The following is a 144,179-nucleotide window of genomic DNA, read 5'->3' as shown; positions in this document are numbered from 1 at the left end:
TGCAATACAGCAGTTGCAGTAAATCAGCTCCACCTGCACAGCAAGCCGGCAAGAAGGACCCGCCAAGTGATTACATATGTGGAAACTACTGGATGATGTGTTCCACCAAAACCAGGAGTAAACCAAGAAACCAAGGATACAGAAGATGAAAAAAATCAACAACAGCAACAAACAGGAATCGAACAGAGGAGAAATATAAAGGGAATTCTTAAGAAGACTGGAAAGTCCCAGGATGATGGGAGTACATTGGGCCAAAGCAGAATAGGATGACGGAGGCAAATGCTCTTTAAAAAAAAAAAAAAAGATGGCTGGGCATAGTGGCTTGTGCCTGTAGTGCCAACTACCTGGGAGGCTGAGGCAGGTGGATCACTTGAGCCCAGGATGTTGAGGCCAGCTTGGGCAACAAAGGGAAACCCCCACCTCTGAAAAACTAAATGGATAAAAATAAATTAAAAACTAAAAACATTGATGATGTAAATAGTAAAGTTTCTGTTATATTGCTAAGAAAAATTCAAGATCTATATAAATGAAGAGATATACCATGTTCTTTAAATGGAAGACTCAATACTGTCAAGATGTCAATTACCTGATAATTGGAATTTTTAAAAGGAGAGTCTAAAATTAGATACCCATATAAGACCACTTGACTTTCTACATACAACAATGGGAAACAGAAGGTATTTTCAATTAATGATGCTGAAACAACTGGATAGCCATCTGGAAAAAAAATGAACCTGGAGCCCTTTCTCACACTGTACATCAAAATTTATTCACCATAAGTCATAGACCTAAATGTGAAAGCTAAAACTATAAAGATTTTAGAAGAAAGCATACCAGAGTACCTTCACAACTGTGAGATAGCAAAGGTTTCTCAGAAAGACAAGAAAGTCACGAGCTATTTTAAGAGTTTAAAATTGACAGCTGGGTGCAGTGGTGCACACCTGTAGTCCTAGCTCCTTGGGAGGCTGAGGAGGAAGAATCACGTAAGCCCAGGAGATCAAGGCTGAAGTGAGCTGTGATTATGCCACTGCACTCCAGCCTGGGCAACAGAGCAAGACCCTGCTTCAAAAAAAGTTGGGCAATGGACTTAGGCACCTTATAAAAGAAGAATATATGAATAGCTAATAAGCATATAAAAACATACTTAATACTAATAATCACCAGGGAACTGCAAATTAAAACTACAGTGTGATACCAGTACACATCCCTGAGAATGGCTAACATTGAAAGGACTAACCATCCTTCCCAAGTATTGGAAAGTATGTGAAGCAACTGGGCTCTCAAACATTGCTAGTGGGAATATTAGCCAACTGCTTTAGAAAACTGCTTGACATTTTCTTTTAAAGTTAAACATAATCATAACCTACAACCCAGAGATTTTACTCCTAGGTATACACCCAAGAGAAATGAGGGCATACATCCCCCCACTAAAAAAAAATTTGTACAAGAATATTCATAGCTAGCTAGGCACAGTGGCTTACGCCTGTAATCCCAGCACTTTGGGAGGCCAAGGCAGGCAGATCACTTGATATCAGGAGTTGAAGACTAGCCTGGCCAACACAGTGAAAACCCTGTCTCTACTAAAAATATAAAAATTAGCCAGACGTGGTGGTGCACGCCTGTAATCCCAGCTACTCAGGAGGCTGAAGCAGGAGAATCACTTGAGCCTGGGAGGCAGATGTTGCAGGGAGCCAAGATCACGACATTGCACTCCAGCCTCAGTGAAAGAGCAAGACTCTGTCTCAAAAAAAAATGTCCATCAATGGGAGAATGGATTTTTAAAAATGTGATAAATTCATTCAATGTGATTAATAAAAAGGAATGAATTGTGTGCAAAAATATGCATAAATCTTTTTTAAAAAACATTATGTTGGGAGAAAGAGGCCAGACACAAAAGAGTACACTGTGTTATTCCATTTACATGAAGTTTAAGAACAGACAAAACTAATTTGTGGTATAGAAGTCATAATAGTGGTTCTTTGGGTGGATATTGACTGGCAAAGTGCATGAAAGAACTTTCTCAGGTTCTTTCATGCACAGAAATATTGTATATCTTGATCTGGGTGGTGATCACAGGGGATAGACACATGTAAAATGTCTATTAGCTTAAATGTAAGCTCTGTGAATTTTACTCTATGTAAATTCACCTTCAATAAAGTATTAGTAAAAAAAATAGTGTAAAACTTTTATTTTTTTGAGTTAGGGTCTTGTTCTGTTGCCTAGGCTGGAGTGCAATGGCACTATCATAGCTCAATGCAGCCTCGACCTCCTGAGCTCAAGTGATCCTCCTACCTTGGACTCCCATGTAGCGGAGACCAGAGGCACATGCCAGGAGGCCCAGCTACTTTGTTTTTTTATTTTTTGTAGAGACAGGGGTCTCACTATGTTGCCCAGGCTGGTTCCAACTCCTGGGCCCAATGGATCCTCCCACCTGTCCTCCCAAAGTGCTGGGATTACAAGTGTGAACCACCATGCCTGGCTAAACATCTTTTAAAAACATAGAAGCAGGGGAAGACTGTGTACCCAGCCTGAGCCTGCCATTCTCCCTCCCCCATGCCCCCGAAAAGAAAACATGGAAGCAAGTACCAGAAAAAACGGTCAAAAGAGTTTAAAGTTGTTGGCGCTCTTCTTCATAACAAACCTTTTAATACTTTTTTTCATGTATTTGACTTTAAAAATTCAAAATAATTTTTAAAAATTACCTCCCCCCAAATAGCCAGGGGGAAATGCCATTGTCTGACACAGTAATTGTTCAGCAATACTTTGTGATATGAAGGGAAGGAGGGAGGGAAAAAGGAGGGAGGACAGGCTGTGTTGCAGTGTGTGATATTTTGGTGGTAGACTGTTGATGAAAGGCTTGTTTCTAGAAGATACCACATCACTGGCTAAATAGTTCTGCCTTCTCCACCAACCTTATGCCTTCCCCCTCCCGCCCACAGCACTCCATTACTAAGTGTCTTGAACATGCAGAATCAAGGTGGTAGTCACTGGCCCTGTGACCTCTAATGAGTCCCTTTACCTCTATAGGCTTTAGTTCATCTGAAAAGGAAACCAGGAACTAGGTGGCCTCATGTGTCCACTGAATCTAAACGGCAAGGATTCTCGCCTTTGAGTTCAAAGCTCTGGTACATCCTGTTCTTTAAACTATTAGCCTGCATTCCCCCTTGGAACTTACCAGCTAAGGAGGTTTCACATAAAACGTTTTCCAAGGAGCTGTGTCTACCCTGGCCAGCCTCCTTGAGTTTATCTGGGTGGTCTTTTGTGACGTATTCTTCACCCCATTCTTTACCATCCTTAGGCTGCCTCCACATGCCAGATGGGAGATGGCCCTTGGACTGGATATCAGCCGAGAGGCAAGACTTGAGGTTTTCTTCTGCTTCTGGAGTTGTTGGGTTCACTCCTGGTGGGGTGGGGGGAGGGGCGGGGAAACAAAGAAAACTGCTATCAAAATCTTTTTAAAAAATATGTTTGTTACCACTTTCGGAGGCCGAGGCAGGCGGATCACGAAGTCAGGAGATTGAGACCATCCTGGCTAACATGGTGAAACCCTGTCTCTACTAAAAATATAAAAAATTAGCTGGGCGTGGTGGCGGGCACCTGTAGTCCCAGCTACTCAGGAGGCTGAGGCAGGAGAATCGCTTGAACCCAGGAGGCAGAGGTTGCAGTGAGCCGAGATCGCCCCATTGCACTCCAGCCTGGGTGACAGAGTGGGACTCTGTCTCAAAAAAAAAAAAAAAGTTTGTTACTTTTTTTTTTTTGAGACGGAGTTTCGCTTTTGTCACCCAGGCTGGAGTGCAATGGGGCGATCTCGGCTCACTGCAACCTCTGCCTCCTGGGTTCAAGCGATTCTCCTGCCTCAGTCTCCCAAGGAGCTGGGATTACAGGTGTGTGCCACCACGCCCAGCTAATTTTTATATTTTTAGTAGAGCTGAGGTTTCACCATGCTGGCCAGGCTGGTCTTGAATTCCTGACCTCAGGTGATCCACCTGCCTCAGGCTCTCAAAGTGCTGAGATTACAGGCGTGAGCCACCATGCCCGGCCTTGTTGCTAACTCTTAACGAATCTGCCTCTGTTTGGGTACAACTATCCCTTGAGGATTAAATATACCAATTAAGGATTAAAAGTGTCCACAGCTGCACGGGGTTCCCTCTGTTTCTGGTCTATACATCCTCTATGCTTTATACATAGTCTTTACTATATAAGGAGCTTTTTAAAATGAATTTATCAAATAGTATAGCTAATTTATAGTATGTATTGACTCCTTATATCTGCTTCCTTTCAGGTGAGCACACCAGATGCTGGAGCACTCCTGGGAAGAGAAACAGAAAGAGGAGGAGGAAGGGTGCCAAAAACAATGTCTTATTTGGCCATTTTTCCCTTGACCCTAATGCTAGAAAGGAAGGAGAGAGGGAAGCTTAAATAATTTATAAAATCCTGGTGAATTGTCAATTAAGTAAATCCTTTTTAAAATTTTGTTTTCTTTTATCTTCTTTTGTTTCTTTTCTATTATTTAGTCCTTTATTACCTGCACTACACAGATGTAAAAGTAGGTAACTTTTGAATTAAACTATACAGTGTGTGATCCACGGAAAACTTACATCATGCTACATTCACCTGCAAGTTTTTGGCAAATGTGAATTTATTAGTCATTGAAATAAGCCAGAAAAAATGAAACATACTGGTTTTGTCTTAAGCTTCCCTAGCCCTTCTCTCTCCTTGGTTCAAATGAGTCACTGACCTGCTCTAGTACACATCTTGGAATCTTCGTAACTTCATAACTTTATCTTTTGTGAGTTCTTTCATGCCTGGTTTGAAACTAAGGAAGTGGAAGCAGGGAAGATAGAAGTGGAAAATAATGGAATTGCTGGAAGAAAAGAAAACTAAGAGAAGAGTCACTTACCAGGACCCATCATTCCTTTTACATTACTGTCTCCTACATGAACAGATCTGGACTCTTGGGCTGCAGAGAAAGGAAAGCATTCATTCAGCGTTCATTCCACTAACATGGACTAAGCACCTTCCACGAGCCTGGCACTGGGGGCAGACTCAGAGATTGTAGTTTCATGGGGGAGGCAGAGCAGTAAAAAAAAGAAATTACAGTATAGTGTGGCAAGTGCTATTTTCTCAGCTGTAAAAAGATATAATAGTGGTACTTACCTCAAGGATTACAATAAGAAATAAATAAGTTAGTATTTGTAAACTGCTTGAAGTTCTACCTGGCATATTGTAAGAGTTAAATAGTTGTTTAACTATAATGGTGGTGGCAGTGGTATGATGGTAATAATAAAAAGAGACAGAATGGTACTGTTAACATGTAAGCCAGCCTGGGCAGCATGACAAAACTCCATCTCTACCCCCCACCCCCTCCCCCCAAAAAAACCCAGAAATTAGCCGGGCATGGTGGTATGTGCCTGTGGTCCCAGCTACCTGGGAGGCTAAAATAGGAGGATCGCTTGAACCCAGGAGGTTGGGGCTGCAGTGAGCTAAGATTGTGACACTGCACTCCAGCCTGAGTGACAGAGCAAGACCCTGTCTCAAAAACAGAATAAACCAGACCCTATCACTTCTCTGCTTAGCCCTCCAATGGCTCCCATTTCAGTGTAAAAGCCAAAGCCCTTATAATGATCATACAGCCCTGGAATATCTGCCCCCAACTCATGCCTGCTGTTTCTTTTTTTTTTTTTTTAACTGCACCTACTGTTTTCTCCCTGATTCACTCTGCTTTACCCCCGTTGGTCTTCTTGGTATTCCTTGAACACGTCAGTCATATTCTCACGGGACCCTGACACTGGCTGCTCCGTTTCTTCCCCTCAGTACCCATAAGCGAACTTTCTCACTTCCTTCAGGTCTTTGCCTGGCACTCTATTTAAAATTACAATTCCTCTTTACTTATTTTTTTCCTTAACTCATCACTCTCTAACATACTACATATCTTACTTATCTTGTTTATTGTCTGCTTGCCTCAGAGGAAAGTCTCCATGAAGGCTGGAATTTTTGTTGTTTTGTTCATTCCTATATCTTACCACCTAAAACAGTGCCTGAGATGGAGGGAGGGAGAGAGGGGGGAGGGAGGGAGAGAAGCGGGAGAGAGGGGGGAGGGAGGGAGAGAAGCGGGAGAGAGGGGGGAGGGAGGGAGAGAAGCGGGAGAGAGGGGGGAGGGAGGGAGAGAAGCGGGAGGAAGGGAGAAAAGGGGGAGGGAGGGAGAGAAGGGGGAGGGAGGGAGAGAAGGGGGAGGGATGGAGGGAGGGAGAGAAGCGGGAGGAAGAGAGAAAAGGGGGAGGGAGGGATAGAAGGGGGAGGGATGGAGGGAGGGAAAATGTCAGGGTGGCTTGAATGCAGAGGGAGAAGTCGAGGGTAACAAAATATAAGTCTGAAGAGAAAAGCAGAGGCAAGTTAAAACACGGCCATGTAAACTGTGTTAAGGAACTTGGACTTTATTCTGAGGGTGATGAGGAATCAAAGAGAATCTAAGAAGGAGCATCCAGAAAGTAGGTGTAAAATCAAAGAAGCACAGTGTCAGCCAAAAGAAGAGAATGTTTCAAGAAGGTGGGTATCAAGGGTACCAAAAACTATCAGGAGTGGTAAGGATGAAAGCCAATATTGAGTGGGTAGAATAAATACAAAGTAAGAAAGAAGAGACGGATAATAAAACCACATCTTTCAAAAAAATTAGTTTTCAATTTTCTCAAGCAAGAATATGTCAGGAGTAGGGAGGCTAAACATCTTGAGAGTTTCTTGAGTGGGGAAAGGAACCTAAAGGTAAGGTATACTTGGGCCTGTAAAATGACATTTTCAAACTGACAAGTTCTACAATTATCAGGCACATAAATGATGTTGCATCATGGCTCACATAAATTGGCTGCCTTCTCAGATGGGGCCATCAGCCATTTGTGGTAAGCAGCTCCAGATGGCTCCAATTATCCCCACCCCTTAGCATTTACGTCCTTATGTAATCCTTTCCCTTAGGTAAAGGCTGGATTTACTGATTAGTCTCTAATGAATAGAATATGACAGAAAAAATGGAATACCATTTCTAAGATTAGGTTATAAAAAGACTATGGGTCGGTCGTGGTGCCTCACACCTGTAATCCCAGCAAGGGAGGCCAAGGTGGACAGATCACTTGAGGTCAGGAGTTTGAGACCAGAGACATGGCAAAACCGTGTCTCTACTAAAAATACAAAAATTAGCAAGGCATGGTGGCGGGTGCCTGTAATTCCAGCTACTCAGGATGCTGAGGCTGGAGAACTGCTTGAACCCAGGAGGTGGAGGTTGCAGTGAGCCGAGATCGCGCCATTGTACTCCAGCCTGGGCGGCAAGAGCAAAACTCTGTTTCAAAAAAAGAAAAAAAAAACAAAACAAAAAAACCCACTGTGGCTTCTGTATTGAGCGTTCTTTTAGATAACTTGCCCTGGGAGAAGCTAGCTGCCAAATTGTAAGGCAGCAACTTGGAGAGGCCCAGGTTACAAGAACTGGAGCCTGCCAATAACCAGGTGATAAGCTTGGTATAGATGCCCCATGAGTAGAGCCTTCACCTGAGATGACAGCCATGGCCAGCACCTTGATTACAGCCTTAATGAGAGACCTTGAGCCAGAGGCACTCACCTAAGCTGTGCACAGATTTCTGACTCAGAGAAACTGTGAACCATGAATGTTTGCTATTTTAAGCTACTGAATTTTGGGACAATAGATAACAGTTGTACCATTTTATCAACAGTGGATAAGCCAAGACTTTCTGAGTGTTTGGTTCTTGAGCCCTGAGTTTTAACACAAGCTGCCACCAAGTATGTGCAGAATGTCTTATCATGGCACATTATTCTTAAATTTCTGCAGCAACTCAGTAGAATAAACTATGACCACGTCTATACAGGAGGAAAGGAAGGAGGAATTGCCACTAAATAGTTCATTGAAATCCATGTAGGCACTGAAATCATCTGGATCAGCTGTTTTCAGTGGAGTCCACACATTCTGTGATTATTTAAGTCCCTGGGGGCTGTTACACATTGTCTAAACATGCACAAATTTACTTTGTAAAGATAATTTTTAACCTTTTATCTTATGAACATGTTTAGCTGCTCCAGACCTGCCATTGAACTGACTTTTACATTCTAAGCCTATCCTATACTATACTCTTTCCCAGAGAGGATCATCCTTTTATGTAGAGCTGTTCATGTCTTAGAGGAAAGAAAATAGAGCCACCTGCAATGAACCCGGTCCCCAGATGGACCAAGTGAGTTTTCCCAGGCTGCACCTATCAGTCTCTCAATGAATTACGCAAATAGGTAAAAAAAAAATAAAAATAAAAAGGCAAGCCGGGCACGGTGGCTCACGCCTGTAATCCCAGCACTTTGGGAGGTCAAGGCGGGTGGATCACTTGAAATCAGGAATTCAAGATGAGCCTGGCCAACATGGTGAAACCCCTGTCTCTACTAAAAATACAAAAAATTAGCCGTGCATGGTGACGCCTGTAGACCCAGCTGCTTGGGAGGCAGAGGCAAAGGTGGGAGAATCACTTGAACCCGGGAGGCAGAAGTTGCAGTGAGCCGAGATCGTGCCACTGCACTCCAGCCTGGGTGACAGAGCGAGACTCTGTCTCAAAAAAAAATGATAATAAAAAATATTAAAAAGGCAAATCTGTACTTTGAAGTATGCCAGTTAAAAGCCACTTGATTTAGATTTTTAGATTCAGTTATTCAGAATACACATTGTCTATGAGTATATAAACCTAATTGTTCCATTCATCTTAAGCATAGAAAACCACCAACCCTGTCTTTGACACACTGACAGTTGAGAAATCATTGAGTCTTTCTTTTGAGGACTTTCTACGTGAGACCATAAATAAGAGGAAATGTCATCTAAACAACGTTAATATCTACATTTATTTTTCTGTGTATAGGTGCTTTGCTAGACATGGTTGAGGATACAAAGACATGGCAAATTTTTTTTGTTTTTACTTTTCCTGAGTTGAATGTAAGTTAATAACCAAAACTCTGACTTCCACTGGAAAGCCAGTTTCTTCGGTACCATTTTTTAATATCTGTTCTAACATCCCTAAGGTCAGGAATGAGATTGGTAACTGTTTCAGCCCACAGGCAGCATCAGCTCTGGTTTTCCAGAGAAAGACAGGTGCTGAGTTAGACTGCCAATAAAATGACTTGTTAGAGTAAGTGATTTTTTTCTAACATTTCTGTCTTATGGGTTAGCATAGTAATGATTGTACAATAAATTATTTTTAATTCAATTGAAATTTAGAAGTATCCAGATTAGTATTCCCCCGACCACACACCAAAAAAAAAATATTTAAAACTGGGCACTCTTGTGGTCTCTTAGATCCTCTGGATTCTTCTGAATTCCAGTTACAAGCAGAAAAATTCTAGGCAATACACCATTTTCTTCTAACAAAGATGGAGGGTTTAAGCCCATTCTTAATTGGGGGAATTGGGAAAAAAATACTTGATTAATTCAGTATGATTTGTGAACTGTACCTTTCTCGTAGGCCTGAGAAGGCAAAAGGTTGGTAAAGTCTTCGCTTGGAAGAACAGGCTCAGGGATATTGATAGAACGAAAAGGACTTCCTTGTGCTTGGGCAGGCCCGGCCTGTGAGCTGTGCTCTTCTTTTTGAGTTTTCCTAGGAAAGAGAAACAAAGACAAGGCTATTCTGGTTCTTAATATCTGATAGGTTATGAGGAGATTCAGTTCAGAACAACTCAAGAAAATGTCTGAATTATTAGGTTGAACTATATAAATTGCTATTTTTGAAAATTAAAAGTGGTCAAATACTAGCAATTCATATGGTTCAACTTAATTCATTACCTCAGCTGGAGAAAAAACTTCAAATATTTACAAATCACCCTTCTAATTATAACATCCACATTCTTATTTTTTTGTTGCTGGCTTCCTTATCATCGGGATCTTTAGAGTTTGCAGTGGTGACAATTTGCTTGAAATGATTTATATTCGCTTAGCAATGCAACTCAAAAGTATCAGGAAGCAGCAGGTCCTCTCCTGAAAACAACCTGTTCTCCAGGGTCACACACATATTATTCCTACATTTCTATTTTCAATTTGGTAATATTAAAAACACATAAGTAAGTTGAGCACTGTGGCTCATGCCTGTAATCCCACCACTTTGGGAGGCCAAGGTGGGAGGATCACTTGAGCCCAGGAGTTCAAGACCAGCCTGGGAAAACATAAGGAAACCCATTTCTATAATTTTTTTTTAAATTAGCTAGCGTGATGGCCACACCTATAGTCCCAGCTACTCAGGAGACTGAGGTGGGAGAATCATTTGAGCCCAGGAGTTCAAGGCTGCAGTGAGCTGTGATCATACCACTACTCCAGCGTGGGCAACAGGGTAAGATTCTGTCTCCAAAAAAAAAAAAGAAAAGAAAGAAAAAAGGAAAAAGAAAACCAAATAAGTAGCAATAAAGATTATATATGTTTAATGGTGAAACTTTACTTGATTCAACCTAGTCCAGACATCGTTTAACATAAATTTATTTTCAACCCTAGAATTAAAATAATAATCGCATTAGAGACATTTTAGAAAGTTAATAAAAAAAGAAAATCACTGATGGTGCCACTATCTTAACACAACTATCATTATTTTTAAGTAAATCTTTCTAGTTGTTATTTTACATATTTTTACACTTGTAATCAAAGCATTCATGCCATTTTATGTCACTTTCATTTTACATATCGTATTAAATGGATTTTTCTATGTAATAGGTACCATCCATCTTTGGTATTAACCAATTTTATAATTCTATAACCTCCATCGCATGCCAAGCTGTGGAGCACAGTGGCCAGCTAGCTATACACTGATAGTGGGGAATGTGTACCAGGTGCCTCTGCAGAAGCCATTGCTTATGGGTTTGCCTTTGGTACATTTTTAAAAGACACTCACTTGGCTTTAACTTTTCGAGATTCTCTTCGCTTCTCCTGTTGAAGCTGCTCGATTTTCTGTTGCATTTCTTCTTGTTTGGAAGTGATGGCTTGGATCATCGACATGGCATTGCTCAGCTCTTCCTAAAAAATAAGAATTGCTATGTTTTAACGTGGTACATGGGGTAAAAGTATATAACATAATCTAGCACACTGTACACTTTTAATACATATTTATTGAATGAATGAATGAATGAATGAGAGATTAAAAAATTTACTTCCATCGTGGCCTCAAATTTTAACACAGAGCTCCAAAAAAGAAAACATGAAAGATATTTTTCCATGATAACTATGGATGGCCCAGAGGAAAAATTCTTATATTTGGCTGCTATGGAAAAACGCAGTTTTCTTTCTTTTTTTTTTTTAAGACAGAGTCTTGCTCTGTCGCCCAGGCTGGAGTGCAGTGGCGTGATCTCAGCACACTACAACCTCCACTTCCTGGCTCAAGCGATTCTCCTGCCTCAGTCTCCCGAGTAGCTGGGACTACAGGCGCCTGCCACCACACCCGGCTAATTTTTATATTTTTAGTAGAGACGGGGTTTCACCATATTGGCCAGGGTGGTCTTGAACTCCTGACCTTGTGATCTACCTGCCTCGGCCTCCCAAAGTGCTGGGATTACAGGCGTGAGCCACCACGCCCAGCCAGAAAAAGGCAAGTTTTCTATTGCTGTTACTGAGACCAAAATTCTCTTGTCAGCAGGGAAATTAAAGAGAGGCCTACCTTGAAATAGTTTAATGAATTCTTCATCTCAGTAACTTTTTCTTCCATGGAACATCTGCAGCTCTTAACCTTTTCTTCCAAAGCATATTCTCCATGTTGAATTCTTGACAGTTCTTGCATTGCTTCTGTGAAACCAGTTTTGAGTTCGGAGGCTAGGGCCTGCAACTAAATAATGCATGAAAAGTTAATTCAATTTGCTGGAAATTACTGTAAGTGGCACCATTGGACCTTGAATTTTTCTTTTGTTTGAGAAACAAGCCTCCTGAAAATCTACAGACCTCATTTACTAGTGTACTTCACTTTGGACAACTTAAGACAACCCTGGCCCCATTTATCTAAGAAAAAGAGTGTCTTCTTTATATATAGCATATGCTGAAGCTTGATAAATGACAAGAAAGCAAGCTGTTAATTAAGTTTACAAGTGCTTCTGCAAGCTTCGATTTATTCTAACACCTTTGATTAAAATGAGATTTGCTTGAAAAGAAACATGTATGTGAATCTTGATCCAATAACTCTTTGAATTCTGTGAAAGAAGAAAATGGGTCATATTCTCTCTGGTTATTATGAGAGGCAAGGAAACTCAGTTCTTGTTTTCTTAAGAAATTAAAGAATAAATAGAGTAACAACTAAGCATAACTGAGAATTTATCTGAAAGGAAAGAAGGTTTTTTTTAAAAAAAATACTCTTGGATGATATCATGGGAAAGGAGGTAACAGTATTTTCAATGACGGTGGGCTTTAACTCATAAGGAAGGCAAAGAAATATCTGGTAGGGTATGGTAGGAGCTCAGAATATTGTTGATGGTGATATGAATCATCTCCAGCAGTCAGTCCTGGTCATGCAGGTCAACTTTGACATCATGAAAGAGGTGTTTTGGATCAGGTAGGGTACAAATCCTAGTTCTACCCTAAAGTACTAGGACCTTAGGCATGTTGGTTAACTTTTTTGTAGCAGTTTCCTCATCCATAAAATAGCTATAATAATATCTATTTCACAGGGCTGCCTTGAGAATTAACTGAGTAAATGTAGGTAAGCTGCCTACCATAGCGCATACTTGGTACACAGATGTTCAAGAAACGTTCATTCTTCTCCCCCTTTAGGTGGTAAATCAAAAAGTTAAGCACAAACAGAAATGTGGAGAAAATGGAGCACTTCTAAAGTTCGTTGTATTTATTGAACAAATGAAAAAAGCATTTTCAACAGACAGTAAGTTAATAGTAACAACAGGATAATAACATTACTTTCTTGACATTTATGATCTTACACTCTATCAAGTGGAGGAACTCTTAGCTCCACATGTCTCTTTAAAACAGAACCATTTAGAAGATTTATCCTATAATCAAGTTTTTGTTGTTGTTGTTGTTTTGTCTTGTTTTGAGACAGGGTCTTGCTCTGTCGCCCAGGCTGGAGTGCAGTGGCATGATCTTGGCTCACTGCAACCTCTACCTTCTGGGTTCAAGTGATTCTCCTGCCTCAGCCTCCCAAGTAGCTGGGATTACAGGCATGCGCCACCACATCCAGCTAATTTTTGTATTTTTAGTAGAGACGGAGTTTCACCATATTGGTCAGGCTGGTCTTGATCTCCTGAACTCAGGTGATCCACCCTTCTTGGCCTCCCAAAGTGCTGGGATTACAGGCGTGAGCCACTGTGCCCGGCCTCAAGTATTTTTACTTTAAAGGAATGAAAACTAAAGTCCAGATACCTTAACAAAGTTTCTTTGAATGTGTATTTCTGAACATTTTCAGAATAAGGTCATGCACATGATTCCCACCTGCAATGGCACCTCCCACTCACTATACAGTGACTTTGTCTCCTATATCACATTTTTAAAATATAGGATTTTGTGGTTCATTGTGCTTTACGAAGGATTGCTGGGAATAGAGAGCAATAAGAGGAATCAGAGAGATCATTTTGAGGAAAAAAGCAGGGCCTGTCAAGTATTTGGGGCTAGAAGGCTGGGAAACATCATAAGCAATCTATTTTTCATTTCAATCAGTTTTAATTATAATTAATCTTTGCAATGGATTTTGGCTCATGTCCTAATTCAGTCATCCTGGTGGATTAAATCACCAGATCAACCACTTTCTGATCTGGTAATTTTTCATTATGTAAATGTATCTTCTGTGAGCAAAATAAACAAAATTGATGGCTATATAACATTAAATCAAAAATGTATGCGAGTTTTAAAATTGGAAGAAGGAAAGCTGACATTCTTCTTAGTGACATTCACTTAGGTTTCCTGCTTGGAAAAAAAAATAAAAAGGGAACCACTATCCAACAGAAATAGGTTTCATTATCCTTGCTCCCTTAGGCAGAGTTTTCTGCAGAGACCAAAAGGCAGCAGCAGACTCCTAGGAAAAGGACCTTCCTCCCTGCAGAACCCCAGCTCTCAAAAAATTATTAAAATTTTCCCCTAACAGCCAGGTGACATAGGAACTCTGGGAATTCTGAGGCTATTTTTGAGTCATGTGCCCATTTCCTACCAACATATTACTCTGAGCTCCATGGGTGCCTGCCACTGAAGCGTTGCTACTGCTTTGTAAACAGCTTCACAGCCCTGACCAGCCCGGGAGGGGAAGCCATCAGGAGAACACACACCTGATACAACATGTCACTTTTAAGATGCTGAGGGATCTTAGTATCTTTAGCCCCTACAGAGCGGTTTTCAACTACCGACCCTGACCACTCCCTTGTAAACTATGAATACTGTGAAGACACGATCTTAACATCTTTTTTCTGCTCTCTCTTCAGCTTTCTTTTTTGAGAGCCCACAGCCCACCCCAAGGATTAGAAATGGGTGTCTACCTTGTTCTCCAGCGAGTTGAACACGTTCCTCATCTCGTTGATTTTTTCATGAAGCTGCTCTAGAGAGGTTATGATCCCTCCATCCTGCCGCTGGAGGCGGGCTCCCACTGGAGGTAGGTTCAGGGAAGACTTGTACTTCGAAGCCTACGGTACCACAGAGGGCATCTTAGGCTCAAAGAAATAGGGGAGAGGAGTCCGAATTCTTCCTATTTCCTGCTCTCAATTTCTGATTCTCAATTTTCTTTCTTTTCTTGGCTTCTTAACTCTTCTTAAGATGAATTTTAGTCAGTGTCTTCCAATTTTTTTTTTCATGAAAGATCCCTCAGGCCTCATACTTAATTTTCACAAATTTCAACTTGTGTTTTATGGACATTTCTTCCTTTTTGCCACATTACCCAGGCCAGGAGGCTACCAAGAAGTAAATTAGGGGGACTGGACCTGTACCTTGGGAACCTTGCAAAGTCATAAATGTCAAGGTTTGGGAAACCTCCCAATTCCTATGATTCTATAAAAGCAAAAGCCAGGTGTTTTGCAGTGGCACATACATGATGGCAAGGAGGCGAAGGTAATTGCTTTGGTTTCCCCCTAAACCAGGGTCACTGAAGAAGCAACACGAGTTTTCTGCCAACTTCCATCTTCCAATTATTTAAAATACAAAGTGAGCAGCAAGTAATCTGAATGTAGAGAGTAAACTTCCCATATCTACTCCTCTATATTCCCTGCAGAAGCTGACCCTTCAAATCATTCTTGCAGGGCCTTACTGAGACTGACATGCAGCCTGGTGTGCTTATCGATCCCTGGATACACCACAGGCCTAGAAGAGTTAACTTCTCTAGTATCAGAAGAACATTCCTCAATGGCAAAAAGAGACTTAGTCTCAATCAGGATTTACAAATCCTAGAAAACTTTCAATGGCAGTTTTGACGATGAAACCTATTACTGTAGGACTGGTTCCCATAGTGTTTCAATTAGACACTTTTGGCACATCATTTATTTTCTTAAATTATTTTCATTACAGAGAAAAATGAAGAAAAAAGAGAATCGCCAAATAGAATCATTCCAAATTTCATTATTTCAGTATAACCATTAACACTCACATTTCCTTCTATTTTGTTCTATGCATATAAATGCAGATGTTTATATGCTTGAAATCACACTGCAGATACATTTTGATTCTACCTCTCTTTTTTCCCTCCTAATATTCTAATAAGGCATTTACAGTAGCCTTCAAAATTTTTCTAAATGTCTACTTTTGATGGCTACATGATATCCCATCCTATGAATTTGCCAGAGTTTACCTACCCATTCTCTTTTGTTGGAAATTTATGTTGCTTGTAATTTTTCAATGTTGTAACTAATGCTGTCATACTATGTTTTTGTTTTAAAATTTTGTATATATTTCAGATTATTTCCTTAGAATAAATTCCTTAATATGAAATGCCTGTGGGTCAAAGATGACCCAAAGGGGAAGCTACTATGTCACAGAGGCAATATATTCAACTAATTAGTAACTATACAAATTATATTTGACCAGAGGATTTGAAAAGTTATAGCAATATGGCTGTATATTCTTGCAAACATTACATATGATATGTAATGTCCTAAATTCATGGATTTAGAAAAACATAACTTGAATAATAAAATACATAAAACAATAGAAATACAAGAAGCCACACTGTTTACATTCCTAAGGCTACAAGTGAGCTTAAAACACAGTTGGAGTTGAAATCATTAGTATGAGTGTTGGGCTAGCACTAAATTGTGCAGTTACCACATCTGTTGCCTTAATTATGGGATCCCCTCTCATGTTAATGGGATCATAATTTTAATAATCTATATGCAAAATGAAGTAATCTAGGGTGAAACAAGACCACCTGACTCGGGAAAAGAGCTCTGATTCAACGACTTTGAGAGGGGTATGTGCAGTGGACAAAGGATAAGAGAAAAAGGAAATAGGGAATAGACTTTTCTAAAAGTTTCTAACAATTACACACATTCACCAGAACTAAATATTATTAATTATTATTTGCTAATTAGTCAAAGTATAATACTCCTTATTTTAATCATTGCTTCTTTGAGCTTCAACTTTTTCTTAGCTATCTATAATTTTACTTTGGTAAATTGTCTGTGTTCTTTGCTAATTTTCTACTAGGGTTTTAGAAGTTTCCATTTTTATTGACCTTCATGAACTACTTATTTATAATTAAACCTTTGAAATATTTGTTGTGTCTTTCTGATTTTGTTATTTGCCTCTGAATTTGTTTAAAATATTTTCATGATGGAAATAGTTTAAATTGTAATGTGGATGAACTCTCAAATCTCTTTCTTTGTGATTTCTTCCAGTGCTTTTTAACTTAGAAAGACATTTCACATTTGGAGACAAAATAAATATTCACTTATTTTAAAATTTTATGGTTTGAATTTTTTTATATGTAAACCTTTAATCCACTTTGGCATTTGTTTTGATTAGGGTATGAAGTGAGGATCTCTTCTCTTTTTCCAAAGAACCAGACAAAATCTTTCCAACACTGTTTGGCACAAGACTGAATGACTGCATGAGACCTCTTGGCTCAAAGCAATATAGACATCTTGTAATATAGTCATCCATTCATTCATTCAACTCATATTTATTGAATATGTATTATATGCCAGGCATTGTACTTTACACTGAGAATACAACAGAGAGGAAAATGGACTAAATTCCTGCCCTTAGAGCTTACATTCTAGATGAGGAGACAGAAAATTAAAAAACAAACAAGGTGATACATACGATAATGTCAGATGGGATAAGATCTATCCAGAAAATAAAATGAGATAGAGAATTACCAAAATATTATATTTTGCTTCTGGTGCCCTCCCTTCTAGTATAGATTTTATTCTATTATGGTTAACTCCTCCCCAGCTTCCCTCCTTTCTCTTTCTCTTCTTCTTTCTTCACTTCTCCTCTTTCTTCTTCTTCTTTTGGTTAAATGTTGCTTGGAGTAAACAGACTGGGGCTTAGGAAGTGTTCTTTTAAAACAAGGATGGGGTTATAATAGCATCACAGAGGTCATATAGACCAACTTCACTTCCATTGCTTTGTGTGTTCCACTGCGAACAGATGTACTAGGATTTGTAGTGCAATAAGATAATGAGGCCACCCCCACTGCAGCTATATTTAGCCAACATTCAGGGAGTGACCTACATAAAATCTATAATAGACTTTAAATCATACCTGACTTTAAAGAGGTACTCATACTCATTCAAATGTTATACACAGGTCAGATGAGAACAGAGGGGAAGTGGGCAGGGAAAGCGTCTGGAGGACTTGGACCAGTGAAGCATCAAAGCAGCACTGAGTGAAGACCAGTTTTTTGCTTCTAGGCCTTTGTTCAAGCTAGTCCCCCTGCCCACAACAACCTTACCTATACCTACTTGTCAAATGATCAACTTGTCCTTAAGTACCTAGCTCAAATCCTCCAGTCAATACTAATTCATCCCTTCCCCACAGAATTGTATCAATGCCTCTATCGCAATCCTTTCAACAGCCTACCTTGTAAGAGCTATTATTCTATGTGTTTTTCAGGCTGTGGACACATAAAAATCAATGAGAATGTCTGTTTCATCTGTTTAATCTGCCATGAGGCCAAGCAGTAGACTTTACACATAGTAACTGCTCAATAAATGTGTATTCAGTTGAAATGAGGCCCTTTCCCCCTTTCATCCTATAGCTGGCCTGAGTCTAGGGACAATATGGTTAAATAATGTTTTCGTAATCCTGTGTTGACTTGCCCTAGTTTGGTTTATAGCAATGGTCTCTTACATGATAATTCTGGGAAGTAGTTGTCATTTTCACTTTACTGTCACTTAAACTCGACAAATCTAAATAACGTTTCCCCTAAACTATCTACCCTTCTGGACTCCTGTATTTCTGCTTGTGAGAGCACTCTTTTTCCTAGTTACCAGGGCTTAAAACCTTAGATCAACTTTGAAAGCATCCTTTCTCCCAACCCCCACCAAGCTCTGTCAATGTTTTCTTCCTTTTCACGTATTTCAGACAGCACTGCCTGAAGTCTGGAGAGAAGCATGGATTTCCCTAGCCCAAGCTGCTTTTATATTACAAATTATGTCAGAATAAAGTTCCATGATTTTTAAGAACAGAGATGTGCTTTAAATTTACAGTTGGGAGACAGAAGCCAAGTAAATACCACTTAGAGGACCAAAACAATCTCATACGACTCTTACTGCAAAGATGTTTTGCAGAACTTTTATCTTCCTTGTAAAGCAAATTGTTTCCATTGTTTAAAAAGAGCTTGAAAGTTTTTCCTGTACAGATATTTGAACATTTGCAATGTTACCCCCCTTTTCATTCTCAATTCTCCCTGCTAAAATAGAAAAGTAAGAAAAACAGATTTTGCCCTCTCCTCTCTGATGGAAATGTTATCTTGCAGTGTAATGGCCATGGCGATGGGGGCAGCAGGCAAGAGAAGCAGAGTTGAGGTGGGCGTGGTAGTGCTGCACTTTATAAATGAGATAACTTGTCTTTCAATAATGAGTTCTCAGCCAGGCACAGTGGTGCTCACCTATAGCCTCAGCTACTCAGGAAGCTGAGCTTGAGCCCAGGAGTTAAAGACCAGAGTGGGCAACACAGCAAGACCCTGTCTCAAAAAAAAATCAGTTCTCTCCAAAGTACACTGTGAGTGGCGGGACCCACTGAGGTGCCTGTCTCACAGCCCTGTTAAGAGAACAAGTGCAACGATATATGTGGAAGCACTTGTGAGTGCTAAAAACGTGTACACATAAAGAATAGTCAGTCATTGCTATTATACATGGGAGCATTTGAAACAATCGATTTGTCTTTACCTGGTAAATCTGCGTGGAAGGATTATTCACCGGCATATGTTCATTCTCTCCTGCAGGGAGAAAGAGCTTTGTTTAATCAACACTACTCATTCTGTCCCTATCCCCTCCAGATACATGCAGGGAATAAGGGAACTTACAGGATCCTACATTTGTGCCCGCACGACAAGAAACCAATGATTCCAGGGGAACAAAAAATGAGCTGAAGTAGGTGGTGTCCATATTCACACATCCTAATCACTAAACCATTATCTACCTGATATACTCTTGCAATAGAAAACCACGTTCTACTACAGTAGGGAAGTTTCTCAACCAAACTGAATGATGTGTGATTATTAAATAGCCACAAAGGAATTTGCAGGAAGTGTCTCCCTTATGTTCTTGAGGCTAACTGGAATTGACCTGCAGGGACAGTTCTACAGTCAGGAAGGCGGCTCTTCACCAGGCACTTAGTGACCTCAGCGAGCTTGCATAAAATATCCTCTACTTCTCCCACCTCTGATCTTTGACAGACTTCTGAACTCTGCCCTGCTGTCACTGCCAAATTCAGCTAAGGGAATCTTGCTGTCCTCCTGGGCAACAGGGCTGATAAAAGGAATTGTCAACGGAAAGGTTCTGGGAAGGATGCAGGCAGAAGAAAACAGTAATGTATAATACTAGACTTCGAGAAACACAGGGCACACGCAGAGGAAGTGGTAGGTTGTAGAAAACCATTCACAGGCCAGGTGTGGTGGCTCACACCTCTAATCCCAGCACTTTGGGAGGCCAAGGCGGGAGGATCACCTGAGGTTAGGAGTTCAAGACCAGCTTGGCCAACATGGTGAAACCCTGTCTCTACTAAAAACACAAAAATTAGCTGGCTGTGGTGGCAGGCACCTGTAATCCCAGCTAGTCAGGAGGCTGAGGCAGGAGAATCGCTTGAACCCGGGAGGCAGAGGTTGCAGTGAGTTGAGATCGTGCCATTGCGTTCCAGCCTGGGCGACAAGAGCGAAACTCTGTCTCAAAAAAAAAAAAAAAAAAAAAAAAAAGGAAAGAAAGAAAAGAAAAGAAACCATTCACAACCTAGAGAGAAAAAGAGGTTGGCCTGGAATGTACTTTTCAGCACCACATTGGTTGGCCATAAAGATGAGGCAATCCATGTAAAACATTCAGCTCGTTGCTTATCCATTTAGCTTCATCTCCAGTGTGTCACACTGTATGCATCAAACAGTTTATAGAGGAAGCCCCTGGTTGCAAACATTTGGTTGTGTGGATGTGTATATTGTTCTCCTAAGGCATGCTGGTACAGGAAACCCCTCCAACCTCAGTATTTAAGTCGATAAATAATACATAACCTTAGCCCAGAATTTATACACACAGAAGACTGTCCCTATAAAATCCATATGATGTGAGGTTACCCAAACTTCCTGCATAAGCTTGAGTAGATTATTTAGACAATTTCATACTATGTCCCAACAGCCTGGTATAATAACAAGAATCAGGGCTTGGGAGGAAAGATCCAGATCCCAGACCTAACTTTGATACTTTGCAGTTGTCACCTGACTTCCCTATGACTGTTTCCTCTTCCGTAAATTGGAGATGATAAGAGAATCTACTTCTATATAGTTGTTTTTATATGGTAAAGATTAAAAGAGAAAGCATTTATGCTTCTAGGCTAGTCTAGAAGGTGATAGATGTCTAGTAGTTGAATCTGTGTCTTGGCCTTACCCAGCATGTTGTTCTGAGGGAGTCCTAAAGCTATTGCTAAGAAAAATAAAGTAACAACACAGACCAAATTCTAATAGCATTTCCTATTTTTTCAGCACCCAGTCTATATTCTTCATAGTCATTATATGATGATAGGGAAATGAAAATAGTTAACATACTGTCATGTCTCGAGACAGTGGTAAGACAAGACAAAAACCTACATTCCTTGAATCCTAAGTCCTAAAGCAAGACATAGGAAAAATCTGACCTTGCTTTGTTTTGGTTTTTTCCATAGTGCCGGTTACTTCTCTTCTCCAGCTTATTCTTCAACATTGCATCCTCATCGTCCTGGCTCAGGCCACCTCCTCTTCCCTGCACCTGTCAATTCAAATCAAGAGTAAGGGATAACAAGTAAAACTGTCAAAGAAACTGTATTTACTTCTTACATTAGTAAAAAAATTGAAATGAACACAGCTTGAGGTACATGCAATTTCAGAAGAGGAAAAATATTAAATTAAGTACACATTTAGCATAAAGGTAAATATTTTGTGAATACATATGAAATTCATTATTCAAATTTAGGGTAGTTTTTCAAAATGCTACATTCTTATTTGGATCAAATCCATTAATTAAGATCTATTGGTTTGATTAGCAAGTTATATTTTAAAGAAATTTTATTTTATTTATTTATTTTTCAAACAGGGTCTTGTTCTGTCACCCGGGATAGAGTGCAGTGATGCAGTCATGGCTCACTGCCGCTTTGACCTCCTGGGCTCAAGTGGTCCTCCCACCTCAGCCTCCCAAATAGCTGGGACCACAGGCTTATGCCATCATACCTGGATTTGTTTTTTTTTTTTTTTTTTGTAGAGATGGGGTCTCCCTATGTTGCCCAGGTTGTTCTCAAACTTCTAGGCTCAAGTGATCCTCCAACCTCGGCCTCCCAAAGTGCTGAATTACAGGTGTGAGCCACCACACCCAGCCCCAGGAAAATTATCTTAAGGAGAAAAAACTTAAGCAGATATGAAGGCCAATACATCTGTTTCTATTCCATTAAATAGTATGTTCCTTGATAGCCTTGTCCCCACTTTCGGCATCTGGTAGACTCCTTTGCACCCAGGAAATGCTTAGCAAATGTGCTGTGTCTGACACGACCATTAGACATGAAGCTGCAAGGTCAGAATGCAGCCTAACACACAGTCAGTGTTGTGGATACTGGCCCTCTTTTTAGCCATCCAGCATTTTAACCCCTTCTTAAGTTTGAAGAATTCCCCTGCCTTATGAGACTTGATCAGATGCCTCCCACTGTAGAGGCTGAAAACGCCAGGTTCTTTTAGCCTCCCTTGCAGCTAAGGCATGATAGATACATGACCTGGGACATATCACTCAGATGCACCTACCCCAATTAACACTGGCAGTTGCAAAAAGAATTCCTAAGGCAGATACTTGATATTCTTTCTACCTTCTAAGACAGCAGTGGCAGCGAGGGTAGTGGTGGTGACCATTATCTGTTAGAAATATATTAGGAAATTCAAGGTTCTGCTTTCAGTGCTTTCCTCACTAGGACAGTTGTACTATGTGATTTAGGCATTGCTGCTAGCCGTAGAATCCCAAACTCGATTCTCCAGCCTCCCAGCAATTCCATGAGCTGTCCATCTCCTTTCAACAAATTCCTCTCCTGCTTAAATCAGCCAGAGATTGTTTGCTGTTGCTTACAACTAAGAAACCTGATTGAAACAATACAAATATATGAACACTATCCAAGATTAAGAAAACGCAAGTTTAAACTTTGTTCATCACTTAGAATAGACAAATCTAATCTATAGTGACAAAATGCAGATCAACAGTTACCTAGAGCAGGAGGTGGAGGGATAACTGGGAAGAGGCACAGGAAACTTTTTTTTTTTTTTTTTTTGAGACAAGGTCTCGCTCTGTTGCCCAGGCTGCAGTGCAGTGGCCTTATGATGGCTCACTGGAGCCTTGAACTCCTGGGCTCAAGTGATCCTCCCATCTCAGCCTCCTGAGTAGCTAGGACTACAGGTGGATGCCACTATGCCTGGCTAATTTTTTTATTTTTGTAGAGACAGGAGTCTCACTATGTTACTGAGGCTGGTCACAAACTCCTGGGCTCAAGCGACTCCCCTCCTCGGTCTCTCAAAGTGCTCAGATTACAGTCATGAGCCACTATGCCTGGCCGCACAGGAAACTTTTTTGGATAGAAATGTTCTACTGCTTAATTGTGTTAGTGGTATATTGGTGCACAAATTTGCCAAAACTCATTGAATGTATATTTTAATTGGGTTATCTTACATAAATTATACCTGAAGAAAGTTGATTTAAGACTTCATTATGGGCTCGATGCGGTGGCTCATGCCTGTAATCCCAGCACTTTGGGAGGCTGAGGTGGGCGGATCACTTGAGGTCAGGAGTTCGAGATCAGCCTGGCCAACATGGTGAAACCCCGTCTTTACTAAAAATACAAAAATTAGCCAGGCATGGTGGCAGGTGCCTGTAATCCCAGCTACTCGGGAGGCTGAGGCAGGAAAATCACTTTAACCTGAGACGCAGAGGTTGCAGTGAGCTGAGATCACACCACTACACTCCAGCCTAGGTGACGTAGTGAGACTCCGTCTCAAAAAAAGAAGACCGGTTGCAGTGGCTCACACCTGTAATCCTAGCACTTTGGAAGGCCAAGGTGGGTGGATCACCTGAGGTCAGGAGTTCCAGACCAGCCTGGCCAACATGGAGAAACCCTGTCTCTACTAAAAATACAAAATTAATCGGGCGTGGTGGCGCATGCCTGTAATCCCAGCTACTCAGGAGGCTGAGGCAAGAGAATCACTTGAACCTGGGAGGCAGAGGTTGCAGTGAGCTGAGCTCGTGCCATTGTACTCCTGCCTGGGCAACAAGAATGAAACTCTGTCTCAAAAAAAAAAAAAAAAGACTTTATTATAAAATATGGAGTGTGTCCAAACCAAAAGAAAAAGACCTTTATTCACATACTGAGGTTTATAAAGCAAAATAATAAGTTGGCAGGGTGGGAGGGTACACACAGGTAAAAAGCCATTGGGAAATAGCTACATGGTTATAAATGAGGAATATAAAGAAAAGCCCAAAGTCAAGGCCATATGCTGTTTAAACTCTTTCACATTTTTCATGTAAGCATGAAAGTTATGTCAAGCTAGGGCATCTTTCCTAACTATCTTGAATCTTTTTTCATTGCTGATACAAATATTACTAAGACGAAAACTTTCTTCTCCTTAGCAATTGTTAATTTACTTGATATCTAATCCATTCTAGGATGAATATAATTAAATCACAGAATGTTACAGCCAAAGAGACTCTGAGAAAATTATTCTATCCAAGTTCTTCATTTGTAAAAGAAGCACATGAGACCTAAGGAGGGGAAGAGAAGTGGCCTGCCCAAAGCCATCCGGCTTTAAAAACGGTCTTTAGAAGTGATTTCTGTTACTATTTGGGGGAAGAAAATCTTTAAATATGCAAAGCCATATATTTATGGGATTTTTGTGGGTGATTTTTCCTGGAAATTTAGTCGTTAGTCTACAACTAATTGAAAACAACAACAAAATCCATATATCATAGGTAAAATGAAAACTTACACATTTTCTGAGCTAGAATATCCCCATGCTCATATGGTCACATATGTACATATGACAACTTATTTCAAGACATAATACTTTCTTTTATTTTATTTTTTGTAGAGACAGAGTCTTGCTCTTCCCAGGCTGGAGTGCAATGGCATGATCATAGCTCAATGTAACCTCGAACTCTTAGGCTTAAGGGACCCACCTGCCTCAGCCTCCCAAGCAGCTCAGACTATAGGCATGTGCCAGCACTCATGGCTAACTTTTCACTTTTTGTAGAGACAGGGTCTCCCCATATTGCCCAGACTGTTCTTGACCTCTTGGCCTCAAGCAATTCTTCCACTTTGTCCTCTCAAAATGTTGGGATTACAGGCATGAGCCACCATGAGACATAATAAACACGTGTGATGGATAGTAAGTTAGAAATTTTATTTAGTAAATTACAAAAGCAACAAAACTACATTAGAGGCCAGGCATGGTGGCTCATGCTTGTAATCCCAGCACTTTGGGAGGCCGAGGCAGGTGGATAGCTTGAGGCCAGGAGTTCAAGACCAGCCTGGCCAACATGGTGAAACCCCACTCTACTAAAAATTTAAAAATTAGCCAGGTTTGGTGGCACACGCCTTGTAATCCCAGCTACTCAGGAGAATTGCTTGAACCCGGGAGGCAGAGATTGCAGTGAGCCGAGATCACGCCGCTGCACTCCAGCCTGGGGGACAGGGCGAAATTCTGTCTCAAAAAAAAAAAAAAAAAAAAGTCAATAAAAAAACTACGTTAGAGAAAATTTGGAAACTCTACAGGGGACAAAGCAACTATAACGCCTCTACTTAAACAACTATCATGATCACTTGTTTGTATTGCCTGTTAATATTTTTTCTCTGGAATGTTTTACATAATTATTAATGAAGCCTACCTAAAATTTTGTAACTACCTTTCCCACCTATATTATAGCATAAACATTTTACTTTCTTTTAAAAATTGGACCATGGCTGGGTGCAGTGGCTCATGCCTGTAATCCCAGCACTTTGGGTGGCCAAGGATGGAGGATTGCTTGAGGCCAGGAGTTCAAGATCACCCCAGGCAACATAGTTAAGATCCCATCTCTGTAATGGAAAAAATAAAATAAACATAGGATCATTATTGTTGTACAGATAAAATACATGAAGAAAAACTTTTTAAAAATTAAAAAAAAAATGGACCATTATTATTTATACTGTTTTTATTGTGGCTGTTTGAGCAGAGGTAAAAGTGTTCCTCCCCAATCCCAACTGATGTTAATAATCTCTGGTATTTTTTCCATCCTCATATAATTGCACACAATCATATACAGAATATACATATATGGAGTGGGGTTGTTATTGTAGGTTTATATATTGTACTTCTCTGCATCTCACTCTCACATAATACATTGTGGCAATCTCTCCAAGTTAATTGGTATAGATCTAAGAAATTACTTTTTTTTTTTTTTTTTTTTGAGATGGAGTCTCACTGTTGCCCAGGCTGGAGTACAGTGGTGAGATCCAGGCTCACTGCAACCTCCGCCTCCCGGTTTCAAACTATTCTCCTGCCTTAGCCTCCCAAGTAGCTGGGATTATAGGTGTGTGCCACCACGCCTGGATAATTGTTGTATTTTTAGTAGGGATGGGTTTCACCATGTTGGCCAGGCTGGTCTTGAACTCCTGACTTCAGGTGATCCGCTTGGCTCAGCCTCCCAAAGTACTGGGATTACAGGCGTGAGCCACCACATTTGGCCCTAAGAAATTACTTGTAATGACTGCATAATATTCCATGGTACAAATGAACTGTGTTAATCATTTCTCCACTGATGAACATTCCCTTTATTTTCATTATTTTGCCATGGCAAACAATGCCACAACAAACATCTTGGTACATAGAGCCTTACATGTTGGTGTTTTTATTTATGTGGAGTTTCCATAGATGTGGCTAGGCTGCTTTCCAAAAAGGCTATAACTATTCTTATTTCCCCCAGGAATATTCATTGCCTGAATACCTTTCTCCTGCATTCCAGCCAATAGTGGATGTTAACATTTTTAGTTCTTGTTGGTCAGATGGGTGACAAGTGATAGTTTATAGCTACTTTTGCTGATTGCTGGTGCTATTGAGCATCTCTATATCGTATACTTACTATAAGTTTAGATTTGCTCGTCTGTCAATTATCTAATCCTCTGATTTGCCTAATTTTCTTTTGGGTTATCTGCCTTTTTTTTTTAACCAAGGAGTGACAGCTTCTAAATAATACGTATTAACTGTTTATTTGTTATATGCAATATTTTTCCCATTTATCTTTTTGTCTTTTGACTATGTGGTCACTTTTGCTATTGAAATATTCTTTTTATTTTTTTTTTTTCTGAGACAGAGTCTTACTCTGTCCCCCAGTGCAGTGGCATGATCTCGGTTCACTGCAACCTCCACCTCCTGGGTTTAAGTGATTCTCGTGCCTCGGCCTCCTGAATAGCTGGGATTACAGGCGTGCGCCACCACGCCCAGCTAATTTTTTGTATTTTTAATATAGATGGGTTTTTGCCATGTTGGCCAGGTTGGTCTCAAACTCCAGGTCTCAAATGACCCACCCACTTTGGCCTCCCAAAGTGGTGAGATTACAGGCGTGAGCCACCTTGCCCAGCTGGTAGATTGTTTTTGTTTTTTATTCTATTTTATTTTGTCATTAAGCTTATGTTAGCCATAACGAATTGGAAGTTTTTCATCTTTTTCTATAACCTATAAAAACTTCAATTACATTGGAATTATCAGTTCTTTAAAAGATAATAGAGCAGAGCTATGAAACCATTTGATCTTTTAAAAAAGTAGTCAGATCTTCAAGGCCTTTTCAATTTCTTCAAAAGAAATTTATCTACGCAGCTTTTCAACTTAATTAGTCACTTGTATTTTCCTAGGAAACTACGTATTTCCTTAAGTTCATCAAATTTGTTGACAAAGCCTGTAGTCTCAGCTACTTGGGAGGCTGTGGCGGAAGGATCATTTGAGCCCAGTAGTTCAAGGCTGCAGTGAGACAGGATTGCACTACTGCACTCCAGCCTGAGTGACAGAGCAAGATCCTGTCTCAAAAAAAAAAAAAAAACAATTTGTTGACAGAGCATAAGCATTTTCCCATATGCTATATAAGGAATGGTGGAGACAGAATGAACTTTTCTTGAACAGCTGCTATATGCCAAACATGATGCTTCATATTTTATTTATATTTTCTCATTTAATTAAGTTCTCATATTGATTCTGTTGAGGGTGTATCATTATCCCCATTTTCTAGATGAGAATACTGAGGCTTGGGAAAATGAGGTAATAATATGCCCAGGATCATGGCATACAGAGCCAGAATTGTAATTCGGGCAGGTCCATATGATTTCAGAACTGGTTCTTTCATTTATTACTCCTGGCTTTCTCCAAATAGTTTCAACAATAATTATATTTATTGACTAAGAAATAGTTGCTTGAGAAAACATGTCATCATTTTCTTTCCCTCCCCCAATTATTAGGGTAATTTTCATTTTTTACTATAATAAATGGATATAAAAAGGAACAGAGTCCTTTTTCTTCATATTTAGGACATTTTTTCTTAAGCTAAGTTTCCAGAACAGAATTTCTAGGTTGACGAGAATGACTGTAATAATGAATATGTATTAAAGGGTACAGTTTAAAAGGGAGCTTAATAACAGGATTACACAGAAAGGTAATATGACTTATTTTGGAAAAAGCCTTGCTATGATTATGAAAGTCCCTTTGAGATCTCACTTGTAGTCTGCTCTTCATTTTGTACTGGGAATCTCTCACTCTGAGCCTAGTAATTCTTCACTGTGCCCTTGATAGCCCTTGAATCACTGCCTGCCTTTGAATAAATAACCATCAGATGCTGCCACATGCCTCTCACCAAGTTAATGTGGCTCCTATTCCTCCCTGACCTTCCTCCTTTCTTTCTGTCTCTACAGTTGCAGTGCTAACCTCTAAAAACACCCATTCAGGCCTTGGCGGACACTGGGGAAAATAATGTTAAGTGAGCCTGTTGGTGTCTATATCATGCCTGATCATGTTACAAAGCCATGGTTTTCAGTTTATATTTTTTGAAGCCCAGGCTTTCTTGAGTCTGTCTTGAGTGGAGAGAGGAAGCCACCAAGCTGGTAGGGTTCTGGGTCCCCCTTTTTACCCCCTTCAACCAGAGCCTCTCTGTTCTTGTCTGATTCACGTACTACAGCTTTGGGGGAAGCACTTCCTTTTTTTATTTTTTTATTTTTTGAGACAGGGTCTCACTCTGTTACCCAGGCCAAAGTACAGTGGCATGATCATGGCTCACTGCCTCAACCTCCTGGGCTCAAGCAATCCTCCTGCCTCAGCCTCTCAAAGTGCTGGAATTACAGGCGTGAGCCACAGTGCCTGGCGGGGAAGGATTTCCTTTGAAGATCAGCTTCTGCTGTTTAAAAACAAAGGTTCTAAAATTATTGATATAGAGAAATAAGAATGTTGAAACAATAAGAAGTTATAGCCATATTTGTGTAAAATTAATTCAGAAAAATTTTTTTAAATAATAAGTTAACAGAAACCTAAAGAATACTGAAAAGTCTCCTGACCCTCCCCTAGACTGACCTAGAACGTGTACCCTCCTCCCCATATACACACATAAGACTACAAAAACTGAGGATTGTCTATTACTTTCCAATTACTGCTGTGACAGAAAAGGAAAGTTTGGCACTTTGGGGAATTGAAATTAATTGAAAGCAGACTTGAGTTAATTTCCATTTCAGTGTCCTTTATTGAATGGGTCTTTAGTGCACATTTCTAATTTAGTAGAATGGGAACTTTTTATGCTGGGGGGAGGGTGATGAGGAAATACTTTCCCCTGAAACTAAAATAATTCATCAGGACAAATCCTGTAGACATTTTCAAGAAGAGAGTCTATATGATCTTTGTGGTGTAGAAAAAATGCTATAAACATTATGAAAAGGGCTATTTGCTTTTTTTTTCTATAGAGCCTAAAAGCAACATTATTTTGTGACAGTAACACCCTGTTTGTTCATGCTTCGTAGTTTTCAAAGCACTCTCATGTATGTTATCTCACTTGATCACTACGGCAATGCTGTGCAGTGGGCCAAACACACGTTCCATTCATTTTATACCCAAGGAAGCCATAGCTCATACAAATTATTTGCCCAAAGTTACACTGGAAGTCGCTTCAAGTAAGACCAGTAGTCTTTCTATGTTTCTCTAAATTTAAATAAACTGCTTCATGCCACAGTATTTCAAAGTACTGTAATTTAAGGTACCACTTTAAGGTACCATTGTCACTAAAAAAAGGTATCAATTCCTGTGTGGGCTCTGATAGCCATCTGCGTAAACTGGTTGAATGGACTGATACAAGGAAGAAAGTTTTGGCAGGTCTGATGAGAGAAAGAGATTGAGAGAAAGAGAAATAATACAAAGTAGGACTAAAAAGAGGGATGTAACCACCAATTCAGAGAATATGAAATATTATTTGTAAAATTCAGTATGCAATATTTGTTGCCAATAATTTCTTTCTCTCTTGCTTTTTTCTTTTTTTGTAGAGATGGAGTCTTGCTGTGTCACCCAGGTTGGAGTGCAGTGGCAGGATCTCTGCTCACTGCAACCTCTGCCTCCCGGGTTCAAGCAATTCTGCCTCAGCCTCCCGAGTAGCTGGGACTACAGGCACAAGCCGCCACACCCAGCTAATTTCTTTTGTATTTTAGTAGAGACGGGGTTTCACCGTGTTGCCCAGGCTGGTCTTGAACTCCTGAGCTCAGGCAATCCACCTGCCTTGGCCTCCCAAAGTGCTAGGATTACAGGCATGAGCCACCACACTTGGCTGCCAATAATTTCTAAAAGCTAAATGAAACAGATAATTTTCTAGGAAAACATACATTATTGAAATTTGTTTTAAAAACAGTATAAATTTTTTTATCCAGAACAACTATCTGCAGAAAATATTAAAAGAGAAGGTCAAATATCTACTCCCCAATAGGAAATGATTCAGCATAATATCACAGGAAGGTTCTATAAATAACAGTGTCTGTGTTATTTAGTCTATGCTATAGATAGAATACATGTAAATAGCTAAATTTATTCTATGAGGTTCTGAGACCAACTCTAGGATAGCCTACATAAATAAATAAAAAAATAACTATACGTATTCTAAATAAAATGTCAGAAAACAAAAATATAACACTATGATCAGCAAAAAAATAAAAATTAATGGTTATAAAACTATTAATAGAATTAATTAATCAATGTAACGCAAGAAAACAAAGAGTACAGTGTGACCCTTAGAAGCAAAATGGTAAGGAGATAAGACAATTCTCACAATATGAAGATACACAAGTGCTTAAAACTAGGATACCTCAATGAAAATGCAGCTTTCTATGCCCACAACCAAAAAAAAAAAAAAAAAAATCATCCTTGAATACATAGCAATTTAAAGTGGCAAAGGTAATAAATTAAAGAATTAAAATTAAAATAGGGGTCTGGCACAGTGACTCATGCCTGTAATCCCAGCACTTTTGGAGTCCAAGGAAGGCAGTTAGCTTTAGCCCAGAAGTTTGAGACCAGCCTGGGCAACATGGCAAAACCCTGTCTCTACAAAAAATACAAAAAAAAAAAAAAAAAAGAAATTAGCCAGTCGTGGTGGTGCACTACTGTAATTCCAGCCACTTGGAAGACTGAGGTGGGAGAATCACCTGAGCCCAGGAAGTCAAAGCTGCAGTGAGCGATGATAGAGCCACTGCACTCCAGCCTGGGCGGCAGAGTGAGACCTGGTCTAAAAAAAAAATTTTTTTTAATGAAATAAATAAAAGAATTAAAATAGGACTCTGCCACCAGACATCTCAAACAATAAGTGGCCTTATTTTGAAAATGGTCCTTGGTGCTCAAGTCAGCCCCTTACGTGACCCTTTGTCAAATATGGGTGCTGCTAGAAACAAGGTGGCTCCTGCCACTGAACCAGGTCACAAGGCCATCACCCCTCCTTAGTTAACTGCCTTCATGGCTGTCCACTCCCCAGACTGTGAGCAACTAAGGGGTATACACGGAGTTTCATTCCTCTTTCTGTCTCCAGCTCCTGGCACCATTCTCAACATACTCTCAACAAATATTTATGGAAGTGACCTGAATTCTCATGCAGCAGACTACCAGTGAAACACGCTTTTTACTACAACTTGCTTCACATCAACAATAAAGACTTAGTGGTAAATATAGAGAGTTTGGCCTGAAGATTATTTTTATTAGGAAAAAAGGCCTATTTTATTTTAACAAGCAAAGTTCCACTGGCAGAAATATATCCCCTTGTTCCCACTCCCTGGCTTGAAAAACCAAGAAAGAGCAGGCTCTCCTAGTAAATGGTCCCACACCAAAACTAACTGTAGTGATGTTCATCACGGCCAGCAACACCAAAGTGCCCAGAGCCAGTGAGAACAGGAGCAAAGCACAGAGAATAGGTAATTCCATAGCTCAGGAGCACAGAAGGCTCAGAAGTGAAATAACAAAGATCCTTCCATCCTCACTCCACTGGCATGTTAATTTTTGTTGTTGTTCACCTAAGATCAGTCAGGATAGAGTAAATTGGTAGAGTTAATATGTGTCTACATCAGTCAAGAAAAAAAGAACATCAGCATGCTGTCACACACACAAAACCAACCACTGGCCAGAGATATTTTAAGTTTAAAAATGCCTCATTGAAGACATAAAAACTTATCAAAAGTTTCAGATCAGGGCTGAAAGTCACTTCCAGGGGCTCTTCTGACTCATTTTAATACTTGACCTACTTAACTGTGTCAGAACCAGATTTCGTGAGCCTGAATGTCTCATGGCCTCTGTGTCTGGTCAGGGAAGATATTCTTCATCTCTTTTCTTATCCTGACTTGACTCTCTTTAATCTCAATCTTTCAAACAGATTCTCTCCCTGGATTCATCTGAGTGGAAGTTAAAAGCCTCCTGGAGGCCAGGCACGGTGGCTCAAGCCTATAACTTTCAGCACTTTGAGAGGCTGAGGCAAAAGAGTCATTTGAGCCCAGGAGTTCAAGACCAATCTGGGCAACATAGTGAGACCCTATCTTTACAAAAAGTTTTTTTTTTTCAATTAGCCAGGCATGTTGGCATGCACCTGTAGTCCCAGCAAGTTGAGAGGCTGAGGTGGGAGGATCACTTGAGCCCAGGAGGTCAAGGCTGCAGTGAGTCATGATAGTGCCACTGCACTCCAGCCTGGATGACAGAGTGAGACATTGTCTAAAAAAAAAAAAAAAAATCCTCCCAGAGACACTGTGCAAGAGGCAGAGAGCCCCAGTACAATGTAAATATCTACTTAAAAAGACAATAAAGTGACTGTCACTATACTTTCACTAAGTAAGTCCCAATTGATAGGAAGGAAAGACAAAGAAGGACAAGAGTGCTCTCCTGGGAAACGCTGGAGGGAAAGAACCCTGAGCTCCAGAGACAACTCCCTCCAGTCCTAGAGATGGCCCTGATTTGCAGAGGGGTACATTAACATGGAAAAACTTTAGTCCTCAGGAAATGTTCCTTCTGCTAAATCACAGGCAGTGGCAGGACTCCCAAGATCTGAACCAGGTGGCTGAGTTAGTAGTACATTGTAAAACGGATCATCAGTCACCAAAGCTTAATTTAGGTGAGAGGGGAAACCAGGTTACTGCTGCCCCTCCTGGGAGAATTTTTTTCATAGTTCAGATGAAATGACATCCAATTTGGAGCTGCCTTTGGTGCTCTCAGAACAGCTAGAAAGGAGAAAAAGAGTACAATCCATCTTCAGAATGACTATAATTTCCCACTACTGCCCAGTGAACAAAGACTCCCAGTGAGCAAAGCCTTCAAAAGTTGGAAATCATAGTCAAACCTTGAAAATGGATGAGTTCAGTTAGAAAAATGGTCCACAGCCCGTGCATACTTGACAGGGGTCAGCGATGGTCCCTGGGTACTAAAACCACAGCACTTTCCCCTACAGAACTAGTCCACTCACAGGCCTTAGGCATTCCTACCTGGGGATCTCGGTCCTACAACCCTCTGCTCTCTGTCAACCAAGTTTTGCTCAACCCTCAAAGGGCAACTCATGTCTTATACCCTTCATGAAGCCTGCTTTGGCCATTCTCCTCAATTGTCATCTGTCAACTCTCCTCACCTAAACCAAGGATCATCTTTTTTTGAGACAGGGGGTCTCATTCTGTCACCCAGGCAGTGGTGCAATCATGGCTCACTGCAGCCTTGACCTCCCAGGCTCAAGCAATCTTCCCACCTCAGCTGCCTGAGTAGCTGCCACCAGACCCAGACCTTTTTTTTTTTTTTTTTTTTGTAGATACAGGGTTTCACCATGTTGCCCAGGCTGGTCTCAAGCTCCTGTGCTCGAGCGATCCTCCTGCCCTGGCCTCCCAAAATCCTGGGATTATTACAGGCATGAGCCACTGCACCCAGCCGAGTCTCATCTTATAACCGATTATTATCACAAAGTCCAGCAGCAGAAGCCTAGATATGGGAAAGAGTCAACATTTTTGTTGATCAATGAAAAGTGTAAATTCATCATTAGTTTGATTATTTCTTTTATAATTCCAGCTTACCTCATACATGCCCTCCCTAGAGCTAAGGCATACTGAACCCCACAAATTAGTACATTTTTACCACATCTGAAAAGTTTGGAACAATGAGAAAAGGGCTAGAGACATTCCATAAGGAGACCAGAACATGCTGGGGCTGGTTTTGCTAAGAAGCTATTTTTTGATTCCTCAATCTATTGTTGCATTATTTCAATTTCCTTGTTTGGAACAAGTTGGGACAGGAATAAGTTAATAAAAAAAGAAGAGAAGTGTTCCATCCCCCTACCTCCAAACTGAATTACATACTTCTCCTTTGTCCCAGATAGTTAGATAGCAATCCTGTTCTTCAGAATTTTTTTCTTTTTTTTTTTTTTTTTTGAGACAGAGTCTTGCTCTGTCACCCAGGCTGGAGTGCGGTGGCACAATCTTGGCTCAATCTTGGCACAATCTTGGCTCCACCTCCTAGGTATTTTTTTGTAGACGTGGAGTTTCACCATGTTTCCCAGGTCATGTTGCCCTGATCTCGAACTCCTGGGCACAAGTGATTTGGCCACCTGGTCCTCCCAAAGTGTTGGGATTACAGGCATGAGCCACCACACCTGGCTTCTTCAGCATTTTTTAAAGTATGTGAGGAAAGACACTGAACAACCTCACTTGAAGTCTATTCTAGGGCTGCTTAAGCATTCTGTAAGGCAGTCAGTCCCTGTGCAGATTATGCTCATTTCATCTTGTTCTGATGCCACTGGAAAATGATTCCTTCACCTGAAGACAAGTTGATCTAACAGGGCACACACGCTGCCCCACACCATTTCCTGCCTTTAATGCTCTTCAGAGGGTCTTCCATTTTGATTTCTGATAATGCAATCTATGAAAATTTTCATCAGGCTTCCTGCTGTAGAACTAAATAAAAGAGTTCCTCAAAGAGTCAGGAAGGCAGGGCACCTGCTGGCCCATACAGTCTGGGAATAGAAGAATACTAGACTGAGATCTAACACTGACTTCTTACTGTGGGGCCTTAGGAAAGCCAGGCACTCTCTCTGGGCTTCCATTTCCTCATCTGTAGTATAAGGAGCGTTTCAAAGTCCTGGTAGCTCTAAAATGCTGAGGCTAAAATTTAACAGGGTAATTCCAAATATCACTCAGCAGTGTGGTAACACGGTGATATCACAACCAATGGCCTCCCTTCCCCAGCCCTCCAGCCCCCAAAGCCTTCTGTAACTGTTCTTTTGTTTAATCCAAACAAATCATCACCTTACCCTAAACTGAAATTATGCTAAACAGTTCATCATTTCTCAATCACTAGTATTTTCACTATGCAGTTTTACCTATGTTTTAGTATTCAGGTCTTTAAGGAAAGGAAACAAAACTGGCTTTTTTTTTTTCGGCTAAATGAATGTCCTTGGTCACCCTTATATTTCTTTCCAACGAATAATGTCACTGGGCTGTTCCATGGTCACCTGAATCTCAGTCTGTTGAAATCACATTGGTATCTTTAACCTTTCCAGGCTCCCCCTTCAGGTTCCACTAGCTCTGCCACTAGCACCACCACTGACCCACTCTCAAGACCTCGGAATGATCGCCTCTCATCCTAAAATTCACCAGCTGTGAAATCCTTACGAGTCTTCCTTGCTAAGGTGTCTTTCATTTTCTCCTTTGCTTTTCATTGTCGCCTCTTTGGATCAGCCCTGACTGCTTCATGCCTAAACGTCTCTAGGAGCATCCTAGTTAGTTCATCCATCCTCTTCACTGCCAGTAGATTGTTTTCCTTTAAATGTCACTTACATGATCTTTTGTTCCTGCTCAAAAACTGCAATAGGCGTTTTCTTTTCTTTTTCTTCTTTTCCTTTTTTTTTTTTTTTGATACAGAGTCTCGCTCCGTCTCCCTGGCTGGAGTGCAGTGGTGCAATCTCAGCTCACTGCTCACCTCTGCCTCCCAGGTTCAAGCAGTTCTCCCTGCCTCAGCTTCAGGAGTAGCTGGGATTACAGGCACCCACGACTACGCCTGGCTAATTTTTGTATTTTTAGTAGGGATGGGATTTTGCCATGTTGCCCAGCCTGTTCTCGAACTCCTGACCTCAGGTGATCTGCCTGCCTCAGCCACCCAAAGTGCTGGGATTACAGGAGTGAGCCACTGCACCCGGCCTGTTTTTTCATCTTCATAAAATAAAATCGAGATCTCAAAGTCCTCCACAATGTCCCTGGCCTGCCCCTCCAGCCTCATTTCTGATGTGTAGGAGGCCTGCCAGCTGCCTCAGCCTTCTCTGCCACTTGCATTTCTACTTTGTCTCTCCTTCTCCCTGCTGCCTGGTCTGCCCTGCTCATCCCACTCCAATGGACAAATCCTTACTCATTCTCCAAAGTCTAATGTAGGCCCATTCCCTCTCTAGAACTTTCCCCCTTCAATCCAATGGGAAATTATCCTTCCTTTCTTGGAATAACTGTAAAACTCAATAGGAATCAAAACAAATTTTTCTACTGTTATTCATTTTATGTAAATAATCTCATTTTCTAAGTTAATTGTAAACTTCTTTGAGAAAAGAGGCTATTTTTTTCCACCTCTTATTATCCCTGGTACATAGGATATATTCTAACATAGGGTAGAAGTTCAATAAAGGTTTGTTGACAAAGACACTAAACTGTCCTAAACACTGGCAGTGGTAACTATCTAGCAAATAATCCCCCTCAATTAATGAATTATTGATAATTAATTGATAAGGTGTTCTCGCATCTAAAAATCATGGATGTAGAGATTAAAGGAGAAATAATTGGTAGAAGAAAATCCAGACTGGGTGAGTAGAACAAAAGGATTTAGTGTTCTATCTAGGCCCTAAAGGGTATTTGCAGAGTTATAGGGTCATAAAATAGGATGATCTGCAATAGCTTAGTCCTTGTTATATATATTAGATTCTAGTGTTTAAAATTTAGAAGCAAACTCAATCCTTTTCTTCCTTCACCCACTTTGGAATGCACCTTAGAATCCTTACTGCCTGGTGTTTGCCCACTTCTTTCTTCTTAACACCTGGAGGGCTTGCCTTTGTCCCCTAGTGTCTGCCATTCATCTGCTCCTGGATGCTCCTGTCTCCAAAACAAATTATGTGATGGGCTTTGAATGAGCCAGTAGATGCAGAATAAATCTAAAAAAAAAAAAATCCATCCCTTTGAAGATAGTATTTCCAGCCTAGTCCTTGCATCTTTAACTTCTTCCTATACATTTTTTAGCTTAGGCCCTTCCTTTAGCGTGTGATATAAATCTGGATGTAAAATTCACATGCAAAACAGATCCCTGCTTCTTAAAATCCTGTAAATTCAGTTATCATAGTTTTTTTTAATGTACTATTAATTGTCCATTGGTAAAAATTAAATAAATAAGTAGATGCAACACACTTGAGAAGTCATTAAAATGTTAAAAGACTGTTTGGAATCACAGAAGCCCAGAGAAGCTCATTTGTGGAAATCCTGGGCTATAAGGGATATGAGGAAGAAGAGCTAGGTTGAACCTCAAGCTATGATTTATCTCCACCAAGGCCTATTTCGTTCCTATCTCTTGGCAACTTCAGAATCTTCCCAAATTTACAATATCCTACTACCCTACATCAAGGATAAAAAAGATCTAAGGTCTCTGCTTGAATGTCACTTTATTAGAAAGGCCTTCTTTGACCCATACATATAAGAGAGGAGTCCTGGCCTCTATACCCTATCTCCCTTTCACTGCTTTATTTTTCTCCACAACATTTACCAATCAAATGATAATGTTATATATTTCTTTGCTCATTGACCATCTTGGCTTATCAGTGCCCCCTCATGAGGACTTGGACATTTTTGTTCACTCTGTATTCCCCAAGACCTAAACCAGTGTCCAGCACAGAATAGGCCTTGAATAAATAGGTGCCGAATAAATGAATAAACCAATCTCATAGTTCGGAAGGACCAAACGAAACAAAACTGCACCCACCATAACTACTTGCAATATTTAGCTAAGGAATCAGTGTAGAGTGGTAAAGAAAATTAAACAGAAAGATTATACAGAGATCAGCCAGCCAAGCCCTGTCACTTTACAAATACGGAAAATGAGGTCCAGAGAGGATAAGTGACTTGGCTAAGTCATAAGCTCCTGTTTTGACAGAAAAAATAAAATGCTTCACTACAGAGTCCCAATTTCTTATATACATATGGTGATTATGGAATCGGATAACACGTCTTTAATCTCAGTGAGGCAGACCTCAGAAGTAAGTGGTATAAAATGGCTGTCAGGTCAGATGCCTTGCCCAAATATATCAACCTCACTGCCTGTCGCCAACATTATGACTCTATTCCTTTGAATCTTGAGAGATTTTTAAAAACACACTTTAATCTGTTCTCAGCTAATACTTCAGCCAGTTGAAAGCAACACCAAGAACCATGCTAGTTGTTTTTCTTTTTTTTTTTTTTTTTTCTTGAGATGGAGTCTTGCTCTGTCACCCAGGCTGCTCTGTCACCCAAGCTGGAGTGCAGTGGCGCGATCTCGGCTCACTGCAAGCTCCACCTCCCGGGTTCACGCCATTCTCCTGCCTCAGCCTCCCGAGTAGCTGGGACTACAGGCGCCCGCCAACACGCCCAGCTAATTTTTTGTATTTTTAGTAGAGATGGGGTTTCACTGTGTTAGCCAGGATGGTCTCGATCTCCTGACCTTGTGATCCACCCGTCTCAGCCTCCCAAAGTGCTGGGATTACAGGCGTGAGCCACCGTGCCCGGCCTCATGCTAGTTGTTAATAGGGAGTAGAAATGAAGAGTTTGAGTTTGAAGTCTGGAAGATGTGAATTCAAATCCCAAGTCCATGATTTAAATAGCTGATTGACCTTGGGAAAATTATTTACCCTCTCCGAGTCTGCTGGCTTAGTCTCTGGAACGACCGTAAGACTCCAGTGGTGATTATTGCTATGCTTTGCATTTTGGTCCTAGTACAAAGCTGGAAGCTCAGCTCTAGCCTGAGATCAGTAGAGATAACAGAAGCAGCAAATGCAGAATTCTCCTGAGGAGTCCAGATGTAAAGGTCTTCCAGGATAGGGATGTGTTAGCTTCCAAGGTCTGAAGTACCGAGCTCAGAAGTGAGCCCTACCCGGGAGCTGGTTACTGCTGCAGCCCTCAGAATGGAGCGCTCCCATCCACAGCACAGCCTCAGCTCAGCAGTGGGTAGGAAGGGAGCCCACCAGCAACCAGCTGCTTGGCAACTCTGGGCCTAAAGTTGGTGTTAGAGCGGGATGAAGGAGCTGCCCTGGCACCAATTTATCAGAGGTGCTAAAACATCCCCAGAAATGTGAGAAGGAGAAAACTAGATTTATCAGGATTTCTCTTAAGGAAAGTCTCTTGTGTGATTGAAAGAATGCTTCTTTCTGGCAGTTTTACTGATCACAAAAAGTAAGATAAGTAAATAAATAAATAAATAAAAAGAAAGAAATGCTCCGATAAGCCCCTTGAGGGCAGGTGTGTGTGTGTGTTTGGGGTGAGAGTGGGGTATCCTAAATGCAGGCTTGAGTAGCAACACATGGTCACTAAAAAGCCTTCAGCCTTCAAAGAAGGCTGAGTCTGGTTTTCTTGTGGGATTTTCATTTTGCTGAGCAGTGTAGCCAGTGTGAGGCCAGAGCTGAACTGTTATTGATCCTGGACAGGAAGCTGAGTACTGCTCTCGGGAGCCTCCTCTTCCACCCTTCCTCCAGGAAGAGATCACCCTGTCTTCATTCAAGTGTGAGATATTGAAAGAAAATCCATTCAAGCAAGTGCCAGACTTTTAATCTGCCTCAGGTATCTTGATTCAGCTCTGTCTGTGGGACCTTAATCTTAAATCTCAGAAACCCCATCTCACTAACTCCACCTCGTCGGCTCTGCAAATCACACCTCCCCATATCCTATGGGACTGCTCCTCTAATCAGAATCTGGAAAGGTTGTCTGGGAGGAGCTCCTGGTGTGTCCCTGTAGCCAATTAGACATTGGTTGATATGATTTTGCTACTTGTAACAGCTAGTGACTGGACTAGCTGAATTCACTTGGTTTGTTCCTCTATTTCAGAGTAATTCAAATAAAACTTTATAGTAGTTAGCATATGTGATATACATGTGCAGATGATCACAGTTCATGCCTTTCACCAAACACTTTCATGCCTCTATGCCTTTGTTCCTCCCATCTTCTATCCCTCAAATATCTTTCTTTATCTAATGAAATACTTCTCATTTTCAGGGCTCAGTTCAAGCACCTCTTTCTCTATGAAGCTTGCCCCTATCCTCTAAGTCATAATTAGTCAATCCCTCTTCTGCTACATTCTCAAACTGCATTATTGGTATTTCTTCCTACCAGGAATTATAGGCAATAGTCTCTATGTATTTACTTATTTATTTTTAGAGATGGGGTCTTGTTCTGTTGCCCAAGCTGGAGCGAATGCGGTGGTATAATCCTAGCTCACTGCAGCCTCGATCTCCAGGGCTCAAGCAACCTTCCTACCTCAGCCTCCCAAGTAGCTGGGACTACAGGTGCATGCCACCACACCAGACTAATTTTAATTTTTTTTTTGTAGAAGTGAGGTCTCACTTTCTTGCCCAGGCTGGTCTTCAACTCCTTGCCCTCAAGCAGTCCTCCCCCACCAGCCTTCCAAAGTGCTAGGATTACAGTCATGACCCACCGTGCCCAGCTGACCATTTCATATTCATATCCATTGTACCTGGCAGGTAATGATTCTTTTTTTAATTTCTTTTTTTAATTCACAAATTATAATTGTATATATTTAGAAAGTGTAGTGCAATGTTATGATATATGCATACAACATAGAATAAGTAAATCAAGCTAATTAGCCTACCTGTCACCTTATATACTTGTCATTGTTGTGGTGAGAACATTTCAACTTTATTCCCTTAGCAATTTTGAAATATACAATATATTAACTAAAGTCAGCCTGTTATGCAATAGATCTCAAAAATGTATTCCTCCTGTCTTACTGAAATGTGTACCCTTTGACCAACGCGTCTCCATTCCACCCCCTCACCCATCCACCCCCAGCCTCTGGAAACCAACATTCTACTCTTGACTTCCATGAGTTTGACTATTTAGATTCCACATATAAGTGAGCTCATGTGGTATTTGCTGCTTGGTGCTGGCTTATTTCTCTGAGCATAATATCTTATGATACTAGAGTGCTGGACTTGAAGCCTCAGGATAAACATGGCATATCTCCTTATAGTAGCAATTTTACTCTTTATACTAGCAATTTTACTGTTTATACTAGCAATTTTACTTAATTTTCAGCAATTTAAAAAATTATCAAATATTTTTTAATGATCAGATAGTTTATGGAGGAGAGTGCAAAATTAGCTGGACTTTTAAAGATAACTACATTTAAATCATTTATTCACATTCCTCTGACATGGGAACTATTCACAGTGGGCACTCAACACAAGTTTGAGTTGAATTTAATTTCAGGAGATGTTTATAATCAATTATTTCTTTCCCTAAAAAAAACCACAGAAGTTTATTTATTCGTATTAATAGCAAGAAGACCACTCTTTAAAAAAAAAATTAATGAGTTAGAAAAGGCAAACTGGAAAAATCAATGCTACTTCACCCAAATTGTAAATTTTGGCTTAACAAAGCTCACTATTTAAACATGTCTGAGAATCTTTCAGAGCACTACCCTTTGGCAAAGACCAAATGATTCTTTGTATTTCAAAAATGTTTTATAAGATACATTATACACATAAAATAGCATATGCAATACATGCACAGTTTACTCTTCCAAGTCTTTACAGTATCTGATAAGTAAAAAATTTAAATGAATAATAAATAAGATGTATTTATCAAGTGAAATATCCTTGAGACTTTATGAAGCCAGTGCCAAGAAGCAGGATGTAAAACTAATATTTTCCTTTTTTTAAGTATATTAGGTTAAGTATAGCCAAATAGAAATGAATCAGCTATGATGTTATCTGCAAGCCTGGCTTTATACTACATTGCTTTAAAATCTCAATTATAAAAGCAATACGTGCTTAATATAGAGATGTTAAAAACCTGACCCACTGTACCCTCTTTCTCTTTCCTGCTAGTTGTAGGTGGAAGGGTCAATGGGAAGTCACGTGGCCCATCTGGAGTGCCTGGAAGACAGCAGAGGGCATGACAGTGGCTGAATCAGGAGTGAGCGATCCATCTTGAGTGACTGATACTAGCTTGCCTGTGCATGGGACTTACTGCAGCCAAGGAGTCAATGTGCTGCCCAAATTTTGTGTTTGACACGCACCCGTTTTTTCTCATACAGTTTCAGAACTTTATTCTCCCAACTTCCTTTGTAAAAGCAATGGCTTTCCAATCAATTCCATTTGATTTTAGCAATATATCTTTTTAAATAATATATCATTTAGTCAATGATCCCCTCCAAAATCAGAATCAAGTGGTCTCGTCTACTTTTTATACCTTATTCCATCATCCAAATTACTATTCTCATGATGATTTATTTAGCCATGCACTAATATAGACTTTCTGCCTACCAATGAAAGTCTTGATCAAAATCGTTCCGTGACTCCTGAAGTTCAAATGTCCTAACCCAACGGACCAACCCCTTTGTGCTCTGGCTTCTGCCCAGCTCTGGAGACTCATCTTTAGTCACTCCCATGCACATACTGGGCTTCTATCACGAAGACAGTCATGGTTCCCCATCCATTCTAGCCTCTGGGGCTGTTCCCTCTGTGGACATCCTTCCCCTGCACCAGGCTAGCTGTCAAACTCCTAGCGTCCTTCAATATTTTGTGCAAATGTCATTCTTCCCTGGCTTTCTTGATATGACCCAGGAGAGTTCAGCCCTGTTTTTCTGTGCTGTGGTATAGCATCTTGTCTACACTTCCATTATAGTATTTCTATCAAACTATAAATTTAAAAGTCTCACTTCTACAAGTTCAGGGATCCATACTCCCAAGGTTTCCACAAATCCTCTAAATTATAGGCAAAATTTTATAGGTTCATTTTCTTACTGGGAAAGAGTTCAGAGCTCACATCAGTTTCTCAAAGGAGTCTATAATTACTCTCTCAAAAATAAACTTAGAAATCACTGCACTAGATTATGAGTCCCTGGGAAACAGAGAGTGAGTTCTAGAGTTCTTTGAGTTTCTACAGATAGATGCCTAATATTAGCTGAATGAGCATTTCAGTTATTGTTTAGAGGTAGCTGCTTATTCTAGTAAAGATATATACTAAATTCAACTTCCTCTGTTTTTTTATTTAAGTGGATAGAAAGTGTGATACTGTGAAAAGTATGGATATTTTTCATATGTTCAAGTGTGATACTGTGAAAATCTTTCCATATCTTTCTCTTGCCGAGTGTACTATGAAAAGTACACTGGGTTGGCTGGGTGTGGTGGCTCACGCCTGTAATCCCAGCACTTTTGGAGGCCGAGGCGGGCGGACCACTGGGTCAGGAGTTCGAGACCAGCCTGACCAATATGATGAAACTCCATCTCTACTGAAAGTACAAAAATTAGCTGGGTGCGGTGGTGTGCACCTATAGTCCCAGCTACTCGGGACGCTGAGGCAGAAGAATCACTTGAACCCAGGAGGCGGAGGTTGCAGTGAGCCAAGATCGTGCCACTGCACTCCAGCCTGGGTGACAGAGTGAGACTCAGTCTCAAAAAAAGAAAAAAAGAAAAGTATGCCGGGCAAAAAGAAAGATATGGAAGGATTTATACCAAACTACTAACAGTGGTTATGCTTGGAAAGAGGAATGGGGTTAGGGGTAGGATGATGGGCTTTTAAATCTCACTTAAACTCTTCTGTCATGATCACGTTTGTATTTTATTTTACAATGAGCACTTTTGGGTTTTGAAATTTAAAAATAATGTTTTAAATTATGAGACTTTTTTCTTAAGTGTGTCAGACATCTAGCTTCCAATCCCAGCTGTGCTACTTATTTCATTTTGTGACCTGGGAAAGTTAATCTTCCTAAGCCTATGCTCCCTCAACTGTCAAGTGGGCATAATAGTTACCTAGCCCACATGGTTATTAAGTGACAAAGCCCAGCATGAAGTAGGAACTCAGAATACATAACTTCAATGGAAAGTAGATGTTGTCTATTTTTCACAATCATCAAAGACATCCAAAATAGAACTTAATTAAAACATAATATGGCTGAGCGCAGTGGCTCACACCTGTAATCCCAGCACTTTCGGAGGCCAAGGCAGGTAGATCACTTGAAGTCAGGAGTTCAAGACCAGCCTGGCCAACATGGTGAAACCCTGTCTCTATAAAAATACAAAAATTAGCTGGGCATGGTGGCGTGAGCCTGTAATCCCAGCTACTCGGGAGGCTGAGGCAGGAGGATTGCTTTAACCTGGAAGGCAGAGGTTGCAGTGACCTAAGATCACACCACTGCACTACTGGGCGACAGAGCAAGACTCTATCTCAAAACAAAACAAAACAAAACGAACAAACAAAAAAGCATAGTTCATTCTTGTCTCAATGCTGTTAGCATTCATATACGCAATCAAGTCTGATGTAACATAGCTGGTTTAGAAGGTGGCTATTTGCCCTTACTGCTAGCTAATTAAGTAATCTCACAATTTGTTTATTTGATGGTTATCAAACCAAGAATGGTTATAAAATTCTACAAAGAAATTTATAATACTTCTGCTTCAATAATGATCACTGGTTTAAGCTAAGTTCTCAGTTTGCCTGTGTTCTTATTAGAAAACAGTTCTTTGCAATTTTCACTCACCTCGTGCCCTGTCTCCACTGGGAGACATCACAGCATGTTTTTTGAAGTCTTCTTCTTGTTTTCTCTAGAAGTTCTGTAAAAAAAAAAAAAAAAAACGCCATTGATAATGATAGCTACCTTGCATTTTATACCATCATTTTTTCCTATAATTTTGTAATTAAAAGTTCTTATTATATATGCAATTCACTGTTGTTAAAGATTTCTAATAGGTAAAAAACATATAAAGTAAAAAAGTAAAAGTCTTTGTTTCTTTTAGTCTTTTAATTTTTAAGTCACTTGGTATTGAGCAAGTACAATCACCTCAGTATTCATATGTTTGGGGGACTAATAAAAATAAATTTCTATGTATTTAAAAACATAGCTCGAGAACTCCAACATGGCTTAGGGGGCTTTGCTGAATCAGAAGAGTTCAAAGCAGTTGATATGACCGTAAAATATTGAAAGCCACAAATCTAGAGTCTTTTCTAATATTCCACATTAAATCACCTACTTCAAGTGACAAGTGAAATGTGTTTGTAATAGGTTTTTCTTTAAGCGCCAATTGAAGTGATCTATACTCAAAATTAAGAACAAATCTATTTAGAAAACATTCTGTGATTTATATAATTTTTGCTGCAGTACGGGCAGTTTGGCCAATTCACTGAATCTTCCTGGACTTCGGTTTCCTGACCTGTATGATTGGCTTAGTAATAGTAATACTTGCCTCACAGTGTGGATGTGAAGATTCAGGGACACGAAGCCTGGAGGGAGGGAGACTGGGACATAGAGTTTAGGGAGGGGCAAAGCCTTACTTGGTCACCTTTTGTCACTTTATCAAGAGGCCTTTATTCTGGGTGAATCTGTTTATTCCCAGCTTGGCTTCCTCTTTTTTTCCTTTAATTTTACTGATTTTTTTTTTCTTAAAAGATTACTTTTGTACATAATGCTGTACTTTGTCTAAAGGAATATAAGAGGCCATGTAAGGCCTGATACTGGCTCTGACAGACACTGCTAGTTGCCACCCAGTATTCATTCTCCTCTTTTTTTGGAAACCCAGTTAAAAGACTGTATTCCCCTCTTCCTCACAGCTAAGTGTAACCATGAGACTAGATTTCTACCCATGCAATACAAGTAGAAACACTGAGTGACCACTGGGAAGTCTCCTAAAAGAGAGAACACACCTTTTTTCCCCATTCCTCGTTCCTGCTGGCTGAACATCAGTGAGATAGGTGGAGACCTAGCAACTGTCTTGGACCAAGAGGTGATATACTAAGGATGGCAGAAGAGCAAGATGACAGGAACCTGGGGGCCTCTCACTAAGGAACTCATCTAACAGCACTAGACTGCCTACCTTTGTGGGCTTGTTTGTTTGTTTGTTTGTTTTTAATGTAAGAGAGAAATACACTTCTAGCTTGTTTAAGCCTCTATTATTATTCTTTTTTTTTTTCCCCCAGCATATACAGATTAACTCAATCTTTACTGATATGCTGGCGTTCTAGGAAGCTATCCAGAGCCCAAAAGCAACATTTTTTTTTTTTAAAGGCAGGTTTTCTCTCTGAAGCCCAGGCTGGAGTGCAGTGGTGTGATTGTGGCTCTCTGCAGCCTCGACCTCCCGGGCTCTAGCAATCCTCCTGCCTCAGCCTCTGAGTAGCTGGAACTACAGGTGCATGCCACCATGCCTGGCTAATTTTTTTGTTTTTTGTTTTTTGTTTTTGGTAGAGATGGGGTTTTGCCACGTTGCCCAAGCTGGTCTCGAATTCCTGGGCTGAAATGATCCCAGTGTCTCGGCCTCCTAAAGTGTTGGGATCAAAAGAGTGAGCCAGCCTGGCAAGAACGATTTTTAATTCTGGAAAGTTTTCTTATATTTCCTTGGAGCCTATGTGTGCTTTCTGCTTATTAACAACAGTCTTCAGTCTTCAGTCTTCAGACTTTAGAAGTCTTCACTCCAGCCCTTGTTTGTGCCCTATCTCCCTTGAATTGCCTACATTTTAGATACTACTCACTCATTTGAGCTCTTCAGATAGAAACCTGGAAAATGAGGTAACTCACTTGGGAAAAAAAGAAAGAAAGTTTGGCTAAAATTAAGTTTTTAGGGGTTTAAACAGAGTTCACGTGCATTCAACAAGTATTTAATAAGCATATACCACATAAAAGGCATTGTACCAGGTGCTAGGAGAAATGAAAGGATGCCATTGTTTCTGCTTCCAGTCTAGAAGGGAAGATGAGACACATAAATAACTGTAACATATAATGGATTGTGACAAATGAAAAAGAAAAGTGTAAAGTGCCTAAAATTTTCAGAGAAAAGATGAATTCCCTTGTGGGGATTAGAGAAAGCTTCATTAAGAAGATAGGATTTGAGCCAGGCTTTGCATGATATGTAGAAACGGTCAAAAGGGGATCACCAGAGGGGCCAGGCACAGTGGTTCACACCTGTAATTCCAGCATTTTGGGAGGCTGAGGCAGGTAAATCGCTTGAGCTCAGGAGTTCGAGATCAGCCTGGCCAACATAGTGAAACTCTGTCTCTACTAAAAGTACAAAAATTAGCCCATGGTGGCGGGTGCCTGTAATCCCAGCTACTCAGGAGGCTGAGGCAGGAGAATTGCTTGAACCCAGGAGGCAGAGGTTGCAGTGAGCCAAGACTGTGCCACTGCACTCCACCCTGGCAACAGGGTGAGACCTTGTCTCAAAAAAAGAAAAAAAAAAAAAAAAGGATTACCAGAGGAACAAAGCACAAGGCCTAGGTGGATTTAGGAACCCTAGGGAGCAAAGAAGGTAGAGTAGAAGGTGAGGCTAGACAGGTAGATTGGGGGCAGATAGAGAGCCTTGAATCTCTTCTTTGGAGCTTGCTCTGCAGTGGAGAGAATGAGTCATTGAAAATGTTTAAGCAGAGGTATAACAAGATCACATATCTCTGGTAAGAAGATGACTTAGTGGCACTGTAGAGGAAAGAGCAGCTGCAAAGAGGCCAGTGAGCAGGCACCTTTAATAACTCAAGTAAAAGATAATGATGACCTGAATTAGGGAAGTGACTCTTAGAAAGGAAAGGAGGGCACAGATAGAAGCGACATTTCAAAGGTTGCTCCATGAGCCAAATGTATGCTTCACCCAAGAAAAAGAGTTGGATAGTCACTCTCAGATTCAGAAGGAGGAAATATGTCATAAGATAATTTTTAAAATTACTCTAACTTATTTGAACCAGGAGACTAAAAGGAGGCTGAATATGCTATAATAATGAACTTGGTTCTACAATTTTAGCAGAGCCTTAACTTTTGTTTTTGTCAATTGGGGGTGCACTGACTAACTCTGCTAGGAGATGGGGAAAGCACATTTTAAAATGTCTCAAAAAAGAAATACAACCATCCTTTCTTTCCCATTGTTCATCCTTTGCCCGGGTGTTATGGTACTTAGCAGATGTCAGTTAGGTTTTTCTACTTTTCCCCAGTTATCTGTTTACCCACCTTTAGGCATCATCTCTACCCACCCCACCTACTCACACACTCCATAAAAAACCCAGTGAAAATTACGAGGAGGAGATTTTTTTAGAGAGCATAAGAATTTTCCAGTATTTGCTTCTTCATTGCTTGCTAAAACCATGCCAGCATAGCCTGGGGAAAGGTGGAAAGGGCTGGCATTGCCCCATATAAGGGAATTATATCCTCAAATCATTTGAGATAAGTAGGCCCCAAAGACAAATCCAAAACAGCTACTCCCTCATTCTCAGGAAATAAATTCTAGAGATTTCCTCAAATGGATAAATTTGAGAATCCGATTAGCTGCCACTTTTTCTTTATTTTTCTGATTATTTTAGGAAGACTCAAACAGATGTTAATACTTACTACCCTGTCTTTTTGTCAGTAAAGGCATGAACAGACAACAAAATAATCATGAACATACCAATCAGAAGAGTGCTCTCTGTAATATTAGCATTTATGATTTGTTTCGTTCATCTTATTTGGGGCATTCAAAGTGCTTTACAAATAACATAATGAGGGTTTTTTTTCCTTCCATGACTCCCAAGGTGATTCCTGGCACTCTCAAAAGGCACAAGTGATTAGTCAAGTCCTTGGGGCCCAGCAGCAGTAATGTGATGCATGTTGGTTAAACTGTGTTTCACACTCATGTAAATTGTGTGGGGGGCGGGTGGGGAATCTTCCACACTGTCCTTGAGAAGATTAGCAAGAATTATGAATTTAAAGATTCTTACATTTATAAAAATCCAAACAAAGAGAAATATTGAACAAATCATACTCCAGTCCTAAAATCAAAGTCTAAGGGTCTTAACCTGTGGTCCCAGGAATAGGGTTTCAGGTCACCTGTAAATCTTCTGAAATTGTATGCAAAATTTTGTGTGATTTTACTTTTTTTTTTGCAGAAATGGTGGACTGGTTTCTGAAGATTCTAAAAGCAATTCTTGACACCGAAAAGGTTAAGAACTGCTGTCATTAAAGAAAAAGAAAGGAAGGAAGAGGGAGAGAGGAAGGGAGGAAAGGAGAGAGGAAGGGAAGGAGGAAGATCAGTTGATCTTTGTATCTACATTACTTAGTTTATTACTGGCCTGCTATGTTGAAGTACACCCTTATACACAGAGAAAAGGGAAGGTAAATAAAGGGAATTAAGAAAAAGTTAACAATAAGGCCGAGCATGGTGGCTCACACCTGTAATCCCAGCACTTTGGGAGGCTGAAGTGGGAGGACTGCTTGAGATCAGGAGTTCAAGACCAACCTGAGCAACATGACGAAACCCCATCTCTACAAAAAATACAAAAATTAGCCGGGTGTGGTGGTGTGCACCTGTGGTCTCAGTTACCTGTGGGGGCTGAGGTGGGAGGATTGCTTGAGCCCAGGTGACAAAGTGAGACCTTGTCTAAAAAAAGAAAAGAAAAAAGAAAAAAAAAAAAACCAATAGTATGGTCATCTTGTTTCAAAAGCCTCTGAGTTTTCAAATGAGTTTAGATTGCATTTCCAGAGCCCATGGTTATGAAAAATGTAGACATTAATTAATTCAGTTTGTGAAAAATGTTTAGAATAAATGTGCATCAAAAACTTTTTTCTCTAGGATACATTTCTGATCATTATGTTGAATCCTTCAGAAGTAGCCTTCAATGAAATAGCTATTCCATTTACAGCAATATGATTTTGTATTAAAAGGGGCTATTAAAAATATAAAAGGGTGATATAGAGATTTCTACATATTCAGAATACTATTTCAGCATATAAAAACTCACATAATTCCAATACTAATTATAATAGAACGCTATTCTCACTTAAGACAATGTTTAAGTGAAACTCAGTTCTTCTCATTACACACCAAAGCCCCATGAAGTGTTTAGAATTAGGTTTCACCAATAAAGCCCCCATGTAATTAATCAGTACACATTTTCAATCAGGATATGTTTTTTGTTCTGTACATAGGGGAGTGAATGCTGAAGATTCCCCTATTCTTTTTCTGTGTTAGAAAGGAATAAACCAATCTCCCTCCATCCCTAATCTTTTTCATTCTTTAATTATTCTTAATCCCAAAGAGGCATGTCCATGTCAGATTTACGCTGTCTAGCATCCTTTCTTTAAGACTGCTCTCAAAATTTAACTCATCTTCAACTATATTTATTAATATGCAGAACAACTTCAGTCTCCAGTTTATCGATAACCTGCAAAGCGCAGTTAAGACATAATATAAAAATTAAGCAAGGAAATAAATGTTTTACAAATTGTTATAACTCTTAAATAAAAGTTATTTCTTTGAATGCCTACCTCAAATAAATGTTAGCATATATTGGATTTAAATTAGTACACCACGTGGTAAGGATTGATGGGTTTTCATCTCTTATAAAATTGTTTCCCCTTTCAGTGCCCCTTAAAGCATATAAAAGCGCATACTTACCCCATGTTGCCTGCGGTGGTTATATCATCCTCAGATCAAGGCTTATCTGGGTTCTGAATTAACTTAAAGGTTATAAAAAGAAGCAGTAGAGAGGCTTGACTTCCCCTGAAACGAGACCGTAGTATGCTAACCAGGCTTTTAAATGAGGAAAACTAGTGTCTCTTCTAATTATATAAGCTCCAGGTCAAATTCTAGCATCAACTAATCAAATAACTGAACTGCATTTAGTTTCAATGAGTAAAAAGGAAGAAACCCATTTAGGAGGAATATCTTTGGTATACTAGAAAATTGAAAAGTTGTACTTTGAAAAGTTATTAACATAGCAATACAAGTTAAATATTTTAAGAGTAAAATATATATCTTGCTGCCTTAAATAAATTGAAAAAAATTAGGGAAAATTTATTTTGCAGCAAAGCAGATACTTTTCTATATTTTCCAGAAGTTTTTGAATTTAAATTATATGTCCTGGTCCCTGAAAACATCTTCTCACCTTATCTTAACTTGTCCAGTATTTGTCTCTTCATGAATTTCCATATAATAATAATATTTAATTCTAAAGCCATGCCAGCTAATGTTTAGCAACATATACAAAAATGTCCAATTCTTAAAATGTGTCTTTGAAAACTTACAAATAGGGTCTTTCAAAATTAGCCATAAAGCTATTATTATGAGAAACTAACAAAAATGCCATTTTTATTTTAACATTTTAGAAGACATTGTAACCCAAATTTGTGCCAGTACAGCAAAAAATAAAAATATACATCTTTTGGCAATAACATATTGAGAAATACAAATATTCACAAGATTTTGAATAGAGAAATATGACAAAGAAGTTATCTATTGTGTACACTATTTTTTGTCAGTTTTAGAATATAGAGTTTCAGCAAAAACATTCAGGTCTTTATTGTAATTTTTTAAATGTAGTTGACATATACTGCTCTGGTAATTTTTAAATTATCTTATGTAAAAAGTAAAGAAGTTTTCTGGACATAGAATATATGACAACACACAGATCTACTTTTTAAGAAATTGAGACATAATTTACACATCATACATAAAATTTGTCCCTGTTAAATGAACAATTCAGTGGTTTTTAGTACATTTTCAAGACTGTGCAACCATCACCACTGTCTAATTCTAGAAACCTCATGCCTCCCAATTTCTTCCTCCCCTGGCAACCACTAATCTATTTTCTGTCCCTAAGGATTTGCCTATTCAGAGCATTTCACATAAATGGAATCATATAATATGTGGCCGTTTGTGACTGGTTCCTTTCACTTAGTACAATGTTTGTTTGTTTGTTGTTTTTGAGATGAAGTTTTGCTCTGTCACCCATCCTGGAGTGCAGTGGCATGATCTTGGTTCACTGCAACCTCTGCCTCCTGGGCTCAAGCAGTCCTCCCAAGTAGCTGGGACTATAGGCATGTGCCACCACACCTGGCTAATTTTTGTATTTTTTGTAGAGATGGGATTTTGCCATGCTGCCCAGCCTGGTCTCAAACTCCTGGCAAGCGATCCACACACCTTGGCATCCCAAAGTGCTGGGATTACAGGATGAGCCACCTGCCTGGCCAGTACAATGTTTCTGAAGTTCATCCATGTTGTAGTATCAGTACTTCATTTTTTATGGCTGAATAATATTCCATTATGTGGACATTTTGTTTACACATTCATTAGTTGATGGACATTTGGATTGTTTCCAGTTGGGGCTATTATACATGTCTTAGTCCATTTGAACTGCTATAAGAAAATACCTTAGACAGGGTAATTTTAAACAACAGAAATGTATTGCTCACAGTTCTGGAGGCTGTTAAGTCCAAGATCAAGGCACTAGCAGATTTAGTGTCTGGTAAGGACTTGCTCTCTTCTTCAAAGATGGCACCTTCTTGCATCATTCTCTTGTGACAGAAGAAGCAAGCAATCTCCTTCACATCTCTTTTATAAGGGCACTAATCCCATCCATGAGGGCTCTGTCCTTATAACCTAATCACCTCCTAAAGGCCTCAACTCTTAATACTACCACAGTAGAGATTAGGTTTTTGTTGTTGTTGTTGTTGTTTTTAGACAGAGTCTCACTCTGTTGCCCCTGCTGGAGTGCAGTGGCGCCATCTTGGCTCACTGCAGACTCCACCTCCCAGTTTCAAGCAATTCTTGTGCCTCAGCCTCCCGAGTAGCTGGGATTACAGGCACACACCACCACGCCTGGCTAATTTTTGTATTTTTAGTGGAGAGGAGGTTTCACCATGTTGGCCAGGCTGGTCTCAAACTCCTGACCTTAAATGATGCACCCACCTTGGCCTCCCAAAGTATTGGGATTACAGTCGTGAGGAAATTAGGTTTAAACATGAATTTTGGAAGGACACATTCAGACTATAGCAATGAATAATGTTGCTATGAACATTCGTGTGCAAGTCAATTCCCTTGCGTACATACCTAGGAACTGCTGAGTCACGTAGTAACTCTATGTCTAATATTTTGAGGAAATGTATTCCACAGCAGCTGCACCATTTTATATTCCCACCAGAAATGTGTGAGGCCTCCAATTTCCCCACATCATTGCCAATCTTTGTATTGTCTGTTTTTTTTTTTTGATATAGCCATCCCACCAAACAATGCATGTTCTCACTTATAAGTGGGAGCTGAACAATGAGAACACATGGACACAGGAGGAGAACAACACACATGTTGTGGAAGTGGGGGAAGAGAGAGCATCAGGAAAAATAGCTAATGCTTGCTGGGCTTAATACCTAGGTTATGGGTTAATAAGTGCAGCAAACCACCATGGCACACATTTACCTATGTAATAAACCTACACATCCTGCACATGTACCCCAGAACTTAAAATAAAATAATAATAATAATAATAGCTATCCCAGTTGGTGTGAAGTGGTATCTCACGGTGGGTTTGTAGGTTTAAGGTTCATTTCCCTGAAGAGTAAGGATGTTAAGCATCTTTTTGTTTACTTATTGGCTACTTGTATATCTCCTTCAGAGAAACATCTGTTCAAATTCTTTGACCTTTTTTTTTTTTTTGAGATGGGAGTCTCGCTCTGTTGCCCAGGCTGGAGTGCAATGGCGCGATCTCGGCTCACTGCAACCTCCGCCTACCATGTTTAAGCGATTCTCCTGCCTCAGCCTCCTGAGCAGGTGGGATTACAGGTGCCCGCCATCATGCCCAGCTATTTTTTGTATTTTTAGTAGAGATGGGGTTTCACCATGTTGGCCAGGCTGCTCTTGAATTCCTGATCTCAGGTGATCTGCCTGCCTCGGCCTCCCAAAGTGCTGGGATTACAGGTGTGAGCCACTGCCCCCCGCCCATTTTAAAAATTAAGGTTTTTTTAATTGTTGGGTTGTAAAAGTTCTTTATACATTTTGGAAACTAGACTTTGTATCAGTGTCATAATTTTTATTGCTATGGTTTCTGGAAATCTGGAGGTAGCAGTGAGCTCAACCAGTGGGGTGGGGGTGAGAGAGAAGACCACAGGACTACACCTTTATTAAGGTCCACGGATGTTATCCCTTAGGCTTTCCCTCTGGGGTTGTGGATTGGCTAGTTTAAAGAAAACATGTGGAAAGGGGGAACTTATTTTTGCATGACTTATTTTGACCTTTAGGTTTTATCATGGTCAGCACCTGTGGGATGTGTTGGGTTTTGGGTCAGCAGGGTAAGGAACAAGTGGGCTGTATTGCAAACAACTACAAGGGGAAGGAAAGTTTTAACTAGGCCAAGAGTAATGGGATATGACTGGATGTCAGACAACTTATGTCAGGCCTAAAAATGGATGCTGAGGCAGTGACTATATTAAGCAAATTTCTGACAATCAGATATGATTTGCAAGTATATTATCCCATTGTGAGGATGGTATTTCCATTTTCTTGATAGTCTCCTTTAATGTATACTTTTTTAAAGATAGAAGTGACAAGAGTTAGCATCCTTGCCTTGTTCCCAGTCTTAGAGTAAAAGCTTTTCAGTTTTTCACTGTTGAGTATGATGTTAGCTGTGGGCTTTTTATATATGACCTCTGTTATGTTTAGGTAATTTCTTTCTGTTCCTAATTTGTTAAGAGGTTTTTTTTTAAATAATGAACAGGTTCTCAATTTTGTTAAATGCTTTTTCTGCATCTGTTGAGCTGATTATGTGATTTTAGTCCTCTATTCTGTTAATGTAGAATATCACATTAGTTGATTTTCGTATGTTGAACTATCCTTGCATCCCAGGGATAAATCTCACTTGGTCATGGTATATGACCCTTTCCATGTGTTGTTGGAAACAGGGGAAAATCTTCATGACATTGATCTTGGCAATGAGTTCATGGATAATGACACCAAAAGCACAGGCAACAAAACAAAAAATAAACAAGTGGAACCACATCAAACCAAAATCTTCTGCACAGCAAAGGAAACAATCAACAGAGTGAAAAGGTAACAACCTACAGAATGGATGAAAATATCTGCAAATCATATATCAGATCAGGATTTAATCTGTAAAATATATGAGGAATTCTTACAACTCAATGGTAAAAAAAATTAATAACCTGATTTAAAAATGGATTAGGAACTGAACAGACGTTTTTTCAAAGAAGACATATAAATGGTCAATAGGTATTTGGAAAAATGCTCGATGTCACTAATCATCAGAGAAATAGAAATGAAAACCACAATGAGATACCACCTTATACCAGACAGGATGGCTATCATCAAAAACAAAAAACAAATGCTAAGGAGGTGGAGAAATTGAACCCTTGCTGTTTTGTCTCTCTAAACCCTCAAATCCTCGGCTGGAATCACCCCAAAAGCAGTGGCAGGGGGACTTCCCACAAGGGAGTCTCCAACTGTCCTGAGATAGGGCTGGCTGGAATACCAAAGAAAAAACTCTAAGCTCTAGGGTGATCAGTCCAAAGAATTTATTAGGGAAACTTCCTTACAGAGGGCTGCAGCAATTGCTGAGAGAGAAAAGGAATGTTCTACCCAGGTATGTCTGCAGCAAGGGGATCAGAGTCTGGAGTTTCTATGACAGTTTGAGAAATTTGGCTCAGGGCTGGGGGCCAGTTTCAGTGTTTTGAGCAACAACCGAAATACCTTTCTCAGTGCTTGGGAATGTTCAAGGCCCAGTTTGGGTTCAAGCCTGCTGAGAAAAACATATAGCCAGCTGGGTCACAGAGCAGTCAAGGTACTCTGTGATTTTCAGTAAGGGCACAGAAAGAAAGTGGGAAGAACTGGGTTACCATACACTTGCCCACTGTTGCTGGGAATGCAAAATGGTGCAGCTGCTATGGTAAATCCTATGGAAGTTCCTCAAGAGATTAAAAATATAACTACTGTACTTGCTTTGGCAGAACACACACTAAAATTGGAATGATACAGAGAAGATGAGCATGGCCCCTGTGCAAAGATGACATGCAGATTTGTGAAGTGGTCCACATTAAAATAATAATAATAATAAATAAATAAATAACAAGAACAAAAAACTACTATATGAGTCAGCAATCCTACTTCTGGGTGTTTATCCAAAAGAACTGAAGCCGGGTGCAGTGGCTCATGCCTGTAATCCCAGCATTTTGGGAGGCCAGGCAGGCCAGGAGTTCAAGACCAGCCTGGCCAATATGGTGAAACCCTGTCTCTACTGAAAATACCAAAAAATTAGCCAGGGATGGTGGACCACACCTGTAATCCTGGCTACTTGGGTAGCCAGGGCACAAGAATTGCTTGAACCCATAAAGCAGAGGTTGCAGTGAGCCGAGATCACACCACTGCACTCCAGCCCGGGCAACAGAGTGAGACTCCTCTATCTCAAAAAAAAAAAAAAAAAAAAAAAAAAAAGAATTGCTATCAAGATCTCAAATAAATATTAGTACTCCTATGCTCACTGCAGCACTATTTACAATAGTCAAGATGTGGAAACAAACTAAACGTCCACCACCCCTGGCTAATTTTTTGGTATTTTCAGTTGAGATGGGGTTTCACCATGTTGGCCAGGCTGGTCTTGAACGCCTGGCCTGCCTGGCCTCCCAAAATACTGGGATTACAGGCATGAGCCACTGCACCCGGCTTCAATTCTTTTGGATAAACACCCAGAAGTAGGATTGCTGACTCATATAGTAGCAGTCCACCACAATGAATAAAGAAAATGTGGTTTACACATATAATGGAATACTACTCAGCCTTAAAAGAGAAATCCTGTGATTTGTGACAACATGGATGAACCCTGAGGACATTATTCTAAATAAGCCAGTCACAGAAAGACCAGTACTATATGATTCCACTTTTAAGTATGAGGTATTTAAAATAGTCAAATGTGGCCGGGTGGGGTGGCTCACACCTGTAATCCCAGGACTTTGGGAGGCCGAGGGCGGGTGGATCAGAAGTTCGAGACCAGCCTGGTAAACATGGTGAAACCCCATCTCTACTAAAAATACAAAAATTAGCTGGGCATGGTGGCAAGTGCCTGTAATCCCAGCTACTCGGGAGGCTGAGGCAGGAGAATAGCTTGAACCCGGGAGGCAGAGGTTGCAGTGAGCCAAGATTGCACTGTTGCACTCCAGCCTGGGCAAAAAGAGTGAAACCCCATCTCAAAAAAATAAAAAATAAGAAAAATAAAATAGTCAAATTCATAGAATCAAAGAGTAGAATATGGTTACCAGGGGCTGGGGTGATGGGAAAATAAGAGGTAACTAATAAAAGGCCATAAAGTTTCAGTCAAGCAAGATGAATAAGCTCTAGAGATCTGCTGTACAACATTGTACCTATAGTCAACAATAATGTATTGTACACTTAAAATTGTGTTCATTATCCTTAGCAAACTAACAGAACGGGAACAGAAAACCAAATACCGAATGTTCTCACTTATAAGTGGGAGCTAAATGATGAGAACTTGTGGACACAAAGAAAGGAACAACAGACACTGGGGCTACCTGAGGATGGTGGCTGGGAGGAGGGAGAGGATCAGAAAAAATAACTATTGGTACTATGCTTAGTACCTAGGGGACAAAATAATCTGTATAACAAACACTGTGACATGAGTTTACCTGTATAACAAACCTGCACATGTACGCCTGAACCTAAAATAAAAGTTAGAAAATAATAAGAAATGAATAAAATGTATTACAGCCTAAAAAAAAAAGTTGTTTTTTTTTTAAAGAGGTCGGATGTTGACCAGGACACACAAGCACAAACTAGAAAAAAAAAAAAAAAATGACAAAACTCAAACAGAGGATTGGAAATCAACTTTGCCAAGATTTGGATGCTTCTGCCATAGTTATTATAATAAGCAGACTGAATTGAATCATGTCATTTATTTTAAACTAATTGTAAGACAATGAATATAAAGTTCAAAAAGGTGTAAGCAGGTGATGGTTTTATTGGCAAACTTATAGGGGTAGTGTATGAAGTCATTTCAAATAACAGATTAAGTTGCTTTCCTTACAACTAAAAGCTTCAATTACTACATTTCAACTTTAATTTAACATCACATCTACATGTGAAGCTTTAATTTCAGGTCTGGAGCAGCTGTAAAATGAAAGTTACCACTCCATTCTAGTCCTTGGATATCAGTATATTCCCCTTCACCTTCCACCCTGCAATAGTAGAAAATAAGTTTTCCATTAACAAAGATGAATAATTTACAGTCCAGATATAAGATTTTCTAGCATAATATATACTATGTCTGAAGATTATATCCTCTACTTTCAAGCTTTGCTTTTAAACCCAGCATCCTGCTTTCATATCCTACCAAAAAAACAAACAAACCAAAAAAAAAAAAAAAAAAACCACATACTATTCCAAACAAAAACAAACAATTATTTGGTGTCCAAGATTTTAGGATCACATAATCTAGGTTCACACAAAACCAAAACAATGAGTTAAAAAAATGAAAAGTTTATATCGGTTATCTAGCTTAATTACTTCACTTATTCAACAAATATTTTTTCACTATCAATGATGTTTGAGGTGCTGTGCCACCGCACCTGGCCTCCAACAATTTTTAGAAACTATATCATAAAAGAATATTTAGAATTAACTAAATATAGTATTTAAGCAGCTGGGCACAGTGGCTCACGCCTGTAATCTCAGCACTCTGAGAGGCCGAGGCAGGCAGATCACTTGAGGTCAGGAGTTCTAGACCAGCCTGCTCAACACGGTGAAACCCCGTCCCTACTGAAAATACAAAAAATAGCTGGGTGTGGTAGTGCACATCTGTGGACCCAGCTACTTGGGTGGCTGAGGCAAGAGAATCGCTTGAACCCGGGAGGCAGAGGTTGCAGTGAGCCGAGATCACTCCACTGCACTCCTGCCTGGATGACAGAGGGAGACTCTGTCTCAATAAATAAATAAATAAATAAGTATTTAAGCAAACATACCAGAAAATAATCTTTTAGAAATGCAGTGATTTTTTTTTATTTTAAGCTTACCTATTTTCATTGAAATTTCCAGTATACTTTGCCCCATTTGGGAATGTGTAAGTCCCCAGTCCATGAAACATATTATCCTTAAATTGTCCTTCATATACTGCTCCTGAAAAATGCTCAAGTCTTCCAAAACCATTCATCTGTTTGTAACAAAGGAAATTACCTTAGAAACTAATCTTCAGTTTCCCAAGAACCTTTAAAAAATGTACAAATATAAGTCTATCATCTGCTAATTATTACTTAACCAACTTTGTATTGTCCTTTATTTCCATAGTATAAAGACAACATTTTTATCATTTTCCTTCATCTGTATCTATCTGTGAAGCCCAGTAAATTAAATGTTCTGGATCTGGGACATTTGAACATCAGGGGGTCCATGATGAAGATAAATAGGGGTCCTCAAGATACCCTGAATGTATCAGAAATCTTAAAGGGCAACCAGTTTAGTTAGTTCAGGAAACCAGTACAAAGTAGTTGTTAAGAATTCAAATTTGGATTTGAGCAGACCAGGGTATACTTTCCTGTTTTATCATTTACTAGCTGGGCAAGAAACCTGAGCCTGATTTTCCTCATTTGTAAAATAGAGTATTAATGGTACCTATCTCATGAGGTTATTATGAGGATTAAATGAGAAAATTATGTAACGGATTCAGCTTTACTCAATGAATAGGAGATGAGAAAGAAAGTAACGATGATTAGCTTTCTACAGTGAGTTTAATATTACTCATAAGTTAATATATGTTAATATGATCATTTGTTATTTTTATTATATAGTCTACTCATTATAGGAGTTTTTGATTAATGGTGAAATGCCTGGAATCACTAAACCTACAGGGTTATTTATCCACTGCCAATATTAAAAACAACAATAATACCTTGTCATCTTTCCAGCTTCCTGTGTAGACAATCCCATTAGGAGTGGTATGAATACCTATTCCATTTCTCTCGTAGATTCCAGAAGATGTTCTTGTACAGTCACCATCTAAACAGAGGAGAAAAACTGAAGATTATAAATGAGAATAGTTATGTCTGGGCCTAATCGCAACTACACCTCATGGGTTTCTTTGGCTCCCTAGCACTGAAACCAGTGAGACCAGAGATGAGAAAATCCATGGACACAGAACATCTTGTAACAATTGAGACTCAAGGGCCAGGAAGATTGACAGATCCCATAGGTTTCCAAGGCATTGGAATTTTGATTTTAAAAGCTCTTTATCTATTAGGATTTCTGTTATTTTAGTTAATAAAGTTAATATCCTAATAGTAGTTTTATAAAATTTAACAGTCTCAGTTTTTTATTCCTAAGCTATTTAATTTTCTATACAGAAAAAGTAATTGAAGCGTATACTTACCATACTTGTCTCCATTTGGAAAGATAAAGCTGATCTTATACACTTCTGAAGCTGTTTTAAAAGATTTAAAAACAGTGACATAAGTTTACTTTTTTTTCGATAGAGGCAAGGTTTCACTACATTGCCCAGGCCAGTCTCAAACTCCTGGGCTCAAGCGATCCTCCCGCCTCAGCCTCCCAAAGTGCTGGGGATGCAAATGTGAGCCACCACACCCAACCAAGTGTAAACATTCTTATGTCATAAGACCTATACCCAATGTGCTTTCAGCACTATCCAAATGGACTTACTTCTCAAGATCACATCATATCATGATTACTTGGTATTTCCATTGTCTAATGTAGGGTCCCGGGGAAATAAACAATTTTGCCTAGATGATCTCTTTTAAAATTTATTTATTATGATAGCTTTATTAATATATAATTCACACACCACAAAATCTACCCTTTAAAAAAATACAATTTGATTTTTTTAGTATATTCAGAGTTGTGCAACTATCATCACAATCTAATTTTAGAATATTTTAATCATCCCAGAAAGAAACTCTGTACACATTAGCAGTTACCCATTATGATTCCCCTCAAACACCCCTCACCCCACAACCCCAAACCCCTGGCAACCACTAATCTACTTTCTGCCTCAGGGATTTGCCTATTCTGGACATTTCTTATAAATGAAATCATATAATATGTGGTCCTTTATGTCTGGCTCGTTTCACTTAATGTTTCCAAGGCTCATCCATGTTGCATCGTGTATCAGTACTTCATTCCTTTTTATAGCCAAGTATATTGTATAAATATGTTGTACAGAAACAGCATATTTTGTTTATTCATTCATCAGTTCATGGACATGTAGGTTGTTTCCAGTTTGAGGCCATTATGAATAATACTGCTATAAACACTGATGTACATTTTCAAAACATACAGCTTCCTAGGAGTAAAAAAAAAATTGGTGTACAGATTTTTGTGTGGATATGTTTTTATTTCTCTTTGGTAGCCCATATGATTTACTGATTGTCCCACAGAGGTAAGGTGGAGTGAGGAATCTTTAAATTGGCAATAGGAAGAAATGGAAAATAAAGATAGCAAGTGGGGAAGGGCTGGTAGGTCCACACAGAATGAGACTGGAATGGAGACCAAGTGAAAAAGGAAGAAAGAGGACCGCAAGACTGAGGGGGACTCTGGGCCTCAGATCCCTGGACACTTACTGGACTAAAACTAGAAACTGTATTTTCCGATACTGAAGAAAACTTATGTAGAGACGGTATGCAGGCCCATCCTTCAGAATCACCTGAGATGCTTCTAAGTTTCTTCTCTCTACCCCACATCTACTGAATCAGTCTTTACGGGTGGGGCAAGGGAATTTAAAAATTAATTTAGGTACCACTTGAGAAAGGCTTGGAGGCTCATCACTGAGGAAACAGAGTTAACACAATAGGTAGAGGACTTAAACTGTAACATCCTCAGAGAGAAAGGGAGAGTATTAGTATCCTTGAAATAGGAACAGGTGATTACAAAAAACAAAAAACAATTAGCAATCCAGGAAATGAATAATATAATTGGTGAAATAAAACTTCTTAGAAGGGATGAAAAGCAGAATAGATACAATTGAAAACAAATTAGTGAACTGGAACATTAGGTTGAAAAATGTGCTTAGAAAGTAGCACAAAGTGTGAGTGAGATGGCTGGAAAAAAAATTTTTTAATTAAAAAAAAAGAAAGTAGCACAAAGAATTTTAAAATGATGGAAAGTGGATCCAAAAGGCTACTGTCAGTCTAATAAGAATTCCAGAGGGAAAGAATAAGGGATATTTGAATAAATAGCCAAATTTTTCTCAGAACTGAAGAAAATGACTGCTTGGACTACAAATGGGAACTAAGCAAAATCCCACACCTAGACAGGTTACAGTACAATTTCATGACATAAAGACCAAAGGCCAGCTAGGCTAGTTAAAAACAAGCAAACAAAAACCAGATTACCTACAATAAACTACAAAGGACTGACATTAGCAACAGTGGATTCTAAAAAAAAATGGCACTATGTCTTTAAAATTCCGAGACAAAATTATTTTCAACCTAATATTCTACATCCAACGAAACTATCAATCTAAAATCATGGAAACTGGCAGGCACGCTGGTAGGATGAATTACTGGCTCATGCCTGGAATCCCAGCACTTCGGGAGGCTGAGGAGGGTGGGTTGCTTGAGCCTAGGAGTTCGAGACCAGCCTGGGCAACATGGTGAAACCCATTCTCCACAAAAAATACAAGAATTAGCTGGGTGTGGTGTTGCATGCTTGTTGTCCATGCTACTTGGGGGCTGAGGTGGGAGGATCGCTTGAGCCCAGGAAGTGAAGGCTGCAGTGAGTCCGATCACACCCTGCCCTCCAGCCTGGGTGAGACAGCAAGACTCTGTCTTAAAAAAATAATAAAATAAAAAAAATTAAGTTTTAAAAATAGAATCTGGTGGCTCATGCCTGTAATCCCAACGCTTTGGGTGGGTGAGGTGGGAGGACTGCTTGAGCCCAGGAGTTTGAGACCAGCCTGGGCAACATAGTGAGATTCCATCTACACCAAAATTAAAAACTCAAAAAGAAAAAAAAAGAATCTGTAACTAAAACTCAGGTAATATCAATATGGAAATGGTGTGGAGGATAGAGAGCAATCTTGCTAGAATTCTGATCTCGTTTAGGGGTTAAATATAGACACTAATTAACACTAAATCTTAGAAAAATCTGAATTTAGTTATGTTTGCTTATTTTTTCCCCATAATTTCTAAGATTTGGTTGTGGATAAAGGGTGAAGTATGGTGGTATACAGAAATTGCCATGTGTGCTCATTAATTAGTTATTTACATGTCTGCAAGATGTGAAATTCCAAGAGAGCAGGGACACAGAGCTACTTTCTTTCTTTTTTATTTTTTAATTTAATTTAATTTAATTTAATTTATTTATTTATTTATTTATTTTTGAGACGGAGTCTCGCTCTGTCGCCCAGGCTGGAGTGCAGTGGCTTGATCTCGTCTCACTGCAACCTCCGCCTCCCGGGTTCACGCCATTCTCCTGCCTCAGCCTCCCAAGTAGCTGGAACTACAGGCGTCAGAGCTACTTTCTAAGTGTTTAACTAATGATAACTAACTAGATTACCAGATCTGCTTGTAGTTTCCCACAGATGCCATGCCGTACTCTGGGTGGAACACCCTTCTCTTCTTTACCTGGTTAACTGCTATTCATCCTCAAGAGTTGGCAAAATAGAGTGTAGTAGTTAGGGGTTCATGCTCTGGCATCGGACTACCTACCTTTGCATCCAGACTCCACCATTTTCTCTGACCTTGGACAAATAATTATCTTATGCCTCAGTTTCCTCATCCTTAGATGGGGCAAATCAAGTAAATGAGCTAATCTAGTTAAAGCACTTAGCCCAGTGTCTAAACTCTGTAAATATTAGCTATTGTATTCTTGTAGCCCCAGCTCAGGTATGAGCTCTCCCACAAAGCCTTTCTTCTCATTACTTGTCAACCTCAGACTCCTTCAGGAACCCCCACGGCACTCTGGGCCTATTCCTACTGTAGTACTTAAGGTTCTATTAAAACCATGCTTTTGTATCGGGATCCCCTATCCCACCCAGTTCCTCCAGGACACGGATGGCAGATTAGTCAAATCTCTTCTCACCCCACTGTCCGACTCCGTGTTTAGTACTAATAGTAACAGAACGTCTAGTGAATGAAGGGCACTTCGGAAGGAATCGTTAAGTGCCTATGAAGCAGAGCATTAAACGTAATCATATCAGAAACTGGACTGTTTTCAATTGCCGCTAAAATGTTCTACATTCGAAACTTGGGAACGTCAGAGCTAGAGGGAACCTCACAGAGACCACCCGGCACCATAGCGGAAACTGAGGCCCAGGGAGGTTGGCACGCGCCTCGGGTGTCTCAACAGCGAATTAACAACAGAATCAGAGCTAGATTCCCAGACCAGGGGTTCCCCCGTGCCCCTCGGCTAGACGGTCAGGAAATATATCACACCCCCACAGGAGTTACCGGGAGCCAAGCAGGTTCTGACTCCACGCTAGTTCGACTTAAAGGAGCTCTTCTCTGCCCGGGTCGTTAGGAGGAGGGACACTCACTTGGCCGAGAGGTGTTAGAGAGATCTTCCAAACTCTGCGACTCCCCCTGGGCGGCCAGCTCTGCGGCCGGGAGAGAACTAGGCGCTAGGACAGCTCCAGGTGCGACTTGGTTGCTGGGGCGACCGGGCACCTCTCACCCGGAAGCGAATACGCGAGGGGCTGTAGCTGAGCCAATCAGAAGGCGCCGGGACTGTGCCGCTGCAGCTGGGCCACCGCAGGGCTGCTCCAAGTGAGAATCGTGAGGGTGGCCAAGTCCAGTTTGGACCTCTGACCCTTGGGCAGCACCTCCCGACAGCCGGCTCGGGACCCAACTCTGCGAGCCAGGTACGTCTTCCACTTCTGCGGACAAGTGATGCGCGTTGTGCGCACGGTGTGCGCGTCACCCTGTTTGTCAGTGTGTCTGCCGCCTCCTGCTCCAGGAGTGGTCGGGATCTGACGAGCATCGCGGCCCAGTGTGTTTCATCCAGTCTGCCTGGGGCCGGTGAATCTGGACCAGCAGGATCCCAGGCCCTGATACCGAACCAAGGCGGGCTCTGCCGCTGAGGTTGTCCACGCTCAAACTGCAGGTTGGGGCCGGGGGGGGCGGGGCGTGAAATTCAGTCTTGGAGCAGGCTAAGGGGTTGATTGAAGGGATCAGGCTCCGTTCTCTGACTCCGTCTGTGTGGCTTTTTTGGGGAGAAGGGTGGGGACGATGTGAGTTCGAAAAAGGATACGAGATCTGGATATCTGGATGGAGCTGGATATATTGTGATCAGTCAGAGATCTGCCTGGGAGGAGAGTAGTGTGTAGTCACTTTTCAGTGCCTTGGCTATCAAACAAAGAATACTCTTACAGCCAAACTTAGGTCCCTGTATCCATGGTGAAGAAAGATAGTTGGAGTCTTCCCGGGCTAGATGGAATAGATAGTGGAATCTAACCACGTGGATTATACAACCTAATTCCTATTCCCTTGAAAACTCTGGGAGAGTGGTATTGGACACCATTACAGTCAGTAAATCTTCGTTTAAAATGTTAAGCGCATATCTCAGATCTAGTTGTAAAAGTAACATTTTCTGGGTTGGTGTGAGACAACTTGTTTTGATTCAGCGTAAGTATCCTCTTGCTTTTTCCTAATGTTTCTCAGTACACAAATTTACCTGGGCTGCATGGTTTTTGAGATGAAGTTCTAATCTAACTGATTTGTTATTTCATTTCCCTAAATTTTAGAAATAATAGGTAATTATTGGTGCACAACCTTACAGAATTCAGTTTGACCTGTTATTTTTCTTGCCTGTTAAGATTTTAATGACTCTACATTTTTGTGAGTAAAGTTGACGTTTGAACAACATGGGTATGAACTACCCGGCTCCACTTACAGGTGGATTTTTCCCAACCCAACACAGATTGAAAATACAGTATTTCAGGTCGGGCGCGGTGGCTCACGCCTGTAATCCCAGCACTGTGGGAGGCCGAGGCGGGCGGATCACGAGGTCAGGAGATCGAGACCATCCTGGCTAACACGGTGAAACCCTGTCTCTACTAAAAATACAAAAAATTAGCCGGGCATGGTGGCGGGTGCCTGTAGTCCCAGCTACTCAGGAGGCTGAGGCAGGAGAATGGCGTGAACCCGGGAGGTGGAGGTTGCAGTGAGCTGAGACTGCGCCAGTGCACTCCAGCCTGGGCGACAGAGTGAGACTCTGTCTCAAAAAAAAAAAAAAAAAAAAAAAAAATACAGTATTTCAACTAGGCACAGTGGCTCATGCCGGTAATCTCAGCACTTTGGGAGGCCAAGGTGAGACGATTGCTTGAGCTCAGGAGTACGAGACCAGCTTGGGCAGCAAAGCGAAACCTCATTTCTACTAAAAAATGTTTAAAGTAGCTGGGTGTGGTGGTGCACCTGTGGTCCCAGCTATTCAGGAGGCTGAGGCAGGAGGATTGCTTGAGCCTAGGAGATCGAGGCTGCAGTAAGCTATGATCGTACCACTGCACTGCAGCCTGGGTGATAGAGCAAGATCCAGTCTCAAAAAAAAAGAAAGAAAGAAAAAAGAAAAGACAGTATTCCTGGAATGCAAAACCCACATACAGAGGGCCAACTTTTCCTCTATGCAGGTTCTACAGGGCTGACTGGAGAACTTGAGTATCCGTGGATTTTGGTATACATGGGGGTTCTGGAACCAATCCCCTGTGTATACCGAGGGATGACTATTTCATGGCTCATTCTGTCAATTTCTTCCGGATGTCCTTTAAAATCTCAAAGAGGCCTTACCCAACCACTCTATCTAAAATAACTGCCTCGGGGGTTTTTTTTCCTTGATAGCACTTAAGTTATAATATATATCTATTTGTTTAATGTCTGTGTTACCCTCTAGAAGGTAAGCTTCATGAAGCAGAAATTTTGTCTTTTTTGCTGTTATATCCCCAGGATCTGGCACATAATAAGTGCTCAATAAATATTTGTGGAATGAATAAATAGATGAACAAATCTCCATTCCCACATAAGTCATTTTTTCAACCTTCAATCATTCATTCCACAAATAGATACTGAATTCCTACCATATGCTAGACACTGTGTTAAGGGTACAGTGGTAATCAAAATAGACATAGTCTTGTTTTCAAAGAGCTTTCTGGGAGTAGAAAGGAGAGACAAACTTAAGATAAACTCTGAATACATATGTATAATCATCAGCAATTTTGAAGAAAGGAATACCTAGGAAGACCTAGTTTAATATACACATATTTGTGAGTTTCCCAAATTTTTTCTAGCTTTTGATTTCTAATTCCATTTTGGTTGGAGAACATAGTTCATATTATTTCTTTCTTTTTACATTTATTGAGGTTTATGGCTGGGCACAGTGGCTCACGCCTGTAATCCCTGCACTTTGGGAGGCCAAGGTGGACAGATCACCTGAGGTCAGGAATTCGAGACCAGCCTGACCAACATGGTGAAACACCATCTCTACTAAAAATACAAAAATTAGTCAGGGAGCATGGTGGCGGGTGCCTGTAGTCCCAGCTACTCGGGAGGCTGAGGCAGGAGAATCGCTTGAACCTGGGAGGCGGAGGTTGCTGTGAGCCAAGATTGTGCCACTGCACTCCAGCCTGGGCGACAGAGCAAGACTCTGTCTTAAAAAAAAAAAAATGTATTGAGGTTTCTTTTATCACCTAGTATGGTCTATATCCTGGAAAATGTTTCATGTGTACTTCAGAAGTATGTATAGTTCGTTGTTGGGTGGAGTGTTCTATAGACACCTATTAGGTCTAGTTGGTTAGAGTGTTGTTCAAGTCTTTTATTTCCTTGTTGATCCTCTGTCTAGTTGTTCTACCATTAAAAGTGAGGTACTGTAGTCTCCTACTATTATTATTGAATTGTCTAATTCTCCCTTCATTTCTGTCAGTTGTTGCTTTGTGTATTTTGGTGCCTTATTATTAGGTACATATGTGTTTTTAATTGTTATCATTTCCTGGCAGATTAACCCTTTTATCATTAAGAAATATCCCTATCTCTAGTAATATTTTTTGCTTTAAAGTCTGTTTTGTAAGCTATTAACATAGCCACTCCACCTTTCTTGTAGTTGCTGTTTGCAAGATCATCTTTTTCCATCCTTTTACTTTTCATTTATTGTGTCTTTGAATTTAAAGTGCCTCTCCTGCAGACAGAATATATTTGGATCCTGTTTGTTAATCAAGTCTGACAATCTCTGTCTTTTGATTGGACTGCTTTATTCTCTCACATTTATTTTTATTGTCTATATACTGAGAATTACATCTAACTCTATTCTACTTTTGGATGTCTGTATTTCTCAATGTCTATTTTTTCTTCTGTTCTTACTTTATGCTTTCATTTGCATTTAGTCATTAAGTGAATATTTTCTAATGTAGTATTTTTGTGATTGCTTTGGGGTTTATGAACAACTTCAGATTTATATTAGCTTAATTCCAGCAATATTGCTATGGTTTGAATGTTTACCCCCAAAGTTCATGTATTAGACATTTAATTTCCAATGCAACAGTGTTAGGAGATGGGGCCTAATAACAGGTAATTCGATCATGAGGGCAGAGCCCTTATTAATGGTTTAATGTCACTAGCATGGGAGTGGGTTAGTTATAGCAAGAATGAGTTATTAGGCCGGGCGCGGTGGCTCACGCCTGTAATCCCAGCACTTTGGGAGGCCGAGGCAGGCGGATCACAAGGTCAAGAGATCGAGACCATCCTGGCTAACATGGTGAAACCCTGTCTCTACTAAAAATACAAAAAAACAAAAACTTAGCCGGCGGCGGTCACCTGTAGTCCCGGCTACTCCAGAGGCTGAGGTGGAAGAATGGCATGAACCAGGGAGGCAGACCTTGCAGTAAGCTGAGACCACGCTACTGCACTCCAGCTGGGGCAACAGAGTGAGACTGTCTCAAAAAAAAAAAAAAAAGAATGAGTTATTATAAAATAAGTCTGGCAGCTGGTACCTCTCTCTGTATCGTGCCCACTTCTGCCTTCCATCTTCCACCATGAGATGACACTACGCAGATGCCAGCATCATGCTCTTGGACTTCCCAGCCTCCATTACCATGAGACAAATAAACTTCTGTTGTTTATAAATTACCTAGTCTGTGGCATTCTGTTATAGCAGAAAACAGACTAAGACAGATACATAGAAGTATTACTTTTATATAGCTCTATTCCTTTCCTCCTTTTTATAGTATTGTTATACATATTATATCTATTAATGTTATATACCCAACTATACTTGTTACAAGTATTACTTTACTGTCTGTAGTCATTTTCTCAGCACAGCACAATTACGCTCCCACCAATCTTCTTTGTGCTGTTATTGGCAAATATATTACATACATATTACCTTCTTGTAGGTGACATGCCCAACATTATATCATATACATATTATTTTATATAACTGCTTTTTAAATCATTTCAGAGAAAAGAAGAGACAATACTTTTGTACTGGTTTTCAAATAAATAAATGTCCAATATAAATGTGGATTTTTAAAAATAATTACTCAATTACCTTTACTAGTACTCTTTGTTTTTTCATGTAGATTTAAATTACCATCCAGGGATACTTGCCTCAACTTGAAGAACTGTTAGTATTTCTTGTGAGGCGGGTCTATTGACAACAAATTCTCTCAGTTTTGTTTGTCTGAGAAAGTTTTCATTTTACCTTCATTTTTGAAAGATAGCTTTTCTGGATTTTTGGTTAACTATTTTTTGTTGTTTTTTTTTTGTTTTTTGTTTTTTGTTTTTTTGAGATGGAGTCTCACTCTGTCACCCAGGCTGGAGTGCAGTGGCGCAATCTCGGCTCACTGCATCTTCTGTCTCCCATGTTCAAGTGATTCTCCTGCCTCAGCCTCCGAAGCAGCTGGGACTACAGGTGTGTGCCACCACACCCAGCTAATTTTTTGTATTTTTAGTAGAGACAGGGTTTCACTGTGTTAGCCAAGATGGTCTCGATCTCCTGACCTCGTGATCTGCCCGCCTTGGCCTCCCATAGTGCTGGAATTACAGGCATGAGCCACCACGCCCAGCCCTATTTTTTTCTTTGAGTATTTTAAATATATATGTCATTACCTTCTGCCCTCCATTGTTTCTGTGAAGAAATCAGTCATTAATTTTATTGGGGTTCCCCCCTGTAAGTGATAAGTTGTTTTTCTCTTACTCCTTTCATGATTTTCTCTTTGTCTTTTGACCTTCAACATTTTTATTGCAACATGTCTATTTTGTGCATCTCTGTGTTTATTTTCTAATAGTTGGAGGCCATTGAGCTTCCTGCATGTAGAGGTTATTGATTTTTAATGAATCAGAGAAGTTTTCTACCATTATTTCTTTGAATATTTTTTCTGCTCTTTTCTTTCTTTCCTTTCCTTCTGGTATTCTCATTATATGTATATGGTACCCTTGATGGTGTCCCACATTTTTCCAAGGCTCTGTTCACTTTTCTTCATTTATCGTTCTCTCTGTTTTCAGCTTGCATAATCAATGTCAGTCTGTCTTCAAGTTCATCAGTTCTTTCTCTTGCTAGTTCATGTTTATGGTTGAGCTTCTCTAGTGAATTTTTAATTTCAATTAGTATACTTTTCAACTCCAGAATTCCCATTTGGTTCTTTTTATATATATAATTTTTTATCTCTTTATTGATGTTCTCAATTTGATATGACATTGTCATCATACCTTCCTTTACTGCTTTAATTGTGCATTCCTTTATTTCTGTGAACATACTTATAATGACTATTTTGAACTCCTTTTCTGTTAAATCTGACATCTGTTCTCACTCATAGGCAGTTTGTGCTTTTTCTCTCCAGTGTATGGGTTATACTTAAGTGTTTCTTTGCATGCCTTGTGACTTTTTTGTTGTTAACTGAACATTTTGGATAACATACTGTAACAACTCTGGGTACTGATTCTCCCCTTTCAGGGGCTTCTTATTGTTATTTGCTGGTTTAATTTTTAGTGACTGGCTAGAATATTTTAGTGAAGTCTATTTCCCTCCTACGATTTTAAGCCTCTGTTGTTGCTCCTCTGGGAGGTACAGCTTTAGGTATGCCCATGGTTGATTGCTGAATTGTTTTCAACAATGCTCTGGAGAGTAAATTCCTTTACAAACTAATCCAACCAAAGTATGGCTTCTTTGAAGCAATAGTTTCTGAGATCCCAGTTTAATACTCATTCTAATCCCAAAAAGGAACTTCCTAGTGATCTTATTCCTTGGTTTGCTTCCTGCAAACTAGTTGGCCAACAGTCTAAACTACATCTTCATTTAATCCTGTAATCTCCCTTTCCCCACAACCTCACTATTCTTGAAAGCACCTTTAGGTTTGAACTTCTCCACACTCCATTGTAAATGGAGTCAGTCCTTTGGAAAAAGATTAGGAGCTATCTGTCTTACGGCCTACTTCCCTTTTGCCCTTGGCAGAATCTCTGAGCCCAAGCTGTGTTCCTGATAGAGCATATATAAATTTAAATTTTGTCAAAACATATATTAAATACATGAAAACTTCTCAACTGGATTTTTAAAATCCTATGCTAGGCTGGGTGCAGTGGCTCACACCTGTAATCCAAGCACTTTGGGATGCTGAGGTGCGCAGATCACTTGAGGTCATGAGTTCGAGACCAGCCTGGCCAACATGGTGAAATCCCATCTCTACTAAAAATACAAATATTAGCTGGGCGTGGTGGCAGGCGCCTGTAGTCCCAGCTACTCCAGAGGCTGAGGTAGGAGAATTGCTTGAACCCAGGAGGCAGAGGTTGCAGTGAGCTGAGATCATCCGGCCTGGGCGACAGAGCAAGACTCCATCTCTAAATAAATAAATAAATAAATAAATAAAACTCTAAATTAGACCTAACCAAATGAGAATCTAGGATTAAAGCCTAGACATGTGTATTTTGACACTTCTCCATGTGTTTATGATGTACATCTTTAGTTTAGAAATCTGTATCAGAGACATTCACTAAATATTAGTCCTGAGGTAGAAGTGCTTATAAATCTTTTGTGAAGATTTATCCATACTATCCCTAAACTGGCTGGCTCTTTTTATTTTGTAGTTTTAAAATTTTTTCACTGGAACAGATTCAGAATCCTGCCCCAAGACCAGCTCTTTTTACATATGCATTTTCCTTTGTTTCTTTAAAGTAGCCTATATTCATAAGTTTGGCAAACAAAGGATTATCATACATGTCTGGTTTTATGATGTCTACATTAATTTTTTTCTCTTGCAGGTGAAAATGAGTTCTTCAGTAAGAAGAAAAGGCAAGCCAGGCAAAGGAGGTGGAAAAGGGTCTTCTAGAGGAGGAAGAGGAGGCAGGAGTCACGCCAGTAAATCTCATGGGAGTGGTGGCGGTGGCGGTGGTGGTGGTGGTGGAGGTGGCGGCAACAGAAAGGCCTCCAGTAGAATATGGGATGATGGAGATGACTTTTGTATCTTCAGTGAATCAAGGCGCCCTTCCAGGTCATTATAACTCTTTGAATGTTTAAATATGGAAATGGTATCAACCCCTAATGTATGGGACAACAGATGGCTGAGAATGGAAAAAAAGTCGAGTAATTCTGGTCAAATTGTCTTCCTCTTTGTAACCCTTTTCTGAAGACATGATGGGAAATAACAGCTTTTGTGTGTATGTAGGTTGCATGACACTGTGAATTGAGTGTAATACTGCTATTATACCCAGTGTTACTAGGAAAGTAAATACAGAAATAGTGTGATGAAAATTATTTTAAGTATTCCTTATGCATCATAGACTGATGTTAAAATGATGATGTTAACATTGAACATGGACAGGTACGGTGGCTCACACCTGTAATCCCATCACTTTGGGAGGCCCAGGTGTGTGGATCGCTTGAGGTCAGGAGTTCGAGACCAGCCTGGCCAATAGGGTGAAATCCTGTCTCTACTAAAATACAAAAATTAGCCAGGCATGGTGGCAGTCACCTGTAATCCCAGGTACTAGGGAGGCTGAGGCAGGAGAATTGCTTGAACCCAGGAGGCAGAAGTTGCAGTGAGCTGAGATCACACCACTGCACTCCAGCCTGGGTGACAGAGTGAGACTCCATCTCAAAAAACAAACATTGAACAGCCTAAAGTGCAACATGACTGTACTGTGTCTTTCTAGTTGATGAGCTGTGTATTTTCCAGCCAAATCAGCCATCATCTGATGGTGTTACATGTGGTGACCAGTAACAGATGCCTTATCTAGGTTTCTCTCCTGTTCAACTTTTAACTAATGAATAAATTATGGGAATTCTAGTAATTCTAATGAGTATTTAATAAAAGTAAATGTTTTGCTATTGCATGTTATACAGTATAACTACAATTAGGCATCACTTAGTGACAGAGATGTGTTCTGAAAAATGCATTGTTAGGCAATTTCATTGTTGTGCAAACATCATAGAATGTACTTACACAACCCCAGATGGTACAACCTACAACACACCTAGGCTGTATGATGTAGCCAATTGCTCCTAGACTACAAATCTATACAGCATGTTGCTGTACTGAATACTCTAAGCAATTATAACACAATGGTAAGTATTTGTGTATCTAAACATGTCTAGTTGTAGAAAAGGTATAGTAAAAATAGAGTATAAGAGATTAAAAATGATACCTATGTAGGGCACTTACCGTGAATGGAAGTTGCAGGACTGGATTTTGCTCTGGGTGAGTCAGTGAGGAAGTGGTGAGTGAATGTGAAGGCCTAGGGATATTACTGTACACTACTATAGACTTTATAAATAGCAAGCAGCATAGTCTCTCTATGTTGCCCAGGCTGGTCTTGAACTCCTGGGCTCAAGCGATTCTCCTGCCTTGGCCTCCCATAGTGTTGGAATTACAGGCGTGAGCCACTGTGCCTAGCCAAGAACCTAACTTCTGAGTTAGCTGCAGCTCCATAGTTTTTCAAAACATGGACATTATAGGTTCTTGGAGTCCGTAGATGTTCATTCATTTGGTAAGTATTTACTGAATGCCTACCATGCACCAGGCACTGTTTTAGGGACTTGGAATTGCAGCAGGGAGTAAAATATTGTCCTTATCTAGATAGAATGGGATTTGAGATAGAAAAACCATAAACAAATGTATAACATTACCAGGTGCCGCATGCTATGGAGAGAAATAAAGGAGTGTAACAGGGATATAAAATACCAAAATAGAATTGTTAATTTATGTAGAAAGCCCCCCTAATAAGGTATCACGTGAAGAGAGGCAAGAAGTAAGTAAAGGAATAAGCTGTGAAGTTCTGAGTACAGCATTCAAGGCAGAGGGAAGAGCAATTTCTTAAGGCAAGAATGTGCTTGGAAGGTTTAGGAAATAGCAAAGAACCATGTGGCTAGAATGAGTGGGCAAGAAGGCAAGTGGTAGGCAATTAGATCAGAAAGACCAGACTGTATAGGACTTCATGGGCCATTATTAGGACTTTGGCTTTTACATGAAGTAAGACAGAAGGCCTTTGGAGGGTTTGAGGCAAGGGTGTGTGATATTATCAGTCAGTCTGGCCAGAGTTGTTTCTATTCAGTGTATGCCTTTATGTGAATTAGAAAATGGTGCTCCTTCCTTTGGACAGTTATAGCCCCACACCAGGATCATGGCTTAGCCAGCAGAACATGGACCGGATTTTGCTGTCCCTTCCTCCCTCTTCTTCCCTCCCAGCCAGGAACCTTTGTGCAGTGTACAGTCTATGAATCTATACTCAATAGCATTGACTGGGTGTGCTTTGTAGAGAATAAACTATAAAGGGGCATGAGTTGAAAGCAAGGAGACCAGTTAGGAGATGTTCTCCAAGTGTAGATATAAAATAGATAATTTAATATATAAATCTGAGGTTCAAGAAAAAGATCTAGGCTGGAGATGTAAATGTGTGAGTCTTCTATAGATAAATGCTAAAGTTCTGAGTCTGGATAAAATCGAATAGAGAAGGTATCTGATGTTTGAGCCCTGGGACACTCTAGGTTTTAAAGCTAAGAGAATTTGGAATGTTCCCAACACAAAGAAATGATAAATGTGTGAGGTGTTAGATATCCTAATTACCCTGATTTGATCACTACACATTGTATGCATGTATCAAAATAGCACATGTACCCCTGTATTAGTCCATTCTCACGCTGCTATAAGGACATACCCAAGACTGAGTAATTTATAAAGGAAAGAGGTTTAATTGACTCACAGTACCACAGGGCTGGGGTGGCCTCAGGAAACTTACAATCATGCTGAAAGGGGAAGCAAAAGCATCCTTCTTCACAAGGTGGCAGGAGAAAGAAGAATGAGAGCCAAGTAAAGGGGGACACCCCTTATAAAACCATCAGATCTCGTGAGAAGTTACTCACTATCACGAGAATAGCATGGGGGAGACTGCCCCCATGATTCAACTACCTCCAACCGGTTCCCTCCCATAACATGTGGGGATTATGGGAACTTCAATTGAAGATGAGATTTGACTTGCAGCCAAACCATTATCAACCGTATAAAGAATGTACAATTATTATGTGTCAATAAAAATTTTTAGTTAAAAAATAAATAAAGCTAAGAGAAAGTATGAAAAACAAAGGGGATTGAGAAGGAGCTGCCAATGAAGTAGGAAACTAAGAGAGTGGTTTTTGGAAGCCAAGGGACAAAGGTGTTTTAAAGGAGAGTAGCCAATAAGATCGAATTGTATGCTTAAAGAGGGTACACATTTGTGGAAAAATGCTTCTGGTAGGTCAAGGAAAATGTGCACTAAGAATTGTCCACTGCATTTGACAATGTGGGTATCATGGTTAACCTTGACAAGAGCTGTAGTAGCATAGGAAATACTGATTGGGTTGTGTTTCAGAGAGAAGAGGAAAGAAAATGGAGACAGAGACAATGATTTTGATAACCTAAATGAGAAGTTTTACTATAAGGGAGCTAGAGGGAGGAGAGATGGGTCAGTAGCTACAGGGAGATGTGCACTCAAGGGAGGATTTGGCTTGGTTTCATTTTTTTAAGAGGGTAGACCTTATAGTATGTCTGTATGCTGATGGGAATGATCCAAAGAAGAATGAAAAACCAGTGATTTAGAAAGGGGGATAAGTGCTGGAATGATTTCCTTGAGGAGATTAAAGAGATTGGCATATAGTTTACAAATAGAAAGGCTGACTTTAAGATAAAGGATGACTTTAAGATAGGAGCATGTGAAACTCCCAACTCCCCCTCATGTTTAACTGATCATTTCCTAATGATCAGACAAATCATAAGAGATTATATATGCTGTGTAATTTTTTTATTTCTTTTTTTTTAAATAGAGACAGGATCTTGCTATATTGCCCAGGCTGGTCTCGAACTCCTGGGGCTTAAGCAATCCTACCACTTCAGCCTCTTAAAGTGCTGGAATTACAGGTGTGAGCCAATGCCCCTGGCCTTTTTTTTTTTTTTTTTAATAATCAGAAATAAAGATAATTGGGTATTTTAGAAATGGGGCCTTAATATTCACAAGGAAGAATGAAACTCAGTGGTTTTCAGATTTTAATGCAGAATGAAATGAAATGCTCTTCATGTCCTATAGTGCAGAGGAAACCATCATTAGCATTGCTTTTTCCTAAGGATTCTTGAGTTAGTGAAGCCAGAATTAATGATTAAGAATCTGTTAAGTTTTGTTGTTTTTTTTTTTTTTAAACGGAATCTCGCTCTGTTGCCCAGGCTGTAGTGCAGTGGCACAATCTTGGCTTACTGCAACCTCTACCTCCAAGTTCAAGTGATTCTCCTGCCTCAGCCTCCTGAGTAGCTAGGATTACAGGAGCGCACTGCCACGCCCAGATAATTTTTGTATTTTTAGTAGAGACAGCATTTCACCATGTTGGCCAGGCTGGTCTGAAACTCCTGACCTCAGGTGATCCGCCAGCCTCGGCCTCCCAAAGTGCCAGGATTACAGGCGTGAGCCACTGCGCCTGGCCAAGAATCTGATAAGGTTTTTTTCCAGCAGGTCTGATATAATGAAGTCTGGTAAATACTATAGAAAATGGAGAATCTCCTCACATTCATTGTCATCTTTTGTAAGATACTTGACAATCCAGTTTGTATTGTGTATATCTGGGGACCCCTGAGGAGAGTGTAAAAGTTCTGATTGAAGATATGTGTGTAATTTTGCTCTTTTGTTCTCTATAGACCTAGCAACAGTAACATAAGCAAAGGAGAGTCACGCCCAAAATGGAAACCCAAAGCCAAAGTACCCCTTCAGACTCTACATATGACTTCTGAGAATCAAGAGAAAGTGAAAGCTCTTCTCCGAGACCTGCAAGAACAAGATGCTGATGCTGGATCTGAGTAAATTGTTTTATTTGAGTCAATTATTATATTAAGGAAAACATACTGGCAGTGTGAAGGTCCTGTGCATCTTTGGAATGCTGTGTCAGTACTGATTCTATTGTGGCCATTTAATTAGTTGAAAGTGAGCCAAGAGTAATACAAGAATAATTATTCAGCCACAATTTTAGAGTGAGTTTGTTTTGCAACATCCATGGGATTGCCTTTTTATCTTTATTTTTTTCCAGGGCAGTGCTCATATGGATTCAGTAACTGATTTATCTGTAACCTTCCAGATAAACCCTTGTAATGAACAAGTAGAAGTAGTGTTGAATGAGCAAATATTGACTCGGTCAGGTGCAGTCTTAGGATTTGCTTGTCATGACTGTCTGCCTAAGAGAAAGCTTTTACTCTTAAATCTTATTCGTTTCCCACTCTACTGCATTTCGGCTCTTTTGCTTTGGATTTCAGTTGGAGAAGTTAATTCCTTCTTTCCATTTACCAAAATTAATTAGTGGCCAGTCATGAACAGCTCATTTTCCATCCTATCTACAAATCTCTTATCTGTTTTAGATTTAGAAAGGGAGATTATGTAGCAAAACAAACAATTAGGGATAGTGTTTTTATGAATGAGAAGAGAGAGAATAGCCAAGGTTTCTGTGGTTAAGAACACAGGAATCTGTCTGCCTTTGGCAAAATCTCTATTTGCTCCTTAATGTGTAACCTAGGCAGTTACTAATCCTCTCTGAGTTTTAGTTGATCATCTAGAAAAAAAAAAAAAAAAGGACATTCCAGTAGTATTTGGTACAGTTATTGGGAAGATTAAAGGAGTTAGTTCATATAAAGCACTTAACACAGTAACTGGTATTTAATAAATGCCTGGTAAATGTTAATTGCCAAGATATAAATTAATAGTTCAATATAAGATTAAATCAGCAACTGAAGAGTAGTCAGGATCCTATGAATTAAATTCTTAGACCTTTGCTAAATTTTTCTTTGAAGTAAGTAGAAAGTAATATCTAATATATGAAAATGTTGCCTTTGCTAGAAGAGGCCTTTCTGGGGAGGAGGAAGATGATGAGCCTGATTGCTGTAACGATGAGCGGTACTGGCCAGCTGGACAGGAACCTTCCCTCGTTCCCGACTTGGATCCTTTGGAATATGCTGGCTTAGCCTCAGTGGAGCCTTATGTTCCAGAATTTACAGTCTCCCCATTTGCAGTGCAAAAACTTTCCAGGTGATTGCTTTGATCATTTATGGGAGTTGGGAAAGAATTCAAGGAAACCGAAATCATATAAACCCACTACCCCTCTTTGTGTACTTTCCTATTATGTGGGTTCCAGCAATGCCTGATAGGCCTAATATTCTATCTTATCAGAAGGGGTCATTCAGGGGGGCTTATTGTTATCAGGGATGCTTTTTCAAAATACAAGCCCTGCCTATGTGTAGTCATAACTTCATCTAAGCATATTTAAATGAATTTTACTGTAATGGTGTGATACTGCTTTTTATGTGTCATTTTTGTCATGTTTTGCCCTTGACAGGTATGGTTTCAATACTGAACGCTGTCAAGCGGTCCTGAGGATGTGTGATGGAGATGTGGGAGCATCACTAGAGCATCTCCTTACCCAGTGTTTTTCAGAGACATTTGGAGAGAGGATGAAGATCTCTGAGGCAGTCAACCAGATAAGCTTGGATGAGTGTATGGAACAGCGACAGGAAGAGGCATTTGCTCTCAAGTCCATCTGTGGAGAAAAATTTATAGAAAGAATTCAGAACAGAGTCTGGACCATTGGGTTAGAACTGGAGTATCTGACAAGTAGATTCCGCAAATCCAAGCCAAAAGAAAGTACCAAAAATGTACAAGAGAATTCACTTGAAATCTGTAAATTTTACCTCAAAGGAAATTGTAAATTTGGATCAAAATGCAGATTCAAACATGAAGTGCCCCCAAATCAAATTGTTGGAAGAATAGAAAGAAGTGTAGATGATTCTCATCTTAATGCTATTGAAGATGCATCTTTTTTATATGAACTTGAAATTCGATTTTCTAAAGACCACAAATATCCCTACCAAGCTCCGCTCGTGGCATTTTATTCCACCAATGAGAACCTACCTCTGGCTTGTCGTTTACATATTTCTGAGTTTCTTTATGACAAGGCCTTGACATTTGCGGAAACTTCGGAACCTGTCGTATATTCTTTGATAACCCTTTTAGAGGAAGAGTCGGAAATAGTCAAGTTACTAACGAATACCCACCACAAGTATAGTGACCCTCCTGTGAACTTTCTGCCAGTACCCTCTAGGACCAGAATAAATAATCCTGCCTGTCATAAAACAGTGATTCCAAATAATTCTTTTGTTTCTAATCAAATTCCAGAAGGTATGTAAGGCATTGATCTTGTGGAGGGAGGCATTCAGAATGATGGGTTTAGAAGTCAAAGCCTTTAAGGCTGGTCTAGGATGGCTTAGTGATCTTGAACAAGCTGAACAAGCCATTAAGTCCCAAGGGCAAAAGGGAATGAGAATTCCCTGAACTGTAATTGTATCTGACTTTAATTGTAAGGCTCAATTGTGTTGCTGTGGTTGGGCTCCCTGAGTTGAAAGTTTGTAGTGACGTATGTTTAACTATATAAAATCCGAGGCTTGGAAGGACCTTAAGGTACGTTCTCAGAAAATCTGTTTTATTTAATTCATTTGGTTTTCTTTTGTTTACTTCTTATACTGTATACTGAATTACTTTCAAATGAATTTTTAGAGATATTTTGCTTTCTATACCACTATCCATACCCTCCTGCTTTTGGTGTACTAGACCCCCAGAATTCTTTAGGGATAGCTCTATGAATCCCTAAATCCTCAAATACTTGTGCAGGCTTCTAGCTTTGTCTAGATCTAGGTTTACTGTGCAAATTCTTTTTATTTTTATTTTTTTAAGATGGAGTTTCACTCTTGTCCCCCAAGCTGGAGTGCAGTGGTATGATCTCAGCTCACTGCAACCTCTGACTCCCAGGTTCAAGCGATTCTCCTGCCTCAGCCTCCTGAGTAGCTGGGATTACAGGCACCCGCCACCACGCCTGGCTAATTTTTCTATTTTTAGTAAGACAGGGTTTCACCATGTTGGCCAGGCTGGTCTTGAACTCCTGACCTCAGGTGATCCGCCTGCCTTGGCCTCCCAAAGTGCTGGGATTACAGGCGTGAGCCATCGCACATGGGCTGCTATGCAGATTCTTACACCACAAGTAAGCCCCTTTCAAAGAATTCTCTGCTGGGTGTGGTGGCTCATGCCTGTAATCCCAGCACTTTGGGAGGCTGAAGTGAGAGCACTGCTTGACCCCAGGAGTTTGAGACCAGCCTGGGCAGCATAATGAGACCCCATCTCTAGAAAATATATATATTTTCTTAGCTAGTCAGCCATGGTTGTGCACTCCTCTGAGTCCCAGGTACTCAAGAGGCTGATGTGGGGGAATCACTTCAGCCTCAGAGGTAGAAGCTGCAGTGAGTCATTGCATTTCGGCCTTGGAGACAGAGTGAGACTCTATTTCTTAATTAAAAAAAAAAAAAAAAGGATCCTCTTTTATTGGTTGCCATCTATCTTTCTTCCAGAGAAACAAAAGTTTGTATTATTTCATGAGAGTCCTTGGGTAAACTTCAATGAGTAGAGAACAGTGACACTGTTCTGAGATGTGGCTGCTGGTCATTTAGCCAGATTCACTCACTAACCACCCGACCCACTCCCAGATGGCAGCTTCTAGCGCATGGGATTCAAATGTGTTCCTTGGGAAATGAAAATTATGTGTCATGCACTTTTTTTCTAAAATAATAGTTTTATTGAGACATAATTTATATACCATAAAATTCACTCTTTTAAAATACACAATTCAATGGTTTTTAGTATTTTTATAGAATTATGCAACAATAACCACCTTTTAATCCCTGGACGTTATCATCAACCCCAAAAGAAACCCTGTACCCATGTACCCATAGCAGTCTCTCCTCATTTTCCCCTTCCCCCAGCCCCTCATAACCACAAATCTGCTGTCTATCTCTATGGATTTGCCTACTCTGGACATTTCATAGAAATGGAATTACACAATATGCAGCTTTTTGAGATGGGCTTCTTTCACTTAGCTAATGTGTTCAAGGTTCATCCGTGTTCTAGCACATATCACTACATCATTCCTTTTTATTAGTGAATAATATTCTATTATGTGGACATACCACATTTTGTTCATTGATTCATCATTTGATAGATATTTGTGTTGTTTTACGTTGTGGGATTTGGGGACACTTGCGTACAGTTGAAACATTCACTGCTAATTCTTTTAATGCTAATTACTTTGTTTGTGCTTGATAAAAGTTTATTTGAGGATGCATTTTAAGTTCTTTAGAAATAGAAATACTAGAAATGAATGAACTTACTTTATTCAAGTTTTCACTTTTTCTCCATTTTGACTTTTTGTTGTTGATACTCTGTTAGACAGCGACTTTCCCCTTTTGTTAAAGAAAGGGCTCCATACTGAAATGTTTTCTTTTATTTCCTTCAAGTTGAAAAAGCATCAGAATCTGAGGAGTCAGATGAGGATGACGGTCCTGCACCTGTTATAGTAGAGAATGAAAGCTATGTGAACCTTAAGAAAAAGATTTCCAAAAGATATGACTGGCAGGCAAAGTCAGTACATGCTGAAAATGGTAAAATCTGCAAGCAGTTCCGAATGAAACAGGTAGGGTATGCTGAGAGAATGAGTAACGTTGCCTCCCTAATATCTGGATGATGGGATTAGGAATTAGGGAGCTTTGGCTACCCTCCTTAAAATTCTTCTGGTTCTTTTTCTCCCTGAGTGGTCAAAGTTTCTACAGGCCACAGCAAACTTAAGTGCATATGCTAGATGGTTTTGGAAAATCCTATAGCTGGTACATAGCAAACACACACATATATGCCAAATAGTCTCAGAGTCATGTGCCTTTGGTACTGTGACAGACAATCTGGTATGTAAAAGGAATATCAATACTGTGGTTTACTGGCCGGGCACGGTGGCTCACACCTGTAATCCCAGCACTTTGGGATGCCAAGGTAGGCAGATCACCTGAGGTCAGGAGTTCAAGACCACCCTAGCCAACATGGCAAAACCCTGTCTCTACTAAAAATACAAAAATTAGCCGGGCGTGGTGGCAGGTGCCTGTAATCCCAGCCACTTGGGAGGCTGAGGCACAAGAATTGCTTGAACTTTGGTGGTGCAGGTTCCAGTGAGCCATGATTGCACCACTGTACTCCAGCCTGGGCAACAGAGCAAGACTCTGTCTCAAAAACAAAACAAAACAAAATAAAAACAAATACTGTGGTTTAGAGCCAGGCGGGCGTGGTAACACATGCCTGTAGTCTCAGCTACTTGGAAGGCTGAGGCAGGAGGATCACTTGAGACAATGCCAGCCTGGAAAACATAATGAGTCCCTGTCTCTAAAAACAAAACAAAACAAATACTGCGATTTACCTTAGAAAAAATTAATATATAAAAGGAGAAGGATAAGGAAGGACTTTTACCCTGTTTCAAAGACTCAAAGGATAAATAATGTGCCCAAGATCGCATAGCTAGTAAGTGGTTTAGCCAATTCTGTTTCTAAAGTCCATTTTGTTTTTACCCCATTCACATGAAGATTATTTTAAAAGAATTCATAAGTGAATCCTGAGGGCAAAGTTAGAGATAGGACAGAGGCAAGTTGCTTAACCAATATGGGAATTGGATTAAATGCTCTCTAGGCCCTCCAGTTCTAAAGTTCTGTGAGTCTGATTTTTGACACCATGTAACACCATCACATATGTAGTACAATACCCAAAGAACATCACAATGTATATAAATTGCACTGTAGGTAAGATGATAGAAACAAAAAATTAGATATTCAATTTGATCAGTGTGATAAGTTTATGATAAAATTATATGTAGGAAATAGCAAGTTCCTGTAAATTTATTACAGTATTCAAAAGTATAGCCAGAGTTTTAACAAACAAGGCAATTTTTATAGCATTGGCCATTAAATATGAAATTGATTTATATAGTTGTAGTGACTGCCCAAAAATAACCCTTTAGTGAGTGCTTTTCTATTATTGATTTAGGTAAAAATCTGATATTGCTTAGAGCTACGCTGTCTGATATGGTAGCCCCTACCCATGTTTGGCTGTTTATATTAATTAATTAAAATTAAAAATTCAGTTCCTCAGTAACACTATTCTTCACATTTCAGGTGCTCAATAGCCACATGTAGCCAGGTGTTGCTGTATTGGACAGCACAGGTATAGAACATTTCCATCAACACGGAAAGTTCTATTGGACAGTACTGGTATAGAGACTCTTGTTGGGAAGAACTGGATATGTGCTAAGCAAGAGGGCTTTATTTCACCCAGAAAATCTTTCGGTTTATTCAGATGTTGGAAAACTAATGTACAGATTCCACAACTCATTCTGGCTGATTCTCTGAGCAGCATTCTGAATAAAGTCTTCTACATCCAATCCCAACAAATCCAACAAAGGATCACTCAAGGCCAGGAGTGCAAGACCATCCAGGGCAACATAACAAGACTCTGTCTCTATAATTAAAAAAAAAAAAAAGCTGTAATCCCAGCACTTTGGGAGACCAAGGCAGGTGGATTCTTGAGCACAGGAGTTTGAGGCCAGCCTGGGCAACATGGTGAAGTCCTGTCTCTACAAAAAAATACAAAAAGCCGGGTATAGTGGCACACACCTGTAGTCCCAGCTACTTGGGAGCTTGAGGCGGGAGGATCGCTAGAGCCTGGGAAGTGCAGATTGGAGTGAGCCGTGATCGCACCACTGCACTCCAGCCTGGCAACAGAGTGAGACCCTGTCTCAAAAAAAAAAAAAAAAAAAGAAAAAGTAACCCAACTGATATCTTATCTTTGATTTTATTAGGCTTCCAGACAGTTCCAGTCCATTCTGCAAGAGAGGCAATCACTCCCTGCTTGGGAAGAAAGAGAAACCATTCTTAACTTATTGCGTAAGCACCAGGTGGTTGTCATAAGTGGTATGACTGGGTAAGAATGCAGTTTATTCATCTGTAGCTTTCATCTATAAATATTATATGCACCCTGGTTACCATAACCAGTTGAACTTGTTAAAAACTGTAGCTGGATTTATAGATATTATATACATCTGCCTTGAGACATAAGGCAAAAAAATCCAGCTGAAGACTTTTAACAAGGCTCATGTTTAAATTTAAAGGATAGTTCTAGAACATTTAGCTTGAGAGCTTTTTATCTTCTGAATTTATTCTGATTTCCTGTCACGCAGGCTGGAGTGCAGTGGCATGATCTCGGCTCACTGCAACCTTTGCCTCCTGGGTTCAAGTGATTCTCATGCCTCAGCCATCCGAGTAGCTGAGATGACAGGCGCACCACTGTGGTGCACCACCATACCCAACTAATTTTTGTGTGTTTTTAGTAGAGAGGGGTGTTTTACCATGTTGGCCAGGCTGGTCTCGAACTCCTGGCCTCAAGTGATCCGCCTGCCTCGGTCTCCCAAAGTGCTGGGATTACAGGTGTGAGTCACCACACCCAGCCTTTATTTTTCTTTTAAAAACAACTTAATTATGGTGCGTTATTTTTCCTGCTTTACATTCTCCTATTTAGCAGGGACAAATTGCAGACTTCATTTATTTATTCAAGAGTATACAATTTAATAATTATATTTGTGTCCAGACTCAGTGATATGGTAATAATTCGTACCTTCTAGTTTATCTTTTTAACCTCAGCCTAATCATAGCTAAATTAATACCTATAAAATATTTTGATAATCATAAGCTAATACTCCTTTTCTTTGGGGTTCATGTGTAGAGTTTACGTTCCTAGAAGCATTTACAGACCTTAATTTAATGTCTGTTCAATAGTCCCAATTTTACAAATGTTACTAAACTATTATTTGATTGTCCTTTTGATTGGAGTGCAAATTCCTAGAATTTCCCACCTCTTGGTAATAAGTCAGGAGGTTGTTTTAGAAAATACCTGAAACTGAACAACTTTTATTCTAATTAGCTTTATCACTTTTCTCATTCCATATGATTGCTTCTTTAGTTAACTAGCCCTTGAAAACTTCATTTTAGGACTTATTTGTTTTAATGTACAGATGTGGGAAAACCACACAAATTCCGCAGTTTATTCTGGATGATTCTCTGAATGGACCACCTGAGAAGGTAGCCAACATCATCTGTACCCAACCCCGACGAATCTCTGCAATCTCTGTTGCTGAACGCGTTGCTAAAGAAAGAGCAGAGAGGGTGGGTCTGACCGTGGGATACCAGATTCGGTTAGAAAGTGTCAAGGTTTGTATGCTCTGCTTATTTCCTGGTAACAGAAATTTATGGTTTTTAGGTATAAAAAGTTTTGGGGGTTAGGAGATTCATGGGCAATTTGGGATATATACTTTCAGGTTATTTTTAAATTAATGATTACCTTTGGTAATCATTTATTTAAATATTTAGAAATATTTAGAAATATTTTGGTATAAGAACTCTTATGGCCAGGCGCGGTGGCTCACACCTGTAATCCCAGCACTTTGAGAGGCCAAGGCAGGTGGATCACCTGAGGTCGGGAGTTCGAGACCAGCCTGACCAACATGGAGAAACCCCATCTCTACTAAAAATACAAAAATTAGCCAAGTGTGGTGGCACACGCCTGTAATCCCAGCTACTCGGGAGTCTGAGGCAGGAGAATCCCTTGAACCTGGGAGACGGAAGTTGCAATGAGCCGAGATTGCGCCATTGCACTCCAGCCTGGGCAAAAAGAGCAAAATTCTGTCTCAAAAAAAAAAAAAAAAAAAAAACTCTTATTTGGTTGTACTAAATTTCCTCTGTAAAGCTTTTTATTTTTTATTGGCAGAAGTCATCTAGTAAAGACTGTTTTGCTCTTGAACTTGGGACATAATCCATTTAACCAAATAAGGAGCAGACAGATTGAGAACTGTTTTCATTATTCACTGTTTTTTAATGCTTTTTATGAAAATCTTAACATTGTGATATGAAGTAGAAAGGCTTTTATTACTGTCCCTGGCAAGAAACTATGTTTAGTATGGTTTCCTATTAAATGGAACTGCTGGTGTTTCCAATATTTTTTATCACTATCCATTCAAAATGGCTTTCCAGTAATGTTTCCTTTTTTTGAAAATTTTATTAATGATTTATATTGCCCTTTCATGTGTAAGTCCTCAGCCACCAGACTGTTATACTGCACCACGGGAGTGCTGCTGAGAAGGCTAGAAGGAGATACAGCTCTACAAGGAGTTTCCCATATCATTGTTGATGAAGTTCATGAGAGGACAGAAGAAAGGTAAAACAAAGACTTTCCCAGGGAACACACACTCACCTGAATTGAAGGCATGGCAGAAAAAATTGTTTTCTAGTTCCAATTCAGTTTCATGCAGCTAGTAATGGTAATTTGCCACAAGGAAGGCCTATGTTAGAGAAGAGCAACTGCTTTCTTGATCTCCAGGGTCTGTAACACTAAAAAGGACAGCACATGCTCATCACTTATTAGATGGAGTCATCCTGTTAGGTTAGAAGGTATACTTCACACCATCCTGGGCATTATGCTAAGTTGAATACCGTACTTAGTAGAAATAACAGATGTCATGCATGCTGTGGCTGAATGTATCTTCTTCCTTGTTTATTTGGCCATTCAGTCCTGACATTGATTCATGTATTTATTGAGCCTGCATTAAATGCCAAGTGATATATTAGTTGCTGGGGATACAGTGATGAACAAGCATGTATGGCTCCCCCTCATCTCTTACAGTCCAGTAGAAAAAACAAATAATGAACAAGTAAACAAGCAAATGATTGTAAATTGGAATAAGCACTATGAAGGAATAAACGGCATGCTGTGTTTGGAGGGAGAGACCCATAGATGCTCAAAGATCATATCTCTGTAAGATGACAATTTAAATTCAAAACTGAAGTATGGCCGGGCGCAATGGCTCACACCCATAATCCCTGCACTTTGGGAGGCCAAGGTGGGAGGATCGCTTGAGCTCAGGAGTTGGAGCCCCACCTGGGCAACATAGTGAGACCATGTTTCCACGAAAAGTAAAAAAAACAAAACAAAACAAAAAATAGCCAGTAGTCATTCTACTGGGGATACAGAAAAAAAAAAAAAAAAATTAGCCAGGCGTGATGCCTCACACCTAAGGTCCCAGCTACTCAGGAGGCTGAGGCAGGAGAATCAATTGAGCCCCCAGGAGGTTGAGGCTGCAGTGAGCTGTGATAGCACCACTGCACTCCACCCTGGTCAAGAAAGCAAGACCCTGTCTCAAAAGAAAAGAAAAGAAAAGAAAAGAAAACTGAAATATGAGAAGGAATCCCAGGTGACAAACGGGGGTAAGGAAAGTATGTTTGAAGATTTTGCAGTGGGAAGGGGCTTTGTGAGTCCAGAAACAAGGAAGCCCAGTGCACCTGCTGTGTAGCAGCAAAGGGGAAAGTAGCACAGGGAAGAAGCAGCAGGAGCCAGACCTTCCAGGGCCTTAAGCACCACGAATAATAAAGCATGTGGATTTTATCTTATGAAATTAGAAGTCATTAAAGGGTGAGGCATAAAATAAAAATTCTTGCCAGACACAGTGGTGCATGCTTGTAGTTCCAGCTACTGAGGAGGCTGAGGCAGGAGGATTGCTTAAGTTCAGGAGTGCAAGGCTGTGGTGTGCTATGATTGCACCTGTGAAGAGCCACTTCAGCCTGGGAAATATCATGAGACTCCATCTCTAAAAAAAAAAAAAAAAAAAATTAAAAGTCTGAATATTTTAAGTACTGAGGAGGGCCAGGAAGATGGATGGCATTAATCATAGTTTGTCATGTGGATCATGCCCTAGAGCAGTAAAAGAAAACTAGTGGGAAAAAAGAGAAAGTCCTGTGAAAATTATGAAGTTTTCCCACAAAGTATTGTACCACAATAAATATCTTGAGAAGAAGAAAAAAAGTCTAAGTAAACTTGGTGGACTGATAGGAAAGCAGAAAATAGCTAAAAGCAAAACATTAAAAAAAAAAAAAAAAAAGGATTGGTGGCAGGCGCCTGTAGTCCCAGCTACTCGGGAGGCTGAGGCAGGAGAATCGCTTGAACCTGGGAGGCGGAGGTTGCCGTGAGCCGAGATTGCGCCACTGTACTCCAGGCTGGGCGACAGAGCAAGAAAAAAAAAAAAGGAATTGAACAGAGAAGGCATATAACCAGAAGAACTATTAGAAGAAATAATACATTACTATTATTAGTAAATAAGAAATATGAAGTAATTAGAAACTAAAGAAAGACTTTTAGATAAAAAGAATGAACCAAAAGAAAAAGAAATAATTCCTAGAACAAGACAATAATAAATATTAAATTACTATACAGAAAACATTGGAAATCTCTAAGGGGCAAATAATCTTTTTGTAGAAACTCCAGAAAACAATGGGAAAAAAAATTAATGGTAAATAATGTCATTTTGCCACTGTTGGAAATGAACATCTGAAAGAAGAAATTTTTTTAACAAAATCATTGAACAACTTGGAAGAGGAAGCCAAATAAAACATTCTCTCAGATTAATGGTATTTAAATGATTGATTTATAAAGATAAGTTTAAACTTTTAGGGAAACCTATATCCAGTATAATTTTGAATATGAAGAGTAGCTTTGGATTCTATAACATTTGTACTTCCACAAACTTGAAGAAATGAGAACATAGCACTGGATTTGGTTCCTGGCTAAAATAGGAGAAAGATTTTTATAAAACCTAAGGATCTGTAGAATATGAACGTTAAAAATTCAAAAGATGTTCACATCTGAATAAAGATTAATTACACAGTGGAGAAGGGTGCTTCAAATATTTACAAATACCAGTTTACAAGAAAGGGTATACAAATTACAAGGAAAAGTAGGGGAATATTTGCTAACTCTGACTGAAAAAAGCAAAAACTAATAAAATCTAGGAACAAAAATCAGTAAAAATATTGGCAAGATTAAAGGTTGAATATAGAAAGGTGACAGTTGTGTTAGTTTGAAATTTTAATAAATTTTCTAATCACAGAGATGACATGATCATTCTAAGGCATACAGTAAATACCAAAAAATGTAAAAGAAGAATCTCTGTCCCTTATAAAATTGCTAGTTACATGTTATAATTTTAGTCTCTTTTCTTCTGGGAGTATATTGGGAGTTAGAAGAGGGATATGGTAGAAAGAGAGATGTATTTCCACAAACACTATTGGGATTATATAGTTTTGTTGTGCTGTTTTTGATTTAACAGAATGATAGCATGAGTTAATGAATTATCTTTTTTTTTTTTTGAAACAAAGTCTTTGTCATCCAGGCTGGAGTGCAGTGGTGCAGTCTCAGCTCACTGCAGCCTCCACCTCCCAGGTTCAAGCGATCCTCCTGCCTCGGCCTCCCAAGTAGCCGCAACTACAGGTGCACGCCACCAGGCCTGGCTAATTTTTCTATTTTTTTAATAGAGTCGGAGTTTCACCATGTTGGCCAGGCTTGTCTTGAACTCCTGAGCTCAAGTGATATGCTCGCCTTGGCCTCCCAAAGTGCTGGGATTACAGGTGTAAGCCACCACACCCAGCTGAATTATCTGTAAAATTAAGAATTTCATAAGGAAATTCTGAAGTCTGGATATACCATAAATTACTTAACCATTTGCCTGTTGTTGTTGGACTATTTCCCTGAAAAAGAAACAAAAATAGTCATAAATGTAATTAAATTAGCTCATTAAAAAGAGCTAAGTAGTATAAGAATGTTTTCATTAAAAACTCAAACAGGCCAGGTGCAGTGGCTCACACCTACAGACCTTCCATTCTGGGATTACTGATTATATGTTCAGTAATCCCAGCATTTTGGGAAGCCAAGACAAGAGGATCACTTGAGCCCAGGAGTTTGAGACCAGCCTGGGCAATATAGGGAGACACCATCTCTACTATAAAAACAAAAACAAAAAAATTAGCCCCAGCTACTCAGGAGGCTGAGGCAGGAGGATCACTTGAACCCAGTTCAAGGCTGCAGTGAGCCATGATAACGCCACTGCACTCCAGCCTGGGTGACAGAGCGAAACCTTGTCTCAAAAAAAAAGGTAAGAAAAACGTTATAGATAAAGTGAAAGTCCCTCTTACTACTCCCAAACCACTCTCAGTTCCTTTCTTAGAAGTAAACTGGTAGTACATCTTTCTATGCATGGATATAGATGTTTACTTTGTTAGAAATAGTTACTTTTGTTTTCTGACCTTTTTTTCTTACACAGATGATATATTCATTTAGTAAGTCAATGAATATTCATTGAGTACTTACTATGTCCCAGGCATTGTTGTAGATCCTGCAGTAGTGAATAAAATTCTTGTCCTTGTAGAACTTCTATTCTAGTGGGAGAGCTCATCAATAAGCAAGATAAATAAGTAAAATACAGAATATGGTAAGTGCTAAGAAGAAAAAATAAAGCAGAAAAAAGACAATAGAAATTCAAGGGAGGAGGGCATTTGAAATTTTAAATAAGGTAGCCAAGGAAGTCCTCACTGAAAAACTATCTTTGGAGTAAGGACTTGAAGGAAGTGAGGGAGCTACCTGTGTGAAGGGCTAGGAGAAGCCCAGTAATCCAGGCAGATTAATAACATGTACAAAAGACCCAAGGTGCATGCCTCAAAGACGGCAAGGAGAACAGTGAGCCGGTGCTGAGTGAATGAACGGGAGAGTACTAGAAAAAGATGGGGAGCATGGGGTGTAGACCGTGCCATATAGAGCCTTGTTAGTAAGAATTCTAATGAGAAGTCATTGGATTTTAAGCAGAAGAGTGGCACAATCAGATTTTTCTTTTTTTTTTTTAAGAGATGGGGTCTTGCTATATCGGCTAGGTTGGTCTTGAACTCCTGGCCTCAAGCATTCCTCCCACCTCAGCCTCCCAAACTGCTAGGATTACAAGTGTGAGCCACCGCACCCCGTCAGCACAATCAGACTGACATTCGAAGAGCATTATTGGTTGGCTGTATTGAGAACAGATTGCAAGGGGGCAAGGGCCAAGAGACCAATTAGGGTGGTGTTATTCTGCCGTGCATACTATTCCAGGCAACTTGGGATTTTTCCTACTAAAAATATGTCTTAGAGATGTTTTCATGTTATTTTCTAGAGCTCTACCTTATTCCTTGTATCTGCTTCATGTTATTTCATAGACTGGATGATATTGTTATAATTAACCATTTATCAGTTAGTTGATGGACATTTGGGTAGTTTCTACTGTCTTACTATTACAAACAATGCTATAATGAAAATCTTTGTATGTGCCTCTTTGTGGTACACATAGATATCAAGAAGTAGAATTATCAAATTTGTACCCTATACCAGCTAAGAGTAAAAAAATAATAATTATAAAATTTGATTATCAATCCTGTTGGGATTTTGATTGGTACTGCCTGGATTTGGTTTCTTTGGGAAAGAATTTATATCTTTATACAGGTTGAGCATCCCTAATCCAAAAATCAGAAATAATCCAAAATCTGAAACTTCTTGAGTGCTGACATGACACTACAAGTGGTAAGATTCCACACCTGACACCTTTGCTCTCCGATGGTTCAATGTATACCAACTTTATTTCACAGACAAAATTATTCAAAATATTATATACAGTTACCTTTAGGCTGTGTATATAAGGTATATATGAAACATAAATTGATTTCTTGTTTAGATTTAGACCCCATCCCCCAGATATCTCATTATGTATATGCAACTATTCTAAAATCTGAGAAAATTTGAAATCTGAAACACTTCTGGTTCCAAGCATTTCACATAACAGATATTCAACCTGTAATAGTAAGGCTTCACATCCAAGAACAGGACATATTGTTCTATGAACGTTAATGGTTTTTTTTTTTCACAGAGATCTTACACATTTCTTGCTCAAAATATAGTAAAAGTTACTAATTTTCATGTGTTGAATTTGTTTGATCCTCAGGTGTTTCTTTTATTTTCTCTAGTGACTTCTTGCTGCTAGTTTTGAAGGACATTGTATCGCAGAGGCCAGGTCTTCAAGTTATTTTAATGAGTGCAACTCTAAACGCTGAGCTTTTTTCAGACTATTTTAATTCCTGCCCCGTTATTACTATACCAGGTGAATAAAATGCATCATTAAATATGTATCATTCTAATAAGCAAATATAATTATTTTAAAGTTTGAGACATAAGTAGATATTTATACCTCTTTCTAGAGAAGCGATTCATTTATAACATAAAATCATAAACCATATAATGCAGCTGATAAGGAGGTAACATATCTTGCTGGGAGATTTTTTTTTTTGAGACAGAGTCTCGCTCTGTCACCCAGGCTGGAGTGCAGTGGCGTGATCTCGGCTCACTGCAACCTCTGCCTCCCGGGTTCATGCCATTCTCCTGCCTCAGCCTCCCGAGTAGCTGGGACTACAGGTGCCCGCCACCTCACCCAGCTAATTTTTTGTATTTTTAGTAGAGACGGGGTTTCACTGTGTTAGCCAGGATGGTCTCCATCTCCTGACCTCACGATCTGCCCGCCTCGGCCTCCCAAAGTGCTGGGATTACAGGTGTGAGCCACTGCACCCGGCCATTGCTGGGAGATTTTAATTTTTTTAGGGGACTTTTAAAAAAAGTCATAGTTACTTATTTCTAGCATTCCATTGTGTTTAACATCAAAGTTGATAGTGGCAGTCTGTCATAAAGAGGGAACTTGTGTCTGTGACAGTATATTTGTTCATTTCTGGATTCTGCTAAATTTCTGGGTGTTGGTCCACTCTGGCAGAAAGTGACATTGGACAGTCTGTGTTTTCTTTGGGCACTTCCACAGTCTCATTGTGGAATTAATTTATCACCCTGAGCTTTGATTTATCCTTCTTCAATTGAATACTAAAAAGACACTTTGGAAACACTGACTGATAAAAAATAGTGCAGTTTGTTTTAGTTATAGGGAATGCTGGCAGTAAATCTAAGGAAGAAACTTTGTGTTTGATCTAGAATACAACTGTTGAATGTTTAAAGGTCCTCTATGGTGGAAGTGGCGGGGGCAGGGGAGGAGGGTATGAAAGGTGTAACAGGTAAAAGAAAAAAAGTCTTAGCAAAGGATCATTTCTCTACCTATACACTGCTTCTGTTTACTGACTGAAATCTGCCCTTTCCAATTTCTGTTACCAGAACTTTTCTTCTTGATACTTTTAAGACCACAGAACAAATAGGACGTTAGCATGACAAGCTTTAAGAGAATTTTATATATATAAACTATTTCAAGATGGTTGAATGGGTGTTCTCAGGCTTTCTATTTTGTCTCCTTGTTTTTCTAGGTCGTACATTTCCTGTTGATCAATTTTTTTTGGAAGATGCAATTGCTGTGACAAGGTAAGGAAGATATTAATTAAGATTCAGTGAAAGGACCTGGCATGGTGGTTCATCCCTGTAATTCTAGCACTTTGGAAGGCAAAGGTGGGAGGATCTTTTGGGGCCAGTTCAAGACCAGCTTGGGCAACATATTGGGACCCCCATCTATTGAGAAAAAAAAAAAGATTCAGTGAAACTTTGAAAACAGAATAATATTTGACCCTCAATGTGCCAGAATACTAATACATGTGTTAGTCTTTTTTTCTAATTTTTCTGCACTTGATTTCAGCCAAAAAGCCAAGAAGTGATTTTCTTCTATTTTTTCTGTTTGAACATTTTGTTCTCCCCTCTCTTTCAGCAAACAGACTGCCAATATTTAAGTCCCTCTACTTACTTTTTCTTTCTTTCTTTTTTTTTTTTTTTGAGATAGAGTCTTACTCTGTTGCCCAGGCTGGTGTGCAGTGGTGTAATCATAGCTCACTGCAGCCTCGAATACCTGGCTCAAGCAGTCCTTCTACTTCAGCCTCCTGAGTAGCTGAACTACAGACACACACCCCCATGCCTAATTTTTTTTAATGGTTTTGTAGAGACGGGTCTCATTATGTTGCCCAGGCTGGTCTCAAACTCCTGACCTCAAGCAGTCCTCCTGCCTTGCCTCCCGAAGTGCTGGGATTACAGTCATGAGCCACCATGCCTGGCCCCCTCTACTTACTATAACTTTGGCAAGTAGCTTAATCTCTCTGTACTTTAGTTTTAATGAATTTATACTTGCTGATTCTGCTGAGAGCATTAAAAAATTAATGAATTAATACTTGCAAAGTGCTTAGAACTGTGCTTGGCACATAATGCATGCTCTCAAATGTTAGCAGTTATTGGCTGGGTGTGGTAGCTCACACCTGTAATCCCAGCACTTTGGGAGGCCGAGGCGAGCAGATCACCTGAGGGCGGGAGTTCAAGACCAGCTTGGCCAATATGGTGAAACCCTGTCTCTACTACGAATACAAAAGTTAGCTGGGCATGGTGGTGCATGCCTGTAATGCCAGCCAATCTGGAGGCTGAGGCAGGAGAATCGCTTGAACCTGGAAGGCAGAGGTTGCAGTGAGCTGAGACCACGCCATTGCACTCCAGCCTGGGCGGCAGAGTAAAACTCTGTCTCAAAAAAAAAAAAAAAAAAGTTAGCTATTATTATCATCATCATCATTGTACTCGCATAGAGTTTGCAGTATAGCCTGAGTGTTAAGATATCTGTATAAACAATTGTAAGTGCTAGGTAGAAAATGTTAATGTGTATTGCATATAAACAGATCTCTCTTCTTTGAAAGCCCTACTTTCTCTTCTTAGTCTCTGATCTTGAGGATTCCGCAAGATTTTCCTTGCACTGTTTCTTCTCACTATTAACTCTCCCTTGGCTACCTTAGACTCATGTGATTTCAGCTGTCATCCCTGTGCCGAGAACTCCCAGATTAGTATCTTCATTCCTGACCTCTGAGCTCTAGAATGAAACACCCCTAATATCTGACAGCTTAAATACAAGTCAGAATTTTTCTCCTTCTCTGTTCCTTCCTTCTCTAATAAGCCCCCCTCCTAATTCCATATTCATTTAATGGTACTATATTCTCAAGGTAAAAACCCAAAACCAGTGGCTCTCAAATTTTAATGTGCAATAAGGATACTTAGGGAGCTTATTAGAATTATTATTTTCTGGGCCCTATCCCACTACCATTGAATATGAGTTTCTGAGGAAATCATCTTTCAACTAGTTTACCTGTCTTTACTTTTTCAAACTCACTGCTTCCAGAATATATATATATATGGGTTTTTTTTTGTTTGTTTTTTGTTTTTTTTTAAGACAGCCTCACTCTGTCACCCAGGCTGAGTGCAGTGGTGCTATCATAGATCACTGCAGCCTTGTTCTTCCAGGCCCAAGTGATCCTGTTACCTCAGAATACTAAGTAGCTGGGACTACAGATGTGTGCCACCATGCCTGGCTAATTTTTTTATTTTTAGTAGAGACAAGGTCTCACTATGTTGCCCAGGCTCAGAATTATCTTTAAACATAGAATTGTTCACATTCCTCCTATTCTTAGAAATTTTCATTGGTTCCCTATCACTCACACTTTGTGGACACTAAAGGCCCATATCATCTGACCCCAGCCAATATTTAAGTTCCCTTCCTTCTTTAGTTTCCTACCTATAAAACCTTAGCACTCTCAGACTACTTGTTATTTCTGAAAGATGCCATACTATTACTATCTGTATTTCTTTTTCCCACTTCCTTCTCTAGTCATTCTTTAACACCCAACTTGAATGCTACCTCCATGAAATTTCCTATTTTCTGCTATTAAAAATTAATCATTTCTTTTTTTTTTTTTTTTTTTTTTTTTTTTTTTTTTTTTTTTTTTTTTTTTTTGAGACGGAGTCTCGCTCTGTCGCCCAGGCTGGAGTGCAGTGGCGCGATCTCGGCTCACTGCAAGCTCCGCCTCCCGGGTTCACGCCATTCTCCTGCCTCAGCCTCCCAAGTAGCTGGGACTACAGGCGCCCGCCACTACGCCCGGCTAATTTTTTGTATTTTTAGTAGAGACGGGGTTTCACCGTTTTAGCCGGGATGGTCTCGATCTCCTGACCTCGTGATCCGCCCGCCTCGGCCTCCCAAAGTGCTGGGATTACAGGCGTGAGCCACCGCGCCCGGCCTAATCATTTCTTTATTAGAAGTCACAGAATACTTTTCTTGTGCCTCTAATAACATTTATTTCTGTCTTACAGTATAGTGTGTTGTTTTGTTCTGTTCTCACTAGTTTGTAAGCTCCTTGAAAGTATACTTATTTTTCTATACCATACCACCACCGTCACCATAGTCCCTTGTCCAAAATAGGCATTCAGTAAATATTCAATAAACAAACAAACGGTGAATGTGAAAAGAGTGTTGGCATTTAATGGAGAGAAGGGGTTGGAGGAAGTCAGGATTATAGAATCATAGGTTTTTAAATCTTTTTTTTAAAAAGCTACAATACACTTTATGCAAATGAAATCTTATAGGAAATCATAGAGAAATGAAACATAAAACAAGAATGATTGGGCTGAAAGAATAGCCCCCAGTTACTTACTTTGCTCCCATTCCCTTACCTTTCCTTGGGGCTTTGAGCAACATTTAAGGCTCCAGGGAAAAAAAATCGAGCCACTTACCTATGCCAATTTCCCAAAACATGAGAAAGTAAAGCCTTTTGAAATTGACTTGTTAGAAGTCTCATGGCAGATTGGTTTAGTGGCAGACAGAACTCAAATCCAGAGCTTTTGTTTCCAAATCTATTCATTTTTCTGCTTTGCCATGATGTCTAATAGGATTGTCACTAACAAATATTAAACTATCCAGTTGTAAGAGTTTTGAAATGTTTTAAGAATAGTCTTAGGTTGATGTTCAGCCAACAGCTAGAAACTTGGGTCCAAATTTGATTGCAACAAAAGGAAATCAGCTGCCTGGGAATTATCATAGAAACAAGAGGATCAATAAGATTGCTGAAGAAAAATCAAAAATGAAGAGGGGTGTTACTAAGGCTATAACTCAAATGTGTTTTCTGAATGTCCATGCCATTATTCCTGGATAGAGCTTTTCTCCAAATTCTTAGCTGGTCTCCGAGACAGACCTAAAAGCATTGCAGTGTGTTCCCAACCAGAAATAGGGTACAGCCAGAATCCTGGACTGGTGGAAGGATGGCATGTGAATTGGGCAGACAGTGACATTTTGCTGAACGAGCACGTGAAACAGGTGAATTCTTTCCCTCCTCACCAACAGGACCACATACACACAACCACATTCCTTTGTCTTTCTCAGGTATGTATTACAGGATGGGAGCCCATATATGCGGTCCATGAAACAGATTTCAAAGGAAAAGCTTAAAGCAAGGCGGAACAGAACTGCATTTGAAGAAGTGGAAGAAGACCTAAGGCTCTCCCTTCACCTCCAGGATCAGGATTCTGTCAAAGATGCAGTGCCAGATCAACAGTTAGATTTTAAGCAGCTCCTGGCCCGCTATAAAGGTAACATGCCTCTTGGGGGAATATTATAATTATGCCAAAGATTTCTAGTATTCTTTCTTACCAAGATTCGGAAGAAGAAAAATATGATTCTTGTTTCATAGTTACATTGCCTTTAATTCATCAGAGCAACCTTAAACCTAGAAAAATAGTTCAGATACATATTTAGAATACAATTGTTACTATATTTGCCAATGGGTTTTTTTTCTAATTATAAAAGAAATATGTGCTCATTAGAGAAAAATTGTGAGGTAGTAAAATATAAGTTATATTCTTGTGCATTTTGTAGCTTTTTATTTTGATGTGATTTCAAATTTATGGAAAAGTTCGCAAGGCTAAACGATGAACTCTCATATATCCTTTACCCCAATTCACCAGTTGTTAATGTTTACTTCATTTTTTGCTTTATCATTTGCTCTGGGTTCATGTATTTTTTTTTTCTGAATCTCCTGAGAGTAAGTTACAGATATGATGCTCCTTTACCCTTAATACTTTAGTGTGTCTTTCCTAAGAACAAGGACATTCTCTTACGTAACCACAGTACAGTGATCAAAATGAGGACATTTAACACTGATACAATTATATAATTCACAGTCCATACTCAGGCTTGAACAATTATCTCAGTAATGTTTATTTTTGCTGTATTTTCCTGATTCAGGATCCTATCATGGATCATATATTACATTCAGTCATGTATTCTTAGTCTCCTTTGATCTAGAACAGCTCCTCATCCTTTGTCTTTTAGTGACCTTGACATTTTTGAAGATTATTTTGTAGAATGTCCATCCATTTGGGTTTAGTATTTCTCCATGATTAAATTTAGGTTATACATTTTTGGCTGGAGCATCACAAAAACGATCTTGATTTCTCAATGCATCATATCAAAAGGCACATGGGCCCCGTGGTGTTGGCTTGTCCCATTATTGGCAATGTTAACTTGTTCACTTGGTAAAGGTAATGTTTGCTAGGTTTCTCCCTTGGTAATTGCTATTTCTTTTGTAGTTAATAAGTCATTTGTGAAGCAATATTTGACATGATTTTAAAACCATTTAATATCCCAATAGTTTTAGCATTATTCGTGGGCTTTTAAAATAACATCTTTTGAGGCCTACCCTGTGCTGAGCTTTTTATGTATGTTATTAGGTACTTCCTCCTCCCATGCCAGACTCTAGCTGGCTACTCTTTGTTCCTATGTGGTCTTCTATCCATATAAGCTAAACTGAGCCCATAGAAACCCCAGGATCACTACTTTTGCTTTCTTCCTTGAAGCCTAGACTACAAGCAGGTCTCAGCTGTCCTTCTTGCTCCTTTTTCCGTAGACTGTCACCCTGTTCTTAGTTCTTCCCAAAAAAGGGTGTTTATTGTTCATGAGTAAGAGCTTCCAACCCGTTACTGCTTCTGTAGGATACAAGGCAAATGAATTTTCCTTTTTCTGCATCTACCAAAGACAGTTCCCAATCCTGGATGTGGAATGGTAATCACCAAGGAATTAAGATATTAGCCATTATTCTGTTGTTTAGGAAGATAAGCATAGCTCCCTAACATTTTATTTCATCTTCGCAATATTGAGAGATGTAAAGCTAAGAGAATGGACTTGTGTTTTATAGATCTGGGTTCAACTCCCAAGGCTCTCATAAAACCAGCTAATGATCTTGAGCAAGTTCTTTATCATCTCTGTGCCTCAGTTTCCTTATCTATAAAGTGGAATCATTTAGATGAGTATAATACAAACCCACAAGGATAGTGCCCAGCTAGTAAGTGCAGATCCATGATTCTAATTAAAATATGTCTAACTAAAAAATTTGTGTGCTTTTTGTACGTCATACCAACTGATAATTCAGATTCCCTTATTCCATTAAATTATGGAACAAGAAAATTCCTTTGAGGTTGGGCATGGTGGCTCACGCCTATAATCCCAACACTTTGGGAGGCTGAGGCAGGAGGATCACATGAGCCCAGGAGTTCAAGACCAGCCTGGGCAATACATTGAGACCTTGTCTCTACTACAAATGTTTTTTAAAATTAGCCGGGCATGGTAGTTGGCACCTGTAGTCCCAGCTACTCAGGAGGCTGAGGCGGGAGGATTGCTTGAGCAAAGGGATTCAAGGTTGCAGTGAGCTATGATCGCACTAGTGCACTCCAGCCCCAACAGAGCAAGACCTTGTCTCAAAAAAAAGAAAATCCCTTTGGCTTCTTTCAAAATTTTGGAGTTTTCTTTTAAAATTATCACTGAATCTAATCCATGACTTTCTAATTTTAAGCACAAAGGTTACTAAAGTTCAGAAAGTACCTTTGGGACCCCCTTTTTAAGGAAGGAGAATGGAGGAGTTGAGGTCAGGAAACATGACTCTGCCACCAGCTTCTGTATGGTACTGGGCTGATTGCTTAGCTTTTCTGAGCTTCTGGTTCTGTTTTTTGTTTGTTTGTTTGTTTTAAAAAAAACAAAAGTCCTTACAAAAATTAGCCAGGTGTGGTGGCACACACCTGTAGTCCCAACTATTTGGGAGGTTGAGGAATGAGAATCGCTTGAACCCAGGAGGCGGAGGCTACAGTGAGCCCAGATTGCACCACTGCACTCCAGCCTGGGCAACAGAGCAAGACTCCATCTCAAAAAAAAAAAAAATGCCTTGAATTTGTTGATCTCAATGTTCTCTTTCGCCTTTCAGAAAATTAAATAATGTTTCCTAGCTCAATTTTTAAGGCATTTTCTAGTTTTTCTTTGAAAAAATTAATGATCAGTCATTTAAAATATATTATTGATTTGGCTGGGCACAGTGGCTCATGCCTATAATCCCAGCACTTTGAGCGGCTGAGGCCAGAGGATTGCTTGAGCCCAGGAGTTCAAGACCAGCCTGGGCAACATGGTGCTGCCTTGTCTCTTAAAAAAATTTTTAAATTAGCTGGTGTGGTGGTGTGCACCTATAGTCCCTGCTACTCAGGAGGCTGAGGTGAGAGATCATTTGAACCCCAAGGGCCAAGGCTGCAGTAAGCCATGATCACGCCACTGCACTCCAGCCTGAGGAGAAGAGTGAGACCCTGTCTCAATAATAATAATTTTAAAAAACAAAACTATGTTCAGTTTTCTTTTTTCAATTAGCTGATCCTTTCTTCTTTTTGAAAAGTCTGGCTTTTTGGAATCTTGGCAAAGAAAAGTGATTCTGCTCCACCTTTCTCACCCAACCACACCCTTGTTTGTGCAGCCTGTTGCTTCCTTTTTTTCATTTTTGACCAACATGGTATTCATTCTACCAGAACAACATTGTTTCAAAACTCCTTTTTTTTTTTTTTGAGACGGAGTCTTGCTCTGTCGCCCAGCAGGAGTGCAGTAGCGCGATCTCAGCTTACCACAACCTCCGCCTCCTGGGTTCAAGCGAATCTCCTGCCTCAGCCTCCCAAGTAGCTGGGATTACAGGCACCCACCACCATGCCTGGCTAATTTTTTTTTTTTTTGTATTTTTAGTAGAGATGGGGATTTCCCATATTGGTCAGGCTGGTCTCAAACTCTTGACCTCAGGTGATCCACCCATCTCGGCCTCCCAAAGTGCTGGGATTACAGGCATGAGCCACCGCGCCCAGCCGAAACTGCTTTTGTCCCTCTTCAAACTTCTCAGCATCATATAGGAAGTTTCCCTTCCTTGGTACCAACTATAGTTATTTTGTTCCAGTTAGACTGTAGTTAGGGCGATAGGTCATTAGGAGAGCCTGAGAAGAATGGGCAGCAGTCTTTGAAGAGTTAGTCACCCCAACAATATACTATTGCTTTTAAAAGAGCTGAGGTGGCCGGGCGCGGTGGCTCACGACTATAATCTCAGCAGTTTGGGAGGCCGAGGCGGGTGGATCACGAGGTTAGGAGTTCGAGACCAGCCTGACCAACATGGTGAAACCCCATCTCTACTAAAAATACAAAAATTAGCTGGCCGTGGTACTACGTGCCTGTAATCCCAGCTACTCAGGAGGCTGAGGCAGGAGAATCGCTTGAATCCGGGAGGTGGAGGTTGCAGTGAGCCGAGATCACACCACTGCACTCCAGCCTGGGTGACAGAGCAAGACTCTGTCTCAAAAATAAAATAAAATAAAAAAATAAAAGAGCCGAGGCTTGTAGTACATCCTATAGAACTACATCGTTTACCAGATCGCAGATAGATTAGGAGATTGTGAGTGGGGAGATTGTGAGGGTCTATGAGTAGACTCCGTGGGTGTTAATGAAGATATTACAATCACATTTATTTTTCAGGGAAGATCAACCACTTATCATTTTCTCAAAGGAACCTAAAGGTTCAGCGAGTCACTGTTATAAAAATGCTGGTGAAAGCTGGGGTCTCTGTCCATTGATTGCCATAGGTTAGTGTTACCTGGACTTCCAGCATATCTCATTCATGATTCGATTGAATCTAGAAGAAGTTTCTAAAATGTATTTGACGTTGAATTTTGTTTCCAGAACTTAAGCTTTCAATAAATATTTGAAGGGTAAAAGAGGGGAAGGAATGAGGAGAGTAAAAAGTGGCCCATCTGGGTCTTTCCAACAGGGGCAGGAGCCTGCTTTTTGGGTCATTGTTCAAGCAAAAATTACTTCTGATGAGGCTGGATTTTCTGGGAAACTAAAAGAAAAAAGTGGGCTGGTTGTGGTGGCTGTAATCCCAGCACTTTGGGAGGCTGAGGCAGGAGGACTGCCTTAGCCTGGGAGTTCGAGACCAGCCTGGGCAACACAGCAAGACCCCATGTCTACAAAAAATAAAATTAAATTAACCAGGTATGGTGGTGCATGCCTGCAGTCCCAGCCTCTCAGGAGGCTGAGATCGGAGGATCACTTGAGCCTGGGAGGTCGAGGCTGCAGTGAGCTGTGATCACACCACTGCATTCCAGCCTGGGTGACAGAGCAAGACCCTGTCTCTAAATAAAGAAAAGAAAAAAGTTCATTTCAGTACATTAAATGTTAATATCTGTGCTATTAAACCAACACTCACCTAATTCACAGGCATATTGTATATGGTATAAATATACAATAAAATACATCAACAAGGTATAAATATCCTTCTCATTTTTACCTTTCTTTCTTTCAGGGGTTAGCAAGTCAGTCATCAAAACAATGTCCATCATGGATTTTGAAAAGGTGAATCTTGAATTAATAGAGGCCTTATTAGAGTGGATTGTGGATGGAAAGCACTCCTACCCTCCAGGTAACTGCTTCTTTATTAAGGCTTGAATGACAATTGAAACACTTAGTCCTTGGCTAAATGGGAGTCTATTCATGAGTGCTTGAATTACATGCAGACTCTGCACACAGGCTACAAGGCAGTGGGGTTAAGAATACAGGCTTTGCAGTCTGATAAACTTCCCAGCTCTGCTATTCAGGAATCTTGAAACCTTGAATAAAGTCTTTATCTTTTTTTTTTTTTGAGACGGGGTTTTGCTCTTGTTGCCCAGGCTGGAGTGCAATGGCGTGACCTTAGCTTACTGCAATCTCCGCCTCCCGGGTTCAAGCGATTCTCCTGCCTCAGCCTCCTGAGTAGCTGGGATTACAAGCATGTGCCACCACACCTGGCTAATTTTGTATTTTTTAGTAGAGACAGGTTTTCTCCCTGTTGGCCAGGCTGGTCTCGAACTCCTGATCTCAGGTGATCCGCCTGCCTCGGCCTCCCAAAGTGCTGGGATTATTGGCGTGAGCCACCGTGCCCGGCCTAGTCCTATCTTTTCTATGCTTCAATTTCCTTGTTGTAAAATGAAGACAGTAATAAATCCTGTTATGTAAAACTATTTTGGGGATTAAAAGAAACCATATGTAAGACACTTAGCACAGTATAGTTAAGGCTCAGTAGATACTACCCCTAATACTGATGACATTATAATTATAATAATACATGCCAGGTGCAATGGCTCACACTTGTAATCCCAGCACTTTGAGAGGCCAAGGAAGGTGAATCATTTGAGTCCAGGAGTTTGAGATCAGCCTGGAAAACATAGTGAAACCCCATCTCTACAAAAAAGTGCAAAAATTAGTCAGGCGTGGTGGCACATGCCTGTAGTCCCAGCAAGGGGTTGGAGTGGGAGGATTGCCTTAGCCTGAGAGGTGGAAGCTGCCATGAGCCATGATCGCACCACTGCACTCCAGCTTAGGCAACAGAGCAAGACCCTGTCTCAAAAAAACAGAAAAAAACCACACACCACATTTTGTATGTCATATGTATTACATACTGTATTCTCTTTTGTTTCTTTTTTTTTTTTTTTTTTTTTTGAGACAGGGTCTCACTCTCTTGCCCAGGCTGGAGTGTGCAGTGGCATGATGTCAGCTCACTGTAACCTCTTCCTCCTGGGTTCAAGCAGTCCTCTGGCCTCAGCTTCCCAAGTAGCTGGGACTACAGGTGTGCACCTCCACGCCTGGCTAATTTTTGTATTTTTAGTAGAGACAGGGTTTTGCCATGTTGGCCAGTCTGGTCTTGAACTCCTGACCTCACATGATCCACCCACCTTGGCCTCCCAAAGTGCTGGGATTACAGGCGTGAGCCACTGCACCTGGTGTACATACTGTATTCTTACAGTAAAGTAAACTAAAGAAAAGAAAATGTTATTTAAAAAGTCATAAGGAAGAGAAAATATATTTACTATTCATTAAGTGGAAGCAGATTATCATAAAGGTCTTCATCTTTGTTGCCTTCACATTCAGTAGGCTGAGGAGGAGGAAGAGGAGGGATTCCTCTTGCTGTCTCGGGTGGCAGAGGTGGAAGAAGTGGAAGGGGAGGCAGAAGAGGCAGGCACGCTCATTGCAACATTAAGGAAACATATTGTAATTTCTGTCTGACTTTGCTCTTTCATTTCTCTAAAAATGTTTCTATATAGTACCAATCCTTCCCCTGTTTGCTTTGGTTTCAGTGCTCTATCATAGAATGGTCCACGTCATAATAGAAGTTAAAAGCAGTCTTGAGTCTTTCTGCCAGACTGTCTAATGTCAATGTGTTTGCTGGCACTGCTGCTTCTTTTACATCTTCTTCCTCATTGTCTGGCACTGGTTCAGAAGCACTCATCTCCATCAAGTCATCTTCTGTTAATTCCCCTGGTGTGGTGTTGGCTAGCTCTTGAATTTCTCCAAGATCCATATCTTGAAATCATTCACCACTGCCACCATCTCCCCACCTTTATTCCATATCCATAGTCTCTTTTATGATTTTCTCACTTGTCTTATAAATCCTGTGAGGTCATGCACATCTGGACACAGCTTTGTCCAGCATCAGTTTATCGTTTTAGGCTTGATGGCTTTCGCACTTTTTCAATAACAACCGTGGCATCTTCAATGAAGTAATCCTTCCAGACTTTCATGATGTTCTCTCTATCAGAATTCTCTTTCGTAGCATTGACAGTCCTTTCCATAGAGTACCTGTATAATGAGCCTTAAAGGTCCTCATGAACTCCGCATATAGAGGCTAAATTAGAGACATATTTAGGGAAAAGTAGATCACTTCAGTGTCTTTGGTGTTGAACTCATGGGGTTCTGGGTGGCCAGTGGCACTGTCCAGTATGAAAAGAACTTTGGCAAGGTGCTTCCTGATTCCAGGGACAAAGCATTGATGGAACCAGTCCAGAAAAGGGGTTCCCATTGGCCAGCCTTTCTTGTACAACCAGAACACTGGCAGCTGGTGTTTCTTCTTTCTGTTCAAGGCCAGGGGTTAACTTTATAGACAGGGCAGTGCTGATCATGAACCCAACTACATTTGCACAAAAGAGTAGATTTAGCCTATCCCTTCCTGCCTTAAATCCTGGTACTCACTTCTCTTCCTTACTAATAAATGTCCTTTGTGGCATTTTTTTTCCAGAAGAGGGCGCTTTCATCAGTTATTTGGAACCTTTTCAGGCAGATACATTTCTCCTCAATGATTTTCTTAATGGCATCTGGGAACTCATTATCTGCTGCCTCTTGGTCAGCAGAAGCTGCTGCTTCTGTTATCTTGATATTTTAAAAGCCAAACCTCTTTCTAAAATTGTCAAACTATCCTTTGCTGGCATTAAATTTCCCAGCTTTAGATCCTTCCCTTCCGTTTGCTTTAAGTTGCTTTGCTTTTTCTTGACTCATACAGGTATGCCTTATAGCAATCTTGCTCCCACATAAAAACTGCATTTTCAATGAGATAAAAAGGTATTTCTCAAAAAGCGTAAGATTTTCACACCTGCTGGCATAGCTGCAGTGACAGCTTCACAAATCTCTTTTTCTTCTTTCACAATGGCCCTTACTCTGGATTCATTTATCTGGAAATGGCAGGCAACCACGGTTATAGACCTCCATCTGCGGAACATATTGAGCAATTCACCTTTTGCTTGTGATGTCATGACTTTTCTCTGCTTCTCGGGAGTACTTACAGCATCACTAGTGGCACTTCGTATAGCCATGATGTTATTCAAGGTTTACTGTATTCCACTAAACACAATGAAAAATGCACAAGAACCACAGAGATCACTTTTTACTATAATATACAATATTCTGACAAAACAAATGACTTACTTGGAGATGATTAGTGTCACAATACATTTTTTTAAGTCGATTCTCACAACACTTGAGCTCACTGCAGTAGCAACAGGAGGTGGCTACAAAATCATTTTTTAAATAAAGTTATTACAGTAGTATACTGTATTATATAGTTCATTGTATGCAGTTTTGATTTAATACCACTTTTTTTTTTTTTTTTTTTTGAGATGGAGTTTTGCTCTTGTTGACCAGGCTGGAGTGCAATGGTGTGATCTCGGCTCACCGCAACCTCCGCTTCCCAGGTTCAAGCAATTCTCCTGCCTCAGCCTCCCAAGTAGCTGGGATTACAGGCATGCGCCACCACACCCGGCTAATTTTGTATTTTTTTAGTAGAGATGGAGTTTCACCGTGTTGGTCAGGCTGGTCTCGAACTCCCAACCTCAGGTGATCTACCCACCTCAGCCTCCCAAAGTGCTGGGATTACAGGCATGAGCCACCATGCCCGGCCTGATTTAATACTGCATTTTTACATTTGTTCACATTTCTCTAGATGCAAATGGCGCCAGGTATGGTCCATAAGTATGTGTGTGTGAGTTTTGATTATTTTAACCTTTTATAATAGGTTTGTGTGTATTTTATGATATAAATAATAAAATAGGCTAGTATCTATATATGTCTTATGCATTCATGACATATCTCTTTCTTAATTTTTTTTCATATTTCTAGGCTATGCAGTTTGTGTGCTAGTTTTTTTCAAATTGTCACAAATCTCCAAAAATTTTCCAATATATTCATTGAAAGAAAATTGCCAATGAGTAGACCCATGCAGTGCAAACCTATGTTGTTCAAGGATCAACTGAACACTTATTATAGTTAAACACTATTACTACTACTGTACTAAACACAGAGCAATCACTACTTTACTCACTGTCTTCCCATCCCGGTAGCCTTCTTAACCTCACTTGCAGTCCCTTATCCCTAGAATGAATACTCCAAATCTTCTCTTAACTAAATCCTTTATTTTCTTCAGGTTTCTCCTCAATTTACCTCTACAGACCACCCTATCTGTTGTCTTGCCCCAATCCCCTTACTCTATCCTAATATCTAAAAATAGGCCGGGTGCTGTGGCTCACACCTGTAGTCCCAGCACTTTGGGAGGCCGAGGCAGGCGGATCACCTGAGGTCAGGAGTTCGAGACCAGCCTGGCCAACATGGAGAAACACCATCTCTACTAAAAATACAAAAATTAGCTGGGCATGGTGGCGGGTACCTGTAATCCCAGCTACACAGGAGGCTGAGGCAGGAGAATCTCTTGAACCCAGGAGGCGGAGGTTGCAGTGAGCCAAGATCGCGCCACCGCACTCCAGCCTGGGCTACAAGAGCAAGACTCCACCTCAAAAAAAAATAAAAGAATTCATTTTCATTGTAGCACTTAACACTGTCTGAAATTGGAGTTTTGCATACTTCAGTAGGATATAAGCTCCTTAAGAGTAGAGATTTCGGCCAGGCACAGTGGCTCACCACCAAGCAACAACAGCAAAACTCCGTCTCAGAAAAAAAAAAAAAAAAAAAAAGAATAGACATTTCTTGTTCACCACTGTATTTCTCAGACCCTAGAACAGTGCCTACAGCATTTAGGTACCGAGTAAATATTTGTTGCATGAATAAATGAATGTAATGATTAAATGGAATAATAGATCAAAAAATTACTTTATGTTGGTTGGGCATGGTAGCTCATGCCTGAAATGCCAGCACTTTGGGAGGCCGAGGTGGGTGGATCACCTAAAGTCAGGAGTTCGAGACCAGCCTAGCCAACATGGCAAAACCCCATCTCTACTAAAAATTAGCCAGACATGGTGATGGGCACCTGTAATCCCAGCTACTTGGGAGGCTGAGGCAGGAGAGTTGCTTGAACCCAGGATGTGGAGATTGCAGTGAACCAAGATTGCGCCACTTCACTCCAACCTGGGTAACAGAGCAAGACTCTGTCTCTAAAAAAAAAAATATATATATATATATATATTAATCTATGTGATCATAAAGAACTTAAGAGAAATGAGAATGGCTGCTCTCTTCTGCTTACACTTTAATCATTATGTGGTTTTCTTTTCTTTTTTTTGAGACAGAGTCTCTGTCACCCAGGCAATGGAGGTGCAGTGGCGCAATCTCGGCTCTGCAACTTCCGCCTCCTGGGTTCAAGCAATTGTCCTGCCTCAGCCTCCCGTGTAGCTGGGACTACAGGCATGTGCCACCACACCCAGCTAATTTTTGTATTTTTAGTAGAGACGGGGTTTCACAGTGTTGGCCAAGCTGGTATTGAATTCCTGACTCAGATGATCTGCCCGTGTTGGCCTCCCATAGTGCTGGGACTACAGGCGTGAGCCACTGCACCCGGCCCGCTGTGTGGTTGTCTAAAGAGACTTGTGAGCCATATAAAATTATTTAAATGCCTTATTTTTACTTGGCAAGTAGTGAGTGTTGGCTAATACAGTATCACTTCACTGGACTGTATATCTTGTTTCTTTTTCGTGTGTGTGTGACAGTCTTGCTCTGTCGCCCAGGCTGGAGTGCAGTGGTGGGATCTCAGCTCACTGCAACCTCTGCCTCCCAGGTTGAAGCAATTCTCCTATCTCAGCCTCCTGAGTAACTGGGACTACAGGTGTGCACCACCATGTCCCCCAGCTAATTTTTGTAATTTTTTTTTTTTTTTTGAGATGAAGTCTCACTCTGGAGTGCGATGGTGTGATCTCAGCTCACTGCAACCTCCGCCTCCCGGGTTCAAGTGATTCTCCTGCCTCAGCCTCCCGAGTAGCTGGGATTACAGGTGCACGCCACCATGCCCGGCTAATTTTTTTGTTTTTTTAGTAGAGACAGGGTTTCACTATGTTGACCAGGCTGGTCTGGAACTCCTGACCTCAGGTGATCCGCCCGCTTTGGCCTCCCAAAGTGCTGGGATTACAGGCGTGAGCCACCATGCCCAGCCTATGTCATTTCATTCCAAAGGAGAAGACTATTACTGAAAAAAATCAAGCATAGCAAAAAAATCAGAAATGAAGAAGAAATGTTAGAAAATTACCTAAATTTTGTAATCCCAGCTAGTCGGGAGGCTGAGGCAGGAGAATCGCTTGAACCCAGGAGGCAGAGGTTGCAGCAAGCCAAAATCCCTCCATTGCACTCCAGCCTGGCAGCCTGGGGGACAAGAGCGAGACTTCGTCTCAAAAAAAAAAAAAAAAGAAATAAAGAAAGAAAATTACCTAAATTTAAAGCAGAGTTGATATAGTGACTAGGAAGTCAGTGACATATGTGACATATCTGTGAACATTAAAGATATCCCAGACAGATGAGGCACATAAAAATATAGACAAAAATTTTTTCAATCCATATATAATAGTATGTTTCATCGTTGTTTAATGTTGTGGCTTTTTTTTTCCTTTGTATTTTTCTTTTTGCTTATCTTTTAATAAATAATTTTTTTAATTTTTCTTTTTGAGACAGAGTTTCACTTTGTCACTCAGGCTAGAGTGCAGTGGCATGATCACGGGTCACTGCAGCCCCAACTTCCTGGCTTAAGCAATCCTACAACCTCCCTCAGCCTCTCGAGCCCTACTAAATTTTTAATTTTTTGTAGAGATGGTGTCTCCCTTGTGTTGCCCAGACTGGTTTCAAACTCCTAGGCTCAAGCAGTCTTCCCACTTCAGCCTCTCAAAGTGCTGTAATTACAGGCATGAACCACCACACCTGACCTCAATAAAATTTTGTGGCATTTTAGCAGAGGATCATGGGGTATGTAATGGAAAGAACATGGATCTGATGCCAGAAACCCTAGGTTTGTGTCCAAGCTCCATGCTTACTAACTCTGTGACCTGAGTCTGAAGTTACTGAGTCACTAGTAGGGGTACTAGTAGCCTTCTTTTTTTTTTTTTTATTGAGACGGAGTCTCACTCTGTGGCCCAGGGTGAAGTGCAATGGCATGGTCTCGGCTCACTGCAACCTCCACTTCCTGGGTTCAAGTGATTCTCGTGCCTCCAGCCTCCCAAGTAGCTGGGATTACAGGCATGCACCACCATGCCAGGCTAATTTTTGTATTTTTAGTAGAGATGGGGTTTCACCATGTTGGTCAGGCTAGTCTTGAACTCTTGACCTCAGGTGATCCACCCACCTCAGCCTCCTAAAGTGCTGGGATTACAGGCCTGAGCCACCATGCCTGGCCACTAATAACCTTCTCAATGGATGGCTATGAGGATTAAATGGGATAATATATGTGAACATTCTTTGTTACTGTGAGGTATTTTTTAAAATGCTATAAGATCTCTTTCAGCCTTCATCAGAGTTCCAGTTTTGTGGTAATTCAGATTCCTCATTTATTTAGTGGGAAGGATAACTATGACTGAATAATAGGTCATGAGTTCTCTGCTGACAGATGCTTGTTTTATATCCCATTGCACTTCACATGGAGCTGACATAGGCACCCAATAAATATTTGTGGGATTAAAGGGGGGCTGGTGAAAACAGTACCATTTTTCTCCCTGAATAAAGCACAAAAGAAGGTGACTATTGCTGAGTGACTGCTCTTCACGCAGAAATATACTATAATCAGTTTTCATGCTTATTTTATTTAATGTAAAATTTAAAAGCCCATAAACTGTTAACATGATATGATTAGTTAATGGGCTGTCTCTAAAATATATCTGAATTTAGATTACCAGATTGGCCAGTCAATTATAGTTTCTTTTTCTCATTTCCAGTAAAATGTTTATGGATTTTATTTATTAATAAAATTGTCTTCCTGTCTTATAAGGTTAGGAGAATAACTCTTCCTATAGAAATAGAATGTCAAGGTCAGGTGTGGTGGTGCATGCCTGTAGTCCCAACTACTCGGGAGGCTAAAGCAGAAAGATTGCTTGGGCTCAAGAGTTCAAGACCATCCTTGGCAGTATAGTGAGACCTCATCTCTAAAAAAATAAAAAAATAGAAAGTTGCCAGTGGGGCCAAGCGCAGTGGCTCATGCCTGTAATCCCAGCACTTTTGGAGGCCAAGGCGGGCAGATCACGAGGTCAGGAGTTCGAGACCAGCCTGACCAACATGGTGAAACCTGTCTCTACTAAAACTACAAAAATTAGCTGGCGTGTGCCTGTAATCCCAGCTACTCAGGAGGATGAGGCGGGAGAATCAATTGAACCCAGGAGGTGGAGGTTGCAGTGAGCTGAGATCACATCATTGCACTTCAGCCTGGGCAACAGAGCAAGACACTGTCTCCAAAAAAAAAAAAAAATAGCCAGTGTACTGAAAAAGTTTATTTATAGAGCTTAGCTAGGCCAGGCACAGTGGCTCATGCCTGTAATCCCAGCATTTTGGTAGGCTGAGGCGGGTGGATCACTTGAGTCCAGGAGTTTGAGACCAGCCTGGGCAACATGGCGAAACCCCATCTCTGCTAAAAATATAAAAAATTAGCCGGGCGTGATGGCATGTACCTGTAGTCCCAACTACTCAGGAGGCTAAGGTAGGAAAATCACCTGAGCCTGGGGAGGTTGAGGCTGCAGTGAGCCGTGATCGCGCAACTGCACTTCAGCCTGGGTGACAGAGCAAGGCCTTGTCTCAAAAAATAAAAATTAAAATAAAAAAAGAGCTTAGCTAATAATTCTTGGCATTATACCGACAGACATTATACTTTTCCACACCTCAGTTTTTCTGGTTATAGAAAGATAAATCTCCATTTTGTCCTTATTAAGTCAGAGAATATATAAAACATGTAGTTATTTATTTGTTTAAATCCTCTGGGACTTTACAAAGAAAATAAAACTGATAGTGAAAATTTCTCTTTTTTTTTTTTTTTGAGAAAGGGTCTTGCTCTGTTGCCCAGGCTAGAGTGCAGTGGCACAATCTTGGCTTACCGCAAACTCCGCCTCCCTGGCTCAAGCAACCCTCCTACCTCAGCCTGCCGAGTAGCTGAGACCACAGGCGAAATTCTCAGATTATTGCATATTTTGGTTAAAAACAGCTTTATAATCTATATTAGTTTTTCATTTACTTCATTTATCATATTCTTTTTTAAAAAAATTTTTCTTGTTTCTTTTCTGTGCCTATGCTTACCCACATATTGATTCTTTTTATATACCCAGGTGCTATACTTGTATTTTTACCAGGACTAGCAGAAATCAAAATGCTTTATGAACAGCTACAGTCTAATTCTCTTTTCAACAACAGACGTAGTAATCGGTAAGCTAATTGCTTTCTATATTCTTAATCATCCATTGCAGTTACCTCTAAAGATATCATCACCCTCTTTAGACCCTGGAAGAGCACCAGTCTTCGAGCATACATTTGTTTATGCCAGCTGGAAATGAGCAAACCTATTTGCTGCAGGAAATCAGTTATTCCCTTTTTATTAAAGAAAAATATTGGCCAGGCTCAGTGGCTCATGCCTGTAATCCCAGCTCTTTGGGAGGCCGAGGCGGGCGGATCACCTGAGGTCAGGAGTTGGAGACCAGCCTGACCAACGTGGAGAAACCTCATCTCTACTAAAAATACAAAATTAGCTGGGTGTGGTGGCCGGCACCTATAAACCCAGCTACTCAAGAGGCTGAGGCAGGAGAATAGCTTGAACCCGGGAGGCAGAGGTTTTGGTGAGCTGAGATCACACCATTGCGCTCCAGCCCGGGCAACAAGAGTGAAACTCCGTTTCAAAAAAATTCTCTTCACTTAGCATAGTGACTCAGCAAATTTGCATGTAATTTTAGATGTCAGAGCCCCAGATAGTGGGGGAAGGTGGGGGAAAGGCAGCATTAGTAACAACAAAGAAGTCCTACCATTATGAGAGAAAATCATCTTCAATAGTTCCTATTCCAGGAGCAAGACACACTGGGTGTGTCTTCATTTTTAAGGGGAAAACTATTTGACAAACGAACACTCCCTTAAAATGTAAGAATGAAGTTTCTGAGGTTACATCATTGTCATTGCCTGTCTTCTCTGTGTGTGTGTATGTATGTGTGTGTGTGTGTATGTGTATATATATGTATGTGTGTATATATATATATATATATATATATATATTTTTTTTTTTTTTTTTTTTTGAGACAGAGTCTCGCTCTGTGGCCCAGGCTGGAGTGCAGTGGCGTGATCTCGGCTCACTGCAACCTCCGCCTCCCAGGTTCAAGTGATTCTTCTGCCTCAGCCTCACAAGTAGCTGGGGTTACAGGCTCATCTTGTATTTAAAGGAAGAATAATTCTTTGCTGGTTAGTTTGCACTAGGCTTGTTGGTTGTAGAATATCAATTATTTATTCCTCTTCATTATTTACTACTGAATTACACTCCAACATTTTTCCCAAGTTGGTATGAGGTTTTTGGTTCCTAGAACTAAGTAAATATTTTGTAAAAATCAGAAAGGACTTTACCTTTTATTTTATTTTATTTTATTTTATTTTTCGAGACGGAGTCTCACTATTGTCGCCCAAGCTGAAGTGCAATGGCAGGATGTCAGCTCACTGCAACCTCTGCATCCTGGGCTCAAGTGATTCACCTGCCTCAGCTTCCCGAGTAACTGGGATTACAGGTGCCCACCAACACACCTGGTTAATTTTTGTATTTTTAGTAGAGACGAGGTTTCACCATGTTGGCTAGGCTGATCTCAAACTCCTGACCTCGGGTGATCCGCCTGCCTCAGCCTTCCAAAGTGCTGGGATTACAGGTGTGAGCCACCGTACCCGGCCAAGACTTTACTATGTAGAAGAGCTGAGCTCTGAGGACAGGTTGTGGAGAAGTTGCTAATACCTGAAGTCATATTGTTGGTTTTAGTAGAAATTCACCTACTGTAATCTAGTTTCGGTGCTAGGTGCTAGAATACTTCATGTGCTTTTATTTCCTTCCAGATGTGTTATTCACCCACTTCATTCATCTTTATCCAGTGAAGAGCAGCAGGCTGTGTTTGTAAAACCTCCTGCAGGAGTAACTAAGATTATAATTTCCACCAACATTGCTGAGACATCCATAACCATCGATGATGTTGTCTATGTTATCGATTCTGGGAAAATGAAAGAAAAGAGGTATTCCGTCTTGTGGTGATGTAAGAGAGGGGCTAAAAATGCTTCATTTAGGGAGACACCGTTGTTAGTGGCTAATGCTATTAAGCTACACGGATTACTGTATGAAAAAATACTTTGTGAAAACTGTACGTGGATGTGTGAATGATTGTGTAGCCAGGACCATGGACCTTAACATCAAATGGGGATGAAAAGTAATGAATTGCTTTTTCTCTCTTTTTGTCATGTGATTTTATATGTGCTTGTATGAAAAGGGGTTGAATAAAGAAACTGTGTAGTTTGGGAAACTCTGCACTTGATGCCACTTAAATCAGCACTAGCTGCTCCTACCAGGGGCTCAACTATCCCAGAATATACAGGGCACTGTGTCCCTCTACAGGAGGAAGCTGGTTCATCTATTCTGTCCATAGCAAGCAGTCTTGGCCATGTTTTTATAAAATGACTCAATTTATATTTTCTTTTTCTTTATAGATATGATGCCAGCAAAGGGATGGAAAGTCTAGAGGACACCTTTGTATCTCAAGCTAATGCTCTACAAAGGAAAGGCCGAGCAGGCCGTGTTGCATCTGGGGTCTGCTTCCATTTATTCACTAGCCATCACTACAATCACCAGCTTTTAAAACAACAGCTACCAGAAATACAAAGAGTGCCATTGGAACAGCTGTGTCTAAGGTGACATCTGGTTTTTTGTGTTTTGCTTCCAAAAGGTCTAAATGTTTCTCACTCTATTAAGTTCCATGTTTTCCTTTTACTTCTAGAAGATATTTGGCTAAGAATGACCACCAATAATCTCATTTATTTGTGAAGAAAGATATCCTTAGTGTTGCCTTTACCATTCCTTTTAAATTTCTGCACATAAAGATCTCTTACATTGCAGAGCATGGCCCTAAAACAGAGCTTAAGAGTACATATGTAGGGCCGGGCATGGAGGCTCATGCTTATAATCCCAGCACTTTGGGAGACTGAGGCAGGTGGATCACCTGAGGTCAGGAGTTCGAGACCAGCTTGGCCAACATAGCAAAACTCCATCTCTACTAAAAATACAAAAATTATCTGTGTGTGATAGCACACACCTGTAATCCCAGCTACTTGGGAGGCTGAGGAAGGAGAATCTCTTGAACCCAGGAGGCAGAGGTTGCAGTGAGCTGAGATCGTGCCACTGCACTCCAGCCTGGGCAACAGAGTGAGACTCCATCTCAAAAAATAAAAATTAAATAAATGAATAAAATAAAAATGAAATTTAAGTAAGTGGATTACTGTCAATTCACGTCTTAAAGTGAACTACATTAAGTGAGAAAAGGCTAGGTACCAAAAATATACATGTTAATAAAAATGTAAAATTGTGTGTATATAGATTGGCAACTTAAAAAGGAGCTGTATGTGAAGTAAATAAAATTTTTTGTTTATGTTGCACTTTTCTCTAAGTTGCCGATATTCATAATTTGTTTTTTTTTAAAATGAGAACTCTTTTTCTGAATGAAGTTCATAATTTAAAACACTAGTTTTTGAAGAGCTATCACAAGGCAGGACACAATGCAGATTAATTTTATAAACAATGACTGCAGCTTTGGGCTGGGTGTGGTGGCTCATGCCTGTAATCCCAGCACTTTGGGAGGCTGGGGCAGGCAGATCACCTGAGGTCAAGAGTTCAAGACCAGCCTGGACAACATGGTGAAACCCCATCTCTACTAAAAAAATATAAAATTAGCCAGGTATAGTGGCGCACGCCTGTAATCCCAGTTTCTTAGGAGGCTGAAGCAGGAGAATCACTTGAACCCGGGAGGTGGAGGTTGCAGTGAGCCAAGATCATACCATTGCACTCCAGCCTGGGCAATAAGAATGAAACTCTATACCCCCCCAAAAAATAAAAATATATAAATAATGACTGCAACTTCAGATGTGAGAAGGAATAAGTGGATCGTTTAAACCTTTTTCATAAATACCTTTAATTGTATAGCAGTCAGAACTATCTAAGTTAATCATGTCCAGTTTTTATTATGGTAAGAATACTTAATATGAGATCTACCCTCTTAGCAAATGTTTAATTTTACAACACAGTACCGTTAACTATAGGCATAATGTTGTACAGCAGAGCTCTCGAACTTACTCATTTTGCAAAACTGAAACTTTATACCTATTGGACTGCAACTCTCCATTTTCCCCTCATGTCCAGCCCCTGGCAACCATTCCACTCTGCTTCTGTGAGTTTGACTATTTTAGATACCTCATACAAGTAGAACCATCCAGCATTTGTCTTTTTGTGACTGGCTTATTTCACTTAACATAATGTCCTCAAGGTTTCATCCATACTGTTGCATATTGCAGAATTTCTTTCTTTTTTAAGCCTGAGTAGTATTCCACTGTATGTATATATACTGCACTTTCTTTATCCACTCATCTGTAATGAACTTTTAGGTTGTTTCCACATCTTGGGTATTGTGAATAATATTACAGTGAACACAGGAGTGCAAGTATCTCTGTTCTGCAAGATTCTTTTTTTTTTTTGTGGAAACAGAGTCTTGCTCAGTCACCCAGGCTAGAGTGCAGTGGCATGATCTTGGCTCACTGCAACCTCCACCTCCGGGTTCAAGTGATTCTCCTGCCTCAGCCTCCCAAGTAGCTGGGATTACATGTGCACATCACCATGCCTGGCTAATTTTTGTATTTTTAGTAGAGACTGGGTTTCACCATGTTGGCCAGGCTGGTCTCGAACTCCTGACCTCAAATGATCCACCTACCTCGGCCTCCCAAAGTGCTAGGATTACAGACGTGAGCCACTGCGCGTGGCCTCTCTGCAAGATTCTGACTTCAATTCTTTTGGATGTATACTTAGAAGTGGGGTTGCTGGATCATATGGTAGTTCTATTTTTAGTTTTTTGAGGAATCTCTATCCTGTTTTTCATAGTGGCTGCATCATTTTACATTCCCACCAACAACGTGCAGGGTTCCAAGTTCTCCACATCCTTGCCAACACTTATTATCTTTTGTCATGAACTCTGTTTCATAATTTGATCCCACTGTTATGGAAAGAAGCATTTTGAAAGTTTATAGAGAGAATTTTGTTCTGAATATGAATAAGTTTCAGAATCTGAAAGTGTTTTTGTGGTTTATTGGTAGAAGTAGAAAACATGAGATTTTAAAATTTTTTATTTAAACTTGTAAATTATTATCACTCACAAAAGAAATTATTCCTCTGTGTCATCCCACCAGAAATAAAATTGACAAATTATTATTTTGTTTCCTTTTCAGAATTAAAATTTTAGAGATGTTTAGTGCTCATAATCTCCAGTCTGTGTTCTCTCGGCTCATTGAACCTCCACACACCGATTCTCTTCGTGCCTCAAAAATACGATTACGAGACTTAGGAGCATTAACTCCAGATGAAAGATTGACCCCTCTTGGGTATCATTTGGCCTCTCTGCCCGTGGATGTGAGAATTGGCAAACTAATGTTGTTTGGGTCTATCTTCCGCTGTTTGGATCCTGCTCTCACCATTGCTGCCAGTTTGGCTTTTAAGTCTCCGTTTGTAAGTAAACAACATTCATCTAAACTGGAGTCTCTAAGAGGACCATAGGTCTCTAAGGGGACCATGGGGGAAATCAAGGGCATGTGAGCCCCCTAAAAATTTGCTTGTATGTTAGCTGTGAATTTTTAGGGCACATCTGCATGGGAGGGAGAAGGTCAAAAATAAATTTCTGAAAAGACAAAAACAAATAAAACAAACAAAAGGATTTTTTAGGGAGCAATGTCATCCAATCCTCAAAGAGATCCACCCTCCAATTAAAGACTGAGAACTAGAGATATAACTTATTAAAAGTAATCCAGGCCAAGCGCGGTGGCTTATGCCTGTAATCCCCGCACTTTGGGAGGCGGAGGCGGGCAGATCATTTGAGGTCAGGAGTTCGAGACCAGCTTGGCCAACATGGTGAAACCCTGTCTCTATTAAAAATACAAAAAATTAGCCAGGCGTGGTGATGTGCACATGTAGTCCCAACTACTTGGGAGGCTAATGCAGGAGAATCGCTTGAACCTGGGAGGCGGAGGTTGCTGAGCCGAGATCGCGCCACCACATTCCAGCCTGGCGACAGAGCAAGGCTCCGTCTAAAAAAAAAAACAACTAATATTAATTCTTCTTTAGGGCCTGGCGTGGTGGCTCACGCCTGTAATCCCAGCTCTTTGGGAGGCCGAGGCAGGTGGATCACCTGAAGTCAGGAGTTTGAGACCAGCCTGACCAACATGGAGAAACCCCGTCTCTACTAAAAATACAAAATTAGCTGGGATGGTGGTGCATGCCTATAATCTCAGCTACTCGGGAGGCTGAGGCAGGAGAATCACTTGAACCTGGGAGGCAGAGGTTGCAATGAGCCAGTCGCGCCATTGCACTCCAGCCTGGGCAACAAGAGCGAAATTCCGTCTCAAAAAAAAAAATTATCATTAAATGTTTAGTAGAATTCAGTGGTATAAAGCCACCTGGGCCGGGGGGTGGTGGAGCAGGAGTGTTGGTGGGTAGTTGTTTTATTATTAATTCAATCTCTTCATTAGTTCTAGGACTTTTCAGATTGTCTATTTCATTTTGAGTCAGTTGTGATAGTTTATTTTTTTCTAGGAATTTTATTTTGTCTAACTTATCTAATTTATTGGCATATAATTATTCATAATGTCCCTTTATAATCCTTTTTATTTCTGTAAGGCTAGTAATAATGTCCCTTTTTCTGATTCTAGTAACTTGAGCTTTCCCTCTCTTTTTCTTGGTCAGTCTAGCTAAAGATTTGTCAATTTTCTTTGTCTTTTCAGAGAATCAACTTTTGGTTTTATTTTTTGTTTTTGAGATGGGGTCTCGCTCTGTTGCCCAGGCTGGAGTGCAATGGTGCAGTCTTGGCTCACTGCAACCTCCGACTTCCAGGTTCAAGCGATTCTCCTGCCTCAGCCTCCCGAGTAGCTGGGATTACAGGTGTGTGCCACCATGCCCAGCTAATTTTTGTATTTTTATAGAGACGGGGTTTCACCATGTTAGTCAGGCTGATCTCTAACTCCTGACCTTGTGATCTGCCTGCCTCAGCCTCCCAAAGTGCTGGGATTGCAGGTGTGAGCCACCATGCCTGGCAGTTTTATTAATTTTTTTCAATTGTTTTTCCGTTCTTTATTTCTTTACTGTCTGCTCTTTATTCTTTCCTTCCTTCTGTTTACTTAAGGTTTAGGTGGCTCTTCTTTTTCTAGTGTCTTAAAGTAGAAGTTTAGTTTCTTGTTTTGAGATCTTTCTTTTTTATATAAGCATGTATAGCTCTCAGTTTTTCTCTAAGGACTATTTTAGCTGCATCCCACACATTTTGGTTTTCCTTTTCATTCATCTGGAAGTATTTTCTGATTTTCCTTTTTATTCTCCTGTGACCCTTTGATTATTTAGGCATGGGTTGTTTAATTTCTATATATTTGTGAGTTCGCAATTTTTTTTTCATTATTTCTAATTTCAGTCTACTGTGAACAGAGAACATATTTGTATTATTTCAATCCTCTTTAAAATGTATTGAGCTTTGTTTTATGGTCAAGCATATGGTCTGTCCTGGAGGGTGTTCCACGTATACTTGAGAAGAAAGGATTTTTTGCTGTTGGGTAGAGTGTCAGTCTGCCTTTTTTTTTTTTTTCCTTCATTAAAAAAAATCTTTTTTTACTGGTCCTTTCATGATAAGCAATCTGCCTTTATTTTTATCATGGCTTATTTTATATAGTTCGGAGAATAAATGGATGTATTCAGTTTCTTCAGTTTTAATGTTATATGTCATCGAATTATAAACTCACAGATCTGCAAAAATATCTTAGTCCAGCTCCCTGACTTAACAACAAATTATAAACCAGCTGGTCCAGTGGTAGTGAGTTATCTCAATTGATTGTTGGGACTTGACTACTCTTTAAAAAAAGAAAAAAAGAAATGATAAAACCAAGGACCAGAAGAGGTGACATAACTTGCTGGGGGTACACAGTATCAACCTTGTGAACAGGACTTCTATTACCTTTTCCCAAATCATCTAAACCAACCTCTCACTGACCATTTTCTTTTATTGGAATAAAGAAAGACTCATTAGAGACGTTGATGTCTGGTTTGAGGTTCCATGGTGTAATGGTGAGCACTCTGGACCCTGAATCCAGAAATGTTGATGTCTGCCTTCGTTTAGTGATCTGAAGAAAAAAAAAAAAGAGAGAGAGAAAAGAAATATTGATGTCATCCTTGGCCAAAACTGAGCACCTGCCCTTTGCTGGACTCTGTAAACATAATATTAATCTCCCACGTGCAATCCTTTTCCCACTGGCCTGTCTAAAAAGGAAGGAATTTTACTTTCAAGTAGAAATTAAAATTTTATTGCTATTGTATTAGTTATAAGATTATTTAAATATACAAAAATTAGAGAGAAGCACTATGGTTGGTTTAGAATGATTTTCAGTGGTGTTGCAACTAGGGCATTGGTTTAGATTGCCATGAGAAACTACTGCAGCTCATGCTGATACCTTTAGAGCCTGAGAAGGTAGAGAAATATTATTATTGGATTAATGAATCGGTATGTGTAAAGTGGTGAAAATTAACTTCCCTGCTGATTTTACACATTTGTAGGGAAAAGGAAGACTTGTAAACATTTGTAATAAAATAAGAGGATTCTTCCCAGTGTAGATTTTCAAGTAAAACAATAAATAAGAGTAAAACACTAGTTATGGGTATAGAAGCAAGGGAGACTCAAACGTAGAAGACGAATAAGAATCTGTAAAATAAAGAACCCAGATAACAGAATGTTAGGTTTTAGATATAGCTTTAGAATGAGTGGCTCTTTGATGACTCTTGCCACTTGGAACTAAAAGACCCAGAAGAGCTTATTTTGGGTGGGCAGGCAGACTTGACAGAGCAAAGACTGTGAGCTTGCCATTTACCGTCATAATTGCCTTTCATTAGCTGACCCACTGATTACACTTTTTCCACACAAAATCCTTTCCCAAGGCATCTGGCTTTAGCAATGGGAAAATGCCATTTGAAACCTCAGATAAAAAGTGTCCTGTAGGACCTGGTGTGGTGGCTCATGCCTATAATGCCAGCATTTTGGTAGGCCGAGGTGGGCCAATTGCCTGAGCCCAGGAGTTCAAGACCAGCCTGCACAACATGGTGAGACTCCGTCTCTACCGAAAATTTTAAAAAATTAGCTGGCCTGATGGGGCACACCTATAGTCCCAGCTACCAGGGAGGCTGAGGCAGGAGGATTGCTTAAGCCTGGGAGATAAAGGTTGCAGTGGGCTATGATCGCACCACTGCACTCCAGCCTGGGCAACAGAACAAGACCCTGTCTTTGAAAAAAAAAAAGTGTTCTTTAAATCTGATTTTCCTCTCTCCTTTAGGTATCTCCCTGGGATAAAAAAGAAGAAGCTAACCAGAAAAAGCTGGAATTTGCATTCGCAAACAGTGATTATCTGGCCCTTCTACAAGCGTATAAGGTAAGTATATAACCTAATAGCTTAGTTTTATTACCAGTGTTGGCACTGAAGACTGAGTAAGTTCAGTTTGATTTTCTCCAAAATTTAGGGATGGCAGCTAAGTACAAAAGAAGGCGTGCGTGCAAGTTATAATTACTGCAGACAAAACTTCTTGTCTGGAAGAGTTCTGCAGGTGAGTTGTGTCTGTGGCTTTTTCTTCATTTTTTTATTAGAGTAGCTCACCAGAGGGTGCTGCGACTTTGTCTCATGTGTCCTGTCTTAACATTGCAAATGTTATTTCTGGAATATGTTTGGCCTTACCAGCCGTGTAAAATGGACTCCCGCACTGTGGCATCAGGCTTTCTGTGCTGAACCTTTCCACTGACCTCCTTTTCCTCTTTGTGGTGAATTTTTGTTTACTTATGCGGAAGATAGGGTAGAATATAGGCAGTAAGATTGCTGCTTACTGGAAGTCAGTTTTTTCAGTAATTACACCAGGGATTCTTTTTCATTTGTTTGTTTGTTTGTTTGCTTGTTTGTTTGTGACAGAGTCTCATTCTGTCTCCCAGGCTGGAATGCAGTGGTGCGATCTCGGCTCACTTGCATCCTCCGCCTCCCAGGGTCAAGTGATTCTCCTGCCTCAGACACCTGAGTAGCTGGGACGACAGGCACATGCCACCATGCTCAGCTAATTTTTTTGTATTTTTAGTAGAGATGGGGTTTCACCATGCTGGCCAGGCTGCTCTGGAACTCCTGACCTCATGATCCGCCCACCTTGGCCACCCAAAGTGCTGGGATTACAGGTGTGAGACACCACACCGGGCTACACCAGGCATTCTTAACCTGAATCCCTAAGCCCCTGAAATTGTATACAAAATTGTATGCTTATACATATGTGCATTATTCTGGAGAGGCGGACCATAGCTTTCATCAGCTTTTCAGAGGGGTCCATGGCCATCTCTAATCCCCTTCCCCTCTCCCCAAAACCAAAGAACTAATACTGAACCAGATTTTGTTAATTTTTCTTACATCTATCAGAACCTACTATGTGAATATAATGAGTATACAAGAAAATGTTTAGCCGGGCTTGGTGGCTCATACCTGTAATCCCAGCACTTTGAGAGGCTGACGATTGCTTGAGCCCAGGAATTTGAGACCATCCTCGGAAACATGGCAAAACCCCATCTCTACAAAAAATACAAAAATCAGCCAGACCTAGTGACATGGGCCTGTAATCCCATCTACTCCAGAGGCTGAGGTGGGAGGATCACTTGAGCCTGGGAGGTCAAGACTGCAGTGAGCCATGAATGCCCTACTGTACTCCAGCCTAGGCCAACAGAGGGAGATCCTGCCTCAAAAAATAAAAATAAAAAATGTCTTATCTTCTGTATAATGTAGACAGGGCTTCTGTCTCCTGTTGCAACAGTGTTTTAGGTGCCCTTCCAAAGTGATGAGGCCAGGGACTATGGCTCACACCTGTAATCCCAGCACTTTGGAAGGCCGAGGGAGGCAGATCACTTGAGGCCAGGAGTTCAAGACCAGCCTGGCCAACATAGCAAAACTCCATCTCTATTAAAAATACAAAAAATTAGCTGGGCATGGTGGCTCATACCTGTAATCCCAGCTACTCGGGAGGCTGAGGCATGAGAATCGCTTGAACCCAGGAGATGAAGGTTTCAGTGAGTTGAGATTGTGCCATTGCACTCCAGCCTGGGCAACAGAGGGAGACTTTGTCTCAAAAAATAAATAAATAAATAAATAAATTCCAAAGTGGTATGAGAAGCCAAAATAATGATGGCACGCATCTTTGCAAAGCATGTTTTACTCAAAGATTTTGGGACCCTGCGCAGTGGCTCATGCCTATAATCCCAGCACTTTGGGAAGCCAAGGCAGGCAGAACCTTTGAGCCCAGGAGTTCGAGACCAGCCCGGGCAACATGGCGAAACCCCATCTCTACAAAAAAATATAAAAATTAGCCAGGCGTGATGGTGCACGCCTGTGGTCCCAGCTACTTTGGAGGCTGAGAATCACTAATCAAAAGTGGGTGGGGGGCTGTGTTTATATGTACAGGGCAATAAGAAATATTTTCTCAAGTCATTAAGATGCTTAAATATAAGATGAGGATATTTCTTTTAAATTACATTTCCTACTAAATTTTTTTTTCATTAGGATATGTGTAGATTTTGCTGTGACTTATGAGGTCCATCAAACAAGAGTTGCATCTTTTCACTAAACTTCAACTTAGATTGTAGGATTGTTTTTATTAAGATTTCAATTAAAACTTTGTCATGAAATAGAAACTGCGGTATATTTAACTCCTAATTATATTCTAGTTATCCATGTATACTTGAGACATTCCAAGAAAATACTTAAACCATCATTGAGAGACAGGGTAGTGTTGCTTAGCTTTCAGTTCCTTGAATGATTATTATTTCCTTCTCTTTGTCTGATGTGCAGCCTATGTGAGAACAGTAGCCACAAGAAAAAGAAGTTTGTGCTTTCTTTCTCACATTTGTGCTCAGCCACTAAAAGGAGCATCTCAATCTTAAACCATGGCCGGGCGTGGTGGCTCATGCCTGTAATCTCAGCGCTTTGGGAGGCCAAGGTGGGCGGATCACCTGAGATCAGGAGTTCGAGAGCAGCCTGGCCAACATGGTGAAACCTCCGTCTCTACTAAAAATACAAAAATTGGCTGGGCGTGGTGGCACACACCTGTAGCCCCAGCTACTCGGGAGGTTAAGGCAAGAGAATCACTTGAACCCAGGAGGCAGAGGTTGCAGAAAGCCAAGATTGCGCCACTGCACTCCAGCCTGGATGACAGAGCAAGACTCTGTCTCAAAAAAAAAAAAAATATTGAATCACTTAATGATGTCCCTATTCCTAGGAAAAGAGATGAGCCAGCAAGACCATAATGAAGGAGAAAGAGGAAACATTCTGCTGAGTTCCACTGAGAGCACGAACCACTCTAGGCCTGAGTAAGGAACTGAGAGGACAGGAGCAAAAATGCAAGTAGGAAAAGCTAGGTAGTAGACAGTGCCGCAGCACTTGGAGTTGGAATTCCAGTCAAAACAAACAGCATTTTTTGCTGTCCTAAGAATTTCGTGGAAAATCAGGCCTACCCAAAATCCAATGAGAGTGTTTAAAATTGTAATCTAGAGTTAAATAAATGATCCTTGGATTTATTGAATTTTTGCATTTCTGCATAACCGTTTCAGTTTGCCTGCCAGTTTGCGTAAGTGAAAGCTGCTTCTTGGAAATGACCAGACAAGATCCTCTTCATACCTGAGGAATGAATCCACTTGAGCCTCATTGCTACCCCCTGAAATAATGCATTTTTATAATCACTCATTTTTGTAAGACTTAACACTTTGTTATGCTGATGCCCTTGCTTAAAGGTTTTTCCACTTCTTTCAGGAAATGGCCAGCCTCAAACGACAATTCACGGAACTGTTATCGGATATAGGGTTTGCAAGGGAAGGGCTCAGAGCAAGGGAAATTGAGAAAAGGGCCCAAGGAGGAGATGGTGTCTTAGATGCCACAGGAGAAGAGGTAAAGAATGTGGAGTTGGTTCTCATTTCTCTTTAATTAGCACCTAAATACAATCTTAACCTGGGAACACTTGTAGACATTCTTCTTCACTTAAGCCTTTGAGCAGTGGGTTAATGGCATTCTTGATTTTCTGCTTCGCACAAATAAATATCAGCTGATCTGGCACGGTGGCTCGTGCCTATAATCCCAACACTTTGGGAGGCTGAGGCAGGTGGATTGCTTGAGCTCAGGAGTTCGAGACCAGCCAGAGCAACATGGTGAAATCCCTCATCTCTCTACAAAAAAATTAGCCAGGCATGGTGGTGTACCACCTGTCTTCCCAGCTATGTGGGAGGGTGAGGTGGGAGAATGATGTGATCCCAGGAAGCAGAGGTTGCAGTGGGCTAAGATTGAGACACTGCACTCTAGCCTGGGCAACAGAGCCAAACCCTGTCTCAAAAAAAAAAAAAGTATAAAAAAATTTTTTTAAGTGTCAGCTAACACTCATAAGAATAGAGGGGGCTGGGCACGGTGGCTCATGCCTGTAATCCCAGCACTTTGGGAGGCCAAGGTGGGCAGATCACTCAAGGTCAGGAGCTCGAGACCAGCCTGCCCAACATGGAGAAACCCTGTCTTTACTAAAAATACACAATTATCCAGGCATGGTAGCACATGCCTGTAATCCCAGCTACTCGGGAGGCTGAGGCAGGAGAATCGCTTGAACCCGGGAGGTGGAAGTTGCGGTGAGCCGAGATCGCGCCATTGCACTCCAGCCTGGGCAGCAAGAGCGAAACTCTGTCTCAAAAAAAAAAACAGGGTTTTCTGCTCATTGTTGCTGTTGTTTTTGGTTTTTAAATTTCATGCTGCTTCTTGATAAATTCATAAGAGATAGAATAGACTTCCAGTAGAATTTTCTCAAATCAGGCCAGCATTTTTTCTAACAAAAGACAGCTTTTTCTATAACTATAGGAAGAGCACTTCTGTAAGATGAACCTGATGCTCCTGTGTTCCGAGTGCAGTTAGCACTTTCTGGAGATTCTGAACATCTCATGAACCATAATTTTTTTCTCCATTTATACTCAGGAACACTGGCTTTGTAACGCTTTGCAAAGGTCTAGAAAGTCATTGTAGGCTCCTTGGAGTGGGTCCAATGTGACTGTGGTCCAGTAGATTTGTTTTTTTACTTAGAAATAATTTTTCTAGCAAAGAGATAGAAATTAGGTGCTCTTTTTTTTGCTTTAAGATAGAGATCAAATATAATAAAACGGTAAATCCTACAGCACAGACAGAAATAGCCATATTAGAGCCAGACGCAGTGGCTCACGCCTGTAATCTCAGTACTTTGAGAGGCTGAGGTGGGCAGATTGCTTGAGGTCCAGAGTTGGAGACCAGCCTGGCCAACATGGTGAAACCTTGTCTCTACTAAAAATACAAAAATTAACCGGGCATAGCGGTGTATGCCTGTAATCCCAGCTACTCGGGAGGCTGAGGCAGGAGAATCGCTTGAACCTGGGAGGCGGAGGTTGCAGTAAGCTGAGATGGCGCCACTGCACACTTGCCTGGGTGACAGAGCAAGACTCCATCTCAAAAAGAAAAAAAAGAAATAGCCATATCACTTGTTAATTAATGCTGTGCTTTTCTCATAGGCAAACTCAAATGCTGAGAACCCCAAGCTGATATCAGCAATGCTGTGTGCTGCTTTGTATCCAAATGTAGTGCAGGTAACAAAACATTTTTCCTAGATCTTTCCATTTTTTGTTTGATTTGTAGCCAAGTGATGTAAGTTAAGATGTGCATATTAATCATCTTAAAGAGATATATACGCATGTGTGCACACACGCACACCCTTTTAAACTTAGTATACATTTTCGGCCGGGTGCGGTGGCTCACGCCTGTAATCCCAGCACTTTGGGAGGCCGAGGCGGGCGGATCACGAGGTCAGGAGATCGAGACCATCCTGGCTAACACGGTGAAACCCCATCTCTACTAAAAATACAAAAAAAATTAGCCAGGCATGGTGGCGGGCACCTGTAGTCCCAGCTACTCGGGAGGCTGAGGCAGGAGAATGGCATGAACCCGGGAGTCGGAGCTTGCAATGAGCCGAGATTGCGCCACTGCACTCCAGCCTGGGTGACAGATGGAGACTCCATCTCAAAAAAAAAAAACTTAGTATACATTTTCAATCCTTCAGTTCCCAAAATCTGTTTGGATACATTATTCAATAACACATTTATTGTATAAAATTTTTAATCCTTCTGACATATGATATTCCAAAAATTAAAATAGACATAAATGTCAGTCGGCCAACCTATATATAACTAACTTTCTATGTTAGTTGGAAACTTGATTCAACTACAGTTTATCTTACACTCTCTACTCTGAACAAAAAGTAAAATAGCCAGGCATGGTGGCTCACGCCTGTAATCCCAACACTTTGGGAAGCCGAGTTGGGCAGATCACGAAGTCAGGAGTTTAAGACCCTCCTGGCTAACATGGTGAAACCCTGTATCTACTAAAAATACAAAAATTAGCTGGGTGTGGTGGTGCATGCCTGTAATCCCAGCTACTCAGGAGGCTGAGGCGGGAGAATTGCTTGAACTCAGGAGGCGGAGGTTGCAGTAAGCCAAGACCATGCCACTGTACCCCAGCCTGGGCCACAGACCGAGACTCTGTCTCAAAAACAAACAAACAAACAAACAAGTAAATAAGGGACAGGCACGATGGCTCACGCCTGTAATCCAAGCACTTTGGGAGGCCGAGGCGGGCGGATCGCCTGAGGTCAGGAGTTCGAGGCCAGCCTGACCAATATGGAGAAACCCCATCTCTACTAAAAATACAAAATTAGCCAGGCGTGGTGGTGCATGCCTGTAATCCCAGCTACTCAGGAGGCTGAGGCAGGAGAATCGCTTAAACCCGGGAGGCAGAGGTTGTGGTGAGGCGAGATCATACCATTGCACTCCAGCCTAGGCGACTAGAGCGAAACTCCGTCTCAAATAAAAATAAAAAATCAGTGCTTTGCCATAAGACCACCTGTGGCCAGCCTTCTGGAAACCCTACTTGAGTGTGCTCTTGGACTTTTACCTGAGTTTTGATTATCCATCCCTAACAAGGCACCATTTTCCCCCAGAGAGTTTCAATTTGGCAGAATACTGAATCATTTTTCAAAGCCTTAACTTTTTTTATTAAATCCTCAGTTAACATCTGACTGATTTATGGCTCATTTTCTGCTTAGCATTTGTATGCTTTTCAAACCATTTGAAATGTACTTTTAAAAAATTGTTTGTGCTTTGTAGTGTGGTTATGAAAGGGAAAAAAGTCATTTGGATATAGATTTACTGGTTTTTATATTATACTCTAGTAATGTAAGGTCTTACCGTTGGTGGAAGCTGGGTGAAGGGTACAAGGAACTCTGTACTATTTTGCCGCTTCCTGTGAGTCTATAATTATTTCAAAATAAAAAGATTATTTAAAAAAGAATGTGGGGGCCAGGAGCATTGGCTCATGCCTATAATCCAAGCACTTTGGGAGGCTGAGGTGGGCGGATTGCTTGAGCTCAGGAGTTTGAGACCAGCCTGGGCAACATGGCAAAACCCTGTCTCTAAAAAAAGAAAAAAGAAAAAGAATGTGGGGAAAAATCATTTGGAGACTTAAAATGTAGAAACAAAGAACATAAATGTGGTATAAGAAGTTTTAGGTGACAATATAGTTTTGAGGCTAAACCAAAAAGGAAAAGGAGATATATCTGACTGTATATCTAAGAACTCACCAATAAGAAAGACGTGGGCCCTGCTCTGTTGCCTGCCTTTGCTCCCCAGGCCCCGAGTGGTTCACTGAGCCATGAAGACAGATTCCAGGCACCAGGAATTGCACCTCCAATCCCAGATGCTATGTTCAGCAAAGGCTCCATGGTTCTGGCCTACAGTGCCGGCCTGGACACCTCCTGCATCCTCGTGTGGCTGAAGGAACAAGGCTATGACATTATTGCCTACCTGGCCAATGTTGGCCAGAAGGAAGACTTCAAGGAAGCCAGGAAGAAGGCACTGAACCTTGGGTCCAAAAAGGTGTTCATTGAGGACGTCAGCAAGGAGTTCGTGGAGGAGTTCATCTGGCCTGTATGAGGACTGCTACCTCCTGGGCCCCTCTCTTCCCAGGCCTTACATCACCCGCAAACAAGTGGAAATTGCTCAGTGGGAGGGGGCAAAGTATGTGTCCCACAGTGCCATGGGAAAGGGGAACGATCAGGTCTGGTTTGAGCTCGCCTGCTACTCGCTGGCCCCCCAGATTAAGGTCATTGCTCCCGGGAGGATCCCTGAGTTCTACAACCAGTCCAAGGGCCGCAGTGATCTGATGGAATATGCAGAGAAACATGGGATTCCCATCCCAGTCACTCTGAAGCACCCATGGAACATGGACGAGAACCTCATGCACATCAGCCACGAGGCTGGAATCTTGGAGAACCCCAAGAACCAACCACCTTCAGGTCTCTACATGAAGATTCAGGACCTGGCCAAAGCCCCCAACACCCCCAACATTTTCAAGACTGAGTAAAAAAGGGGTCCCTGTGAAGGTGACCAGCATCAAGGATGGCACCACCCACCAGACCTCCTTGGTGCTCTTCATGTACCTGAATGAAGTCGCAGGCAAGCACAGCGTGGGCCATATTGACATCGTGGAGAACCGCTTCATTGAAATGAAGTCCTGAGGTATCTGCAAGACCCCAGCAGGCACCATCCTTTACCACCCTCATTTAGACATTGAGGGCTTTGCCATGGAACAGGAAGTGCGCAAAATCAAACAAGGCCTGGGCTTGAAATTTGCTGAGTTGGTGTACACCGGTTTCTGGCACAACCCTCAGTGTGACTTTGCCCACCACTGCATTGCCAAGTCCCAGGACCGAGTGGAAGGGAAAGTGCAGGTATCCATCTTCAAGGGCCAGGTGTACATCCTCTGCCAGGAGCCCCCACTGTCTCTCTACAGTGGAGAGCAGGTGAGCATGAACGTGGAGGGCAATGATGAGCCAGCCAGTCGGTGACACCAGTCTCATCAACATCAATTCCCTCAGGATGAAGGAATATCATCATCTCCAGAGCAAGGTCACTGCCAAATAGACCCCTGTACAATGGGGAGCTAGGGCCACCTCACTTTGCAGATTCCCCAAGTACAGGCACTAATTGTTGTGATAATTTGTAATTGTGACTTGTTCTCCCTGGCTAAGAGTGTAGTGGGGCTGCCGGGCCCCAGCTTTGTTCCCTGGTCCCCCTGAAATGGTCATCAAAGGGAAGGGTGAGGGGCAGCTACAGTGGGGAGCTATAAAATGACAATTAAAAAAAAAAAAAAAAAAGACTAAGGCCAGCCACGGTGGCTCACGTCTGTAATCCCTGCACTTTGGGAGACCGAGGTGGGCAGATCACCTGAGGTCAGGAGTTTGAGACCAGCCTGGCCAACATGGTGAAACCCCATCTCTACTAAAAAATACAAAAATTAGCTGGGCGTGGTGGTGTGTGCCTGTAATCCCAGCTACTTGGGAGGCTGAGGCAGAAGAATAGCTTGAGCCTGGGAGGCAGAGGTTGCAGTGAGCAGAGATCGCATCATTGCACTCCATCCTGGGCTACAGAACATGACTCCGTCTCAAAAAAATAAATAAATAAAGACTAAATAAAAGATCTAATAGAACCTAATAGAAAAGTGGGCAAAGGACATGACTGAACAGATAATACATACACAAAAATTATATTCAGTGTTACTAGCAAGAAGAAATGCAAATTAAAACAGCAAAGAAGGCCGAGTGCGGTGGCTCACGCCTGCAATCCCAGCACTTTGGGAGGCCGAGGAGGGTGGATCACAAGGTCAGGAGTTCAAGATCAGCCTGGCCAATATGGTGAAACCCTGTCTCTACTAAAAATACAAAAAAAATTAGCCAGGCATGGTGGCGGGTGCCTGTTGTCCCAACTACTTGGGAGGCTGAGGCAGGAGAATCGCTTGAACCTGGGAGGCAGAGGTTGCAGTGAGCTGAAATTGCGCCACCACACTCCAGCCTGGGTGACAGAGCAAGACTCCGTCTAAAAAAAAAAAGAAAAAAAAAAAACAGAAAGAAATAGCCTCTTTTTACTTTTTAAATTGGCAAAACTGGGCTGGGCATAGTGGCTCGTGGCACTTTGTAAGGCTGAGGTGAGAAGATCACATGGGGCCAGGAGTTTGAGACCAGCTTGGGCAACAGAGTGAGAACTTGTCTCTACAAAAAAAATTTGTTTTTAATTAGCCAGGCACGGTGGTACATGCCTGTAGTCCCAGCTACTCGGGAGGCTGAGATGGGAGGATAACTTGAGCCTAGGAAATTGAGGCTGCAGTGAGCCGTGATTGTGCCACTACACTACAGCCGGGGTGACAGAGTGAGACACTGTCTCAAAAAATAATAAATGGGCAAAACTTTTTAAAAATTATAATACTGCCAGACATGGTGGCATGCACTGGTAATCTCAGTTACTTGGGAGGCTAAGATAGGAGGATCACTGTAGCCCAGGAGTTCAAGGCCACAGTTAGCTATGACTGTGCCTGTGTATAGCCACTGCACTCCAGCCTGGGCAACACAGAGAGACCCTATCCCTGAAATTAAAAATAGGCCAGGTAAGGTGGCTTATACCTACAATCCCAACATTTTGGGAGGCCCAGGTGGGAGGACTGCGTAAGGCCAGGAATTGAAGACCAGCCTGGGCAACATAGCAAGACCCCATCTCTACCAAAAATAGATTAAAATAAATAAATAGTTGTTTGATAATAATGCAAATAAATAAATAATATAATGCTGGTGCTGTCATGAACCCCCCAAAATGAGTACTCTTACTCTGGGTGGGAATATAAGTTTATACCCCCTTTCTAGATAGCAGTTTTATTCCTAGGGATTTGTTATTAGGAAACAATTGCATATATACACAAAGATACAGCTAGGAGAATATTCATTTCAGCACTTTATATTTGCAGACAATCTAAATTTGAAAAAACAGGGTATTTATTGGTTAAATTATTATAAATTCTTACAACAAGGTCTTATATATCCATCAAAAATTATGTTTTAGGAAAATATGTCACAACATGGAAAAATGTTCTTAATATATTAAGTTTAAAAAAGTAGGCTATAAAAAAAGATTCTATTTTAGTTTCAAGACATGTTTATTTTCAAGACATCATTGAAAATACATCATTTTCAAGCTATTTTATTTATGTGTTTATGTTTTTCTCTTTTTCTATATATAAATATAAATTTGGAAGAGAAGATTAAAATGATATTTACTGGCTGGGTGCAGTGGCTCACGCCTGTAATCCCAGCACTTTGGGAGGCTGAGGTGGGTAGATCACAAGGTCAAGAGATCGAGACCATCCTGACCAACATGGTGAAACCCTGTCTCTACTAAAAATACAAAAATTAGCTGAGTGTGGTGGCGTGCACCTTTAGTCCCAGCTACTCAAGAGGCTGAGGCAGGAGAATCACTTGAACCCGAGAGGCGGAGGTTGCAGTGAGCCAACATCACGCCACTGCACTCCAGCCTGGTGACACAACAAGACTCCATCTCAAAAAAAAAAAAAAAAAAAAAAAAAAAAGGCAAGACACAGTGGCTCACGCCTGTAATCCCAGCACTTTGGGAGACAGAGGGAAGTAGATCACCTGAGGTCAGGAGTTCGAGACCAGCCTGACCAACATGGAGAAACCACTTCTACACTGAAGATACAAAATTAGCCAGGCGTGGTGCTCATGCCTGTAATCCCAGCTACTTGGGATGCTGAGGCAGGAGAATCACTTGAACCCAGGAGGCGGAGGTTGCAGTGAGCCGAGATTGCACCGTTGCACTCCAGCCTGGGCAACAAGAGCGAAACTCCGTCTCAAAAAAAAGGCCGGGCGCAGTGGCTCACACCTGTAATCCCAGCATTTTGGGAGGCCGACGCAGGTGGATCACAAGGTCAGGAGATCGAGACCATCCTGGCTAACATGGTGAAACCCCGTCTCTACTAAAAATACAAAAAATTAGCCGGGTGTGGCGGCGGGCGCCTGTAGTCCCAGCTACTAGGGAGGCTGAGGCAGGAGAATGGCGTGAACCCGGGAGGCGGAACTTGCAGTGAGCCCAGATCACTTCACTGCACTCCAGCCTGGGCAACGGAGGGAGACTACGTCTCAAAAAAAAAGTTATATTTACTGGTCCGGTTGTAGTGGCTCACGCCTGTAATCCAGCACTTTGGGAGGCCGAGGCAGGCAGATCGCTTGAGGTCAGGAGTTCAAGACCAGCCTTGCCAACATGGTGAAACCACATGTCTACTAAAAATACAAAAATTAGCTGGGTGTGGTGGCGCACACTTGTAATCCCAGCTACTTGGGAGCCTAATGCAGGAGAATTGCATGAACCTGGGAGGCGGAGGTTGCAGTGAGCCGAGATCGCACCAGTGCACTCTGGCCTGAGAGACAGAGTGAGACTCGGTCTCAAAAAAAACAAAACAAAACAAGAAATGTGTTGGGATTGGGATACTCAGATCTCTGGTCCAGTGTCATCAGCTGGGTCACTGCACCTGATCATCAGTACAGACCCAAAATATCAATATAGTTTTCTCCCACATGGCCTCAATGTGGTATAGACACCCAGAGCCACTGCACCTATATTCATACTTCTTGGTGGAAAAAAAAAAAAAAAAGCATGTGCTTGTTCTGCTTTCAGAAGGAAACAAAATAAGAAAGAAAGGGAACAAACAGGAAAGCTATTCAAGCAAGACTGAGCAAGACTGGTTTTGTGCTTTTGTGCCAAGAGATACTTTCTATGAGAATATATATATTATATGTCTATTTTTACAAATACTTGTTGTTTAGGTGAAAAGCCCAGAAGGAAAATTTCAGAAGACCAGTACTGGAGCTGTCAGAATGCAACCAAAATCAGCTGAGTTGAAGTTTGTCACCAAGAACGATGGATATGTACACATTCACCCTTCATCAGTGAACTATCAGGTCAGAATGGTGGAGTATACTTAATGTTTACAGGTCGTCCTGGGGTAGGAAATGCAATTCCTTAAATTCAGCCACACCATGTTCTATCACTTGCTGTCCCCAGCAATACCACTGACTGAGGGAAGATTGAATAAGAATAAACAGACTGGAAATTGGACTATTTCTGGAAAGACTATTTCCATTTGAAGAAAATTCTACTGAATACCAAAAAGTACTCAAGCCTGCTTTCAGATATAAAATTGTTTCTTTGCAATGGTAATTGAAGTCATGAGCTAATTACATCACTGAATCTGTGCCTTAAAAGGAAATGAATGACCTATTCTTGCATACCACTTCCTCAGCTCTCAGCCTGCCACTGAGGCTTCTGCCCCCACCACTTCACTAAACCCATCAGAAGTAACAAATAACTTCTTAGTTGTCAAAGCCAGTGTCATCCCTTGGTCCTCATCATGCCACCTCTCACATGGTATTTGACATTGCTAATCTGTCTTCCTCTTGAAATTCTCCTTGATGTTATTTTTGCTTCTGAAATATCACTTTCTTCTCTCTCTCTATTCATCCCCTCTATCTCCTTTATTAGCTTATCTTCCTTTGCTCTGAAACAGTGGTTCTATCCTTTGTCCTTATTCTCTCACCATCATGCCCTCTTCCTGAACCACCAAAGGCACAACAGCACTTACACATCCCAACTGCCACTTACACACAGACGCAGACCCCAAATCTGTCTCTCCAGACCTGCAGTTTTTTTCTGAGCTCTCCTGCTGGAAAACATCAGCTAGAAGTCTTTTAGTCATCTCAAACATAAAAGCTGAAAAATCAAACTCAATGATCCCCAATTCACTCTTCTCTTTCTGTGCTGTCTTGGTGGAATGATACCATCAAAACCAGAACCCTGAAGTCACATAGACTCCCACTTCTTTTCTTATGCCAACTGAGTTGGTCACCAGGTCCCAAGAATGCCTCCTTGTTGACATCTCTAAGATTTGCCTTTTATCCCCACTGCCACTTCCTTAGCTCAAACCCCAAACATCATTTGCCTGAAATTCTATAATAATCTTACATCTGGTGCTTTCTGTCTCCAACCTTCTACTACTCTACTGCTGCCAGAATTACCTTTACAAAACATCAATTAGACTATGTCAATTCCTTGCTTAAATCTTCATATCCAGAGTGTACCACACACTCTCACATGACTCCTTACATGGCCCTTCCTATACCTTGTCACCAAATTTGAAACATTCAGGCTGCTCTATCCTCTGGAACTACTGAGGACCATGTTCACAAAGCCTGGAAAGGATTTCCTTAAGCTTAGAGGAGTTTGAGGGTCAGGAGGTCATCTGCCTTTTCAGCCTGTTAGGAACCAGACGCCTGAGTTAGCTCCACACCCCCTCCTTTTTTATATATACTTTTTGTTGTTGTTGTTTTGCATGTTTCTCAAGAAAGAACTACTCCTCTTTTGAGAATCCAAATCGTTCATGTATCCATGTAATATCTACTAGCGCCTAATCTGTGCCAGGCACTGTTGTAGGCTGTTGAGGACAGTGGAAGAAACTAGATGGACACAGTCTCTGCCCTCAAGAAGCTTATGTTCTAGTGAGGGAGACAGGCAATACATAAGTAAACAGAATCTCAGGTAATGCTATAAAGCAAAATAGAGCAGGATAGAGAGACAGAGAGTGACAGGAGAGGGGCCCTGCACGTGGGGTGGTCAGGGAAGAACTCCGGGATGAGAAACAACTGAGCAAATCCTAAATGAAGAGCAAGTCATGCAGATAGAGAGAAAGGAGAAACATTCCAGCAGAGGACATAAGTGCAAACATCACAAGGTGGGAGTGTATTTGGTGTGTTCCAGGAAATGCATGAAGAGGCCAGTGGAGAGGGATGATCAAGGGTGAGAGTGGTGGGAGATGCACGGGGACGAGTAGGCAGGGGTGGGGTAGGGCTGGGTGGACCTGGTAGCCATGGCAAGGACTTGAGATTTTTATCCTTGGACACCATTGGAGGGTTTTGAGCCATAATTGGACTTATTGTTTTTGTTTTTATTTTTATTTTTATTTTATTTATTTATTGAGACAGAGTCTCTCTCTGTCACCCAGGCTAGAGTGCAGTGGCACAATCTCAGCTCACTGCAACCTCCACTTCCCAGGTTCAAGGGATTCTCATGCCTCAGCCCCCTGAGTAGCTGGGATTACAGGCATGTGTCATCGCTCCCAGCTAATTTTTGCAGTTTTGTAGAGACGGGGTCTCACCATGTTAGCCAGGCCAGTTTCAAACTCCTGGCCTCAGGTGATCCACCTGCCTCAGTTTCCCAAAGTGCTGGGATTACAGGCGTGAGCCACCACGCCCTGCCAGACTTATGTTTTTAAAAGATCACCTTGATTGCTGGGTAGGAAAGACACTATAAAAATGCAAAACTAGAAGTGGGGACAGCACTCTAGAAGGCATCACAGTGGTTTCTGTGAGATGACAATGGTTTGTACTAAATTGGTAGCTGGGTGCCTATAATCCCAGCCCTTTGAAAGGCCGAGGCGGGCGGATGACTTGAGGTCAGGAGTTTGAGACCAGCCTGGCCAACATGGTGAAACCCCATCTCTACTAAAAATACAAAAATTCGCCAGGTGTGATAGTGCAAGCCTGTAGTCCCAGCTACTTGGGAGGCTGAGGCAGGGGAATCACTTGAACCTAGGAGGTAGAGGTTGCAGTGAGCCAAGATCATGCCACTGCACTCCAGCCTGGGTGACAGAGCGAGACTGCATCTCAAAAAAAAAAAGGCTGGGTGTGGTGACTCACACCTGTAATCCCAGGACTTTGGGAGGCCGAGGCAGGCAGATCACCTGAGTTCAGGAGTTCAAGAACAGCCTGGCCAGCATGATGAAATCCCTGTCTCTACTAAAAATACAAAAATCAGCCAGGCATGGTGGCAGGCGCCTATAATCCCAGCTACTTGGGAGGCTGAGGCAGGAGAATCACTTGAACCTAGGGGGCAGAGGTTGCAGTGAGCCGAGATCACACCATTGCACTCCAGCCTGGACAAAAAGAGCAAAACTCTGTCTCAAAAAAAAAAAAAAATTTGTTAGCTGTAGAAGTGGTGAGAATATGTCAAGGCATTTTGTAATTTGAAAAGAGAGCTGACTAGACTTAGTGACAGTGTAGATGGTGTGAGGGGAAAAAAATAGTCAATGATGACTCCTAAATTGGGGGCCTGAGCAGCTGGGTGAATGGGAGCATCATTTCCTGAGATAGGGAACACTGCAAGGAAGAAGAATCAAGAATTCCATCTGGGCCAGGCACAGTGGCTCACACCTGTAATCCCAGCAATTTGGGAGGCCAAGGCAGAAGGATTGCTGGAGCCCAGGAGTTCGAGACCAGCCTGGGCAACATGGTGAGACCCTATCTCTACGAAAAAATTTAAAAAATAAAAGCTTTTTTTTTTTTAAACACAAGTGTGAGATATGTATTAAATGTCCAAGAGGAGATGGCAAGTCAATAGTTATACTGCAGATCTGGAGCTCAGGAAAGTCACGGGCTATAGATAAATTTGGGGAGTCATTAATAGGCAGTATTTAAATCCGTGGGACTGGGGGGTTGTTCCCTTTTTGTTGCCAGTGACATCACTGTCATCATCTGAGGTTTTTTGTTACAGGTGAGACACTTTGACAGCCCCTACCTGTTGTACCACGAGAAGATAAAAACTAGTCGAGTATTCATCCGAGACTGCAGCATGGTGTCTGTGTACCCGCTGGTCTTGTTTGGAGGAGGCCAAGTGAATGTGCAGCTTCAAAGAGGAGAGTTCGTTGTCTCCCTGGATGATGGTTGGATCCGTTTTGTAGCTGCTTCCCATCAGGTAAAGGCAGAATTGGTCTGTTTTATGAGGCTCAGGCCATGAGGGGCTTTGACAATATGAAGTTATGAAGTCAAGGGCATTCCTCTAGGGACCAAGGTAACAGAGCTAATTAAAAATGAATGACGGTGGCCGAGCCCAGTGGCTCACACCTATAATCCCAGCACTTTGGGAGGCCGAGGCAGGCAGATCATCTGGGGCCAGGAGTTCGAGACCAGCCTGGCCAACATGGTCAAACCCCGTCTCTACTAATAATACAAAAATTAGCTGGGCATGTTGGTGGGTGCCTGTAATCCCAGCTACTCAGGACGCTGAGACATGAGAATCGCTTGAACCTAGGGGGCAGAGGTTGCAGTGAGCCGAGATCGTGCCATTGCACTCCAGCCTCGGCAACAGAGCGAGATTCCTTCTCAAAAAAAAAAAAAAAAAGTGAATGATGGTCTACAATGAGACACTAAGAAAGAGTGAGGCTGAAGTGAAGCCAGGAGTGGAGCCCTAGTAAGAGTTCCAGAAAGCACACTGTGAGGGGAAGTCTGGTACGGGCTGAGGTTAGTATAAAAGGCTAGGACAGAAGCTGTAAAGTGAGGGTGCTGGACCTTCCTTATTGTTATATAAATAATAGATGTTCACCAAAGAAAAGTCAGAAAATACAGATAAGCAAAAATAAGTAAATAAAAACCACCCTGATTCCACCACTACCATTTTGAGAAAAAGATAATGGGTCTGAATTCTTCATTTATTCTCAGGTCTCAATTATTCCCTATATGGAGTCTCTGTGAAAAACATATCATGGAGAGTACATATTTAAGAAACAGAACTTCACCCAGGTGCGGTGGCTTACGCCTGTAATCCCAGCACTTTGGGAGGCCAAGGTGGGCAGATCACCTGAGGTCAGGAGTTCGAGACCAGCCTGGCCAATATGGTGAAACCCCATCTCTACTAAAAATTTTAAAAAATTAACCAGGTGTGGTAGTGGGCGTCTGTAATCCCAGCTATTCAGGATGCTGAGGCAGGAGAATCTCTTGAGCCCAGGAGGCGGAGGTTGCAGTGAGCCGAGATTGCGCCATTGCACTCCAGCCTGAGCAACAAGAGGGAAACTCCATCTCAAAAAAATGAATATATAAAAATACAAAAAAAAAAATTAGCTGGGCGTGGTGGCGGGCGCCTGTAATCCCAGCTACTCAGGAGGCTGAGACAGGAGAATCACTTGAACCCAGGAGGCAGAGGTTGCAGTGAGCCGAGATTGCACCACTGCACTTCAGCCTGGGTGACAGAATGAGACTCCGTCTCAAATAAATAAATAAATAGATAGATAGATAAAACTTCAGGTGGACACCCGTAATCCCAACTGCCAGAGGCTGAGGTGGGAGGATTGCTCAAGCCCAAGAGGTCGAGGCTTCAGTGAGCCATGATTGCACCACTGCACTCCAGCCTGGGTGACAGAGTGAGACTCTGTCCCAAAAAAAGAAATAAATAAAATTTCATTTTAATATCTGCATCTGTTAGAATTCTTATGTTACAAGAAGCAGATATGCCAACTCAAACATTAAAAGAAATTGATTGGCATATTTAACTTTAAAGTCCAGAGCAGCAGTGTCCAACAGAAATATAATGTGACCCACATATGTAATTTTAATTGTTCTAGTAGCCACATTTTTAAAAGTAAAAAGAAATAGATGAAATTAATCTTAATATATTTTATTTAACCTAATACATCCAAAATGTTTTAATTTTAACATGTAATCAATATAAAATTATTAAGATAGTTTACATTACCTTTTCATATTAAGTCTTCAAAATCGGGTATATATTTTATATTCGCAGCACATCTCAGTTTGGGCTGGCCACATTTCATATAGACATTAGATAAGCCACTTGTGACTAGTGGCTACCTTACTGGATAGTCCAGGTCAAGAAGGCCAGGCAACGTTGGTTTGATTTAGCAGTTCAGTGGTGACAAAAACGTGGTTAACCTAGTGGTATCGAAAGGGCTGCAATAGCTCCTGGCATCACATGTATGCAGCATATGGTCCAGAAGAAGAGCCAGAAACTTTCTTGCCTACAAGCTCAATCAAAGCTCCCCTCCTAAACCAATCCCTGTGACCAAAGGGATGTCCTGAACTTGAATACCTGGAGTACCTGAGCCATTCACCCTGGCAGGGCTCACAGTGTGAACCTGTGTTAGAGCAGGGTCCGAACTGTATGTTTCCCATACAGTGGGGAAGGGGCAAAACAGATGCTGGGAAGATGTCTACAGTGCCACAACATCAGCATAAGCAAAATGCCATAAAGCATACAGTATATCCCAAAGCTACAGAGATTTTTGATTCATCTAATATCTTCCACTTATTTATTTTTTTTTTTGAGGTGGAGTCTTGCTCTGTCACCCAGGCTGGAGTGCAGTGGCGCAATCTCGGTTCACTGCAACCTCCGCCTCCCGGGTTCAAGCAATTCTCCTGCCTCAGCATCCTGAGTAGCTGGGACTGCAGGCGTACACCACCAAGCCCGGCTATTTTTTTTTTTTTTTTTTTTGAGATGGAGTTTCGCTCTTGTTGCCCAGGCTGAAGTGCCATGGTGCCATCTCGGCTCACCACAGCCTCTGCCTCCCGTGTTCAAGCGATTCTCCTGCCTCACCCTCCCAAGTAGCTGGGATTACAGGCATACGCCACCACCCGGCTAATTTTGTATTTTTAGTAGAGACGGGGTTTCTCCATGTTGGTCAGCCTGGTCTTGAACTCCCGACCTCAGGTGATCTGCCCGCCTTGGCCTCCCAAAGTGCTGGGATTACAGGCATGAGCCACCGCGCCAGGCTAATTTTTGTATTTTTATTAGAGACGGAGTTTCACCATTTGGACAGGCTGATCTCAAACTCCTGACCTTGTGATCCGCCCACCTCGGCCTCCCAAAGTGCTGGGATTACAGGCGTGAGCCACTGAGCCTGGCCCACTTTTTTTTTTTTTTTTTTTTGAGATGGAGTTTTGCTCTTGTTGCCCAGGCTGGAGTGCAATGGCGCGATCTCGGCTCACCACAACCTCTGCCTCCTGGGTTCAAGCAATTCTCCTGCCTCAGCCTCCCGAGTAGCTGGGATTACAGGCATGTGCCACCATGCCTGGCTAATTTTGTATTTTTAGTAGAGATGGGGTTTCTCCATGTTGGTCAAGCTGGTCTCGAACTTCCACCTCAGGTGATCCGCCCACCTCAGTCTCCCAAAGTGCTGGAATTACAAGCGTGAGCCACCCGGCCCAGCCTATCTACCACCCTTTTTTTTTTTTTTTTTTTTGAGACAACAAGGTCTGCAGTGGAGTGATCGGTGATCAGTAAATTTTCTTTTCCTTTTTTTTTCTTTTTTTTGAAACGGAGTTTCGCTCTTGTTGCCCAGGCTAGAGTGCAATGGCGCAATCTTGGCTCACCGCAACCTCCACCTCCCAGGTTCAAGCGATTCTCCTGCCTTAGCCTCCCAAGTAGCTGGAATTATAGGCATGCACCACCATCCCAGCTAATTTTGTACTTTTAGTACTAAGAGACGGGGTTTCTCCACATTGGTCAGGCTGGTCTCGAACCCCTGACCTCAGGTGATCTGCCCATCTCGGCCTCCCAAAGTGCTGGGATTACAGGCGTGAGCCACCGGGCCCGGCCCTCTCTACCACTTTTAATTCCCCATTTTCCTGCTTCTCCTCGTGGAATAAATCATAAAAATTGACCAAACTTTAATATGGAGAACACTATATAAAAGCCATACTTCCAGACTGAATCTTTTCTTTTTTGGGGAGCAGGGGGGACAGAGTCTCGCTATGTCACCCAGGCTGGAGTGCAATGGCGCGATCTCAGCTCACTGCAACCTCCACCTCCTGGGTTCAAGCCATTCTCCTGCCTCAGCCTCTGAGTAGCTGGGATTACAGGCGCATGCCACCACAACTCGCTAATTTTTGTATTTCTAGTAGAGACAGGATTTCACCATGTTGGCCAGCCTGGTCTTGAACTCCTGATCTCATGATCCGCCCGCCTTGGCCTCCCAAAGTGCTGGGATTACAGGCGTGAGCCACTGCGCCTGGCCCGAATCTTTTCTTTAGATGAGATGTGATAGAGGCACTTTTTTACAATGGACCTCATTTAGTCTATTACAAAATGAAAATGTATTTAGGGTTTTTGCTCCTAATGGAGTTAAAATTAGTACCAGAAATCTAAATAATGGTAATCATAACTTGGGTATTTCCCTCCAATAACCTATCCTGCCTGTTCCTCCAAGCACTGCTTATATTGTAGCTTTCATTTTAGGTGGCTGAACTGGTAAAGGAGCTTCGTTGCGAACTTGATCAGCTTCTCCAGGATAAAATTAAAAACCCAAGCATTGATCTGTGTACGTGTCCTCGAGGATCCCGGATCATCAGCACAATTGTGAAACTTGTCACCACACAATAAAAAGCAGTCTTAGAGAGTGCTTGCTACTCACCTGCTTCTAGCTCACCTGGGAAATAACAGCAGAACCTCTACCTCGAACTAAAGACCTATTGGGGCTGGCCCTGGTGGAGGAGCCCAGGGCATGAAGCCCAAGGCAGCTGAGGCAGTGTATATACCCTTAGGGCCATTTCTAACAAAGCCTTGGCCACTCCCAGCACAATTTGGAGTGTCAAGGGTGAGAGCCTAAAACCCAGCTTGCCTGTCTTTGTCTCTGTGATTGTTCTGGAGTGAATTAAGTTCACCTGATAACTCAAAAGTGAATGTATAATACAATTCTGTTTTAATCTGTGTATTCTTTTTCTCCTACTTTTTACTGGGGTGAGAGGGGCATGAAGAGAAATACGCCTTTTTTTTTTTTCTTTTCCTGTCGCCAAGGCTCGACTGAGAGAAGTCAGAACAGAGAAGGGGAAAAAAAACCCAAAATTATGTGAACAAGCAAAATTAAAATTTCATTTTAGGCTATTGGCTACTGAGTAAACTTGACTTGTGAGGGGTTTTTATTTTTACTCATTAAAAGTCAACTTAAAAAAATTGAATGAGTTCTCTTTTGGTATTAAAGTGCAAGCTGGTCTTATCGATAACACTCCTATTCTTAAAAGCAGAACAATCTAGATGTCGTCATAGTTCTACATTTAGGAATCTTTACTCTGTCTTATCAACTCACCCAGACACGAATCACCGAAGGAGAATTTTAATAGCATTCCTGGGGCAGAGTTGGCATGGATGAGGTCAAAAAGGTTACCATCGGATTTACAGCCACCACAATGCTTTCCATGAAATTGCTTATTTTCAACCACCTGTTAGGTTAATGGGGCGCTAGCATTTTGGAAAAACATCAGGGGATTTACATTTTCCCTGGACATCTATCAGTATGGCGAGGAAGGATCCCAAATTGCTGAGTAGAAAAAATATTTGTATGTTTGTTTAGACCTCAGGGCCGGACGCGGTGGCTCATGCCTGTAATCCTAGCACTTTAGGAGGCCGAGGCAGGCCAATCACATGAGGTCAGAAGTTCAAGACCAGCTTGGGCAACTTGGTGAAACCCCATCTCAATTAAAAATACAAAAATTAGCCAGGCATGGTGACAGGTGCCCATAGTCCCAGCTACTCGGGAGGCTGAGGCGGGAGAATCACTTGAACATGGGAGGTGGGGTTTGGAGTGAGCCAAGATTGCACCATTGCACTCCAGCCTGGGTGTCAGAGTGAGACACTGTCTCAAAAATAAAAATTAAAAAATGGACCTCAGGACAGGGTCACTACAGGTTCCATAGTATGGATAGAATTCAAACTAAATCAAAACCATCTCAGTGAAATCAGTGAAAGGTATTCACTTTTCAAGGTATTATTTTAGTTAAGTTTTCAGGAAGTCTGCTTGGCTGTCCAAAATGATTATTATCAAGTATATTTAAGCTTTGGTGCACTTGAAGAGCTTAGACTCTAAGCAGTATTTTTAAAAGGCATCGATTCATGTCATTGCTTTAAATAAAAAACATACATATGCAAGCACCCACAGAATCCAAATTCTGACTTGCTGTTGAAACAAGGCTCCTATTACAGAACTGATTAGGCTGAGACCTTTAGAAGAAATTAAGAAAACTGCATTAAGCCTCTAAAAAAGTTTTGTTTTCCTTTTTTTTTTTTTTTTTTTGACGGAGTTTCACTCTTATCACCCCGGCTGGAGTGCAATGGTGGGTTCTCGGCTCA

The 144,179-nt window shown here is 40.8% G+C and overlaps 3 protein-coding genes, 2 long non-coding RNA genes and 3 pseudogenes across 14 annotated transcripts in view, besides 3 other annotated features; 5 read left to right on the top strand and 3 right to left on the bottom strand.

The window, feature by feature from the left end:
- Positions 1-4,488, top strand: part of LOC105374471 (uncharacterized) — a 17,209-nt gene extending 12,721 nt beyond the window's left edge. The window contains exon 3 of one of the 2 annotated variants that reach the window (XR_939980.3): positions 4,283-4,488. This is a non-coding gene — a long non-coding RNA (uncharacterized LOC105374471). Of the gene's footprint in view, positions 1-3,298; positions 3,364-4,282 lie in introns of those variants that run through there. The other variant, XR_001739417.1, reaches the window with a different exon arrangement.
- ARHGEF33 (Rho guanine nucleotide exchange factor 33) overlaps positions 1-50,860 on the bottom strand; it is an 85,580-nt gene extending 34,720 nt beyond the window's left edge. For both annotated transcript variants that reach the window (NM_001367623.3, NM_001145451.5), the window contains exons 1-9: positions 50,749-50,860; positions 44,886-44,958; positions 21,263-21,372; positions 19,312-19,361; positions 11,664-11,828; positions 10,905-11,026; positions 9,484-9,626; positions 4,901-4,960; positions 3,176-3,400 (exon numbers count right to left, since the gene is read on the bottom strand). In NM_001367623.3, the coding sequence (NP_001354552.1) occupies positions 3,176-3,400; positions 4,901-4,960; positions 9,484-9,626; positions 10,905-11,026; positions 11,664-11,828; positions 19,312-19,361; positions 21,263-21,287 (790 nt within the window). In that variant the 5' untranslated portion in view covers positions 21,288-21,372; positions 44,886-44,958; positions 50,749-50,860. The remainder of the gene's footprint in view (positions 1-3,175; positions 3,401-4,900; positions 4,961-9,483; positions 9,627-10,904; positions 11,027-11,663; positions 11,829-19,311; positions 19,362-21,262; positions 21,373-44,885; positions 44,959-50,748) is intronic.
- Positions 3,577-3,859, top strand: RN7SL96P (RNA, 7SL, cytoplasmic 96, pseudogene; annotated as a pseudogene).
- RNU6-851P (RNA, U6 small nuclear 851, pseudogene) lies at positions 56,069-56,175 on the top strand (annotated as a pseudogene).
- On the bottom strand, positions 58,026-64,759 carry MORN2 (MORN repeat containing 2). Its single transcript, NM_001145450.3, has 5 exons — positions 64,625-64,759; positions 60,506-60,556; positions 60,029-60,135; positions 59,157-59,293; positions 58,026-58,322 (listed from the first exon to the last, which is right to left on the bottom strand). The coding sequence occupies exons 1-5, from the start codon at positions 64,680-64,682 to the stop codon at positions 58,220-58,222; spliced, it is 456 nt and encodes a 151-aa protein (NP_001138922.2). The 5' UTR covers positions 64,683-64,759; the 3' UTR covers positions 58,026-58,219.
- Positions 64,608-65,592: an enhancer, noted in NCBI's record as "H3K27ac-H3K4me1 hESC enhancer chr2:39102285-39103268 (GRCh37/hg19 assembly coordinates)". NCBI's record gives its function as "activates a minimal SCP1, AML or CMV promoter by ChIP-STARR-seq in naive H9 embryonic stem cells {active_cell/tissue: H9 hESC(naive)}" and the evidence as "EXISTENCE:reporter gene assay evidence [ECO:0000049][PMID:30033119]".
- Positions 64,801-143,006, top strand: DHX57 (DExH-box helicase 57). 8 transcript variants are annotated; one of them, NM_001329963.1, is made up of 24 exons: positions 64,801-64,948; positions 72,324-72,420; positions 77,216-77,374; positions 78,402-78,590; positions 78,898-79,736; positions 81,899-82,074; positions 84,274-84,395; positions 85,483-85,678; positions 86,557-86,681; positions 92,333-92,466; positions 93,662-93,716; positions 97,525-97,730; positions 102,788-102,904; positions 112,299-112,395; positions 114,046-114,219; positions 114,688-114,888; positions 117,466-117,742; positions 121,591-121,686; positions 121,775-121,858; positions 125,080-125,214; positions 126,840-126,914; positions 134,042-134,176; positions 137,820-138,020; positions 142,293-143,006. In NM_001329963.1, the coding sequence occupies exons 3-24, from the start codon at positions 77,298-77,300 to the stop codon at positions 142,434-142,436; spliced, it is 3,855 nt and encodes a 1,284-aa protein (NP_001316892.1). In that variant the 5' UTR covers positions 64,801-64,948; positions 72,324-72,420; positions 77,216-77,297; the 3' UTR covers positions 142,437-143,006. The 8 variants fall into 8 exon arrangements, with proteins under 8 accessions (NP_001316892.1, NP_945314.1, XP_011531456.1 ...); NM_198963.3 differs by having other exon boundaries at positions 72,324-72,553; XM_011533154.3 differs by having other exon boundaries at positions 64,801-65,190; positions 72,324-72,553.
- Positions 86,770-104,365, bottom strand: LOC105374470 (uncharacterized). Its single transcript, XR_001739419.2, has 3 exons — positions 104,328-104,365; positions 97,792-97,867; positions 86,770-86,854 (listed from the first exon to the last, which is right to left on the bottom strand). It is a non-coding gene; the product is annotated as an uncharacterized LOC105374470 (long non-coding RNA).
- Positions 90,516-90,605: an enhancer, noted in NCBI's record as "active region_15611". NCBI's record gives its function as "activates an Ori minimal core promoter by ATAC-STARR-seq in GM12878 lymphoblastoid cells {active_cell/tissue: GM12878}" and the evidence as "EXISTENCE:reporter gene assay evidence [ECO:0000049][PMID:35858748]".
- Positions 112,754-113,048: an enhancer, noted in NCBI's record as "tiled region #4728; HepG2 Activating non-DNase unmatched - State 15:Elon, and K562 Activating DNase matched - State 5:Enh". NCBI's record gives its function as "activates a minimal TATA promoter and a strong SV40 promoter by Sharpr-MPRA in HepG2 and K562 cells {active_cell/tissue: HepG2 | K562}" and the evidence as "EXISTENCE:reporter gene assay evidence [ECO:0000049][PMID:27701403]".
- ASS1P2 (argininosuccinate synthetase 1 pseudogene 2) lies at positions 128,979-130,520 on the top strand (annotated as a pseudogene).
- Positions 143,007-144,179: the final 1,173 nt, after the last annotated feature.

Source organism: Homo sapiens, chromosome 2, assembly GCF_000001405.40.
Source record: "Homo sapiens chromosome 2, GRCh38.p14 Primary Assembly".
Lineage (NCBI taxonomy): Eukaryota > Metazoa > Chordata > Mammalia > Primates > Hominidae > Homo > Homo sapiens.
This window is presented reverse-complemented; position numbering and strand designations above follow the sequence as displayed.

Coding starts and splice junctions, on each gene's coding strand:
- DHX57 (NM_198963.3), top strand. CDS start 72,330: ATGAGTTCTTCAGTAAGAAGAAAAGGCAAGCCAGGCAAAGGAGGTGGA. Junction 72,554..77,215: donor GAATCAAGGCGCCCTTCCAG/GTCATTATAACT, acceptor TGTTCTCTATAG/ACCTAGCAACAGTAACATAA. Junction 93,717..97,524: donor GATGCAATTGCTGTGACAAG/GTAAGGAAGATA, acceptor TGTCTTTCTCAG/GTATGTATTACAGGATGGGA.